The following is a 121,896-nucleotide window of genomic DNA, read 5'->3' on the forward strand; positions in this document are numbered from 1 at the left end:
AGACTCAGCCTCTGGGCCAAACATAGTTATGAGAGTGGTCTGATCAAAATGTGTAAACTTGCTGAAAGTTTGGTGTGCATGTGTGTGTATATGTGGTGTATGTGTGTGCGTGTGTGTATGTGTGATGAAAGTGGTCTGATTGAAACTTGTAAACTTGCTGAAAGTTTGTGTGTCTGCTGAAAGAGTGTGGTGTGTGTGCGTGCATGTGTGCATGTGTGTATGTGTGGTGTGAGTGTGCGCATGTGTGTGCATGTGTGTGTATATGTGGCATTTATGTGTGTGCATGTGTGTGTGTACATGTGTGTGTGTGTGCATGTGTTCATAACATGATTGCAGGATTTTTTTTTAGCATGGACTTTGTAGATTAAAATGCTGTGTTGCAATGTCAAAAGATTAAACACATAAGATATGGGTTGGCAGGTATGATCAATCTTTGCTTGTTGCAGGATTTTCTCTGTCCAATCACATTAGGGCAGTGGGGGACCTGTGATTGGACAGAGAACGGGAGGCAGAGCTAAGAGTCTCAGAGTTTGTCAGAGGGGAGGAGAAGCAAAATGGCTGCTGACGTATACCCGAGTTTTAGTTTCCAGCCACAAGTAGCCATGATTTCATAAGGTTAGATATATTGGGATAAGACTTTTATCATTATCAATTGGCTCTGAAAATATTGTATTGGCATCTTGTAAATTGTAATTCTATTGATACATAAATCTGCTTGGATAAGCTTTGAGAGTCTTGATTCTACCGGGTAATTAGGTGTTGAGATGACCAACCGTGGGGTGCTTGGGGCATTGCGTGGGAGTGAGAGGAACTGGGGACGCTGGAGAGATGGCCCGGAGGGAGCTGTGTGGTCCTGCGTGGCCAGAGAGTTGGCGAGCCGGCAGGAGCGCGGGAGCGTGATCCGGCCCTGCAGAGCATTGCGGGTTTATCTTTTAAATATTTCCCGCAGCTGACTGGGCCATTCAAGGTGGTGTCTTTACATACAGTACTGACATATCAGGAAGCAGTGGGCCAGGGATCTCTCAGTCCTAATAGATTCTCTTGCTCTTCTCATGGTCATGGTAGCTTGTCTTTTTAGAGTGTACCCAGCTTCCCCTAAAGCAGAGAATCTTTTGCCTATGTTGAGACTCTCAAGAGCTTCGCTGTATTTTACCGGTGAATGAAGTCCCAGGATCAGTTTCCAGAGGAGGGCTGTGTTACTCAGCATTCAACCACTATAGCAAGCCCCAGAGGCGATCAGTTTATAAAGAGGAAAGGTTTCGCTGGCTCGTGGATTCACAAATTTCAGCCATGTTCAGGTGGGAAGGCAGCATATCACTGAGGGAGGAGATGCTGTTGTGAAGCCGTTCAGTTCACAGCCAGGGGACAAAAAGAAAGGAAGACAGGCTTAAGTGCTCACTATCCTCTTAAATGGTGCACTTCCAGGGGCCCAAAGCCTCGTCGAAGGCCCCACTACTCAAAGGCTTCCCTGCCTCCCACCAGAGCCCTCCCAAAGACAGAATATTTAATACTCAGAACTTTATACCAAAACGTAAGAAGGAACTAGAGCTGACCAAGAGGAGCAGGAAGCGCGGTTCACTGGACCCACTGTGAAATGGGCTAACACGGAGATAAGTCAGAAGGCCTCCTGGGATCAACCAAGGTGAGCAGAGGAGGCCTGAAAACCGGTACTTAGCTGTTGATTTAAATAGAAACACCACCTGCAGCTTTATTTGGTTCTAAAATAGTTCTTGGCTAGGGGATGTAGCTCAGTGTTAAGACTTACCTACCATGTTGGTTTATGGCCAGAACTGCAAAAGAACAACCATATCATGTTATACACCCCGTGTTAATTAGCTTCCTGTCACTGTGACAAAAAAGTAAAAAAATAAAACAAAGCAAAGAACCCTGGGAAAATTTAAAGGAGGAAATATTTATTTTGGCTGATGCTGGGTGGATTCTGGGCTTTCGTAGGACAAACCATGTGACAGAAAGCGTGGGAGCACATGGTGGAACAGAATAGCTCTCTGCAAGTATCTGGACCCCAGCGGGGTGGCAGAGAAGTGCCCTTCAAAAAAAAGCATCCTCCCAGTGGTCCCGTCTTCCAAAGGGCTCAGGCAGTAACGCTCCGTCGCCAGCTGGTGGCGCTGTTTGAGGTGGCTTCAGAGGCAAAGCCTCGGGTCTCTGGAGGTTGGCTTTGAGTGTTCACAGATTTGGCCCACTTCAAGTTCTGTTTCATTCTTGCTGTAGATGAGGTCTCTCAGCTTCCAGCTCTTGCCGCCATGCCTGCTGCTTACTGCCATGCTTCCCCACCGCGCTGGACTCTTAACCCTCTGGAACCACGAGCCAAAATAAATTCCTTCTATATAAGTCGCCTTGGTCATAGGGTTTTATCACAGCAACAGAAAAGTAACTACTACATCCTCCTAAGAGCCCGCCCTGTACTGAGCCACTTCTTCATAGCTTTAACCCCCTCGTGATGCAGTGGCTACAATGTCAAGTGGCTATAATGTCACCATCCAGGAGTTAAGCCTTCGATACGCGAGAGGGATAGTCCTTATTCAAATGGTGGCATTTCTTAAACAATAAGATTCCAAGACCCAAATTAGGAAATGTAGAACCCTCGAACCCAAGCACCCCTAAAATCCTTATCTTGGGGAATTTGAATAATCCTTCTCCAATTCTGTGTCAAATTTGCTTGTTGAGCTCACGCAGAGATTTTCTTTAGCACGCAGTGAAGATAACAAAGCCCTAGGTGTGACTCTACCAGGAAGTTTGTTCCTGTGGGTGCTCTTTTCAGAGCTCATCGGCAGTATTTTTTTTTTCCTCACTACTTTTGCCCGTCCTGTTTCTCAAAACATCTATGCAGCTATGTTGTCTTATCTGGGATTGTTTTTCCATGGAAACAGATTAAGAAAAATTTTTCAAAGAAATCTGAGAATTTGGTTGATTCTGGATATGGGTGTGTGTGTGTGTGTGTGTGTGTGTGTACACATTCCTTTTCTGTTACCATATTTTTTTTAAGTGAAAGCGATTTACTTATAAAGGATAGTGGTTTGTTTGGCTCAGGGCTGAAAGTAGGGACATACAAGTGTGTGTTGCACCAGAGGAGTCATGGAGACTCCGGGAGCAAGAGTGGGGTGGAGGCATGTCCAAACCCCAGGAATCTCATGCTGAGTCAGCAGAAGTAGGACTCCTCCCTCCCTGCCCTGGTTCTGCATGTCGGTTCCCCACCTCTTCCACCCTTGAGGTAGTCAGGTATCCTGGTAGCCAGGTTCCAGGTTAAACATCCTTGTTCCTTATTAGGAATTCCTCCTTATGCAAATGAGGCATCCCCAGCACCCTGGCCCCGACCAATGATGTACACTCACCCCATAGCCCCTACTCACTCCCTAAAGGTTTAAACAGCCCTTCTTTCCCCCAATTAAATGAGCTGCTCAGTGAAGCTCAAATGAAGCCCGCTCCTCAAGAGTCTGCGACCTGTGGTTCTCATTTTCCCCTCAGCTGTTCCTGCCTCGCTTGTCTGACAGCCTGCGGTCATGCTGCTAAGCGACAGGGAGTGGAGTGAGGACAGCGAGAGTGCACTTATCGCCACCTATCAAGCCTTTGATGAAGACCTTAGGCTGCATAAAACCAGAAAGATGTCACATTATACCACGTATGATAGCTCAGCCTTCTTCTCCCTCTGTCTTGGCTACTATTCTATTGCTATGACAAAAAACACTATGACCAAGGCAACCTATAGAAGAGTTCACTGGGTCTCAGAGGTTTAGGCTGTGAGTCCATGGCCATCACGTCACTGAGCACAGCTGCAGGCAGGCATGACTCTGGAGCACTCACATCTGATCCGCAAGCACAAAGCAGAGAGAGGTACCCAGGAATGCCATGGTTTTTTGTTTTTGTTTTTTTTAAAGTCCATCGTCCTCCAGGAAGGCCACACCACCTAATCCTTCCCAAACAGTTCTACCAACTGTGGACCAAACATTCATATAAGCCTATGGGGGTGGGGGTGGGGGTGGGGGCTGTTCTCATTCAAACCACCACTGTCATCACTGGAAACCTCACCATGATCCTAATCCTAATTACTACCAAAGGACTGGATTCCAAATGCCATTAGCATGTTATTAGCATGTTATTAGCATGTTAATGGGACTGTGTTTCCAACACACATTCCAAAGATTGCAGCCTTGTGTGGTGATCTGCTCTGTAGCTCGGGATTTGGCATAGGGATAGATCTGAAATTGGTGTTAGAGACTTGATGCCACATTCAATATAGTTGTTTAGCTGGGGCTTGAAATCTGTGCGCCTGTCCTTCCTCTCTCCTGTCCTAGAAACGGAAAGCTCGGGAATTTTGTTCTAAGGGTATTCCTCTCCCCTAGAGAGCTAGCCGTGTTCCGTTGTGTCAGTCAGCCTTCTGCTACCGTAACAAATCCCTGAGACAATCAACTTAGAAAGAGGAATCTTTATTTTGGCTTATGGTTTTACAGAGATTCTCAACCTGTAGGGTGTGACCCCTTTGGGTGTGCCCATATCAGATATCCTGAATAAAAACAGATATTTATATTATAATTTATAACACTAGCAAAATTAGTTATGAAGTAGCAATAAATATCTTTATAGTTGAGGGGGCACCACAACATGAGAAAGTGTATGAAATGACGGCAGCTTTTGAGAACCACTCGTGGCCAAAGGACCCTGCTATTTGAATGTGTGGGACACTGCAGCACTTTACAGCCTGGAAGCAAAAGATGAGAGGTTGGGGCCCCATTATTCCTTGCTTCACCCCTAGTGACTTGAAGACCTCTCATGAGGCCCCATCTCATACACGGTCCACAGTCTCCTAATGACATCACCTAGGGGTCCAAAACTTAACACAAAAATCATTTTGGGGATGTTTTAGACACAAATTACAGCAACTCTGTAGCAACAAACCGTGCTCACCGCAGAAAAGGCATCACCAATGATACCTTAATTTGCCAAGAGGACTTAGCCATCTTTGCATCTCATTATCAGACACAGGGGTCCCAAAGGAGTTAGTGCGGGAAGCCCCGCTTGAGGTTACAAGAAACTCAAGACATCTGCCATTGCCTCTGCCTCCCATGGGAACCCCTTTTATCACCCGAGTTCTGCACTTAGCTTACTGGCGATTGAAGCCCCTGGTCCCTTTCTTTTCCTTTAAATTTCCAAACTTCTCTGTGACACTTTCAGGCTGTTACAGTCACCCTGCTAAAAGCAGCCTTCCAGTCTCACTGGGAGCTAACTCCTGAGTGCCTGACTCAGAGTGGATCTGGGCTCCCAGCTGCGGAGCGATGCCTGCCTGCCTACCACCCTGCACCCCGCACCCCGCATGGAATCACACCCCACTTGGTAGTTTACATTCTGTTTCCAGAGTTTGTCCCTTTGGACTTTTCTCCTGCCACACTCTGTATCCAAGGAAAACAAGAGGCGACTTGCCTAGAAACAGCTCTGTCAACAGTGCCCGCCACCTCCACCTCCTCTGCTGGAAACGGTGAGGCTGAAAACAACTATCAGAAACTGACATTTAGAAACTATAAAGCCAATTATGGAGCGGGCTGGGAAATGACTGTGACGAGCTTACGGGAGAGCAAGAAGAGAGAACACATGCACCTCGGAGATGACCTTTAAGACATAACCTTTGGAAGACAGAATTGATAGTAAATAGCCAAGCTCTGCATTTAATCATTCCATAGTTACAGGACTTCAGACGCACTTTTTTTTTTTTCCTGTTTTGTGAAACTGGGCTGGGGGGTGGGTATGTATATCAATGTATATCTAGCTATTTCTTCAGGAAAATGTTTTCTCTTCTGCCTTGTATGTTTATCTGTCCGGGCTGCTGTAAGGAAGAACCACAAACTGGGTGGTCTGAATGAGGATAATTTTCTTTTCGTAGGGTTCAGGGGGAGGGTCAGAAGTCCTTGCAAGGCTGGGGTCCCTTGAGGCCTCTCTCCTTGGCTTGCAGGTAGCCCTTCTCACAGTCCTGATATATGCTTCCCTGTGTGTGCTTACCACTGGGATGTCTTATCAGGGTACCAGTCATATTGGGATAGATCCACCCATATCATCTTATCTAATGTCACCTCTTTGGCATATGAATTTGGCAGAGCCTCAATCCAGTCCTAACACTGTGTTGCTTATTTTGGGTTTAAAAGATAGTATCCTTTCTCCCCTGCATTCCTTCTACCAGATTCTGAGGTTATTGATACAAGAGTGTGTTGTGCGTGGTTGCAGGAACTGTTCAGGGAATGTCAGAAGGGAGAGTGCCAATATGGCTGCTGTTCCAGGCACCCTTATCCCTGTCTCTGCCTTGCTCCTGCTTGTGTATCATTAGAAACAAAGGCACTGGCAAGGGTGAGGCTAGAGAAAGTTGTCATGTGACACTGCCAACTGGGCAGATCAGGACTGGCTGCCTTGTAGTTCCCCCATAGGATGACTTTTGGCAGAGTGGCTACCCTTGGTTGCCCTACAAAAACCAGGACAGGCTCTACTTTCCAAAGGCAAGAGATGCAAGGCTGTGTCTGTAGTTCTTTGATGGAGTTTCGAGCATGCACAGGCCTTGGGGTTTGAACTCAGCACCACCTCTAACTCCACCCCTAGATCTCCACAAAAAAAAAAACCCATCACAGGTGTATGTGCAGTTGAAACTAGTTCATATCACAGTCTCTGGAATTAAAGCCCCAAATAAGGAGCAGGATTTAATCCTGTTTCTCTAATAGTTTTTTTTCCCCCCTGTATTTTATCCATTTTTTTACTGAGGTACAGAAGATACAGAGCAGTGTACAACAAACATCCATATTTTCCTCAGATGATAAGATTACAAATTTCTTTTTTTAATTCACCAGCATACTCTGATTTTTTTAAAACAAAAAGATTAGTATACTTAATGAAAGAACACTCTCTTTCCAAGGATGCAAACATTCTCACATTGCTATTTTAGTCTCTCATGTGCTCCCTGAACACTCGACAGGATAGATATATTGCCTCTTGTCAGTGAGCTTGTAAACAGGCTCTCTGTGCCTCAGCTAAGAGTGACTGGAAGGGATGAGGCTGGTGTAGCTAGGGAGACGCATTTGCACAACACAGGGATTACAAGCAGACTAGATTTCACTTCCAGGTCTCAGCTAGACTTTCTGGCCTCTCAGATGGCGGAAATGTTTTGATAGTTTGAAAACTGATCAAACCTAGCAGTATTCTTTATTTGCAGTTACTTATTTACACTTTCATTCTTTATAGAAACAGGTAAAAGCATCCGTGAGCAGCGGGACCCGTCACGTGACCACAGCACGCATGGAGACGAGCGTGACAATCAGTCACATAGGGGCAGCGCCCCAAGCCCCTCCACAGGCAGGGAGGCGTCCCTAACATCTTAGACCAAGCCAATAGAAAGCATCTGCGGTCAGACCCCACCCCACCGCAAAATGTACTTAAGAACCTGTTCAGAAGGAGTACAGTTGTGAGAATTACTCCATCAAGGGTTTTCTGAGAACTTCTGTCTTATAAGAGCTGTAACACTTCCTAGTCCCTTTGTTGCTGGAAGCTGTCCCTGGCCAACCAAACACAGTCACTGGTTTCTAGCTACACACCCTCCCCCAAGGTTGGCTGTTTTGCAGCGTCTCACAGCTTCCGACCTACTCCAGAGTTGCTTTGGCGGCTTGAGCTTGCGCCAGCCTGACTGCAGTGCCTAGCCGGTCTAGAGTAACAGCAGCCGCAGAAGAGAGCAGCAACTGCCTCAATCCAACGGAGAGTGCAACTCCTTGACTGGTCCAGCTGGGCCAGAGCCTTCCCCCAACCCCCATCTCCGTGGTTAGCATCCAGTATACAGACTGGCAAATATATATATTTATCAAGTTAGACTCATTGGAATCCTTCTCTCATATGTTGGGAATCATGGTCAAGGACACATCTGATATTGCCAGAGCAGCAAATCTGTGACTTTCCATTTTAAAAAGTCCTCTGTAATACAAAATATTTGATTTAATATTTAGAAAAAATATTGATTAAGGGAATGGAGCAATGGCTCAGCAGTTAAGAGCTCTGGCTGCTCTTCCAGAGAACCCAAGTTCTGTTCCCAGCAGCTACAGGGCAGCCCTCAGCCATCTATAACTCCAACTTCAGAAGATCTGGCTCTGTCTTTTGGCCACACAGGCACAGGGTGCACATGGAACACATCCATGCATGCAGGTGAAACACCAATATGCATAACAGTTAAAATAAATAAATAGATAAATAACCTTTTTATTAGCTAAAATGGTTTTTGAAGGCTTAAATTAAAATTAAGAAAAAACCATCTTTGAGAAGACACTTCCTAATTGCTCCCTGAGGTTCCGTTCTAGTCTGTTTCCCATGGCCGAGCTGCAGAATCTCCAGTCGTTCCTTGCAGAAGTGTGTGAGCGTCACTCCTGCTCCTACACTGATTTATTTTCTTACTTAAGTTGGTTTATTTTTCCCCTTTGTAAGTAAAAGATTAATCACTCGAAGTTCAGGTTTTCTAGTCTGAAACAATTATTTTCTCTTTTTCTACTTCCTTTGCTCCTTTCTTCCCTTTCTTTTTCTTTTTTTATCCCTCCCTCTCTCTCCTCCTGTCTCCCTCTCACCTCTCCCCTTCTCCTCCTCTTCCCTCCTCTCACCCTTTCTGCTCTCTCTTTCTCTCTCTCCATCTCCCTGGTCCCCATCTCTCCCTCTCTTCCCCTCCCCCTCCCTTCCCCTCTCTTCCCACCTCTCTTCTTCTCTCCCCCACTCCTCCTCTCCCTCTTTCCCTGCTTCTTTACTTCTTTGCTATATTTTGACCTGAGAGCTTTACACAATGCTAAACGTAGGTTCTACCACTAATCCATATTCATGATCCAGGACAAATTTTAACAAACTTACAAAAATAGGTTTGTTTTGTTTTATTTTGTTTTGTTTTGTTGAGACAAGGTCTCACTCTGTAGCCCCTTATATTGTCTTTTTCCTTCCTTCCTTCCTTCCTCCTTTTATTTCTTTCAGATTCAGACCTCACAGTTATCGGATAGTCCCAGTAGTTCAAATAACTTGTCTGCATACTCTTCTCCGGTGAAGGAGTTTTGTGACCAGAGCCCACTTTCTGCCAGACTGCCATCATCTGATTTCACGTTACAAATTGCAGCCCTATTTCTGATGCAGGGAGTCAGCTGGTCAGCGGGGCTTTCTGAGATGGAGGCTCTGAGGATAGGTAGGTAGACAGCCCGCCTACCCGCCTGCCTGCCTGCCTACATTCATCTTTTTCCATCAGTCAGGACACTGAAGCAAGTTCCACCATAAACTTTCTTTGATTTGGATCTGTGTACATCTTGCCCTGGCTATGACGGGGGTGGGAATAGGGAGTGCTGAGAGCCTCTCAGGTGTAGAATCCCTTAATACTATACTGCTGCTTTCTTCGCAGGCAGTACGGCTTGGGGTTGTTAGCTGCCATCAGGACACTACAGCAGGCTTCGCATTCTGTGGTCATGCCATGATCTCAGTGCTTTGCTCTTCTGGGCATTGGCAGGGACAGGGGTTGGTAGACCCTGCATGTCTCTCAGCCCAGACTCTTTAACCACCTCTCTGTTGCTGTGTCTGCAGTTTGCTGTCTCCACTCTCTTCCCTAGGCGTGCCTACCTGAGTTTCCAGCAGTGTGAAATCTCTCTTCCCTCAACTCTTGCATCCTCATCAACAGATAAGATCAAGCAGAAGAATGGATTTCGTGACAGGCAAGAGATAAGCATATCTATGAATGTATGTAAAGGAAAAAAAAGATGGATAAGGATGACCCAGATTCCAAGGAACTCTGGAAGATGTTGGGAGAGCTAACCTAAGAATCCATGGAGCAGAGGAAGGGATGGAGGTGAAGCCCAAAGGCTTAGATAATGTATTCAATAGAATCACAGTCATGATTCCCCAAACCTAGAGAAAGAAATCAACTTCCAAAACCTCCAAATACAAGGGGAATTTGACAGTCAAGATATTTAAAAATACAAAACAAAGGAACAATATACTAAGGACTGTAAGAGAGAATTTGGTGGTTTGAATATGAATGGGCCCTTGCGCTCATATATTTGGATAGTTGGTCCCTAGTTGGTGGAACCATTTGGGATGGATTAGGGAGTGTGGCCTTGTTGGAGGAGGTGTGTCACTGGGCTTTGAGGTTTCAGAAGCCCATGCCAGGCCCCCTCGCTCTATGTCTGTCTCTGTCTCTGTCGGTCTCTGTCTCTCTTTCTCTCTGTGCCTTCTGCCTGCGGATAAGATGTAAGCTCTCAGCCTCTGCTCTAGCTCCATGCCTGCTTGCCTGCTGTCATGCTTCCCACCTTAAATAATGATCATGAACTAACCCTCTGAAATTGTAAGCAAGCCCCCAATGAAATGGTTCTTTTGTAAGTTGCCTTGGTTGTCGTGTCTCTGGACAGCAATAGAGCACTAAGTCAGAAGAAATGCTAACTCAGCCACAAAGACAGAAAAAGAATTCTAGCAGATCTTTTAGCCACAACCCTGGGAGCCAAGAAAGCAAATGACTATCAACCAGGATTGCTGTGTTCAGCAAAATTATCTCTCAAAATTGATGGAGACATAAAAACATTTCAAGACAAGCACAATTCAAGGCAATTCATGAAAACTATACCGGTGTGCCAGAAGATTTTCAGAGGAAGACTATATGCAAAGGAAAAAGGAAGCCAGTTCAATCCATGAGAACAGTCAATAATGCATTTTATGATAGCAACAGATGAACGGAGAGGATCCGGGAAGGAACCAATCATGTCACAAATAGGAAAGCAGCAAAGCCGCCCTCCTGACAGTGAGGAAAAGAAGCAGTGGTCCAACAAAGAGCAACCAGCAAACCATGGGGATAAGCAAAACTCTCAACAAGTTTGCGTGCAAGCAGATTCATGTCTCCACCGAGAAGATGCAAATTGGCTGACTGGTTTATAAAAATCTATCACTCTGCTGTCCCTAAGACAGTCACATAGTGAGCAAAGGAACTGACACTGGAAGCCAGCTTTCTAGCAAATGGATGCTGTCAGAAAGCTGGGACAGTGGCTCGCCTATCTCATTAAAGAGACCTCAAACCACTATTAACAGGTTACAACTACCCCTACACATTAACTAAGGCAACAATTCATCAGACAGACCTAACTTCTTTTATAAATAGGAGGCAGAAGCTAGAAGATTTCTGTGAGTTCAAGGATAGCTGCCTGATCTACACAGTGAGGTCCAGGCCAGCCCCTCCAATAACATTTTTTAAGTATTCCATAATCTTAGCCCTGGGGGAAACGAGGAAATGCAAATTAAAACTGTCTCAAATCTCAATCCCCTCAGAATGGCTACCATCAGAAAACAGAAGAAGCAAATGCTGCTGAGGGTGGGAAGCCAACAGCCCTTTTCTGCTGCTGGGACTGCAAACTGGTGCGGCCACTGTGAAATTAGTGTGGCGGTTTCTCAAAATCTAACAACTGCCACACGGCCCAGCTCTGTCGCCAGGACAGAAGACCCAAAGACCCTGTAAGCTGTGCTAGAGCCTTATACATTCATGTTTATTGGTATTCAATTCACAATAACAAGGAAATGGAATCAGCCTAGATGTCCATCGCCTGATGAATTGATAATGACACACATATGAATGTACTGGATAATGAATTGGAAATGTAGCATATATACACAACGGAGTTCTAGTCAGCATTAAAAGGAAATGAAATGTGGAATTTTACAGGGAAATGGATGGATCCGGAAATGATTACTAAGTGAGGAGTCTCAGACTCCGAAGACTGCACTTCTGCTCTCTTAGGCAGACTCTGGCTTTTGGTTGTCATATACGTGTACTTATGCAGGAGTTGGTTTCGGGACAGGTCATGAAACTAGGAGGAGGAGCAAGGAGGGAGAAAGATTTTAAGGAGTGACTTGGGAGGGTGACAGAACCCAGGTGACAAGGCAATGGAAAGAACATTCTGGGCAGAAACATACAGGGCGGGCAGGGTGACTGAAGGGAGGGATGGTGGAGTACAGAGAAAAACAAAGTATAGGAACAGGATGAAGCAAGTTACTTTGTATGCTAATTTTAAAAAAATGAAGAGTTCCCCTTGTCTCCATTGTGCTATAGCCTCATCTCCCTCTTTCTTGGTGGGGTCCTGGCTTCCTGCTTAAGATTCAGAGTAAATGCACAGGAACAGAAGGACACTCAGTTTCAGTGGAGTTTTGAGACCGTGTGTGTGGGGGGGAGTGTCTTTCCTTTGGGGACATTGACTGAGGAAGAAGGTCAGCTGTGAGCTTTCTCTGCCTCTCTGAGCTAGCAAAGTTGAACGTTTGAGACTTTGTTAAAAACTCTTTAGGAGTCAGTTCATTGCTGCCACAAATGCCTGAAAAAAGGAACTCAAGGAAGGGCTCACAGTTCCAGGGTCCAGTGCATCATGGTGGGGAAGTCACAACAGCAGAGCCTTCAGTCACATTGACCCACACCCAGGAAGCAGGGCCAGGGGAAGGCTCACGCTCAGCAGGGCTTCTCCTTTTTTATGATGTCTGAGGCACAGCCTGTGGAATGCTGCTGCCCATGGTAGGCTGGCTTTCCCTACCTCAATTAATTTAATCTCGATAAGTCTTCACAGACATGCTAAGAGGCTTATTTCCATGGTTACTCTGGATACCATCTTGTGCTACAAAATAAAAATGAGGGGCCATGAAGAAGAATATCACGACCCCATGAATGGGTGGCTCTGACCAGATTGAGAATAATTTGGACAATAAAAAGAAGAATGGGGGAGGGACTAGAGAGATTGCTCAGTCAGTGTGGTGGTTTGAATATTCTTGGCCTATGGAGTGTCACTATTAGGAGGTGTGTCCTTGTTGAAGGAAGTGTGTCAATGTGTGTGTGTGTGTGGGGGGGCTTGGCGACACTCCTCCTAGCTTCCTGGGAGACACAATCACTCTTCTCCTAGTGTGAGACCAGCAGAGAAGAGCTGTAGCCCAACTCCTCCCAACTCCTCCCAACTCCCCCCAATTCCTCAGCTAGATGTTAAAAGCCCCCTACTGTTACCACTTGGGGTCCCTGCACAGCAGAAGGAGTTCGTCCTCAGCTAGCTGATAATAAAGCCTCTTGCAGTTTGCATCAGGTGTGGTTTTCTCTCGAGTCATTGGGATGCCAGCCAGCTCATCCCGGGACTTGAGTGGAGGCCTAGCTTCGGGGGTCTTACACTAGCAGCCTTCATTCAGACCAAGATGTAGAAGAACTCTCAGCTTCTTCCATGCCATGCCTGCCTGGATTCTGTCATGTTCCAACCTTGATAATAATGGACTGAACCTCTGAACCTGAAAGTTGCCTTGGTCATGGTGTCTCTTCATAGCAACGGAAACCCTAACTAAGACAGTGGATAATAGCATTACTGATCTTCCAGAGGACACAAGTTCAGATCCAGCACCCACATCAGGCAGCTCACAACTGCCTGTGACCACAGCTTTATGAAATCCATTGCCTTCTTCAAGCCTCTGCAGGCACTTATGCACATATATAGCACACATGCATGCATATAAATAAATAATCACCAAGCATTAACTATTTATTAAGGTAGGATGCCTTGAGTCCATAATGAGATAAATACAGCAGAGGAAGGAATAAGAGGGGGAAATGAGTTTTTGTTTACTTAGTAGTCCAATCCCTGGTAGCTGATAGAGAAGAAGTTTCAGGGGATGGTAAAGATGGTGTGAGGTCTGGTGAGCAGTAGGGATTGGTAAGATATTACAGCAGCTTCTGCAGAAGATACCAGTCACAAACAAAGTGAGAACCGATGACTATACCCAGGGGGGAAAAAACAAACAAACAAGCAAACAAACAAACACATCTGGCAGATACAAAACACAAGATGCCACTTGACCTTGTCTGTGTGCCGGTATGCACAAAGAGCTGGAAACATGGTTGTTGTTTGAAAGACTAGAAACATTGTTGTAGCAAAGAGCTAATAATGTTGCTATAGTGTTCCTCCCAGGAGTGCAGAGTGAGGGCTCTAGGAGGTAATGAGGGGGCACTGAACGCACCAAGTAGACAATCACCCTGCATGATGAAAGGCCTGAGCCAGGAAACCATGAGATAGCAATGCCTGCAGGGCAATGCCTACATGCCTGTCTATGCAAGGCTTGGCTCCATGTGCAATTCTAGTCCCTGATGCTTCTTGGTTGAATTTTGTTATAACAGTCACACACACACACACACTAAAAAAACTGATGAGAGACAGTTTAAAAGGATATAAGCTTTATTTTGTCTCACAGTTTTAAAGGCTTCCGTCTGCTGCTTCTGTCATAGTGGGGTCTGGGTTGGGGAGGATGATCATGACAGGCGGCATATGGTAGAATGAACCAACTCTAATGTGAGCAGAGGGTAGATGGACAGACAAAGTTCTAGGCATACATTACACATCCCCAGTGATCTACTTCTTCCAATCCAGGCCCCCAACTACTTTCCATCTCCCTGCAACCCCCATAGTGTCTCCCGGTTCTGAATCCGTAGTTGATCTGTCATTGATCTAGCCAAATCCCTTAATCACCTACTCAAAGTCCATCATCTGGAAACCAGCTTTTTTAGGATGCGCCCTGGAGGAGATGGCAGGGTGGGCACTTTACAATTGTTTTATACAGTGTGGAAATTGAAGCCAAGAGCCTCCCGTAGGCTATAATTAAGCTACATTCCCAATCCCGGGCTGAGGTCTAAATAGTCCGTTGTTGCTCTTCAGATTCTGTTTTTGTTTGTAGTGAATTAAACAGTGATATTGTGGGTCCTGTACTTCTTCATTTTAAAGTTTTAAAATTTTAATTTTATATGTACAGGTGTTTTTGTCTGTATATATGTCTGTGTATCCTATGCAATCAATGCCCATGGATACCAAAAAAGGGCATTGGATCTCCTGGGAATTGACTTAAAGATGATTGTGAGCCACCATGTGGGTGCTTGACATCAAACCCAGGTCCTGAGAAAGAACAGACAATATTCTTAGCTGGTGATCCACCTTTTTAGCCTGCCCTTACCTTTGCATCTTAAAAGGTTTAAGTGTGGCACTAGTTTTTGACAAGCCCTCTGTGATACAATACTTTAATTCTCCATCCCTCTCTCTGTATGTGTACAAGTGTAAGTGTGTGAGAGAGAAATATGATTAATAGATAGATAGATAGATAGATAGATATGGCTTCAGAGCCTTCCACTTGGCTGTCTTCCATCTGATGGCTTTTACTCCACAGACAAAGGAAAGAAGTGAGGCATATCAACCATCAAGAATGTTTTAAACATATATTCAGAAACCAGGTAATGCCGTGGGTGGCTCTGTGGACCCAGCAGACTCACTGTCACCTGGAACAGAACTTTATTCATTACCACGTCCTTACTTATCTCCACTGCAGCCAGCCACACATGCTTTTAAAACCAGGTTCCCAGCACAAAGTGCAAATGCAAGGCCTCTTGCTCAGACAGTATCAAGATGTTCAAGATGGCAAATGGAAGACCAAGAACAAAACCACTATTAGCACCTTGAAAATATGAAGTCATCTCGAACCCCATACCCGGCAGTTCTCAGAATATAGAGTTACACATATCCCTTTGGGATCAGAACTGGGAAACCAGTGTTTGTTTGAGTGTGTGTTTGTGTGTGTGTGTGTGTGTGAGTTCTCATTCCAGCATCTTTACACTGATGGGCTCTAGGACCCAAGACTCATTCAGTTCTTGAAAGTGGTAAATCATCCCATTTCTTTTGGAATCCTCCTCCATTTTTTTTTTTTTTTTTTTTTTTTTTTTTTGTGGTTTTTCGAGACAGGGTTTCTCTTTGTAGCTCTGGCTGTCCTGGAACTCACTTTGTAGACCAGGCTGGCCTCGAACTCAGAAATCCGCCTGCCTCTGCCTCCCGAGTGCTGGGATTAAAGGCGTGCGCCACCACGCCCGGCTCCTCCTCCATTTGTGATGCCCTTCTTTTTAATTGTGCACAGAGTAAACTGTATCTTTTTTGGCTACTCACTTAGTTTCTCCCTCCCCCCCCCCCCATAAAGTTACATTCACTAACTATCTCCATACCTCTTCCCTGCAAGTTCCCACCCTTGTGATAATTGCATCCACTTGGCTCCTGCTGATTAAGCACTAACCTGCCCTCCATATTATAAGCGTGTGGGTGGGAGCAGTGCCACTTGTGGCCTGCAGAGGGAGCTACCACAGAATTCCTACCTCTGACCGTTGCATTCAGGGTTGCTCAGGCAAATCATGTATACTCTAGATCCTCTCAAAGGACCTGTGTACTCACTCCGGCCTGCCTGCTTCTCGAAGCCTTTTAATCTCCTCCTGCCACCTGCTAAAAGCTGCTCGGGCATTTCTCTCTCTCTTTGACAACCACTGTTTTCCTGGCTTAGGAGAGCCTTCTTAGGAACGTATATGCGCTGTCTCCTGGGTGCCTTGCTAGAATACTGAATCCTGCATCTCAACAAACAATCCCTTTCTGATCGATGGAAACACGTTTCCAGCCTCTGTCTGCCATGATCAGCACTCCTGTCCCGGGCACTTTCTTCTGTGCACTTCCAGTGTCTGCTGGCTCTTTTACAGTTCTTTTGTGTCTGGTGTCTTTCCCTCCCAGCTGGGTCATGTTAAGACTTAAACCTAGTGGTGGGTCTAGTACCAGGGGAGGAGGGCAGGGATGATCACAGAGGTTGCTGTTGTTTTGTAGCAGGGTTCTCTCTCTCTCTCTCTCTCTCTCTCTCTCCCTCGCTCTCTCAAGAAGGGAGTATTGCCCCATACTCAGAGACAGGAGGAGACCAGTTCTTCCTGCTCAGTTCTGTAGCTGCCCCATCCAGATGTTCCTTTCCTGTTTCCAGGCTTCTCTCTGTCACCCAGGGCTGTGCTGGCTTTTTTTTTTTTTTTTTAACTTGATATAGACTAGAATCTTCAGAGTGGATGAAAAGCCTCAACTGAGAAAATGCTGAGTAAGATCAGGGTGTAGGCAAGCCTTCAGGGGATCTTCTTAATTCGCATTTGATGCAAGAGGACACACCCCTTTGGGGGTGGAGCCACCTCTGGCTTGGTGGTCCTGGGTGCTATAAGAGAGCAGGCTGAGCAAAGCCATGGAGAGCAAGCCAGTAAGCAGCACCCACTCCATGGCCTCGGCTCTTGTCTCTGGGTTCCATCCCTGAGTTCACTTAATGATGAACAGTGATGTGGAATTACATGCAAAATGAACCCTTTTCTTCCCAACTTGCTTTTGGTCATGGTGTTTCATCACAGCAGTAGAAACCCTGACTAATAGAAGAGCCCTGGTGTAACAAGTCTGCCTAGTTTGAGAGATTAACCTGGGTTTCCCCGATATAGGGGTTTGAATCCATGGCAGGCAAGTTTTCCACCAGTAAACCATGTCCCCTGTCTTTTTTGCCTCCTCTCCTTTTCTGCAGCTCCTGTTTGTCTCACGCTTTCTCCGTATCTGAGCATAACCTGCTTCCTCCACCTCCCAGGTGCTGAGATTATAAACATGTGCCATAATGCCTGACATGCTCCTTTATTGAGACAGGATCTGGGGAGCCTTGAACTCACTATATAGTCCAGGCAGGACTTGAACCTGAGACCTTTCTGCCTTAGTCTCCCAGGCAGCTGGGGTTCTAAGCCTGTGTCCAAGCCTTGACTGAGTATCCTTTGGTTTCTCTTTTGCTTCTTTGTTTGCGCTGTCTTCATCTCTAATATTCCTCCTTCTTTTTGGCCACCAAACTCCTGACCCATTTCCTCAGGGTCAAAAACACAACCCGCTCTGCCCTCTTCACAGAAAGCAATCAGTTCCAGAGACTGGAGGAAAGAGGAGTAGAAAGGTACAATTCCGTCCAGGTTCCACCAGGGAGACGCATAGGGTTCATTCATATGAGAGTTGGTGGCCTCACGGGGACAGAACCTAACTAAGTGGGTGAGGGAGAAGCCAGGAAGGCAAGTCTGAGGACTTATAAGCCAACCCCAGAATAATTAGGACAGGAGAAAGAGAGAGGGTAGGTGTGGGGTGGGGGGGCGTGGTCTCATTTGGCCATATTGGGAGATAGGTAATGTAAACAGGGCACTAAAAGCCTGACTCCTTGGGGCAGAAAAACTCACTGTAGTGTTGGGAGGCCGCAGAAATACTGCAGACATTGAAGGAAGCTAAGAGGGATTATGCAGTTTCACAAACCAATGAGCCTAGTTCATAAAGGTGGGATCATGTTACTGACAGAAACTAGGGCATCCTAAAGCAGAAAGGGGTCTTTCAGAGGGCAACCTCTTCCAGTCACCCAAGTGTGACTCAAGGTCTGAAATCCAGGAGTTTGCCGGGCAGCTGAAGATACTAGGATGTGACTTTAAAAAGGTCATGAAGCAAGCAATGAAGGTGGCTGGGGATAGATCAGGAGGGAGCTGAAGAGGGTAAGACAGAGCTTAGAAGGTCTCTAAGCCGGCATTAGAAGACATCGGACACTCTGCACCAGTGACGAACTACACCGTGTCTTTGTTTGTTGCTAGGTCAGAGAGGGCTCATTTCAGGAGGAGTGGGAAGGCCTCGTCTCACGGACAAGGTTCACCCATGCCTGGATGGTAGGAGGTATAGAGCTTATCTCACTCACAGTGGTGTGTTGGGATAATGGCCACAGACAGGGTGGTCAGACATGTCTTTCATTATCTGGGGGCAGTCCTCACTTAACAGGCCAGTGTTCTTGGCAACCGTCAGTTCTTGTGGGTCTCCTCTCTCCGATCTTTGTGGAATCTGTCCCTGGGGATACCTATCGTCTGACCCTGAAAAATAACTTTCGAGATTGACCCCAAACAACCATGACTATAGGGCCAAACTCTGGTCCAAGGCCTCCCTGAACGGGGTCCTTCCTCTGGCAGGAGGTGGGGGAGTTAGCGGTTGTAAAATGAGTGGTCCCTGTGATCCTCGGTGTGAAGAGCTGACCTAGGGTCCTTAGGCTTTCCCACTGGCTATCATGGTAGGGTGGTCCGATGGGACTCTCATCCTCCTCTCTCCAGGCTCTTTCGGCCCCAAGAGTGGTGACTGCTGCGGCTGATGGTCTCGCCACGGAGTCTGTGCCTCCGTGTCGGCACTGTGAGCAAGGCAACGGTGCCAGTGGGATTGGAAAAGCCCCGAAGAAAGGAAGGACTCACTGAATCTGTTTCCTCTTCCGCGGTAGGAGGGGTTGGCCTGGAGACAGGTTATTATCATTCCACTTCCAGAAGGCTTCCGCGATCCTCTAAGCCATATTTTTCAGTAAGCCTCCTCCCTCCCTCGCCTCCAGCAAGGCCTGTATCCCTAACCCTTCCCTATGCCATTTTTCTATGAATGGCTTAACAAAATCCAGCTATCTCCATACAGAAAAGCCACACCTGGCTCTTTATAGTACACTGTAGCCAGACACTTCAGACTAGAAGGCCCCAGACCTAATTAACCCCTTTTGAAGCTATTCTCTTAATTAGCTGAGTTTGGTGTTTGGTCGTCTCCATCTGTAAGATTCAAAGATTCGTAACATGCAACCAATGATGTCTTCTGGCTTCCACATTCCAGAAAGTCACCCTTTGTCCTGTGTTACCCTTTCCCTGAGCATCAGTTGAACACAGAAATACTCCTTTATTATAGTTATTATTACTTTTGAATTTTTCAAATGACTGACATCACAGGATAAATATAGCCTTGACTACATAACAAGTCCAAGGCCAGCCTGGACTACATTGAGACTGTCTCAAAGAAAAATCTCAATTATACAACGAAAGAATCAGGTGCTTTGGTTACCACCCACTGCAGCATACTTTTATAATAGCATAGGTCATCACAGACTCTATTGTAGCTTGCATGGAGTGACATAAACAGTTTTGATCTAGTCAAGATTTCGGCTATATTGGAAGGAGAAGTGTGTGTGTGTGTGTGTGTGTGTGTGTGTTGTATGGCGTTGAGAAATATAAAAAAATGAAAATGCTGTTTTTATGATGCCAAAAGTCTGGATCTAAAATTATGTTTCAAAGAATTAATAGCACGTGTCTGTAGTTCCATCTCTCCAGGAAGGCAAAACGAGAGGCTCCCAGGAGCCCAGGAGCCCAGGAGTTCAAGACTCTCCCAGGCTGCAGTGCTCACTCCAGGCCTTGCAGCACCATTCAGAGACAAGAAGGTAACACTCAAGCTGGCCAAGAATGATACAAGACCCAAAGAACAAAGCTGAGGGAAAGTCAGAAAGAAAACAGGAACCAGAGGCCAAGTCACGTGAGCCCACAAGTGTCTCCAAAATGACTTGTGACAAATCGTCAAAAAGATCCCAGCTGTAAGCTTGTGCACCCAGCTATGGTCTCTGAGAGACTGGTCAGGGATCCCTTCAAGGGTTCCTTAGGAAATATCTATCCAGCTGGTCTCAAACCCTCTGGGTCTGAGCTCAAGCAATGCATACATAGATATCAAGGATGGAGATGTCCCGGGTGCAGGTAAAGGTGCAGGACCAGGTCCAACCAACGTGCATTTGAAAAATAATATTTTATTAAATAAAAAGTTAAACAAGCAACTACCCAAGCCTTCCCTCCCTACTTTAGTTCCTTTTAAAATTTCACCTGGACAATAAACATTTAAATACAAGCACACATACACTTCAAAGACAAGTAAGGTGTTCACTTTGTGTTTTTATATCCAACTCTTCAGTGCGAACCTAAGGCTCCTACAAAAGTGTTGCTGCGTAGTAAAGATCTCATACAGTTTTTGTATGAAAACGAGTCTTGTGTGAACTGAGGCCCTTTCTCTCTGTTGGTTACTAAGGCTGCAGGTGTCTAGCATACTATTTACTGTCCTGTCTGGAAATATGAAAATGTAAAAACTAAATGCAGCCAGGCACACACCTGTTATGCCAGCATTCCTGAGACTAAGGGCAAGAAAATTTCAAGTTCAAAGCCAGCCTGTGTGACACAGCAAGACCCTGTCTCAAAACAAACTACCCCAGGTACACAATGTTTTTCTTTAATCACAAAAATCAGTGGAAGAATTTTGTTTTGTTTTGGAGACAGCTCTTACACAATAGCCCAGGCTTTGCCTGCAATTCGTACTGCAGACCACACAAGTCCTAAGACTCATGGCTATTCTCCTGCTTCAGCTTCCCCAGTGCTCAAATGACAAGAAATACTATTAGAAATATATTTTCTTGGTAGGTAGAAAAAAAAAGTGTTTTCAATAAAGGCAGGAATTGCTGCATAAATCAAACCATTTGTAAATCAAACCATTTGGAAAGCCTACTTTGTAGTAAATTTAGAATGTTTTAGAAGATAGGTATATGTATGTCTATTACCCTGGATATGCTTTCTTAAAAAAAAAAGATTTGTTTTATATTTATTTATATGAGTACACTGTAGCTGTCTTCAGACACACACCAGAAGAGTGTATTGAGCCCCATTACAGATGGTTGTGAGCCACATGGGTTGCTGGGAATTGAACTCAGGACCTCTGGAAGAGCAGTCAGTGCTCTCAACCACTGAGCCATCTCTCCAACCCCCAGGACATTCTTAAATTCATAATTCTTATATCTCAATCTCCAAGGTATCTGAGATTACAGGCACGAACCTCCATGTCTGGCTGCTTCACTTAAATCAATTTTCTTTTATGTCTATGAATGTCTTAGTTAGGGTTGCTATAGCTGTGAATAGACATCAAGGCCATGGCAACTCTTATAAAGAAAAGTATTTAATTGGTCCTGGCTTACAGTTTCAGAGGTTTGGTCCATTATCACCATGGTGGGAAGCATGGCAGCATGCAGGCAGACATGGTGCTGGAGAAAGAGCTGAGAGTTCTACATCTTGATCCATAGGCAGCAGAAGGAGACTGGGCATAGCTTGAACATAGGATACTCTAAAGCCTGCCTCCACAGTGACACACAAGGCCACACCTACTCCCACTAAGCCACACATCCTAATAGTGCCACTCCCTATGGGCCAAGCATTCAAACACATGAGTCTATGGGGGCCATTCCTATTTAAACCACCCCAGTGAGTGTTTTGCTTACATGTGTGGTTATACATTACGTATGTGTCTGGTGCCTAGGAATGCCAGAAATGAGCATCATATCTCCTGGGACAGGTGACTCTTTAGTCACCATATTTGTGCTGAGAACCAAATCCATGTCCTCTGGGAGAGCAGACATTACTCTTAACCTGTAATCCACCTCTGCAGTTCTATAGCTGTCTCATTTTAAATAAAGGATTATAGCAATCAGTTATAAATTGCCTGTCAGTGAGTGTGGGCATGAGGGTACGACAGTCATAGAGGGCAGGTGGTGACTTTGGGGAGTCAGTTCTCCCCTTTCATTATGGGTCCAAAGAACTGAACTCAGGTTATCACCTTGTGCAGCAAGCACTGGTGCAGCTAAGCCAATTCCTCAGTATAAGTTGCATAGAATACACTATCATAACAAAAGTCACTACCACTAAAGCAACTGCCATGAAAAGAAACTGCCTACAGGTGTGGCCAGGATATGCTGTAATCTCAGCATTTGAGAAGCAAACACAACTGGGTCATGAATTCAGTCATCTTCAGCTACACGGTGAGCTTAAATTTACCTTTGGACTAACACACACACACACACGCGCACACACACACACACACACACACCAAAAAAAAAAAAAAAAAAAGGAAAAAAGAAAAGGAAACACAGACTAACAGAACGGATTAGGAAATGTATCTGGTTTTTGCTGTCTTCAAGAAACATACCTCACATCCAGTGACAGACATTTCCTTAGGATAAATGATGGAAAAAACTGAAACGCATGTGTAGCTTCTCTAATATCTGATAAAATAGACTTCAAACCAGACCCAACCGGAAGAGATAAGGAAGTACATTTTATATTCATTAGAGGAAAAATCCACCAATAGTATATTGCAGTCCTAAATATATTTATGTGTATTCTGCAAAATAGGAGAGAAGAAATATTTCCAAATTTCTCTTATGAAGCTAGCATTACCCTTATATGAAAACTAGACAAAGACATAACAAAAAAGTGAATTATAGACCGTTATCTCTAATGAAGGGAGATACAAAAATTCTCAATGAAATACTGGCAAACTGAAAAAAAAAACACCAAAAATTATTCAACATGATCAAGTTGGCTTCATCTTGAAGATGTAGGGATGGTTCAATATACATAAAATCAACAAGCATAATTCCCCATATAAACAGACTAAAAGACAGATGTGGAAAAGGCCTTTGACAAAATCTAGCATCCATTCGTAATTAAAGTCCTGAAGAAAACAGGGATATAGTGGGCATATGTCAATATAGAGGGCAATATACAGAGCACCCACGGCCAGCATCAGCTTAAAAACTCTTAAGCATTTGCACTAACATCAGAAACAGCACAAGGATGTTCACTCTCCTCCTGCCGAATGTGAGGACTTAGCTAGAGCAATAAGTAAAGACAATACAGAAGACATAAGCAGGGAAAGAGGGTTGAAGTGTCTTTATTTGCAGGTGACGTGTCTCTATAAAATACACTCGAGACTCCACCATAACCCTGTACAGCTGATGAGCCCATCAAGAAAAGTAGCAGGACACAAATTAATGAACAAAAATCATTATTCTTCCTATATATTGTGAGGGTGTACTGCCTAGTTTTGTGTCAACTTGACACAGGCTGGAGTTATCACAGAGAAAGGAGCTTCAGTTGGGGAGATGCCTCCACGAGATCCAGCTGTAAGGCATTTTCTCAATTAGTGATCAAGGGGGGAGGTCCCCTTGTGGGTGGTGCCATCTCTGGGCTGGTAGTCTTGGTTCTATAAGAGAGCAGGCTGAGCAAGCCAGGGAAGCAAGCCAGTAAAGAACATCCCTCCATGGCCTCTGCATCAGCTCCTGCTTTCTGACCTGCTTGAGTTCCAGTCCTGACTTCCTTTGGTGATGAACAGCAGTATGGAAGTGTAAGCCGAATAAACCTTTTCCTCCCCAGCTTGCTTCTTGGTCATGATGTTTTGTCCAGAAATAGAAACGCTGACTAAGACAGAGGGCCTGAATGAGATGCCCTCCATAAGTCTCAGGCATTTAGATACTTGGTCCTCAGTTGGTGGATGTTTGGGAATGATTAGGAAGTGTGACCATGAAGTATGCCACTGGGAAAAGGCTTAAGGAGTTCAAAAGACTTATACCATTCTGTGTGTTTCTTACCTGTAGACAGAGGTGAGTTCCTTCTCCAGGGCCACGTCTGTCTGCTGGCTGTCACACCTGTCACTGTGATGGAGCACTCATCTCTTTGGAACTGTGATCCTCAAGTCAACTTTTCTATAAATTGCCTTTGTCATGATGTTTTATCACAGAAATAGAAAAGCAACTCAGAAAAAGTCGGTACCAGGGAGTAGAATATTGCTCTGATGGTCCTGAGCATGTTGATTTTGCAGGACTATGAATAAATCGGGGATATCAGACTGGAAAAGTGGCTGAAGATTGAAAGCAGAGCTTAGTGGACCATCTTAGGGAGAGCTTAGAGAAGACAGCTTCTTAGAAACATGCAGACTCAGCCAGTCTACATCAAGAGGTTTCAGAGGGGGGCTGGACTAGAGACTCTCCTTGTATTATTAATAAGGATGTGGCTGCTTTCTGTCCTTGTCCTAAGAACTTGCCTGAGGGCAAATTTAAAAGTCATGGGATAATTCCTTTGCAAACCCACACTATAAATTAGAAAAAGGACAGAATCTTCAACAAATGTTCTGGTCAAGTTGGATATATGTGTAGAAAAATGAACCCCAATCCTCATCTCTCATCCTGCACAAAGCTCAACTCAAACAGGTCAAGGACTCAACATAACACCTGATATCCTGATTGTGATAGGGCAAAAATAGAGGATAAACTTAGATTTATTGACATAGGCAAGGGCTTTCTGAACAAGAACCCAATAGTGCAGGCATATAGATCAACATGGTACCTCATGAAACTAAAAAGTTTCCGTATAGAAAAGGACACCATCACACTAACAAAGAGAAAGTCCACAGAATGGAATGTTTTTAAAAGCAATTATCCATTAGACATAAGGTTATTATCTAAAATATATAAAGAGATAAAATAATTAAGCATCAAGAAGACGAGCAATAGAATAAAAATGGAGCATGGAACTAAACAGAGTTCTCAAAATCTGAAATATAAATGGGATGATTTTTAGGTTCATTATCCATAGCCATCGAGGAAATGCACGTTCAAACTGTCTTGAGTATTCATCTTTTCCCAATCAAAATATCTAAGATTAAAAACAAGCAAACGGTAAATATTGGCATGATATGGGGAAAGGAGATTCTTATTCATTGCTAGTGGGCGTGCAAACTGGTGCAGCTGCCATGAAAATCAGTGTGGTGGCTCCTCAAAAGCTAAACAGAGACCTACCTCATGATCCAGTTATGGTGTTCCTGGTCTATACTATCTTATACTGTACTGTACTATACTATACTGTGCTATACTGTACTATACTGTACTGTACTATACTATACTACTCAATGCTCTCGATATCTTACTACAGACACTTGCTTGTTTGTGCCCATTGCTGCTCTATTCATAAAAGCCAGGAAGTGCAAACTGCCGAGGTGTCCATTCACTGTTGGGTGGATGGAGGATGAAAATGTGGTACATTTATATGATGGAATATTACTACGATATCAACAAAAATGAAAATGGGGCCGAAGAGATGGCTCAGAACGTAAGAGTATTGGCTGCTCTTCCAGAAGACACAGGTTAAATTTCCAGCATCCACATGGCAGCTCCCAAGTATAACTCCAGTTCTTGGGAGTCCAGTACCTTTTTCTGGCCCCCATGGGCACAATATGTACAAGGTGCACATACGTGTAGGCAAACACTCAAACACATAATAGATACATCTCAAAAATATTAAATTAAATTATGAAATTTGCAGGGAAATAAACAGAGCTAAAAACAGATACGGCGAGTGAAGGTAAACTCAGGCTCAGAAAGACAAATGCTGCATGCGTTCTCTCATTTGTAGATGTTAGCTTTGAATCTTTAGATATGTTTGTTTCATTTGGAATACCACAGAGGTCAGGAAACTACTAAGAGGTCATGGAGAGGGACTTTCAGCAGAGGAAACAGAGCCTGCGGGTGTAAAAGTTTAAAAGAGAATTGTAGAACAAGACGGGGATAAATTTGGGTGGGGAGAAGAGGGAAGACTGAAAGAAGGAACTGGGAAGGGATAAATAGCACTCCACATCTGTCAACAGGTCGCAATGAGAGCTACATCTGTAGAAACTTCCTAAAGTACAACTGCATATATGCATTTAGTAAAGATAGTAAAGATAGATTTCTCCTATAGCAGAGCAACAATGTACACCCAAGACACAAGAGGCTAACAAATAAAAATGGCAGTGGTTCTTCAAAAATTTATTATTATTATTATTATTATTATTTTGGGGTTGCTGGCCAGTGCAGTCCCAGACATCATAGGCAATAGCCAGTGCTGCTTGTCATTCTCCAGAATCCGATGGTAAGAATGCTCGCTGCTGGAGACAGCACATACTTGCATCACCGATCTTATTGAAATCAAGGTGGTATACACTTAGAAATTTTATTTCTATAGGCTACCCAGAGGAGAAAAGAAAGCATACCCAGCTGTAAAGCCTGTGAGCTACAACGGGCTGAACAAGACACGCCCACTAATGATGTCATGGGTGTAACCAACCACTCTCTCAGGCTTGCTCCACAAGGAGGAGCTCATACCTGGCCTATTATCAGGCTGAGAACCTGTGGTCAGACAGGTCATAGGCCATAGAGAGAACCTATTACTATTGAACATCCCCTCACCCCCTCCCCGCATCAAGGAGTGCTCTCTTCTGGGCCGTGGAGCACAGATCATGCCCAAACACCAGTTTTCAACACAAAGAGATCCTTTGTCAAGCAAGATGGAGCTACAATGGCTGAATCTGAATCAGACAGAAACAGCGGTAGGTGACTTGGCAGGGGTGACTTTTAAGGAGAAAAAAGAGAAAGAAGTCCGTGCTAGGATGAGTTGGTAAGTCCTGAGTGGACATGCTAGTTAATGTAGCTAGACAGGGAAGTTTGATAGCTGGACCTTGGTGGTCAGCCTCAGGAATGAGGAAGTAGCCTGATAAGGAGCCGGGTCTTGGTGGCCAGTTTTAGGAATGAGGAAGTGGCTAGATAAGGAAGACTAGTGGTTTAGCAAAGGAGAGAGGAGGGGAGGCCATGTTTGGGCCTGTTAGAGTCACTCAACTATTATTCTGAGAAATTGGCATAGTACTAAAACATCATAATGATCAACAGAGTCCCACAACTGGCTAACAGTGCAGAAGATAAGAGACTGTAGAAAGCTCAGCCCTACAAGGAACATGTATACCATTCCCTCCTCCAGAGGCGCAGGGTCATTGTGGAAGAGGGAATGGGAAGATTGCTAAGAGCCAGAGGTGGTGGGTGATAACAAGGAAACAGTGTCCCTGAACACAGCAGAACAGCACACATGTGCTCACCGTGGCTACCGACAGCATACATAAGGCTGTACGAGCCCAAGCCAGATGGGAGATGGGCATGAAGTTCCACCCCTAGCCGAGGAACTATTGCCAACTGCTAGCTACTGAAAGGGAAGGGTCAGTTTTCTACAAGAGTGTAGCCCTTCAGGAGGCAGGAGCAGGTGTTAGTTCAAAGCCAGCCTTGTCTATGAATGGGTTCCAGGACAGGCAGAGCTATGTAGCGAGACCTTGCCTCAAAAAACAATAACAGTAAAAAAGTGTATCCCCTGGTAGATTATCCAGATCCAAGCACAAATTGGCCTAGATTGGGGGAGGGAGCATAAGGTTGGGTGAGAATGGAAGTGGGGGAAGGTGAAAGTAATCAAAACTCACTGTACAAAATTCCCAAAGAACCAATCAAAGCAATAAGAAAGGGAAGAAAGCGAGGATTATTTAAAGGTTAAATCTAATCACTTGGCAGCTATATTTTTCCACACAAGGGTTTTCTAGGGTCTTCTTTGGCAGATAGTAAGCTTGACCTAGAATAATTCCTTCAGGTTTTAAGAACATCATATTAATATCCCGAAAATCAAACGCTGCCTTTTAAAAGATCCAAATTGCTTGAAAGGTCACAGAACGTCAATGAAGCAGACATTCCCTTCCTGTTGGCAGATGTGATATGATTTGTGTTGGAGTTTAACGTTAGACACTTCAAAACAAGACTGGTGTTGCTCCTAAGGAAAAAAAAAGCGGGGAGGGGGGGGGGGAGGGCAGGCTCCCAGGAGTTTCAGTGTTAGCTGCTAATGGGACCACCTAGAGCTGTCCCTCGGAAAATATGAGGATTAGCTTCAGACCTCTGCAGAGACTAAAACCATGCTCAAGTCCCATATATTAAATGACTTAGTGTGTGTAACTGACCTCTACACACACCCTTGTAAACTAGAAATCCCCTTTAGATTACTTTCTGTGCCTGATACAATGTGAATGTTACATACACAGATATATTTAAAGAATGATGACAAGAGAAGTCTGTGCCAGTTCAGTACTGGAGCAATTACTCTTTGTAAAATGTGCAGCCATGGTTGACTAGAGCATAGCTATAGAACCCATGTATACTAAGAGACGACTACACACTAGACGCTTTCTGTTCTTCAGCGTCTTGCTCACCTTTAGTTTTACATTGTAGAATCTCTATAGGCCACATTCTCTCTGTCTCTGTCTTTGTCTCTGTCTCTGTCTCTGTCTCTCTCTCTCTCTCTCTCTCTCTCTCTCTCTCTCTCTCTCTCTCTCTCTTTCTCTCTCTCTCTCTCTGTGTATGTGTGTTTGTCTGTCTGTCTCTGGTTTTGCTTTGTTTTGTGAGACAGGGTTTCAAATAGTCCAGGCTGACTTCCAACTTGTTATGTAGCCTAGGCTGACTTAATGATCTTCCTGCCTCTACCTCCCAAGTGCTGGATTATAGCTGCGTGCCAAAGTACCCAGTCTGATTTTCTAAAATAGTGGAAAATTGTTTTTTAGCAGGTACTAACTATGCTCGTGTCAGGTCTCCATTATATCTGTTGGGAAACACTTAGTAAGTAAATTGCTAAACTCTAATCCTCTCCACAAGTTTATCACAACAAAACCTGAAACTAGCACCCATAGATTTTTGCCACTATGAAAATAAGGTGGCAAAATGCAGTTTTTCGTATTTTAGGCTTGGGGATTTTTTAATAATTTAGTTATTTTGTATGTGTGAGTGTTTTGTCTGCATGTATGTACATGCCATGCGTGTGCCTGAAGCCAGCATATGCCAGAAGGTGGCATTGGATTCCTTGGAAGTGGAGCTACAGATGGTACTGCACATCATATCAGAGCTAAGAATTGAACCCACGTACTCTGCAAGAGCAACAAATGCTCTAAATCGTGCAGCCGTTCCTCCAGCCTCATTGATTTTTTAAATTACTTGACTTGTTCCAAAATAGTTTAGCTGGGTATGATAGTGTCTGCCTGCAATTCTAACATGGAAGTGCTCTCCTGAGCTCAGGTATCCATGAGCAGTGTGGACAACATGGCAAACCCCATTCTCAGATAAAATAAGCAAGGCAAAAATTTCAAAGTTAACCCATATACTGAACAAATTGAGTGGCATAAAGAGTATTTAGTGGAAATCAAGTATGTTGTGATATATACCTTTAGGGGTTTGACTATGGTTCCCATCTTAGATTCCCTAGCTAAGGCAGGTCATAGGAACTAATTTGTCTTTGTAATCTGTGTCAGAGTTCTTTTGAGGAACAGAACTGATAGAATGAACACACATGCACATACACAAAACATACACACACACACACACGTACATATACATGCACACACACAAACACTTTACTAGAGTGGCTTACAGGCTGTGGTCCAGCTAATCCCACATGGCTACCTCTTGATGTAATGTTCGAGTATCTGATTGTTAGTCCACGAGGCTGGGTGTCTCAGGTGGTCTCCGGCATACGGGAATGCCTCAGCTGCAGGAGAGATTAAGCTGCTGGTGAGAATGAGGGCAAGCAGGCAGAAGGCAAAAGTGTCCTTCTTCCCAGTCCTTTATACTGCCACCAGAAGGTGTGGCCCAGATTTAGGGAGGTTCTTCTGCTCTGTGGGTTTTAGTTGATTCCAAATGTAGTCATGTTGACAACCAAGATCAACCGTCACCCAAGCCATAGCATAAAAACTCCTCAGATTTCTGTCTTGTAGCTATAAAGAAATTCTCTGAATTATCATTGTCCAGTGATAAACAGTAGGTCCCAGGAGATACCACAGGGGTCCTCCATATACTGGGAGGAAGGAGAGCTGCAGAGAGGCCAAGGCAAATAGGGAGCTCCCAGGCTCTAGCAGCCGTGTCTGTCTGTGCTGTTCAACTTCCAGAAGAGTCTTTAAGGAGAGGGGCCGGGAGCTGCTGATAGCTGAGCTTATGAGAGTCTGGGAGGAAGGAGCAGGAAGCTCCGGGCCCTTCCCTGTGCCTTGTGTGGGCACCACTCCACCTTATCATCTATCTGCAGTATCCTTCACAATCAATCAGTAAAGATGCTCAGTGCTCAGTTGATTTGGAGCGAAGCCCCAGCAGTTTGTTCGAACTTAAACCGTAGGTTGTGGGAACTCTGGGGTTTAAGGCTAGAAGCACAGGTAAAAAGCATTGGAGCTTGTGTGTGGGGGAGGTGGGGCACCAGGGAGGCAGCTGTGGAGACTGAGCCCTTGACCTGTGGGATCAGAGGATGCTCTGGTTAGAGTATGTCTCCACAGCTAGAGTTCACTTGCTTGTTTGGTGTGTGGGATAAACTCACACACACACATGAAGCTTCTGAAGTCTTTGTGTTGAGAATTCTACAAGGCACTTTGTTCTTCACAACATCTTTTGTCCCAGCAAGGGATTGTAGCTCAGTGGCAGTACACCCAACAAGCGCCCTAGATTTATACTGTGCACAAGAGGGGCAGCGGGGAGGTTAACAGAGAAATGCTGTAAACTCAGTTACTCAGGGGTCGGAGGTAATGAACAGCCATCATTCTGAGCATTGTTGTCAGAAAAGAAGCCCTCAGAGCATCAATATACAAATAGCACTCTCAGCACAAGAGGCAAACTAACCCTCAGAGACCCCAAACCACAGGGGGGCTGGAAGCAGAAAGGTCAAGGAATATTTGATAAAGAAAATTTACAGTTACCAGGACTGTATTGCAGATGTGTTGAGAGGGCACTTTTGTGTGGAGCAGAGGTGATGTCAGCAGGAATGGAGACAATGTAACAAGCCTGGGTCACAAGCCTGGGAGTCTTGCCTCTCCCACCGTTGGCTCCCGTTCTGTAAAGGTTTGCCAACTGCCTTAGAGTGTGAGATACCTGTAGATAGAAGGTGAGGCAGGAGCTAAACTCTAGGTACCACTTTTCTTACTTAGGGTTGCCTTGAGAAACAAACAAACAAACAAACAAAAATCCAAGGAAGATGGTCCCAAAATAAAACCTGAGTCATGTAAGCAGTTAGATTTAAAAAAAAAAAAAAAAAACAGTGAAAAATAGTGAGGGCACTGGGCAGTGGTGGTGCACGCTTTTAATTCCAACACTCAGGAGGCAGAGGTAGGTGGACCTCTGAGTTTGAGGCCAGCCTAGTCTACAGAGCAAGTTCTGGGACAGCCAGAGCCACACAGAGAGAAAACAACAAACAAACAAACATTTTGAGGGCAGGTACTGGGTTAATTGTGGTATATTTAAAAGAAGTTGGAGCCCTTCTTTATATTGTTTACTAACTCATAAAAACAGGTACACATGACATCAAAGGTAGAACTCACAAAAACTCAATAGATAAACTGGTTTTCATCAATGCTCAGTGCTCTGGGGCCTCCAGCCTTCATGAGCTGCCAACCACGCTGGGTGGGTTTTGGTGATGTGTCTCTGGGTCAGTTGTGCTTCTGTGGTAACGCTCAACCATGCTTCTGTAAGTCACCCATTGGCTCATCAAGTTGGCCTTTGGTGGAATCAGTTCTTTGGTCGGTCACTGGCATCCTATCTGGGGTGAGTAGATGCTTGTTTATGCTGCCCCAGGTTAGTGTTACAGGACACCTCTCTGCTTCTGCATCCAGCCTCTACAAGCTTGACACCTCTGAACCTGTTCTGACTCCAAGTGCTGCCTGATTCACAAATGATCTTTTTGCCAAAGAAACTGTTCTGTGCAAAGTGAGGTGATAGGAGTTTTCTCCTCTTTCATTCTGCCTTCTTAGCCCCCATCTCCCCACTCAGAACATCTGTTCTCTTCATAATTACTAAGACTTGTTAAAGACAACTCAAATCAAACTCAGAAACTTTGCATTTTCCTAAGGGAGATCACACTCATGGAGTCCAAGCAAAACTAAGGCAAGCTGGGGAGTGAGACCAGAAGAGTGCCTTCCTCCAGAGGGGCGAGGCAGATGGGCAGGAGAGTCGGGAGGACATTTCCTGGGGCGATGAACTCATAGTAATGGTCTCTATATGGACTGATAGTAACTGGGATCCGATAGGTTAGTGCAGATGGTAAACTCAGGGACTATGTGCTTAAGGTCTGTACAATTTATGGCATGCAAATTGCACATGAAACAGTAACTATCAGATTCAAGGTACGATATGCACGAGAAGCAGACTTTAACATATACATTTAACTGGGTAATCAGTGAGTGGAGATCAATAATACATGAGGCGAACAAGCATTGTAAAATGTCAGGGGTAGGGCACAGGTGGTGGCCAGGTGGGCCTTGACTGCCTTGCATCTTAAGTATTTGAATAAAATATGGAGTAAAAAAAAAAAAAGAATCCAATACAAAGATCTCCTGACCTGCCCTCTGGTCTCACAAACATCTTCTTAATCAATTACCTGTTGGCTACTGAATTCACCTTCAGCCCTTAAAAATGACTCTTGCTGTCTTCTCCCACAGATGTTAACATCCTTCACCTAGTTGTGAACACTTTCCAGGTGAACATGAAGGTCATTATTTTCCCCCATTTTCTTCCCCTTCTCCAATATAATTAAGTTCTAAATTCAAATTTTTACCTTATAGTGTCTCACTGTGCAAACCGCCTAATGCTGAATCCACGGCCCGAGTCCCACTGGCCATTTCCATGGTGAATAAAAGCAGTCGCCTAAGAAATAATTCGCATGTAACTTTAAAAAGATAAATGTCTTCAGACATTGCCTGTGGAAGGGTCCTAACGGAGTGCTGGATGATTAAAATGAGAACACCTCATTATTGTAAGTTTTCAAACTCTGATCCCAGCCCTCCTTCCTCATACTGTGCAGACTAATGTCTTGAAACCAGTTCTGGATACTTTAAGGGTATTCGTCCTAGCAGAGAAATCAGAAAATATTCTATAGTGTATGCTAAAATTGCCGGGTATCATTTGGCAGAAATCCTCCCCCTCTCTTACCCACTTTCCATTTTCTTGTAGGCCCATCTTGTGACTAATTTACTTGGAGGATTTGCCAGAGTGAAATTACTCATGATTAGATGTCTCATGGCACGTCATTTTCTCCTCCTGATGGATATGCCAGTGGTCTTTAAGGTAAAGTAACCTTTCCCTTATAACTTTTCTGATAATGTAACGGTAGCTAAGACCCAGTATTGCACAGTACTCTTCAGCTTCAATTATCTGTCTACATGTTGGATTAGGACATGATTTTTACGGAGAAGAATTTAGCTGTCAAAGAATTTTCGCTGTAAGGCTATGGCATGGTCACTTCTGAGGAATGTCCATCCTGAGGAGGGGTCTGGCCCTGCTTTTTGTTTGGTTGTCAGAGCCATGGGCCTTTGAAGACCCCACGTTTCCGCACCATGAGGTAGCCAATTTGTATTAAAAACATGAAAATCATTTAAAAATGTTAAGACCTAGGTAGCCATTGCCTTTCTGATATGCCTGTAGCCATTTTGTTGTATGCCCATAGCCAAGCATCTTACATTGTTACAGAGGAATTTTCCCATGCTGGAGTTAATCATTAACCATATCCTGTTAAGGTCTATTCTTTGATGTTCTTGAAATCCCCTGACCTTCACCTTCCTTTACAGCCAATCACAACAAAGGTCAGTTAGGATTGCTTTGTATAGTTAACTGCAATAAGCTTAGACCCAAACCAACCTCCGTAACAGCCCAGAAGCACTTCCTGTAACTGTGCATGAGCTTTTATGGTTGTTTATAAGCTGCTCCTAAGTCTAACCTGTGTCCCTGATTGATGAGTCCTGGGGTGTATGTGTTCAATAAACTATCCCTCTTTGACTGAGATGGATATCTGAGTGGGGTGTGGGGTGATTCCTGTACCCCAACAAAAAATATGCCCCCTATTAGTTTTAAACTCTCTCCAGAGGACCTAGATTGCCAGAGAGGTACATGAGCTTTGCAATCATTACAAGTCGACCCCATGCAGTTAGTTTACCTCACTGTCTCAGTCAGAAGCACTCAAGCCCATGGTCTCAGGCACTGTTTGATAACCACGCATTATGGAATACCTGTCTGTCAGGCACCATGCTAGGCACATGTGGAACATCATTTAAATTCAACCAGCTCCACAGAGACTGTACACGTATTTTATAGATCAGAGTAAAGAAGCTTGGGTGTGTTACCTATGGCTCAAAGGCAACCACAGCAGTCAAAGGCAGGTAGGCTTATCTGAGTTTAAATCCCGAGACTTTGCCTCACTGGGAAAGCGTCTGGATAATTCCACACTATACTACCATACAGTATGAAGCCTAGCTGTATTCCCTGCCCTTGATTTTATTTCATATTATTGATTTATTCAACTATTTCTCTTTATACTTTAGTAATGATGAATTTTTAACTAACTGCCTAGAACTCTCCTTGGATTTATATTCCATTGAAGTATAAAGAAAGAAAAAAGAGCTCTTTTACTTAATGTTAACAAATATCACTTGCTTTTGAAAAAGTCTCATGATTCTGTTCTGGGGCATACACTGCTTTAAGTCATTAATGGAAGATACCGATCTAAAATGGCCTCTGATAGCTTGAACCATCTTTTCACGGTCCTGCTCCTCTAGTGGCCAGATACGGTACTGCAAGCTGTAACTTCGTGCTCTGGAAGCTGAGGCTGAATTGTGAGTTTGAGGCAAATGTGATGGTCTTAGTGTTGGCTGCCATCTTACAGGAACTGGAACCGTCTGAGATATAAGCCTCCAGCACACTGGAGGGATTATCTAGATTAGGTTCCCTGAGGTGGGAAGACTGCCCCCTAGAGGAGACTGGCACCATTCCCTGGACTGTGTTAAAAGGATGAGGCTGAACACGTGTTCATTGTCTTCTCCTTCCTGATTGTGGACTCAATGTGACTAATTGCTTCAAGCTTCCCACCACCTACTGTACTCAAACCATGAGCCCAAATTTGCCCCTGAGTTTTGTTTGATGTGTATTTTATCACAGCAACAAGTAGCTAAGATAACAACTCTGGTGTTCTTGGCTTCAATATTGAGACAAAACCCAGAAATCACAGTTATTCTAATTCTGAAGGTATTCTTTCCATCAGAAGGTTCAAAATATGGACCAGTTAGGTGGCTCAAGTGGGTATAGGCCCTGGTTGAGAAAGTCCAGAATCTACCTACTGTGGAAGGAAAGAACTAACTCCACAAAGGTGTTCTCTGACCTCAACACTTGAACTTGCTTCTCCGTGCCACACACACACACACACACACACACACACACACACACACACACACACAGAAAAACTATATAGGCTACTTTCCATCAAAGCATCACTGTTTGGCTTGGCTTATTTCGAAGTTCCTCTTCTGTACATGCCATCTTTTTCTAGATGACTCATGTTCACCATGACATGACCTGGGGCCACATTCTGCCCCTTTGTTTTCTAGTAATTTAAGTACGAGCCACCATGGAACACTCACTTCCTTACTATCATTTGGCTCTACTGGTGTCAGGCTGCCATGCTTTTGTAAGCACATTGCGGGTTTTTTTTTTTTTTTTCCACATTGGCATGCTTCTGTTGTTGACTCTAACTTTTGCCTCTCCACCTTAAAAATCACATCAGTCAAATTCTCCAAAAATGACTCGGCACAATGAGATATCTTAGGTTTTCAGTAAAGATAGAGGAGAAAGAAAAACAAATTTGGTATCATTTATGCACTTATGCTAGTGGGATCTTCTACAAGAGAGTAGAATTGCTTCACTTCCCTGTTTCCAGATTCAAGGAATCAGGGCAGCTCAGGGTGAGCTTGAGCCACCTAACTGGTCCATATTTTGAACCTTCTGATGGAAATACCTTCAGAATTAGAATAACTATGATTTCTGGGTTTTGTCTCATTATTGAAGCCAAGTGATATAGGCATAAGAGTAAATATTCTCCAAAAGTTTCCCATTTCCCATTTCCAAATACACAGACCTAGCAGGGTGTGGTGGCACAAGCCTATAAGCCTGGCATTTGGAATTTAAGTTCAGCCTAAGCCACATAATGAGTTCAAGGACAGCATGAGCTCTATAACAAGACACTGTGTCAAAAACAAACGTGTATTTATTCCCAGTGTTCATAAGGGAGATGCTGGTGGATCTTTCTGAGTTTGAGGCCAGCCATGACTACATAGTGAGGCCCTGTTTCAAAAAAAAAAAAAAGCAAAAAGCAAACAACAACAAAACTGCCACCCCCAAACACAAACCAACAAGATCCTCCAACCAACTAAACCCAAATTAGACAAGACTGGGCAGAAGGTTTGGTTTGGTTTGGTTTGGTTTGGTTTGTTTGTCGTAGTAAGTATCTAATTTCAATATGGAGTTTCTGCTACTCCCTACATCATTCAGATCCTGGATAAAAGACACAACACTTTTATACTTAATAAGCCTTTAAAGCATTAGAGCTGGGCAGATATCAACCCTCTAAGCCATTAGTGTCTACTTCCCTATCATTAACCCTGAGTTATGACTTACCGTTTCATCCGGGCTGCTTTTAACTCCAACTGGCCAGCCCTTGTGGCCATGTTTTCATGACTCGCCCACACCACGGTGTCTCCTTTCTCCACTTTCTTCTTTTTCCTTGTGGTCCTCCTCAGACCCTAATCCCGGGAACCGAAACCCCACCTACCTCTCTTCTGCTGAGCTATCAGGTGCTAGCATCATTATTTAACCAATCGTTTTAAATTAAGGAGCAAAGTCACAGCACCTCTTAGTCTAGGTGAAGATTCTCTTGTCCCTGAGGTAACCAGGGCCAGTCTTTAGAGTCACAATGCATAGCAGCAGACCCAACCTCGATAGCTTTGTTTTGTTTTTCTGCTTGTTTTCATGTTGCATTACTTCTTCTGACCAGGATGCTTTCCTCTTGTTATCTAAGTATTTCTATGAGGGGAATGGATTCCTTATATAAAATGACAGAGATTTGTATATTTTTCATGTATATTTTAAACTTTTGGGTTACCTGGAATTTCTAATAACTACACATTACTCTTTTGCATGGATTCCTCATAGTGATCAGAGAAAAGCCTTTTGGAACTTTCTAGAATTAATTTCATGTTTCTAACCAGTTAGTTTTGATCTGTAATCTGGTTGGTGGTACCGTAAGTGTGGGATCAATGGGTGTGGAGGGCCAAATATAATGTAGTTTTCTTATAGATTCTTTTCCTTTCAGGGACTTGGTTGAGTTTGTAAGAGTGCAGGTGAGCCTGGCATGTGGACCATTTCATGTGTAATCAGACTGAGCATTGGGGAGGGGGAGGGTGCCCTAGAAGAGGGAACACTGTCAATGAAGGCAATAGGCAACTTGGATTCCTAACAAGTGGTCCAGGGGCTCAGCCTCAGTATTTCCAAACGTCCTTCATACTTAAGGCTCTCCTTCCTAAGCAAATAAATGTATTACTGTAACTTAGGTTCCTGATTTCATTTGTCAACAATGTTCAAGTGTCAAACCAGAATGCTTGATAATTGTGAGGTGACAAGTGTCCTAACAAAGAGAGATACTCAATGGTGACACCTCAGATGAGTAACAAATGTTACTCTATTAGATTTCGTCTAGCTTGGGCTCAAGGGTTCCAAATAGGGAACACTGATAAAAACCATCACGGGGACACAGGAACCCTGCGGCATTCCATGCCGACTCTGTCATCTTCACCAAAGACTCTTACACGTTTCACACTGGGTGTTACTTGGGCATTTAGAATCTTCCTCCCTGAGGTTGAGGGAGATGACTCTGTGACACAGTCCTGGCCTTGAGGTCTTAGGCTCTGGGAGAAGTGGAGCAAACATTTAACCAGGAGAGGGAAGTTCTGTCATTTAAAACTCTGTTTACAGAAACAAAAGGAGTCTTGTGCCTGACTGAGGAGCTGCCCAGCCTTGCATGGCTCTGAGGCAGCCTCTACCACAGAAGGAACGGCCTGTCAGTTACTTGGTTATAAAGACGTACACATTTTGAGACATTTATTACTAAACTTAATTCTACTGTAATTTGTTATTCTAAATGAAAATTATGCAGAATGCATTGTTTTTAGGAGCTTGTATTTTTGTATTATAGTAAAACTCAGTACTTAGGTTTATAGAACATTTTAATATAGAATATTATAATTACAATATACAATGTATACAACATTACAATTTACAGCATCATAGCGATTTGAACAAATGATTCCCAGGACAGACGGGGTTGACAGTGACCCTGATCACAGGGCTGAATGAGATCACGGACACTCAGAGAACAGCACTTCTTAGGGTCATTTTAACTGCATGATACAGGGGTGGGGATCAGTCCAGTGGCAGAGAGCAAGCCTGAGGCCAGCGTAGGATCCCAGCATCCTACCAGGCAACTGCACGAGATTCTGATCATCTCTGGGTCAGAGAGGCAGACGTTAACTTTCCATTTTCAAGAACCAACGAGCCATCATCCATGAGGCCCTGCAGTTGAATAACAGGAAACTGTACTTGTTTTTCAAACCACTTGGCAACTGTCAGAAGTTGCTGGTCACAAAATGCACGGCCAATTAACTGCAGTCCTATTGGCAGCCCTTGGTTTGAGAGGGCCACAGGGACACTCACTGCTGGCAAGCCTGAGGAAGAGAAAGAAGCCATCAGCTGAATCCTCCTTTGCCGTGCTTGTTAAGAAAGACAGAGTAAGCTTAAAACAAACAAATGATAGCCAGGCGTTATCTCTGTGAGTTTGAGGCCAGCCTGGTCTACATAGAGAGTTCTAGGACAGCCAGGGCTATGCAGATAAATCCTGTCTGAAAAAGGGGGAGGGGGAGAAGCAAAGAAAAGAATGAAAGAAAGCCACCTTCCAAATCTCCCCAATTATGATAAATATATATCTGTTCTTTTGTCCATATAATTTGTATGACACTGTGTGTCAGTTCACCGAGACCACCATTTCCTCTTTATGGCTGTATTAGATTCCAACTTGCAGCTTTATTCTAAGTTATTTGAGAAGTCTTCTACCACGCCCCCCCCCCCCCCGTCCCCCTCCCGCCATCTCCCCGCAGAAGCTCCCTCTCTCGCCTTCACCTCCTCACCTCTGCTCTCCCCATGGCAACTTCCCTGGAACAGAGCAGCTTTCCAATAAACCTGCCTTTAATATAATCTAATCTGGCTTCAGTTGGCTCATTTTACTGGCGGAAAAATAACCGATCACTACCCTAAAAGAATGTTTTAAACATGAAAGGAGTAATAAAAGGAAAATCTAGGTCCTTCAGAAACAAAGAGTAAAACCAGGAAATAAGTGGAGTTAACAGAAGTGGCCTCATGTTAGTTTTGAGATGACGAAACTGTGTTTAGGAAGGAGAGTCTTCATTCTCAGATTTGTGCTAAATTACTCAGCTGAGAAATGTCATGTCTAAAGGTTTGGTTTTTTGTTTTTTTCCAAATGAGACATCAAAATCCAGTGTGTGCTGGGTGGGGTGGGAGTGGGGGAGCATGTGTAGAAAAGCAGAAGAAAGTCAAAGCAGGATATTAACAAGGATGGATGAAGGTAAGGGCAAACACAGTATTCTTTACGTTAGGCTTTAACTTTCATGTTTTGTTGGGATCTGTTCCCCCACTCCCACCCCAAGAATAGCTGTAGTCATTTTGTTCCATGCCTGACAGTCATTGACACAGGAAAACAACTCAGAGCTGGGCCACGATGACCACGTCCCCTGTTGTGTTCTCTATGTTCTGAGGCTTGTTAATCTTAAGGGATTCCATAAGCTACCTGGACCTATCAAGGTAAAGATCAGTATGAACTGTTATGTCTAAGATGGCTTGAGGCAGAGCTGACCACTGGGCAGCACTTCCTGTGCCTACAAATGAGCTGATTGTGGTTCTTGTGGGTTTTTTTTCCCCCTTCATAACCTGCCCTGAGAACAGACTGGCACCACAATTAGGCTCTTTCTGAGTCCTTTCTGAGGTCCTGAATGGTCAGTCTTGAGGTGTGCATTCATGAAACTCTTCTTGCTTAACTGAGATCAGGGTTTGTGTGGCGATTCCTGAACCCCAACAGTTTGAATATTCTGAAAATAAAACTATTGCATACTGGTTAAGAAAATGTGTATAAGTGAGTGGGCTGGAGTGAGCAGAAGTCCTGAGTTCAATTCCCAGCAACCACATGATGGCTCACAATCATCTGTACAGCTACAGTGCACTCATATATACATAAAAATAAAATAAATAAATCTTAAAAAAAGGAAAATGTGTATATAGCATACATGCACGGACACACACATATCCCCCTCAGGTGTCTTGAAGGGGAGGGCGCTTTTAGGAAACAATCCTGCTAGAACCCACATTGAAGACCAGGGAGTATGTCTAAGACTTTGGAGAGAACCCCAGCATTCTTCGGGAACCCTCACCTGCCATATTGACAGCTTGAGTGAAAATATCATCCTGGGCGCTGCGTGTCCTGTTGTCTTCTTTGATGAACTCCAGGTACGGCACTGCCTCAGTCAGGGTGGTGGGGGTTAGCAGGACATCCACCCCAGACTCAAAAACATCCACAAAATCCTTCACAATGAGGCGCCTCACTTTCTGTGCCTTGACGAAATAATTCTCATAATTTCTGTGGAAAATTACAGATATCTTAAAGATGTTCTTGGTTTCTGTTTTTTGTTTTTGTTTTATTATGGCAATTCTCTTACACTAAGGTTATTAAAGAGCCATCGGATCCTTAGCCTTACAATCAGGGACCACTATTACTATTATTTATTTATTCAATGTTTTAGGGAGGAGGGGATAGAGGGTCTAAGCAGAAGACTGAGGACAGCAGCCAGAGTCACCTTCCTCCACAGTGTGCACCTCAGGACTTATACTCAGGTAATCAATCAGACTCGGTGGTAAGCAACCGAACCATCTTGCTGGTCAGTCAGAGTGTTAGTTTTTGAGACAGAGAATCACTATATAGCATGGCTGGCCTAGAACTCACTATGTAAACCCTAGATAGTGCTGGAATTAAAAGACCTGACCACCACATCTGTCAGCACACCACTAAGATTCTTTTATTTTGGTTTTTCAAGACAGAGTTTCTCTGTATAGCCCTGGCTTCCTGGAACTCTATAGCTCAAGCAGGCCTTGAACTCAGGGTTCTGCCTGACTCTGCCTCTTAAATGCTGGCATCAAAGGCATGTGCTACCATGCCCAGCTGATTTCTAACAACTTATGAGGATAAATTTTATTCAAATGTATTGTTATTTTAAAAGTTTATCACTGGAATTTATCTACAGAATTCACTATTAGATGCAGTTCTACCAGAAAACCACAAAATAATACTGTCCACTTGGGATATTGCTAAACCAAAGCATTTATTTTGGGGTGAGATACGCGGCAATGATAAACTTGGGTCTCACCATGTCTCAGTCTCTCTACAGTGTAATGATAACTAACCGTCTCACATCTGTCTGATGTACAGTATATGATGATAACTACCTGTCTCACATCTGTCTGAACTGTGTTTCAGTCTACCTACAGTGTAAGGATTACTGAGTTAGGCAGTAGGAAGCAGTCCTGGAAAGCTGGCTCCATCAACAGAAGCAAGGAAAGCGCCAAGTGCTACAGTTCTGTGTTTTATGAGCAGTCTAAAGGGAGGGTGCTCAACACTATTAGCAGACTGGGGGAGGGTGGACACAGATGCAACCGTGCATCAGCGACACACAGAGAGGTGAGAAGAAGCCTCCCAGCTGCCCCAAAGCTGGTTTAATGCCTTAGGCTCCTCAAGTGTCAAACTGGACATGGCAACTCCAGTCCCATTGAGAACCAGATATAAGAAGATGACGCATGTGATTTTTCTTTTCTTTTCTTTTTATAACCCTGTGGACATAATGTGCTCTTCCTGCACCATCTCACCAATGGCTGCATAGAGATACAAACGCAGTGCCCTCCTCTATTGCTCTCTACCTACTCCTTTGGGACTTGGCCTTTCCCTGCAATCCCAGTGGTCCTCCTGTCTCCACCCCATCAGGTCTGGGGTTACGGGCATGCACAGGATGCTCAGTGTGTTACGTAGGCGCTGAGGTCAAACACTGGTCCTCATGCTATGCAGCAAGAGCCCCTTACCACTAAACTATCTTTTCAGATCCTTATGCTTTTCTGTTGTTGTTTTATTTTGTTTTTCTTTTGTTAATAGGATTTCACATCCAAGGCTAGCCTAGAACTCACTATGTAACCAATGATGATGACCTTGAACTTCTAATCCTGCCTCTACTTTCCAGTAATGGGACCACAGGCGCTCATATCCATAATTTTGATGTTGGGCATCAGACCTGGGCCTCAGACATCTAGGAAAGTTGTCTACTAACTGAGTCAGTAAATACTAGATAGGACAATATTAAGGTTTAAAGAAAAGCAAAGATTCTAAAAGCAATTGTCTTACTCTTTTAATAAGAAGAAGTTTCCTGAGAGAATTCTTCCTCTCACCACATCATTGAAGCCCTCCTGTCTGGTTGTGGCGTACATGGCTTCCGTGGACACATCAACACCAGACCTATGACCTGAGCAGAGGCAAACATCACTTGAGAAAGAAGTCAAGGCTCAGCTGTGAAATAGTACTGTGAACAATACGGATCTTGGAGAGCTTTCCTGTCCAAGTTCTTCTGCATTTGCTCTGTGACTGACTGACCACTTAGTAATGAGGACTGGCCCTGGAGAGAAAAGCATAGCCATGGAAGAACTTTATGTTGTTCTTCCATCCATCTGTCCATCCATGCATGTGTGCATTCATGCATTCATCCATCCATACACACTTTGATTGAGCTCCACCTTGTCAGACACTACAGCACATGTGCTGGGCACACAGAGACAACCCCTTCAAGGTCTTTCCTTCAGTCCGGAGAGACAAACATAAAAAGAGCTGTGCTGGATACCCTAAGTTCAATACAGAGAAGAGCTGTGCTGGATACCCTAAGTTCAATACAGAGAAGAGCTGTGCTGGATGCCCTAAGTTCAATACAGAGAAGAGCTGTGCTGGATGCCCTAAGTTCAATACAGAGAAGAGCTGTGCTGGATGCCCTAAGTTCAATACAGAGAAGAGCTGTGCTGGATGCCCTAAGTTCAATACAGAGAAGAGCTGTGCTGGATGCCCTAAGTTCAATACAGAGAAGAGCTGTGCTGGATGCCCTAAGTTCAATACAGAGAAGAGCTGTGCTGGATGCCCTAAGTTCAATACAGAGAAGAGCTGTGCTGGATGCCCTAAGTTCAATACAGAGAAGAGCTGTGCTGGATGCCCTAAGTTCAATACAGAGAAAAGGACTGATTTGCTGATTTACTCTCCTGAGTCATAGAGTAACTCGTGTGTGAGTCTACCTTAAGCAGCCCACAGCAGCCATCTTACCATACTGGAGCCCATCAAATCTTGCCATATTCGATGCTACTTCTGATGTGCACAGGACATGGTAGCAGACAATTGAGTAACAGGTGTGTGGCAGAGACACCTCAATCACTTTGGCTCCTTCAGACTCAAAGAGGTCAGCAGCTTGGGACCAGAGAGACCGTACTTCACTTGACAATTCTGGTACTAGATATTCCTTGAGAAAACAAAACACACAAGCTGCAAAGTCTAGATAGACTCATGAACATCTGGATTTGGCAATACACTAAAACTGGTAACACAGCTGGTAGGTACCTCGAGAGACAGGACTAGAAATGCTGGTGGCATGGGAACACGCACACACTGGACAGCCTCAGCCAGATGCAAGTGTAAAGCTTGGTGATCAGATAGGGACTCATATCTGCCGTGTTCACTATTCACCAAATGCTCTGCTCATAGTTTCCAGAGGTTCTTTCCACACCCCATTACATGGGTGTCATCATACCTCATTTTACGGATGAAAAGTATTGAAAATAGGGACGTGAAGTAGCATTCCTAATGCTATACACCACAGCAACGTAGGATCTAGGAGTCTACTAGGTTCACTTCTAAACCTTGATGACTGTCTTTTTAAAGTCGCCATTCTCTACAGTAGGGTGTCACCTGATAATGTCTGTGGATGCTTTGACTGTAGAGCTGTAGTGGTGAGGGGTGGTATGGCTCAGGGGTGGAGGCCAGGGATGCTGTTAAACATTCTGTGATGCAAAAGATGGTTTTCCACCACAGAACTTTCAAGAATAAAATATCAATGGTGCCAAAATTAAGAAACCACATTATTCTTCAGGGTAATTTATTTTTCTAATAGATTTCTAAAATATATTAATTATTAATATATCATTGGCTAAGGAGGTACACACCTATAATTTCAGCACCTGAGAGATAGAGGTAGGAGGGTACCTGAGGTGACAGTCAGTCTGGGGTCAGCAGTTGGGAGCACCTGAGCTTGGTTTCCAGCACCTACATCAGGTGGCTCACTAGCACCTGTGACTCCAGCTCCAGGAGTCTGATGTCTCTGGCCCCATGGGCACTTATACCCATGAATATTTACCCACATGCAGACACATACACTTACATCTGGCTTAAGGTAATAGAAAGGACTGGGAATACGGCTCAGCAGATGCTCTTCCAAAGGACGTGAACTCAACTCCCAACACCCACGTCAGATAGCTCACAACAATCTACAGCTGCAGCTCCGAGGATTTGATGCCCTCTCCTGGTTTCCAAAGGTACCAGGTACATACACGGTACAAATATACATGTAGGCAAAATACCCATACACAATTTTTTTTAATAAATAAAAATAAAAATTAAAAAACTCACAAAACATATATACACAGACACATAAGCACACACACAGGTTTGATTTTTTTTGACTTTAAGGTGTCATTAATTGATTACTTACATGTATAAATGATTACTTGCTATTATGATAAGTACAGTGTAAATGGCAGTAATAGAAATAAGTGCAACACCATTTAATGGGGCCTTACTAAAGAAGGAATGCCTATGTCCTTTACAGTAAGGATCAGCACACTGATCACGGGCAACACGTTACCGTGTATCCACTGTTTGAAAATAAAATTTTATAGGTATACAGACATATTTCTTTATGTAAATAAACACATTGCCTATGGCTGCTTTTTTCACTATAATGGCCGAGTTAAAAAGCCCAGATCTATGATCTACAAAACCTAACATGGTGTTGCGTTCTTTCCAAGGAAGGTTTACAGACCCTTGCTTTATCAGATAATCAAATTTAATCCTCCCAACTCTTAGGATCTGGATTTTATCCCCATTTCTCAAGTGGGGACACTGGGCTGGCTTGGCCGACAGCAGTCACAAGGCCTGGAGAGGTAGTGGCTTAGATTCAAACCCACCAGGCTGATCACGGTTTGCCTCCTGTACTCGGCATTTGACTCCCAGCTTTTCTGTAGAGCAACAGAAGCAAGTTACCTTTGGGATCCCTATACACAGTCTGCTCACATCCATCCCACCGGGAATCGAGGCCGGCTGAACAGGGTCTCTCACTGTGGTGGAATCTTTGGGGTCATGTCCAGCCAGTATACCTGCAAGGAGAAACCCTTACTTGTGACAGACAGAATGTTTTACAGTGAGGCTTTCAAAAAGGCTTTGCAACTGCAGAAATACCTAACACAATTGCTGTGTCGTCCACACATCTGGTGAGGATTCCTGGCACGTCCATTGAATTCACCAGGGGAATAAGGCCGTGCCGTGAAACCAAGCCATAGCTTGGTTTGAAGCCAACAATCCCACAGTGGGCAGCAGGGTTCCTGGTGGATCCACCAGTGTCCGATCCAAGAGCCCTAGAATTCAAAGAGAATTCATTTCAGAGAAATGACATTCTTTAATTGCATTTGAATTCTACCATGTAAACGTGTACTTTCCTCTAATCGTATAGAGTAATCTACACTTGGCTCAAAATTCATATGGTATAGAAGACCAGAAAGACTTAGCAACAAACACTGCATTCTGGCAGACTCGAGCCTCCCTCCTGCCTCTGCCTCCTGGGTGCTGGAATTATGGGCATGTTCTGTTATCCGGCCTTTCAATTATTTTTAAAAATATTGTGTGTTTGTTTGTTGACAGGATTATGTTATCCTAAGTTTCCATCCCTGTTTGTTTGCAATCATTACCTCTTGCTACCTTTAAAATCATAAAATTGAGAATACATGTAAATATTGAAAAATAACTTAAGTACCAACAGGCAGTATGCTTTCCCAAACTAAACACCATCCCCAGAGACCTAGATGCCACCTCGTCGCTTGTCCACTCGGACTTACGGCTGGAGATGTACTGTCATTTACATAGGCAGTGATGCTGTTCTCACCCGGCACCATAGCCTCTAGTGAACCTTTGCTGATAAACAGCATTACCCACAAACCTCTGCTCATGGTTGATTGCTTTCGGGTGGCTGTCTTCTAAGTAGCAGGGTTAATGAACAATAAGTCTGCTTGCTATTATAAAAATTTTTAAAAGAAGATTTATTTATTTAATGTATATGCGTATGCTGTCTTCAGACACACCAGAAGAGGGTGTCAGATCTCATTACGGATGGTTGTGAGCTACCATGTGGTTGCTGGCAATTCAATTCAGGATCTTAACTGCTGAGCCATCTCTCCAGTCCATAAATTCTTAACCTATATGATCAAAATACTTGTTGCAGATCAGGCCAATTCATGTATTTACTTGTAGTGAGCTGTGGTTTAATGTCTCAGCAGCAGCACTGAGATTTTAAAATTTTGGTCACTCTCATTTAAAAAGAAATACTTGTTAAACGTTCATATTGAAAAGCTTTTCATTATCTTACAAGGTGAATGCCTGTTTCACAGCCTAGGCACCCAGAGGATATGTGCTATTCTGATTAAAAAACAAAAGGCAACAACGAAGACTAAAATCTAGACAACGAGTAACCTGAAGGACATCATGCTGCTTGAGGCAAGCCAATCACAGATGGTGGATGCAGGAAGCACCCAGAACAGTCAGATCCAGAAAGATGGGGGGGGGGGGGGAGGGGAGAGCTTGCTAGAGACTGGGGCCTGGGGCGGGGTCAATGGGGGCTGAGTGTCAGTTTTCCAAGATGAAAAATACATTTTTAGATTAATTGCAAAATTACATATGCTTATTTTATCACAACTTAAAGTGAAAATACATATAAATGGGACGCTATGGGGTGATGGAGACAGAGCTTGCTGGGACAGCTAGCTGTGCAAGGCTTGTAAGTCTCCAGTTTCTGCTGATCTTTGCTTCCCTGAGGGCCAAACCTGAGAACTTCTCCTGGTGTCCCTCTGGGTCCCTCCTGCTGACTCATGCCAAGGCTGAGGCCTGGCTGTCTCTGCTAAGTTGTGCCACTACGCTGATTCCTGTTCGCTATCCCGACTCATCCAGACTCTATGGAACTGGACTGCTGGTGTATCTGTGAAGTGTTTGCGAGTGGATCGAGCTGCTGCTGCTGACCTGTGAACTGAACTGCCGATTTCCAGACAACACAGATGGGAGTTTATTCAGGGAACCCTTTAAACAGGTCTACTTGCCCCATATCCTTTCTTTTCTACCACCTCTACTGGGTGGTAGGCTAAAAGGGAGGTTAAAATGTTTAAGAATCATCATTAAAAATAAGAATAGAGCCAGGCGTGGTGGCGCATACCTTTAATCCCAGCACTTGGGAGACAGAGGCAGGCAGATTTCTGAGTTCGAGGCCAGCCTGGTCTACAGAGTGAGTTCCAGGATAGCCAGGCTGATACAGAGAAACCCTGTCTCGAAAAAACAAACAAACAAACAAAAAAGGATAGAAAAAGTTAAAGTTACAGCAACTGAAAATTTAAACATTTAAAAAGAAAGCTATTGGATAGTGCACGCCTAACGCAAAGTTCCAAGTATCATATAATTATATGATGTAGAAGTAAAAGCTGTCTTATCGCAGCACCCGTGAGAGCCCTGTTTACACGCTTTCCTCCCGACACCTCTATACATGCCTGACACCCATGCCCTAGCAAGGATTCCTCTTAATAGGAGCTACATGTCCTGTTGTTAGCCTATTTCACCTCATGCATCATGGATAACTTCCCATATCACTCTTCACTGCCCTGTCTCATTCTCCGTGTCGCTCAATAATACTCCAAGAACCTTCTTTAGTAAGAAAACTGCAATAGCACAAATAAATCAATGCAAGGGAGACAAAAGCAGTGTTATCAGTTTGGATACACTCAGTAGGAAGTTGCTTTTGATTGGTGCTTCTACTGATTATGTATGCATATACATACATACATACGTACATACATGTATGTATAGATATGAATAATTTGCCATTATATTGAAAGTAATGTTTTATACTGAGTGATGTTCCTAACAATAACATTCCACTTGCACTCTACAGAAAATGCAATCTCACCAGGCCCACTTAAGCTGCAAAATCAAGTCTGTTGCCTTCATAATTTTAAAAAAGATAGTTTCTTATTAGCATTCACTGACGGCTGTGTAGAAGTGAAGCCTCCATTTCCATAGGAATTATGTGTCAAGACGCCATCTTCTCAGAGTAGACTCAGGAAGATGTACGCTAAGTGGGCTGATGACAGCGGGGAACACGCACTTCTAATGTGTCAGACGCTCATTAATATTAATGCAAGGCTCTAACAGTCCAGAGATAAACGAAATAGCTTTTCTTCTTAACAAGACTTCAGGAATATGAAGGAAAGAAGCTCTGAAGACCAACAGCTCCAGTTCTAAAATATGTAAATAAATTATTGGTTGCAATGCCTGTGAAAGGTGTAGCTTCAGTGGATAATTAAAGAGAGGGAAAATACATACATATTATATGACTGAGGAAACACGGTGAACTTACTTAAGTTGAGGCTGATAAATAAATATTTATTTACTATTCTCTAGGTGGTTAAGGAATGTTTGACAGGCCAGACACATGCCTACGACCTCAGCACTCAGGAGCCGGAGCCAGAGGATTAGAGGTTTGAGGCTACTGTCCGGTACACAGTCAGATAGTCAACCCAGGCTTTAAGTGAGACTACACTTTGGACACTGGCTCTCCTGAGAAGAGATGCCTTTAAAAGTGGGACTTAAAATATGGCTGATGGGTTCTTATCAACGCATAACAGATAATCAGATCCTAAGGTGGCTGAAAATCTCTGCTTGGTAAGACACTGTCAGTCGCAGATTTATGGAAACCATTCTAAATATCTTATTGATTCACATACTACTAAGGGATTTTTTTTTCTTTTTAGAGATTTTCTGAAGGATAAATCACCATGATTTCAGCTCAGCAGCAATGAACTAAAGCAGGCAGCATTCACATAGCGAATGAATGCCAGAATTAGTCAAAAAATAAGATTCATGAAGCCTGCTCATGCTCAATGTTTTATTTGGTAAGATCCATAAAGCCATGCTTTAAAATAACCAGAGATTACAGGAGAAAATTTTAAATGTCATTTTAAGTTAAGTTTTTAATGTACAAAGTTCACATCGTGGGCTAAAGTTGAGTACCCTTTGAGGTCAATTCGATATATTTTTGAACACAAACAGCTCACCAAAAAGAAATACAGAGACCAGAGTCTGAGTTCCTGTGCCACTGGGCTTTGCCTGTATTTAGACCATGTGTATCTGGGCAGGGCTTAAAGCACAGACAGAAAGCATCTTACGCAAAGCAGGTGAACGCGGCCACGGCTGCCGCGCTGCCGCCCGAGCTTCCTCCAGTGATCAGCCAGTGAGAATCATCACCTGCATCCTGCCGGCTTCTTTCTCTGTACTGCTTTGAGTAAGTCCAGGGGTTTCTAACTGGTCCAAACACACCATCTGTGCTTCCAGACCTGCGACAGAGACAAAGCAGTACCTTAGAAAGACTTCTTATGTCCCAGCTGAGAAGTGAGAAGCTGAGACTACTCACGTGCAGCTCAGGGTGTGGCACAGCAAGTGTGTGTGAGGAAGAGTACTAGCTAAGGGAAGACCGGTCCCAGCTGATTATCCAAATCTGTTACCATGATTTCCTTGTGAGTTAAGATCTGTCAGTTGAAAAGATTCACAAACATTTTTTAGAGGGATCTCCCCCTTAGTCAGAGGTTTCAAGAAAAGCACCGTGTGTGGTAGCTCACACCTTCAATCTTGGCATTTAGTTGGCTGAGGCAGAAAGATGTCTATGAATTCCAGGCAAGCCTGGGCTAGACTGAAAACTGTCTCAAAAACCCAACTCCAGGGATGAGATGTTCAGTGTGTAAGGGCACTTGCTCAGTGTGTAGGGGCACTTGCTCAGTGTGTAAGGGCACTTGCTCAGTGTGTAAGGGCACTTGCTCAGTGTGTAGGGGCACTTGCTCAGTGTGTAAGGGCACTTGCTCAGTGTGTAGGGGCACTTGCTCAGTGTGTAGGGGCACTTGCTCAGTGTGTAAGGGCACTTGCTCAGTGTGTAAGGGCACTTGCTCAGTGTGTAAGGGCACTTGCTCAGTGTGTAAGGGCACTTGCTCAGTGTGTAAGGGCACTTGCTCCGTGTGTAAGGGCACTTGCTCTGAAAGCATGCGACCTTAATTTGACTTCCTAACACACACATAAGAAAGCAGACATGGCCGTATGCCTGCAACCTCAGGGTGGGTATAGACAGGCAGGTCCTAGGACCTTGCTGGCCAGCCAGTCTAGTCTAAAGGACAAACATGAGTTCACTAAGGACCCCGTCTCAAGGCATTATGACTGAGTATGCTAGACAAAGACATCGACTATGAGGAGATGTTCAGTGTGGTGCAAGGGTGCATGCGTTACCATGCATACATATCACAGAGAGAGGGAGAGTCAGGGAGAGGGAGAGGGATGGAACAACTACAAAATAGAGAGTAATTAAATTATTTTCTAAATATCTGAAGTTTTCTTCTCAAGATGAACTGAGAAACTACAGAAAGCACTTTACTTAGCTGCATCTCTTGGCAGCATCTGCTTCGCTGTTTGCATGCTGTGCACTTACACACATAACCAGACACATTCTTTCCCCCTGAGCCACTTAAGGTAAGTTATGCATATCATGGTCCTTTTCTCTAAATATTTAAGGATGTATTTAGCATGAAATTCCTAAGAATAAAGACATTCAGTTATACAGTCACAGCATACTTACCGATCATTACTAAATTAATACCAGTGTTAAACAATTCAGTGTTGACAGCTGGCTTAATGCTTCACTGCAGTTTATGTGCTTCTGGCATTAAGTTCAGCATTAGGCCTTGCATTTAGTTATGCTCTCTCTTTTCTATTTCAGTGTTTTTATTAGATTATGCTAACTATATGTAACATGGGCTTCATTATGACATCCACTATTCATACATGCACATAATGTATTTAGATTATATTTGCCATGGTACCCTTTCTCTTTTATTTATTTATTTATTGTTAAGTTAGGCCTTGGTATGTAGTCCAGGCTGACCTCCATCCTTTAGCAACAAAAGACAATGGGTTATTTCCAGTTTGGGTTCCAGACAAAGCCACCATAGATTGTTCTGAAAGATCCTGTCCAACACTGTGTACAAACAGAAACCCTAGCCTGTGGATAAACATGTAGGATGGAATCTACTGGGCCACATGGTACACAAAGGTCTAGCCCTAAGAAACTAGTAGCCAGGTACAGTGGTGCACCCTATAGTTTTAACACTGGGAGGCTGAACTGGAAAGCCATTGAGTGTGAGGCCAGCCTGCACTAGAGACCTCTGTTTCCCAAGGGCTGTATATGTGCATTCCTGACCCACAACATGTAAGAAATACAATTTCTCTCCATCCTTGTCAGTACTCCATACTACCACTGTTAAGCCACCCTAATAAATGTATACATCTTACTGTGGTTTAAATCTCATTTCCCTGATAATTAATGACACTAAGTATTTTTCATGCATTTATGTGAATCATATATTATCTCTGATGAATGCCTGTCTAAATATTTGCCCATTAAACAAAACAAAACAAAACAAAACAAAACAACAACAACAACAACAACAAACCCATAGAACTGTAGGAATGGCTCAGTGGTTCTCCCTACTCTTCCAGAGGACCTGTGCTCAGTTCCTAACATCCATACCAGGCATCTCATATCCACCTGTGACTCTAGCTCTAGGAGATCCGACCTCCTCTTCTGGGTGCCATGGGTACCCCCAGACCTATGACATATACATAATAATAATAAAGCTTAAAAAAGAATTCTTTTTTTTTTTTTAATTTTTTTTTTTTTTGGTTTTTTTTGAGACAGGGTTTCTCTGTGTAGCCCTGGCTGTCCTCGAACTCAGAAATCCACCTGCCTCTGCCTCCTAAGTGCTGGGATTAAAGGCGTGCGCCACCACCACCCAGCCAAAAAAAAGAATTCTTAAGGGTATGGTCCCTGGTATGTCCGTCTACCATGCTCTAATGGATGGTCCCACTCTCAGAAGTATCAGCAGTTCAAACTGTTCTCAATGGCTAATGCACTGCTTCCTAGAGACAAGAAGTAGCTTGGGTTCCAAAGCATGACTCATGAGGCTGGGCATTCGCATTTTGTTTGAATGGTCCCATCTCTCCCACATAGTAGGGCATTCAGTTATTCACTGAATGAAAATGTATCCCATTCCTACTATGTGACAGAACCTGGAAAGCAATGATTTAGCAGGCAGCAAGTCATCAAAGTGTATCTGCCCAGGGTGGGAGGCCAGGTAGGAACCAAACATCCACACCCAAGTCCAGACACAGCCTGGCTTGATTCTTAGGAGAGACTGTGTGCTCAGGAATTTGGGACAGAGGAGAGTGGGCACACAGTTTTGAACACAGGAAAATAGTGTGGTGAAGTCACCCTCCACTTCATGAAAGCCTATGCCACTTATATCCCAAATGTGTCATCTCAGGCAAAGCCATGCATTGTACCTTAAAAAAACCAAGATGGGAATGGCTCATTGAGCAAAAGTATACACACACATTCATATATATATATGATATGCATGGCCAGTTCCTCAAAATAAATTAATAATTGTAATTAAAAACATAAATCACATAAGCTCTATGGAAGGTTTACATTGGAAAATCTTAAAAGTATTCCTGAGGAAAAAAAAAAAAAGGAAAACCCTCAATTAGCGCATACTTCTGGCCTCTGTGAATCAGAGGACACAGAGAGTTGCCAGTTCAAAGGACGCTGCTTCTAAAGCTCACATGGAAAACAGGGCTGCAGTGCATGCATTCGGTGATTCACAAAGATGCACAGTGAGAGCCTCTTAAGCCAGCGTCAAGCCCCAGTCCTGACACAGGCCTACTTGTGTGTGTTTGCTGAAGACAAGGACAAGCTTGTCTTGTTTAAACAGTGCAGGGAGAAGTGAAAACCTGAGCTCTACTCACACCAGATACAAAACCCTCCAACAACATGGGTGGCATCGCTACACACAAGAGCTAAATCTATAAAGCTAGGAGAAACCCTAGCTATAAACCCTGCCAGTTTGGTCTGGATAAGGATTACTGGATGTATTAGTCAGGGTTCTCTAGAGTCACAGAACTTATGGATAGTCTCTATATAGTAAAAGAATTTATTGATGACTTACAGTCGGCAGCCCAATTCCCAACAATGGTTCAGTCGCAGCTGTGAATGGAAGTTCAAGGATCTAGCAGTTACTCAGTCTCACACGGCAAGCAGGCAAAGGAGCAAGAGCTAGACTCCCTTCTTCCAGTGTCCTTATATTGTCTCCAGCAGAAGGTGTAGCCCAGATTAAAGGTGTGTTCCACCACACCTTTAATCCCAGATGAAAGGTGTAGCCCAGATTAAATCTCCTTAAACTCGGAGATTTAATCTTCTGGAATCCATAGCCACTATGTCTCAAGATCTCCATACCAAGATCCAGATAAGGATCTCCAAGCCTCCAGATAAGGGTCACTGGTGAGCCTTCCAATTCTGGATTGTAGTTCATTCCAAATATAGTCAAGTTGACAACCAAGAATAGCCACTACACTGGATATATCATAGAAGCATGAATCATGAAAGAAAAAAACAAAAACCGATGAGATGGACTTTATCAAAATTAAAAATTTCCACTCTTTGAAAAGCAGTCTGTATGATGGGCAACACTGATTATCTAAGATTAATGAAACAGGCTGACTCCATGACAGGCTTCAAACTGGCAGATCAGGAGACTAGGCCTACATCTCTGTTTCCATGGCCTGGGCAAGTGCAGGCAAGTCCAGGCCTCAGAAGCTGCCCTGAAACCTGACCTGAGGCAAGGACAATGGGTCAGCAGCAGTTTCCAGAGGTCCCCAGCAATGGTTCTGGAATGTCCCTGGTGAGAAAGCCAACAACAGAGGTCACCTACCCCTCCTCTAATGTGCTTTATATCAGGTATACAAGCTCACTTCAGGGTCTCCATCTTGGAATGGAGACCCCAGCATGCTAGACTTCTGTAGAATAAAACGCTCTTTGCTTTTACATACTATTTGAGTCTGGGGTATTATTCTTTGGTGAATCACCTAGGAAACAAACCTTTGGGGTGCCTCTCAGAGAGTCCAGAGGTAGAAAGACATGCTAACTGTGGACAGCACATTCTTGAACCATGCCATAGGCCAGAGCCCTGCCTAAGGAAAGAGAGTGACTGAGCAGCAGGCTCAGTACTCTCTGCTTCCTGTCTGCACAGCCCACGTGACCAGAGCCTCGGGTGCCCACCACTATGTCTTTCCTGCTAGGAGTGCTCCCTGAAACGTAAAACAAAGAAGCCCCTTTTTCCTTGGGTTAGTTATTTGTGTTACAGCAAAGCAAAAAGCAATGAACACAGACAGAGAATGAAAAGATAAGCCAAGACTTTGAGAACAGATTTGCAAACCCTGACAACAGACTTGGATCCAGACTATATGAAAGAACTCTTGTAGCTTAATAAATAAGCCACTTTACAAAAGACCGGGACAAATACTCCACGAAGAGTCACAAATGGCAAAATAAGTACGGGAAAAGGCACTTACCGTCAGTATTCACAAGGGAAATACATTCTAAAACCCAAACACTATGTCTACATTTTGTTAGGCAACTGAACACAGTCTCATAAGAGGACTAAGACCCTGGCATCAGAGACCTCAAGAGACAGGCTGGAAGCCTGGCTCAATAGCTGAGAGACTGTGGAGCCAGGCTGACCTCTGCGGGCCTCCACTGACAGATATCTATCTGCTCACTTACACACACACACACAAACACACACACACGAAATAAAAATAATTCAAGTAAACAGTTTTAAAAAGAATTCTCAAGAAGTAACCTTGCTACCTTTATGTATCTACATGCAATGGAATTAAGAGCATAGGCGTTAAATAAAAAGAGAAAGATTGAGTAGGAACACAGGCCTCATCCGGCTGGATCAGCGCCAGGGTAGCGGGAGCGCAGGGTTGCCTGACACCCGCCAGCTACCCACGACCCCCGCCGCAGGATTTTGGGACTGCTGGTGAGTGGAACACAGCTTCAGCTCCAATCCAATTGCGCGGGACATGAGACTGCATTAGTTAGGGAAGCAGAAACCGGCCTGAGTAGGGCCACAGGCCTCATCCGGCCGGATCAGCGCCAGGGTAGCGGGAGCGCAGGGTTGCCTGACACCCGCCAGCTACCCACGACCCCCGCCGCAGGATTTTGGGACTGCTGGTGAGTGGAACACAGCTTCAGCTCCAATCCAATTGCGCGGGACCTGAGACTGCATTAGTTAGGGAAGCAGAAACCGGCCTGGGTAGGGCCACAGGCCTCATCTGGCCGGATCAGCGCCGGGGTAGCTGGAGCGCAGGGTTGCCTGACACCCGCCAGCTACCCACGACCCCCGCCGCAGGATTTTGGACTGCTGGTGAGTGGAACACAGCTTCTGCTCCAATCCAATTGCGCGGGACCTGAGACTGCATTAGTTAGGGAAGCAGAAACCGGCCTGAGTAGGGCCACAGGCCTCATCCGGCCGGATCAGCGCCGGGGTAGCGGGAGCGCAGGGTTGCCTGACACCCGCCAGCTACCCACGACCCCCGCCGCAGGATTTTGGGACTGCTGGTGAGTGGAACACAGCTTCCGTTCCAGTCCAATCACGCGGGACCTGAGACTGCTCTGGTTGGGGAGAGAGAAATCCGGCCTACACAGGGCCACAACCCTCTTCCGGTAAGAAAAGCACTGGGGCAGCTGGGGCGCAGGGTCGGCTGACACTCACCAGCTACCCACAACACCCACCACAGGATCTTAAGACTTCTGGAGAGTGGAACACAGCTTCTGCTCCAATCCAATTGCACGCGGGACCAGAGACTGCATTAGTTAGGGAAGCAGAAAAACGGCCTGTGTAGGACCACAGGCCTCTTCCGGCTGGACCAGCACCGGGGTACCGTCAGCTACCCACGACCCCCGCCGCAGGATTTAGAGACTGCTGGTGAGTGGAACACAGCTTCTCCTCCAATCTTTAAACAGTGACAACGATAACAACTAACCCCAGAGATTACCAGATGGCGAAAGGTAAACGTAATAATCTTACTAACAGAAACCAAGACCACTCACCATCATCAGAACCCAGCACCCCCACTTCGCCCAGTCCAGGGCACCCCAACACACCGGAAAAGCTAGACACGGATTTAAAAGCATATCTCCTGATGATGATAGAGAACTTCAAGAAGGACTTTAATAACACACTTAAAGAAATGCAGGAGAACACTGCTAAACAGGCAGAAGACAATAAAGAGAAAGCACAAAAATCCCTTAAAGAATTGCAGGAGAACACTGCTAAAGAGTTACAAATCCTTAAAGAAAAACACGATAACATAATCAAACAGGTAGAAGTCCTTACAGAAAAACAGGAAAACACATCCAAACAGATGATGGAAATGAACAAAACCATACTAGACCTAAAAAGGGAAGTAGACACAATAAAGAAAACCCAAAATGAGGCAACACTGGAGATAGAAACCCTAGGAAAGAAATCTGGAACCATAGATACGAGCATCAGCAACAGAATACAAGAGATGGAAGAGAGAATCTCAGGTGCAGAAGATTCCATAGAGAACATCGGCACAACAATCAAGGAAAATGTAAAATGCAGAAAGACCCTAACTCAAAACATCCAAGAAATACAGGACACAATGAGAAGACCAAACCTACGGATAATAGGAGTGGATGAGAATGAAGATTTTCAACTCAAAGGACCAGCAAACATCTTCAACAAAATTATAGAAGAGAACTTCCCAAATCTAAAGAAAGAGATGCCCATGAACATACAAGAAGCCTACAGAACTCCAAATAGACTGGACCAGAAAAGAAATACCTCCCGACACATAATAATCAGAGCAACAAATGCTCTAAATAAAGATAGAATACTAAAAGCAGTAAGAGAAAAAGGCCAAGTAACATATAAAGGCAAGCCTATCAGAATTACACCAGATTTTTCACCAGAGACTATGAAAGCCAGAAGATCCTGGACGGATGTTATACAGACACTAAAAGAACACAAATTCCAGCCCAGGCTACTATACCCAGCCAAACTCTCAATTAACATAGACGGAGAAACGAAAGTATTCCACGACAAAACCAAATTCACACATTATCTCTCCACGAATCCAGCCCTTCAAAGGATAATAACAGAAAAAAACCAATACAAGGACAGGAACCACGCCCTAGAAACAACAAGAAGGTAATCCCTCAACAAACCTAAAAGAAGACAGCCACAAGAACAAAATGCCAACATTAACAACAAAAATAACAGGAAACAACAATTACTTTTCCTTAATATCTCTTAATATCAATGGACTCAACTCCCCGATAAAAAGACATAGACTAACAAACTGGCTACACAAACAAGACCCAACATTTTGCTGCTTACAGGAAACTCATCTCAGAGAAAAGGATAGACACTACCTCAGAATGAAAGGCTGGAAAACAATTTTCCAAGCAAATGGCATGAAGAAACAAGCTGGAGTAGCCATTCTAATATCTGATAAGATTGACTTCCAACCCAAAGTCATTAAAAAAGACAGGGAGGGACACTTCATACTCATCAAAGGTAAAATCCTCCAAGAGGAACTATCAATCCTGAATATCTATGCTCCAAATACAAAGGCAGCCACATTCATTAAAGAAACTTTAGTAAAGCTCAAAGCACACATTGCACCTCATACAATAATAGTGGGAGACTTCAACACACCACTTTCACCAATGGACAGATCATGGAAACAGAAACTAAACAGGGACACAGTGAAACTAAGAGAAATTATGAATCAAATGGATCTGGCAGATATCTACAGAACATTCTATCCTAAAACGAAAGGATATACCTTCTTCTCAGCACCTCATGGTACCTTCTCCAAAATTGACCACATAATTGGTCACAAAGCAGGCCTCAACAGATATAAAAATATTGAAATTGTCCCATGCATCCTATCAGATCACCATGGACTAAGGCTGATCTTCAATAACAAAATAAATAATAGAAAGCCAACCTTCACGTGGAAACTGAACAACACTCTTCTCAATGATACCTTGGTCAAGGAAGGAATAAAGAAAGAAATTAAGGACTTTTTAGAGTTCAATGAAAATGAAGCCACAACATACCCAAACTTATGGGACGCAATGAAAGCATTTCTAAGAGGAAAACTCATAGCTATGAGTGCCTCCAAAAGGAAACTAGAGAGAGCACACATTAGCAGCTTGACAACACACCTAAAAGCACTAGAACAAAAGGAAGCAAATTCACCCAAGAGGAGTAGACGGCAGGAAATAATCAAACTCAGGGGTGAAATCAACCAAGTGGAAACAAGAAAAACTATTCAAAGAATCAACCAATCAAGGAGCTGGTTCTTTGAGAAAATCAACAAGATAGATAAACCCTTAGCCAGACTCACTAGAGGGCACAGGGAAAGCATCCTAATTAACAAAATCAGAAATGAAAAAGGAGACATAACAACAGATCCTGAAGACATCCAAAACACCATCAGATCCTTCTACCAAAGGCTATACTCAACAAAACTGGAGAACCTGGATGAAATGGAGAAGTTCCTAGACAGATACCAGGTACCAAAGTTGAATCAAGATCAGGTTAATGATCTAAACAGCCCTATATCCCCCAAAGAAATAGAAGCAGTCATTAATAGTCTCCCAACTAAAAAAAGCCCAGGACCAGATGGGTTTAGTGCAGAGTTCTATCAGACCTTCAAAGAAGATCTAATCCCAGTTCTTCACAAACTATTCCACAAAGTAGAAACAGAAGGTACTCTACCCAACTCATTCTATGAAGCCACAATTACTCTGATACCTAAACCACAAAAAGACCCAACAAAGATAGAAAACTTCAGACCAATATCCCTTATGAATATTGATGCAAAAATCCTCAATAAAGTTCTTGCTAACCGAATCCAAGAACACATCAAAACAATCATCCATCCTGACCAAGTAGGTTTCATCCCAGGGATGCAGGGATGGTTCAATATACGGAAATCCATCAACGTAATCCAGTATATAAACAAACTCAAAGACAAAAACCACATGGTCATCTCGTTAGACGCGGAAAAAGCATTTGACAAGATCCAACACCCATTCATGATAAAAGTCTTGGAAAGATCAGGAATTCAAGGCCCATACCTAAACATGATAAAAGCAATCTACAGCAAACCAGTAGCCAACATCAAAGTAAATGGTGAGAAGCTTGAAGCAATCCCTCTAAAATCAGGGACTAGACAAGGCTGTCCACTTTCTCCATACCTATTCAACATTGTACTTTCCAGTGATGGCCGACTAGGCCATCTTTTGATACATATGCAGCTAGAGTCAAGAGCTCTGGGGTACTGGTTAGTTCCTATAGGGTTGCAGATCCCTTTAGCTCCTTGGGTGCTTTCTCTAGCTCCTCCATTGGGGGCCCTGTGATCCATCCAATAGCTGACTGTGAGCATCCACTTATGTGTTTGCTAGGCCCTGGTGTAGTCTCACAAGAGACAGCTATATCAGGGTCCTTTCAGCAAACGCTTGCTAGTGTATGCAATGGTGTCATCGTTTGGAGGCTAATTATGGGATTGCCACATAATGTTTTGGTTTTGGTTGTTTGTTTGTTTGCTTGTTTAAAACTGTCTTATGAAATGATGTTTTGTAGATGCATGGGATTTTTTTTGGGGGGGGGGGCGGGGGAAGCTTCCTGGAAAAAGGAAAAGGGGCATATAATATTTTGCTAGTGCAGACACTTGAGAGAACATGTGATATTTGGAAAGGGTATAAGTATAACCCAACAGACAGTGGATGCTGCGGCATTTGTTCACTTTGCTTGCCACTCTGCCAGTCATCATTGAGCTTTGCTGAAAAAGCTGTGGCATGTTTGGCCTTGGTTGCTTTGCTGATCACCTTTTGTAATGACTTCATAGAGAGAAGTGCACAAAGAACTTCTTGTGATATTCTGGTAGCTTCTTGCAGCTTCCACAGACTCAGGCCAATTGGCAGAACCTTGAACTTTCTTCTGGACTGAACTGCCATTGCTAATTTGTTAATGATGTTTGTGAGTGGATCGCGCTGCCACTGCTGATTCATATGAACTAAATTGCTAATATCTTTACAATAAAGATTAGAATCATCCAAAGGAAAAAAAAAATAAAATTAACTCAAACAAATCAATGGCCTTTCTCTACACAAAGAATAAACAGGCTGAGAAAGAAATTAGGGAAACAACACCCTTCTCAATAGTCACAAATAATATAAAATATCTTGGCGTGACTCTAACTAAGGAAGTGAAAGATCTGTATAATAAAAACTTCAAGTCTCTGAAGAAAGAAATTATAGAAGATCTCAGAAGATGGAAAGATCTCCCATGCTCATGGATTGGCAGGATCAACATTGTAAAAATGGCTATCTTGCCAAAAGCAATCTACAGATTCAATGCAATCCCCATCAAAATTCCAAATCAATTCTTCAACGAATTAGAAAGTGCAATCTGCAAATTCATCTGGAATAACAAAAAACCTAGGATAGCAAAAACTCTTCTCAAGGATAAAAGAACCTCTGGTGGAATCACCATGCCGGACCTAAAGCTCTACTACAGAGCAATTGTGATAAAAACTGCATGGTACTGGTATAGTGACAGACAAATAGACCAATGGAATAGAATTGAAGACCCAGAAATGAACCCACACACCTATGGTCACTTGATCTTCGACAAGGGAGCTAAAAACATCCAGTGGAAGAAAGACAGCATTTTCAACAAATGGTGCTGGCACAACTGGTTGTTAACATGTAGAAGAATGCGAATCGATCCATTCCTATCTCCTTGTACTAAGGTCAAGTCTAAGTGGATCAAGGAACTTCACATAAAACCAGAGACACTGAAACTTATAGAGGAGAAAGTGGGGAAAAGCCTTGAAGATATGGGCACAGGGGAAAAATTCCTGAATAGAACAGTAATGGCTTGTGCTGTAAGATCGAGAATTGACAAGTGGGACCTCATGAAACTACAAAGCTTCTGCAAGGCTAAAGACACCATCAAGAAGACAAAAAAACCACCAACAGATTGGGAAAGGATCTTCACCTATCCTAAATCAGATAAGGGACTAATATCCAATATATATAAAGAACTCAAGAAGGTGGACTCCAGAAAGTCAAATAACCCCATTAAAAAATGGGGCTCAGAACTGAACAAAGAATTCTCACCTGAGGAATACCGAATGGCAGAGAAGCACCTGAAAAAATGTTCAACATCCTTAATCATCAGGGAAATGCAAATCAAAACAACCCTGAGATTCCACCTCACACCAGTCAGAATGGCTAAGATCAAAAATTCAGGTGACAGCAGATGCTGGCGAGGATGTGGAGAAAGAGGAACACTCCTCCATTGTTGGTGGGATTGCAAGCTTGTACAACCACTCTGGAAACCAGTCTGGCGGTTCCTCAGAAAATTGGACATAGTACTACCGGAGGATCCAGCAATACCCCTCCTGGGCATATATCCAGAAGATGTCCCAACCGGTAAAAAGGACACATGCTCCACTATGTTCATAGCAGCCCTATTTATAATAGCCAGAAGCTGGAAAGAACCCAGATGTCCCTCAACAGAGGAATGGATACAGAAATTATGGTACATTTACACAATGAAGTACTACTCAGCTATTAAAAAGAATGAATTTATGAAATTCCTAGCCAAATGGATGGACCTGGAGGGCATCATCTTGAGTGAAGTAACACAATCACAAAAGAACTCACACAATATGTATTCATTGATAAGTGGATATTAGCCCAAAACTTAGGATACCCAAGATATAAGATACAATTTGATAAACGCATGAAACTCAAGAAGAATGAAGACCAAAGTGTGGACACTGTGCACCTTCTTAGAATTGGGAACAAAACACCCAGGGAAGGAGTTACAGAGACAAAGTTAGTAGCTGTGATGAAAGGATGGACCATTTAGAGACTGCTGTATCCAGGGATCCGTCCCATAATCAGCTTCTAAACGCTGACACCATTGCATACACTAGCAAGATTTTGCTGAAAGGACCCAAATATAGCTGTCTCTTGTGAGACGATGCCGGGGCCTAGCAAACACAGGAGTGGATGTTCACAGTCAGCTATTGGATGTATTACAGGGCTCCCAATGGAGAAGCTAGAGAAAGTACCCAAGGAGCTAAAGGGATCTGCAACCCTATTGTTGGAACAACATGATGTACTAACCAGAACCCTGGAGCTCTTGTCTCTAGCTGCATATGTATCGAAAGATGGTCTAGTCGGCCATCAATGGAAAGAGAGGCCCATTGGACTTGCAAACTTTATATGCCCCAATATAGGGGAATGCCAGGGCCAAAAGAATGGGAATGGGTGGGTAGGGAAGTGGGGGGCGCTATGGGGGACTTTTGGGATAGTATTGGAAATGTAATTGAGGAAAATATGTAATAAAAATATAAAAAAAAAAAAAAAAAAAAAAAAAAAGAGAAAGATTTTGGGGGCTGGAGAGATGGCTCAGTGGTTAAGAGCACTGACTGCTCTTCTAAAGGTCCCGAGTTCAATTCCCAGCAACCACGTGGTGGCTCACAACCATCTGTAATGAGATCTGATGCCCTCTTCTGGTGTGTCTGAAGACAGCTACAGTGTACTTACATATAATAAATAAATCTTTAAAAAAAAAAGAGAGGAAAATTTCATTTACTTACCCCATAGCAAACTCATCTAAATTTGTTTTCCCCATGAGTAGAGCACCCTGATCCAACAGCTTCTGAACTACTGTAGCATTGTAAGGTGGTACGTAACCTAAAGAATAGTATTTTATTACGTGAGAGAAAACAACGAATAGGAAGCACGATTTTAAGTCTGAATTCAACAGTTACTATTAGAGGGTAAGCTATTCCTAATTTAAATAGCAGGTCCACCTCTACCTCTACCACCACCACCGCCGCCACCACCTATAGATTGAAACAAACAAAAACCCCTCGAGCCTATATTCTAAAACACACTGTGGTAGCCGGGCGGTGGTGGTGCACGCCTTTAATCCCAGCACCTGGGAAGCAGAAGCAGGGGAATTTCTGAGTTCAAGGCCAGCCTGGTCTACAGAGTGAGTTCCAGCAGCCAGGGCTACACAGAGAAACCCTGTCTCGAAACAACAACCACCACAACAACAAAATCTAAAACACACTGTGTTCTATCTAAGTTTTGGTGGGCAGCATTCTGAGTACCTTTTCTTTCTCCACTTATTTTTCCTTTTAGGATCCAAATATTTAGGTAAACATTTTTGTTTGCAGCCTGATAAGTTAAAGAATAAAACTAAGGGTTACCACACAGTTCTAAGAGATGGCGAGCAGGTGCTGATGGGCTCTCAGTGTCCTCAGGAGGAATAACGCCTGCCAGGACCAAGCCCTCCTCACAAGGCTCCTACACTTCGCAAGCAGTACTCACTGATGTGGCTGGTGATCGCCTACAGATTCTGTAGGTAATGAGCAAGCACTGAAGAGGCAGTAGTCTATTCTCAGTGCTTCCCACAAGGTTGTAATTAAGCTCTGGTTATCTTAAAGCGTCTGTATTTTATCTTTAAGTGTGAAAAACGCCCATCTTTATATCAAAGTTGTAATCAGACTTTACCTTTTAACATATTTGATGCACACGTTGTCTCAATGCCAGTTGTGCTAAAGTTGTCTTTCACAGCGACAGGAATTCCATCTAAATCTCCAAGAGACTGACCTGCATTTAAAAGCACAAGGGGGGATGGAAACATGGCTCAGTATGTTGGAGTGCCAGCATGGCCACATGACATATGCCTGCCTGTAACCACAGTGCAGTGAGAGGTGAGGACAGGATGGTCACTCTGGTTTACTGGCCTTAGGATGGAGAGTGACCCATGAGGGCTCCACATACACACACATGAACACACACATGAACACACACATGAACACACACAGATGAACACACACATGAACACACACACACACACACACACACACAGTGCAAGAGAGCTCTATAAGAATGATATCATTTTTTGAAATGAAGCTTCAGAAATCAAGTTTACACTGGAAATTATTACAGAGAGGCACTGCATAGCACTTACACTAAACAGCTCAGGACCAGTTCTTTAACCAAGAGGGACTGCTTTGAGTTTAAAGCTTTACTTACTGAGAGACACACCTCTCGAGATAGATCAGTGAAGTACAATTGGACATAATTTACATTTACCTTGCTTGTATCTTTTCTCCGATTCTTCAGCTTGCTTTAAAGCGACCTCTTCTGATACAGTAATGTAAGCATTTAAATACTTGGTTTTCTTGATGAGGGAGAGACAGTTCTTGCAGAGCTCTGTTGGTGTAACCTGGCCCTGCTTCAGTGCCGCAGAAACCTACAGTGTGGATAATTAAAAAACAAAACAAAACAAAACAAAACACTTTTACAGATTCTGTACAAAGTCCAACTCTGTAAAAGTCCAAATCCTGTACCAAGGGAGCTGCAAGCAACAGACACAATGTAGAGGTGAGGCCTGGGTCAATTCTAGAGACCACGCATAGCGTACGCTTGGACAGGGCAGAGAGCAAAGGGCAGCACTGAGCACAGAGGAGGGGAACAGTGGGCGCAATCCTCCCCACCCTCCACTCCTTTTGTTCCTAAGCAGGGTTGGGCAAGCAACAGCAACAGTTTAGGTGAGGGCTCGCAGACCTGAGGCAGTTGAGGGCAGCCTGGGTACAAGATGGGCAGGGAGAATAAGTTCCGGAAGTAGCTTCTGTAACCCAAGGGGTACCCAGTGAAAAGGAAGTGCCCAGTCTTTGTATCTACTGAGGATTTCAGATAAAACATACCGGGTGCTAAGAAAAAGTGCACATACATATGATATACATACATACATAGTATCGTTTATAAACTCAGACTTTCTGTCTTTTTTATGCATTAAGAAAGATGGTGTGGGGCTCAGAACTGAACAAAGAATTCTCACCTGAGGAATACCGAATGGCAGAGAAGCACCTGAAAAAATGTTCAACATCCTTAATCATCAGGGAAATGCAAATCAAAACAACCCTGAGATTCCACCTCACACCAGTCAGAATGGCTAAGATCAAAAATTCAGGTGACAGCAGATGCTGGCGAGGATGTGGAGAAAGAGGAACACTCCTCCATTGTTGGTGGGATTGCAAGCTTGTACAACCACTCTGGAAACCAGTCTGGCGGTTCCTCAGAAAATTGGACATAGTACTACCGGAGGATCCAGCAATACCTCTCCTGGGCATATATCCAGAAGATGTCCCAACCGGTAAGAAGGACACATGCCCCACTATGTTCATAGCAGCCCTATATATAATAGCCAGAAGCTGGAAAGAACCCAGATGCCCCTCAACAGAGGAATGGATACAGAAATTATGGTACATTTACATAATGGAGTACTACTCAGCTATTAAAAAGAATGAATTTATGAAATTCCTAGCCAAATGGATGGACCTGGAGGGCATCATTTGAGTGAGGTAACACAATCACAAAGGAACTCACACAATATGTATTCACTGATAAGTGGATATTAGCCCAAAACTTAGGATACCCAAGATATAAGATACAATTTGCTAAACGCATGAAACTCAAGAAGAATGAAGACCAAAATGTGGACAATATGCCCCTTCTTAGAATTGGGAACAAAACACCCATGGAAGGAGTTACAGAGACAAAGTTTGGAGCTGTGATGAAAGGATGGACCATCTAGAGACTGCCGTATCCAGGGATCCATCCCATAATCAGCTTCTAAACGCTGACACCATTGCATACACTAGCAAGATTTTGCTGAAAGGACCCAAATATAGCTGTCTCTTGTGAGACTATGCCGGGGCCTAGCAAACACAGGAGTGGATGCTCACAGTCAGCTATTGGATGTATCACAGGGCTCCCAATGGAGAAGCTAGAGAAAGTACCCAAGGAGCTAAAGGGATCTGCAACCCTATAGTTGGAACAACATGATGAACTAACCAGTACCCCGGAGCTCTTGTCTCTAGCTGCATATGTATCGAAAGATGGCCTAGTCGGCCATCACTGGAAAGAGAGGCCCATTGGACTTGCAAACTTTATATGCCCCAATATAGGGGAATGCCAGGGCCAAAAGAATGGGAATGGGTGGGTAGGGAAGTGGGGGGCGGTATGGGGGACTTTTGGGATAGCATTGGAAATGTAATTGAGGAAAATATGTAATAAAAAATATTAAAAAAAAAAAAAAAAGAAAAAGAAAGATGGTGGAGCCGGGTGGTGGTGGTGCACGCCTTTAATCCCAGCACTTGGGAGGCAGAGGCAGGCGGTTTTCTGAGTTCGAGGCCATCCTGGTCTACAGAGTGAGTTCCAGAACAGCCAGGACTATACAGAGAAACCCTGTCTCGAAAAAAAAACCAAAAAACAAAAAACAAACAAAAAAAAAGAAAGATGGTGGATAAAGGGCTAAAATGCACGAGAAGCAGAGTTGCAGAGATAGCCCAAGAATCAAGTCTCTTGCAGAAGACTCGCTTGGTTCCCAGCACCCATACGGGCAGCTCACAACCACCTGTAACTCCAAGTCAGGGGAAGCCAATGCCTCTGTCCCCCATGCACCTGCACTCACATGAACATACCCACATATAGATGCAAACAGACATGCTCATGAGCACATGTGTCCTTCTGTATATACACACACACCAATACATACATACACACACTTAAAAATAAAATCACATCATTTAAAAAAATGCATGAGAAAGCTGGCATGTTGGTGCATGACTTTAATTCTAGCACTTGGGAGGCAGAGGCAGGTCGATCTCTGTGAGTTCAAGGCCAGCCTGGTCTACAGAGTGAGTCCAGTACAGCCAGGCTACACAGAGAAACCCTGTCTTGAAAAACAAAACAATTCCTCCTAAACCCCCCAAAACCAAACAAAACAGAAAGCCTGAGAAGTGACCAGTAAGTACCTTCTGGTTAGCAGTGAGCCCTGAGAGGAAATAAGCACTATCTGGCATTATTTGGCACGAGCTTCTGGAAGTAATAATAGGCACTTGCTGGTCAGAAAAGGACAAGCAATAAAGCAAAACTGATACTAAGCTTTCTTTGCACATAATGTGCAAAGGCACCTTCATTACCCACCTGCTCTGTGACCCTGGGGGCAGGGGGTCTGGAAAGGCGTAGAACTTAATGAGTATTTCCCAGGCCACAGGTACTGTGGCTTTGTCTCATTGGTGCACCAACAGTTAGGCATTATTACCTTTCTCGGACAAACGAAGTAACTGAAGCTCAGAGGCTGTCATTTGTGCAAAGCCACACAATACAGGATAGGGTGTCTTCATAATATACTCTCCTTTCCACTTCCGTGTCTGCTCCTGTGGCCTGTGTCCTGTGTCCTCACATCTTACAAGTATAAAGCTAAAGGTGTTTGCAGTTCGGGGAAGGGTCCACAAATGACCTGCTTTTGGCTTCTAAACATACGATCAAGGCAAAGACATCCCTAGGGCTGAGAGTTGCTTGAACAGTATGGGGAAGAGGTTTTGGAGAGGCCTCTGATGCTCATGAACAAGAAGAAGATCTTTCATGGGGAGGCTGCAAGAGGGGTCCTGGGATGGGATGGGCAGTTAGGCGTACCTTAGGGAAGAAATTCAGCGACAAGAGCTGTCTGTTGCATCTTTATAGCAAATGCAATGCTTCAGAAGTAAGGAGCTGGGGAGCCATGGGAGAGAACAGTGTGCTCTAAAACTACGGAGAAGGGAAGAGAGGACAGCAAAGACCTAGAACAAGCACACACTCAACCCCAGTGCGTTCAGATTCTTCATTTATCCAAGAAAGTTAATAATGCCTAACTGTTCATGCATTAATGAGACAAGTAAACCAACCAATGAAGGTATATAGGCAGGTCCATCCCAAGGCACAGCTGTACCAGTGAAGGTCGTGCCTGCCTTGGCTGGCCATCTGAGATGTCAAGCTGCTGTCTGACTTAGTGACCGGCAGGGCAGTCACAGTGGGTGGGGCCAGCGACCAGGTCACTTACCTGCAGTAGTGCTGCCCTTCCTTAGGGCCGTTTTTTAGGAACTCTCAGTTTGAGAAATCAGTAAGGGAATTGGAAAGTTAAGTGAGACAAAGATGCTAATTAGATGGAATGGCCTGGGCATGGAGTATGAGATGCAAATTAGACAGCCCTCCTGGGACAGAACAGCCATGCCACATCTAAATATAACTTAAAACATTTTCACTAAAAAGCGTTCTCTCCTGGAACTTCCCTGCTAATGGTAGTGGGCTCCTGGTTTTGCTCGGACCTATCTATCCTATCTATCCCATACTAGAGTCCGTGGGGAAGGAGGGGTGGGCATGTGCTCTCTTGGTCTCCTTTTCTCTTTCCCCTTCTCTCTGAAGGTCATCTAAGCATGTCTTCTGGGAGACACTCTCCCCTTTTCCTCCTGTGAGGCTCCAGTCTGCCTGGCACCGCCTTGCACGGCTGGTGGTCTCAGCACCTAGTTCACTGCCACCTTTGTGACTACTGCTGCTGCTGTCATTGTCCTGCTTCAGGTTCACAGCTAGTTGATGGCTCGTGCCTGCAATCCTAGCACTGGGAGGTGCAAGCAAGAGTACCTGAAATTTAAGGACAACCTCAAGTGGAGAGTAAGTATTGGACCAGCCTGGGCTACAGGACAGCCTGTCTCAAAACAAATCAAATCCAATCAAATCAACCAAAAGCCCCCTCAAGTTGATGCGGAATGCTAGCTGGCCTCTTCGTTCCCTGACCTTACTTGGTTGTAGCCATTTTCCATAACCTAAAACCTCCCAACTCTTAGTTGCAGCCGTTCCACATCTGCTCCTCCTTTCCCTCCTTTGCTATGCACACAGCCAGCAATGCAGCAAGGACACCAGTGCCAACCTCGAGGAAGTGGATGCCCCACTCCTTATAGAGAACAAACTTAGTAAGGCTAGCTTGGGCTACATAACAAGATTCTAACTCAAAAAAGAAAAAAAAAGGAACAAATTTGATTTTTCACTAACAGTATATGTGTGATGGCTCTTCCCAGTTGTTGACTTGACTTGACTATATCTGATATGCCACATACTATGTAAGATTTTATATATATCTCACATACAATGTACGGTAAGTGTAATTTTATATATAAATTAGCATTTATATATATTAAACTAACATATATGTCACCTTTCTTACTTATATATTGTTATATACAAATATATTAGAATATATGTATATATGTTTACATACACATACACACATATTTATATACACATATGTTAATGTAATGTATATGCACATGTGTATATGTACATACACACCTATGTTAACATAATATATATATATCACTGAAATGGTGCCAGCTGAAAAAGAAAAGACTCTCAAATGGAGACACAAAAGGGAGAGAGAAGCGGTAGGCAGGACAGGTACTCAATACTAAGGTACCAGGATCTACCCAGAGACCCCATTACGCCACACACTCTAGGCTTTAATCACACAGATCTTTCTAATTGACTCTAGTGTGGGAACCAGCTGAAGGTTAACTAAGGCCCCAGGTGATTCTGAGTGGGTGAGCAGACTGCTGTAAAGCTTGAGAGAGTTTGGCTCCAAACAAAGGCAGGCGAGCCATATTAAAGCAAGACTAAGACTTACGGTGGGACAGTATCTCAAGAGAACAGACTAGAGGGCTTAGTGAGTTGATGGACAGGGAGAGTGAAGGGTAGTGTACAGACCCACGGGTAACGGTGTGCTTCCTGGTTTTGTTCTGGCTTGGGCAATGACACCTGTTTTGTTTAGAGTGTTCTGGGCATTTGGAAGAGCCCTCCAGAAGGCCCTCACAGATATGAGCCTGGGCAGGGCTTCTTAAGCTTTGTCCACTCACAATCCTTTTGTGCTAGACAAGCTTTGCAAAGCACAAGTATAGTGAGATACAAAGTAGGTATTCAAGGCATTTATTGCTAAATCATACTTGATTTTAGAACCATTCTTTGGAGTCTAGAGTAGTGCCTCAGCAGCTAAGAGCACTGGCTGCTCTTCCACAGGCCCTGAGTTCAAATCCCAGCACCCATAAGGCAGCTCTCAACCACCTAAGACTGTAATGGCATGGGATCTGATACACTCTTCTGGTGTGCAGACATACATGCTGTCAAAATACCCATATACAATAAATAAATAAATAAAGATATTTACAAAATTATTTGGTGTACATAATTTTACTATTAAAGATGAAAGTAAACCTGCATACCGATAAATGCATAGACTTGCTTATTTTTAAGTAAAGAATTAAATCCTGGCTGTAGGTTTCCTCAATGTTTTTCATTTTTTCAGCTTACCAATATTTTGATTTGATATATGAGTGCTGAGAACACCACTTTGCATAAATATGTTGTACAAAATTGTAGGAGCATGTTTAGAGCCATATTGGGAAAGAGCTGAATAATCTCACATCAAAAATTATTTAGTGATTTTTGAATGAAACTCAAGTCAATAACTCAAACAGCCATTTTTAGAATCAAGCACCTTAATGCAACAAACTCCAGAAATGCACGCATTTCACACTTAGGGTATGACAACCTGAAAAACGGTTTAGGAAAATAGTAAAAGGTTTTGCTTTCTGTAATTAAACAATTATATTTCTACAAGTTTATAAAAGTTGCTCATACGTTAAATCCTAACACACAATACTCTCCATTCTGAGTTGAGATGTTTCGGACAGCATTTCCTGGGCAGTGCACACATACCCTACTGCAGAGAGCCGTGAGGAAGCACCGCTGGGTGCTGTAAGAAACACCTTGAACTCACAACGCGTTTGATTTTTGAATTAACTTTGCCCACTGTCTCAGGAACACTTCTCCTTCCCTTTCTAAACTGCTGTCAAATTTTCTCCTACATTTGTGGTTGCGAACACCTACAGCTTAAGTAGGTGTTCAAACACGATGTGTTAGAAATCCTAGTTTTTTTGTTTTTTTTAAAGCCACCAATTTTTTTTTGTTTGTTTGTTTGTTTCAAATTTGCATGCTACAAAACCGCCCCGTCCCTAAGCGAACACAGCAGCAACGGGACTGAGATGGCTTGTCTGAGAAACCTCTCCCTAATCGCGCGGGTTGACTGTCCTTCCACTTCACGGCTCGGGGGTTCAAACTTCTGACGTCCTGACTCCTGGGGATTGACACAGTGTGTACGGTAACAGCCTAGGTTCGAATCCCACTTCCCACTCAGGAATGTAGGCGGTCGGGGGGCGTGCCGTGCGGCGTGACCCGGGGCGACCTTGAACTTCCGAGTCCTCCAGTGTCTCAGCCCTCCCTGGTCCCCTCCTGGCCATGTCCACTCACTTCTCGGAGAGTCCGGCCCAGCATAGCCCTCGGAGTCAGCCGGTAGCACCGGGTCCCGGAACTGAGGAAGGAGTCAATCTCTGCCACCGGCGTTACATGGGCGCAGACATCTTGGCTCTTCTTTAACAACGAGCGCCTGGATTGGTCGAGTTCCGGGCGGCGGAAATGATCTCTGCACACGATTGGCTCGCGCGCAGACGACCGGAGGCGCGCGGACAGGCAAGGAGACCGCGGCCGGGGTCGCTTCGGGAATCCACCTGCCCTAGGGGTTGCAAGCCTTGTCTGCTCGTCCCGCTGAGGGAAGGAGAGCGTAAGGAAGGAATGGCCAGTGTACTGACTGGACGCCAACTGGGACATTTCTGACCTGGGAGCACAGTAGCAATTCTATTTTAATTCCGTCGCGGCTTTAGGTTGAGTTTGCTTCTGAAAGCTCCTCCCTTAATTGACCTGTGGGTTTGGCAGATTTTGGCTGAATTGAAATGTGTTAGTTTGACTTGCTTCAGGTCCTTTCTCTCTCTCCTCCGTCGCACCCTCCACCCCCGCTCCTCCTTTCTTTTTTCTTTTCTTTTTTCGAGGAAACGTTCTCCATCCCTGCTCAGGATGGAAGTCTTGAAGACCTGTGTACTTAGAAGAAGTGCTTGTGCCGCTGCCTGCTTCTGGAGAAGGACAGTTATCCCAAAGCCACCATTTAGAGGCATTAGTACTACGTCTGCGAGGAGCACTGTCATGCCCGCTTGGGTGATAGATAAATATGGAAAGAATGAAGTCCTTCGATTCACCCAGAACATGATGTTACCTATCATACATTATCCAAACGAAGTCATTATCAAAGTCCACGCTGCCAGTGTAAATCCTATAGATGTTAATATGAGAAGTAAGTTGTCCGGGTTTGTTTGGTTTTAAATCAAAATTCACTGGGCACACCGGTGTTTTGTTGTTTTTCTTTTGAAACAAGGGGTTGTTGTCTAGCCCAGGCTGGCCTCCAATTCATTGTATACCCCCTGAGTAGTCTCCACTCTGCTGCCCTCCTGCTCTGCCTCTCCAGTCCTGGGATTTAGCAGGTGTAGACCACACCTAGTTAATAGACTACGTTTAGGTTGGCTTGAAGGAGTCATGTAGGTTTCTTATTACATGTATTTATTTTGTGTTTGGGTGTGTGGAACGGGGCCCAAGTGGAGGTCAAAGGACATCTTGTGGGAGTGAGTTTCTTCCTTCTACCATGTAGGCTCTGGGCATTAAACTGACCATCAGGCTTGGTAGCAAGCACCACTATAGGCAGAGCCATCTGGTTTCTGATACTATCCCTGCAAATATTTACGAAGTTCTGTTATCACAACTGCTAAGGTATATTTTAATCTTTTATTAAATGTGTTTGTTTCCTTTCACATATGAGTTGGGACCGAGAAGTGATATCTACAGTTAATTTGCTCTGTGGTAATTTTAGGGTCCAGCACAGGTTCTAGAGTTTGGTTATGTTTCCCCATCAGTTCAGAGTCTGGGTCTATGTAATTCCTGTATCCTTCTTGCTGTCCCACGGTTCACAGCTTCTGTTATAGGCCCAGTGGACCAAGCAACGAGCAGGACTCCTGATAGGGGCACAGCATCCTCGTCATTTCTCATATCCCCATTCCCCACTCCCCACCTCCAGCTTAAATGTGTTTTCTTGCTATACACCTGCTGAAGCTGGGATAATGTTATCCTAATTTCTCTTGCTGGGTCATATTGAACAGCTTGGGGAGATCATTCCTTAAATGTATTCTTATATTCTATACTGAGGTTCTATTATAGTGGTGAACAAATTGATTTGTATTCATAAATTACTTTAATTCTGGAAAAAACTGGCAAAAATATTGTCAGTCTCGCTTATGGGAACTCATGTGTGTCTTCTGAAGATGAATATGTTCTGAGATGACCAATTCACAGGCAGGTAACTACCTAGTTGTTAAGGAAGCTGCCATGTTTAACCCTGGGTCAGTGTTCTGAAGGGCTTGTGTGGGGCCTTACAGTGGCCTTCAGTGCCTCAGCAGCAGTGCTCATGTATGACTTAGTGTAGGACAAACTTAGTTTCTGTGTTTGTATATGTGCATATGTGTATGTGTGTATATGTGTGTGTGTGTGTTGTTTGGTTACCAGTTAAGTTAAAAGTAGAAGAAAATGTTAAAATCAACTTTACTTTTTCTTCAGAAATGATATAATAGAGTAGCAATTCTCAAACTAGACTTTTAAGTCTCATTGGTCCCTAAAAAAGGACTGACTTTTAGGTAAGCTATAACCATCTTATTAGAAATTTGAACAGATGCTAAGATTTTTATTTTAAAATGAAGTAAATACAAAATTAAAACAGGAGAAAAGTATGAGCTAGCTGAGAGACAGTTACGTATGTGCAGCACTCTGTTGGGCAGTGGTTGATATAGCACAGGATTTAATTCCAAAGAGGTCTCTGGAATAGAAGAACTGTGTATGTCAGTGAGATGGCCCAGTGGGGAAAGGCACTTGCTGTCAAGCCCAAAGACCCAGGTTCAGTCCCTGTGACTTGCATGGTAGAAGGAGAGAAATCACCATTGAAAGTTGCCTGTGCCACATTTTGCTATGCCCTAAATAAATACAATTTAATAAGTTGTAAAAATAATTTTCCAAAATAATCCAGGAAATTGAGACAGTTAGTATTGTTTTATAGTTCAGTACATCTCTTTGATGCCTTTTAGGACATCTGGATTTTCATACATGGTTCTGTCTTCTGTTACACTGTTACACTGTTATTTGAAATAATGATGGAAAGGTTGCCCCATAAAGACTTGGAAAAGAAGATGCTTTTTAAAGACACATTGTTCAGATTGCAGGCATACCAGACCTGGAGAGCCTCTGGGTCTCTACTTTTGAATGTTGCATTTAGCACATTTAGTGACTTCCTAGAGCTGTGTTGGTGAGGATAGTGGCCAGTTAGCCACGTATGGCTTTGAGAAGCGCATGATGCTGGTCTGAACTGAAAGTGCAGTCACTGTAAAATACACCAGACTTCAAATACTTAGTAAGAAAAGAGTTAGATATGTCTTATCAGATTTTTATCAGAGACAGGGGCATGGCTCAGTAGTAGTAATTCCTTTGCATGGCCATGTAAGGCCCTGGGCAAGATCTCCAGCATTGACAGCAATAAACAACCATAAAACAAAAGCCAAGAAGTCTATCTTAGTTGCATGTTATCTTGATAATACTGTGGATATTTAGGTAAAGTATTCCTGAAATCACTGTTCTTTCTCTTTATCTGGAGATAAGTACTAGTAGCGTTTCTTCAGAAGAAGAAATTTAGAGAAAGATTTGGAGCCTTAAAGTGTTTGTAGCTGGAAAACTCCTGAAACTGAGGGGTAGCTCAGGTGATAGCTGCCCGACCAGAGCCCTGGTTTGAGCTCCAGCGCTGCAGAAGCAGGGTGTGGCAGTGCACACCTGCAGTCCTGGCACCGCAGAATAGAACAGGAGGATTGGAAGGCCAAGGTCATACTTTGCTACACTGCAAGTCTGAGGTTGGCCTAGCTACTCTCACAGAACAGCAGAACCGTCACCAGCAGGGAGCTCAAAGCCATCTAGGGCTGGGCCATTAAAGTGTCTCCCAAAACCAAAATAACAACAATTATACTACATTGAAAATACCTTTCCTTCACTGTCTACTTTAACTTTTTTTTTTCAGTGCTGGGGTTATTTCAGCTCTCCCCTGTAGCCTTGTGTAGATTGCTACTCCTAGCTGCATATGATTTTACTTCATTCTAAATTTTCTTATTTTTACATTGGGCTTAAAGGTAAATCTGTTTTATAAGATGTGCATATACAATTTGTGCTGTGTACAGTTGCATTTCAGTAGAAAGACCATGTCCAGATGTTTCTTGGCTGCTGTTTTGTGTAATACTGTAGCACATTTTACTTTTATCGAGTATTTTTGAGACGATCTGGTGTCTTACTACTTGCCTGGGTAATACTTTTGCAAGTTACCTTTCAGCTCCCGGCTGTGTTTTGAGACAGTATTATTGTTGTAGAAGATACCTTAAAATGGTAGCTTTGGGAGATATTTGAGTAGAAAATTATTTCCCTTGAGAAGAAAACAAGAGACACATCTATTATGACAGATAAAGATTATTTTCAGAAAAATAGCCACTACTGTTAGACATAAAACAATAAATCATAGAAATGGCAAAATCAATGAATAATTTTAAAATACTATAGCCAACATTATGCACAACACATTTTGGTTTCTTTTTTTTAGGGGGGAGGGTGGGTCAAGACAGGGTTTCTCTGTGTAGTCCTGGCTGTCCTGGAAGTCACTCTGTAGACCAGGCTGGCCTCGAACTTAGAAATCTGCCTGCCTCTGCCTCCCAAGTGCTGGGATTAAAGGTGTGCTCCACCACTGCCTGGCACATTTTGGTTTCTTTAATGGGATTAAAATCTCTGAAATTAAGGGAATCTTGGGGATTTTCTAATTTAGCCCAGTGCTGTACAAGTTATACCCTGCCAGGGAGAGGCCCTCTTATTTTTCGAGTGAAGAGTCCCTGTGGCAGACTGGCTCAGACGCTGTAGCGGTGGATGGTCTTGAACTCTTGATCTTCTTGCCTGTGTTCTATAAGCACTAAGATTCCAGCTGTGCATGTGCCACCACCCATAGCTGGCAAGACAAGTTTAAACCCCATTTTGCCACCAAACAGGTTCCATTTCTCATGGCTAGCTAGGCCTAGCTACTCTTGGTATGTAGCATGTTAGGGTTATTAAGAAAACTGTTGCAAACAACCTGAACTGTTGGCTTGGGACCTCGGAAAGGGATGGAACCTTCTTGCAAGTTTACAACTAAATTGTGACAAGGCTGAGTGTCCACTTCTGTTGTCCAAACCACAGAGGGTTTCAGTGAGTAAATTGCTATGCCTTAGTAGAGGGAAATAAATACAAGGCAGGGAAAAAGAGCCCATGTGTTTGCGAGTCTCTGTTATGTTCTGTGATGGAGTGTGATGGAGTTCAGATGGCAAATGTGGAATGCTGGTGTAAGGACCAGCAGCTTAGATTTTTCTGGCACTATTCCAGCTTTCATTTTTTTTCCATGTGACTTGATTTATTTGTTTATTTTTAATTAGAAAAACAACTTGTGCAGAGTACTCACCTGCCAGCCTTTGTCCGTATCCACCTTTCCTTGTGCTGTGTAGACTGGTTGTCACTGTCCCTCTAGGGCCAGCCTTCTGCTTGTCATCCTGATCCCATCCTTTCCCCTTCTCTGGGGCACCTGTGCTCTCCTGCATTTCTGTTTCTTGTATCGGATCATTCACACAAGCTATGACTTTATCATTAGTATTATATTCCTTTCTTCTGCCAGGGTCTGTGTTGTTATACATACTTTGTTTAGAATTTTCCTTAGCTGCTTTTGATCTTACTTGAAAACAGCATTAAATATTTTCAAGAGCCTTCCTTTAGCTCTCAGAACTCCACTGGAATAGCTAGGCACAGCTGTTACTCGGGATAATTATTGCAGATAGAGTAGTTAATTTATTTGAACCAAAATAATGGTTTCAGTTTTATTTATCTGTTATCAGTATAAATATCCTTACAAACAAGATGTGGGTTTGCATGTAGTACCACACGTCTTTAATGCTAACACTGGGGAGGCAGAGTTGGACAGATCTCTGTGAGGCTTGCTTGGTCTACATAGCAAGTCCAGGTCAACCCAAGGCTATATAGTAAGACTGTCTCAAAAAAAAAAAAAAAACTAACCAATGCTTCCATCTCCATCCCCCACCCCAAAATATAATGCAGTCGACCTGATCAGACATGCCTCTTTTCCACTAAAATTCTTTCCACTTACTCAAAAATCATTATTCTAGATCGATTTTTAGGAGGTGCTAACTAGAATTCAAACCATGACTTCTTTCTAACCTGACCATGTTTCTTACCTACATCTAGTGTGAGTAGCAAGTATTAATGTGCACAGGTTCTTTATAACTTGTGAACATTTTTCCTCTTTACCAGGCTTAGTACCAAATTAAAACTATTTGTGTTTATTGTTAAGAAAATTATACAAACACAGTGATACTTACCTGTAATCCCAGCATTCAGGCTGAGACAGGAGGGTCCATGTAGGACCAGCCTGTGTTACATAGCAAGATCCTGTCTAAAAACTTAAAAGAGTTTGCAAATGAGTGAATACATGGAGATACCATCATATATATAAAACTGTAGTGTACGTATAGTATTTAAGACCCTCTGGATCCTTCCCTGTAAGACACAGATAAACTGTATTTTGTAGGTGGTTATGGAGCCACAGCCCTAAATATGAAGCGTGATCCCCTGCATATGAAAACGAAAGGAGAAGAGTTTCCTCTGACTCTGGGTCGGGATGTCTCTGGTGTGGTGATGGAGTGTGGGCTTGATGTGAAGTATTTCCAGCCTGGAGATGAGGTGAGTCAGCCTCTTAACTTACTGTCTCTTGCCTCCCTCCCCCTCTCCTCTCTCATACCTTCCCATCACTCTCTTCTCCCCTTCTCCTCCCCTTCCCCGTTTCTGCCTCTTTTCCTCCCTCCCCTCCCTTTTCTTTCATTTTTGGAGACTGGTTTTTGTGTAAGCTAGGCTGATCTCAACTTGTTACATAGGTGAGTGTCTTAGTTACATTTCTGTTGTCCCAAGGAGATGCCATGACCAAGGAACTCTTAGGAAGTGTTTAATTGGGGCTTGCTTATAGTTTGAGAGGGTCAGTCCATGGTTGTCCATGCAGGCAGCCATGATGCTAGAGAGGTAGCTGAGAATTGTTACCTACTGATCCAGGAGGCATTGGGCCTAGCATGGGCTTTTGACCTCAGGGACACAACTCTATCAAGGACATATCTATTCCAACAAGGTCACTCCTTCTGATCCTCCCAAACAGCTCATCCACTGAGCATGCAAATATACGAGCCTATGGGGTCATTCTCCTTCAAACCACCACAGCAAGGGTGTTCTTGAACTTACAGGTCTGCTGTGTCTGTGTCCCAAAGGCCAGGTTTACTGGCATGCACCACTATATCCAGCTCCCTTACTCTTACTCTTCATTCCTTTTTTAAGTGTGCAATTTTCATCCTAACATACGTACATATATATTTATTTATACATACCATTCACAACATACATATAACACACACTCACATGTATATGTGTTTAGAGACAAGGTTTCTTTTTTATGTAATAGCCCTGACTATCCTGTTACTTATTACATAAACCAGGCTGGCTTTGAACTCACAGAGATCCGATTGCCTCTGCCTCCTAAGTGGTGGGATTAAAGGTGCGCACTGCCACATCCAGCTTCTACTTCTTTAATGTTTAAATAATTTTTAGACTGGCTAGAGCTGGCCTTGAACTTGCTTTGTAGCTGAGGGTGGCGTTGTGCTCCTGCTCCTGCTCTTCCTCCTAAGTACTGAGATTGCAGGTATGTGCAGTTCCTCTGGCTCATTCTACATCCTTTGCAAATAGACTGCTACCTCTGACCGATTGCTTCTTAGCATGTGTACCAACTGACCTCTGGCTGGAACACTTTTGTTTCTTGTTTTGTTTTGCTTGAGACAGGGTCTTGCTAGCTTGGAGCACACCGTGTAGCCCAGGCATGTCTCGCACTTGTGGCTGTGCCTTGACCTCCTCAGTACTACAGTTATTGTGTGAGCCACTGTGCCCATGCTCAGCTTGTATTTGAGCTTTCTAAATTCAGTCCTTAAGAATTGGAAGACTTTAAAACAGGTAGGGCTAGGACTGCCTGCTTTATTTTGTTGAGTCTTTAAGTGATAGTTTCTACCTTATGGGTTAGCTGCTTTTGAGAGAACTAAGTTCTAATATAACATATAAGCTATAATGTTCTGTGAGTTGTCACTTTGGACATTTTTGCCAAGACATAGGAGAGAGCTAATAATAATAGCCATGTGGTTCCTTTTCACAGAGATCAGTTCCTGTAAGTCAGCACAGCCAGGTCAGGTTGCAGGTGAGGAAGCCTTGCTATGAAGCCAGCTGGTGGTGCAGTTCACCTGTAATCGCAGCACTAGGGAGTCCAAGATGAGAAGATTCGAGTTTGTGGTCACTCTGGGCTACCCAATGAGATTGGTCTCAAAAATATATATATATAGGTAACTAGAAGCGGAGAGCCACAGTTAGTAAGTGGCCGAGCCAGTCCTCAAGCCCCAGAAGAGCCTTGCTGAGTGTGGCAGGATATTTATGTAGGTGCTTCCAGTGTGGTTTGAATTGATAACTCCTGAATCATACTCAACAAAACATTTGTATCATGTTAAACTTAACTTTTTTTACACTGGAGCCCCCATCTCCCCTCCTCTGGGTAGCTGTGTTTTAGGGTCTTCGTGCTTAGCTTTGCTCAGAAATTTCTAATCTAATAAAGCTGTCTGTCTGTGTGTTTCAGGTCTGGGCTGCAGTTCCTCCTTGGAAGCAAGGCACTCTCTCAGAATTTGTTGTGGTCAGTGGGAATGAGGTAACTAACACATTGTCTGCTGAAATGCATAGCTGTATAAGAAAGACTGGCAGGTGTCTCTAGAGTCTCTGGTGGCTTTTCAGATTAGCTTCATGTTTTAGAGAGAGCTAAAATAAAGAATAGGAAACTTTGGAAGGCTGAGAAATATTTGGTGTTTCTGTTAGCACTGCCTGCGAGAGCAGCCATCTTCATCCCATAGAGCAGAGACTTGGACGGAGATTTGGAGGCCGGCCAGTTTCTTCCCTCCACCCAGTATGAACCACATGCATCCAAGGGAGAGGTGTGGAGGTATCAAGCTGTTTAGAATAGCGGTAGACGTTTAATCAAATAGAGTCAAGGGGCCTAGATTTAAGTAGAGGGGAAGGGTTAATATTGAGGAAATTGGCCACGGAGGAAGCCTGGAGGAGGAGTTAGGAGGAGTTACTAGGGTAGGAGTGTTGCGGCCCGCCCGCGGTCCACAACACGAACGGTTCACTGAGAATGGCAGTTCCCTGCAAAGAGAGGAAACTAGTCGGGGCGGAAGAAACAATGGAGTCAAGACAACATTCTGATCAAGACTCAATTTAATATTTCCAGACACCCAGTTTATAAAGGAAGGGGGAGGGAACCCAATTTCCCGCCAAGTAACTCAGGGTCCAGTAGCAGGACGAACACGTGTGTGCCTCCAGACGGCAAAGGCAGGTTCCAGCAGTAGGTAGGCATGGCAGGACGAATGAGCCGGTAGCTCCACCCTTGAGCAGGCAGGTTCCAGGCTGGGGGGAAGGGAGACCACATAGGAGAAAGTCTAGAAAATTACTTTCCAGAAAACAGGAAGGAAGCAGTTAATCTCACTAATTAAAATGTGTTTATCAGGACTTGAAGTTGATTTGAATTTAACTCTGGGTATATAGCTGGGTCTGAACCCCATATATGGTCTTTTAAAATAAACAGTGAAGTATCTACATCCAATAACGTAGCCTGCAAAACATTACTGAGCCTCTAGGATGCTGCTTGGAGACTGTTGAGACTAGCTTTGGAGTAGGGTGTGCAGTAAACCCTGAACCCAGAGTGGTTTACGAAGTTCTCTGCCAATTCTTGCTTCCCTGTGAGGTTAAATGTGCTTGGCTGTCTATGTAGGCTTGTAAGTTCCTGCTTAGCTGTGACTGTTTTCTTTCAATGTAGGTTTCACACAAGCCCAAATCGCTCACTCATACTCAAGCTGCCTCTTTGCCATATGTGGCTCTCACGGCCTGGTCTGCCATAAACAAGGTCGGCGGCCTGAGTGACAAGAACTGCAAGGGGAAGCGGTAAGTGGCCGGTGGCCATCTCTGTGGTTCTTTACAGCAGATGTGCTCGTGCTGAGATTACTCTTACCTGCATAAGCAGTCATGCTAGTGCTTGCTCCCTTTGACTGTAAAGCCTCGTTCTCAGCAGAGTCAGGTGGGGATTACAAGATGAATAGTTGGGCTCTCTAGGGGTCGGTCTCCTATTTTAGGGCATTTAAACTTTTTTCTTTACATACATGTGTACTGTATGTATGCCTGTGAATTTATGTGCACCAGATGCATGCAGGTGCCTTGGCCAGAAGAAGGCATTAGATCTTTCAGACCTGGAGTTACAGGAGCCACCCAGTGTGTCCCCTAAAAGGGAGCCTGTGTCCTCTGCAAGAGGTGATCATAACAGTTGACCCATCTCTTGAACCCTGGGAAAAATTTTTCTATGTGAACCTCCTGAGACAAGGCTCAGCTTTTGTGAGGCTCCTAGAAAGGGTGAGGGCCTTCTGCTATGTGTAAAGATCGTGCCAAGATGAGAGTTTTGCTTTCTACCTTGGCCTGGGCTTACTCACAAGTTTATAGATGTTAATGAGCTTACAAACCACTTTTGAATATTCTTGAATTCCTTTTGAGATTGCTTCTGATGCTCTGGTGACTAGAATAGAGGCTTGCTTAGGTCAGCTGTGAAGCAGTGACAGTCTTGGGCTCACTTGTCCTCGTCATGCATGGTGACACCTTCTACCATTCCCATCGCCTGTGTTAGCCAGGATCTGAGACGGCGAGTTCAGGAGAGTGAGGTGTCCCGAGAGAGCAGGAGGGAGGTCTCACAGGCATGTAACTTTCATTTCAGCGTATTGTTAGATTTGTTAGCTTTGTCATAAGTTACAAGGCTTTATTTATGATTTTATCCAATTTATAAACCTTATCATGGCTCTGTATGCATAGAACGAGCAGCGTGCAAGGAGCCTGTAGTACAGGTGACCACAGAGGCTCTGAAATGGACCCCTGTGGAGCAGGGACCTTAGCTTCCCAGGCATCTATTCTGCTGCTTCATAGCTGGGTAACCTAGTCAGTCATTTTTCTGAGTTTTGTTTTAAAGATCAAATGAGATTATACATGTAAAACTGGTGACACTCAGTAAGTGGTGGCTTCTGCTATTAACAAGGACATAATAGTGTAGTTAGTATTTAGAAAGTTGACATAGGGACCGGAGAACTGGCTCAGCAGAGGTCAGGTCGGCCCTTGGACCATGAACAAAGGAGAGAACACAGCCCTCCTCCAGGAATGTTAAATGTTAACATTATTTAACATAACTGTTAGTTTATGTTAATTTAACATACATGTTAAAAAGTTCTTTTACAAAGAAAGTTGACAGTGAAAATCATGATTTTGTTTATTGGTTGGTTGATAGGAAAGTAGGTATTCTGGACCAGACAGACACTGACAGGAGGGGAAGAGCTGTAGGTAATGCTGGAATAAAATAACACAGTTGTTGTTGGTGGTTTTACTATGTTTGTCTGTGTATGTGGTGTGCACTATCAGAGGGCAATGTGCTGCTTCCCTCCTCCTGCCGCGTGGGCCCCCAAATGGAACTCAGGTCCCCAGGCTCGGTGGCAGGTGACTTTACTCACTGATCCCTCTCCCAAGCCCCACAGTTCTTTTCTTTATTTCTTATTACAGATAAAGCCCATGCTACTCTGCTTTCCCATTCTAAAATATTACACTTTAATGTGGGGCAATAAAGCATCGAATTTGTACATATCTAGGCTTTATTTCTGAAAGCATTTTGAAGGCTGTTTGTCAGATGAGGCACAGCTGTGCATCTCAGAATTAAAGGCAAATACTTTTTTCTAAAGGCCAGCCTTCTCTCTTTCTTTAGTCAACACTTGATTCCATATATATTTATCTGTACTTTTTTTAATAGATGACATGAAATAGCAAAAACATAAGTAATCTGTGTAAACAAATTTTCTACAACTTCAGGAATCTTGTTTGGATTTGTGATCAGATCCATGGTAATTATATTTTTTCAAAGAATAGATAAAAATCTTTATAAATAAGGTAATTTAACAACAACATGGTAAATTAATAATTTGTAAACATATATAAAATTTCATATACTATATCATATCCCTTATACCAAAAATCCCTTATATTTGCCTGTGTTTGTTCTTTGTATATGTCTTTTTTTTTTATTGTATATTTTCTTTATTTACATTTCAAATGTTTTCCCCTTTCCAGGTTTCCCTTTTGGAAACCTGATATCCCATCTCCCCTCCCCCTGCCTCTATGAGGGTGCTCCCTCACTCACCCACCCACTCCCATCTGCCCACCTTGGCATTCCCCTACATCAAACACCTTAGGCCCAGGGACTTCTCCTCCCACTGAGGTCCAACAAGGCCATCTTCTGCCACCTATGTGGCCAGTGCCAAAGCCAGCCTTCTTTTTCCAGTTGTCCTGGGTTATCTGTTTTGAAGTTGCCATTTTGGTCAAACCCGGTTTAGACTGAATAGATTTGCTCCCAGGCTGTGTTCCTTACTAACCTGTAGAGACCTTGCAGGTGATTAACCTATATTGGAAGGGTTACTGTTTTGATTCCTTTCCCTTACGATCCCTGGGCTCTCTGTGTCTGCGGCTGTGTGCGTGGTATGGTGCAGACCTCTTGATTCTTTGGCTGGTTCAGGGCTCTCTGAGCATATTTTAGTATACTGTAAAAAAACAATGAAGGGACAGTGTCTTAGGGTTTCATTACTGTGAAGAGACACCATGACCAAGGCAACTCTTATAAAAGACAAATTTAGTTGGGGCTGGCTTACAGGTTTAGAGGTTCAGTCCATTGTCATCATAGCAGGAAGCATGGCAATATCCAGGCAGGCATGGTGCTGGAGGAGCTGAGAGTTTTACATCTTGATCTGAAGGCAGCAGGCAGAGACTGTATACCACACTGGGGATAGCTTGAACATATAAGTCCTTAAGCCCACCCCCACAGGGACACACTTCCTCCAACAAGGGCACACCTACTTCAACAAGTCACACCTAATAGTGCCACTCCGTAAGGTTTAAGCATTCAGACACATGAGTGTGTGGGAGCCACACCTCTTTATCCTACCACAGACAGAAATCTAGCTGCTTTCCCAGCTGCTGCTCATTCGTGGGTAATTCTTTGGCTTACTGTTACTGTCTGTTAAAGCCTAGTGCTGGGAATCAGAGCCCTGGGGTCTATCTCTTCTCTGCTGTAACCTCACCAAATATGCTGTTTGTGGTCTCTTTGCTCTTTCCTCTGAATGTCCGAACATAAGATCCGAAGTTGTGAGAAGAGCTTTGAGAAGTGGGATACGTTTAAGTCTTTTAAGGTCATTACAGATTCTAAAAATTTAAACAATTTAAATTATATTTTATTTAACTTACTTTGTGTGTGGGAGTACAAGCATATACCACAGTGTGGATATGGAGTTCAGAGGACAATGTTTGGAACTTGGTTCTTGTAACACATAGGTTCTGCCAACAAACTCGGTTTTTCAGACTTAGCAAATACCTTAATCCAGTGATTCATCGTGCCAGGCCCAAGGCCATTAAATAAAGGATATTAGATTGGGTCTGTTAATTGATGTAGCCCGGGTGAAAACTAAACTGGAGTGCGGTTCCTTGAGGAGCCTCAGTAATTCACATCAGGGACTTCTTTTCATGTGCACAGAGGGCCTGGTATCTCACTCCCTTCCCCTTCTAGAACAAAATACTACAAAGAGGTAGTTTATAAACAACAGAAATGTATTCCTCACATTGCTAAAGTCTAGAAAGGCCAAGATCAAAGAACTAGCAGTCTTGATTCGATGTTTGAAGGGGGTGAACTTCTGGTGGTGTACAGTCTCCACATGCTGGGAAGGCCAAGATCTGTTGTGAAGTCGTCCTTCAGAAGGACCGTTCATGAGAGTTCCGCCCACATGACCTGAGATACCTTCTGCCCCTTTACCTGGAGTTAGAGAGCAGCGCACTGGAGGGACACATTACAAACACTAGAACTGTGGCAGGTGGCACTTGATGGCCCCAGCAATATCAGCTTGACGAAATCATTTCATGTGAGTTACAGTAATAGCCTACCTCTTAGTTACATAGTTGTGACAATCACAAGAAATGGGAGTACCTTAAAATACTATGAACATGCAAGTGTGTGTGTGTGTGTGTGTGTGTGTGTGTGTATGATGGAAACCTTGAGCCACACATATGCTCTCCCCTCGGACTCCAAGCAGTAAATTTGTAACACCTCATTTTTAAAATATGATGCAATTTAACGGTTTTATTGATTGGTAGGGCTGTGGGCACACCTGAGTATCATGCTCTGCCTGAAATTCATCTCTTGCTGGGAAAATTGTATTCACTGAGTTTGGCAGAAGCAGTAAAAGTGTTAGACATTAAAGTATACCTGCTTCACAAAATAAATTTCACTTTTGAATTGTGCCCACTTGAAACTCAGTTCATTGATTGGGATACTTTGCAGGTTTTGGTGTTTTGGTTTGGCTTTGCATTCTGAGATTTGGATCTTTGTCAGGTGATGTAAATTAGGTGCCTCATGCTGTTTACATAGTTAGACAGGCTGAAAGTGAACCACATTCCCTCCCCTCCCCTAATACACAGCGTGCTAACTTTGAAATTAGAATGTCCACCTGGTGATCCCCCAGCTTCCTTCCTTGTGCCTTCAGGTGCCTGTCCTTCAGTTTGTCCCCTTGTTTCTTTCCATTCTGCCTCTGCCACTCCTGTGAGCCTGGGGTTTTCATATGCATCCGACCTGCTTGCCTGGCTACTGGGGAGAGCCAGAAGAAAGCAAGCCCAGACACTCTCTTGCTTTGGAATTGTGTGGCTATGGACAGGACAGGAAGAGAGCCTGGTTGGAGGCCTGGGCCTGGCCAGTGCTAAGCAAGCAAATGTGCGCTACTCCTGGCTTCTGTTCCCGGGAAGCTGGACTTGCTCAGTAAAGTAGTTGTTGAACCCTCCTTACAGATTAGCGCTGCAAGTGCACGGGCTTGTTGTCTTTGAGGGTTCGAGACCATGACTCTTAAGTGCTCTGTGGGAGCATCCTTCCTCACTTCTTTTGTTTAATTCTGCTGTTGTCTTCAGAGCTTCCAAGCCATTTCTCTGTCTCCTAGGCTCAGCTCATCTACTGCCAACCTCCCCCCCCCCCCCCGCCCCCGCCACTTCCCTCTAAGTTTTGGTAATACCAGGTCTGTATATAACTCTAGCTTCTCTACTGAGCCCCAGCCAGCTCTCCCCTTTGTTTCTTAAACATAACTTGTGGAAAATAAGCCTCCCATTGAACTCTTCCTCTGCACTGAAATATTTTAAAGGTGTATTTACCTATGTATGTGTGCGCCTGTGGTAAACAGGCGTCAGGTGCCCGGGAGGTCCTAGGACAACTCGCAGAAGTCAGTTCTCTCCTTCCACGTGTGCATCCTGGGGACCACACTCAGGGCTCCCATCTTCACCAGCTGGGCACTCTCATTTGTGTGCGGTGATGTGCTAGCGCACATCATACACACATGTGCAGAGGGCAGAGGACAACTTTTGTTGAAATCGAGTTTTCCCTTCAGGCTCCAGGGATCGCGCTCAGGTCCTGCACCTGCTGAGCCATCTTGCCAGTCTGAAGTAGGTTCTTTTTGTGTACCCCAGGCTGACTTTGAACGTTTGTTCTTCTCCTCAGGCTCCCGAGTGTTGGGATTGCAAGCCTGCACTATTACCCCTGGTGTGGGAGGCATTATTAAACCGCAGTAGCTAGGAAGAACTTTTAACTCTATGCAGAAATGACTTGGAATCACAGACAGTATTTCCCACTAAACCCAAACCAAATGGGCAACAGTTCCTCTTATCCAGGAAAGATAACTGCCTCAGTGGATTCTGAATCTATAGATAAACAGAATCAGTTTATTGTTGTGCTCTTGTTAAAGTGATTTAAAACTCAGACATTATTTATTTCTATAATTTTGAATTTTTTGTTTTGGGGCCACAGTTGAGGGTGGGTAATTAGAATCACAGAATGTGAAACCACAAATAGGAAGAAACCACTGTGTCTCTGAGTCAACTTATCTAGTATCGCTGGTAGAGGGGGAGGGTGAAGGAGCCAGTAGAGGAGGGGAAGAGACCTCCATCTTAGCTGCTTGTGGTTGTCGTATCTTTGTTTTGTTAAGTTGTACAAAGGCTCTGTGTGTGCAGATTGCTGCCAGGGCTCCTGTGTGGGTGAAAGGCTACCCCTAACAATGAACCTAACAGTTCATCCTACTGTGAACATTCCACTTCTCATCTTGGTTACCCTCAGTATTCCTCCCTTGAGTCAGCCTCTGTGTGTGACCCGAGGAGCTGGTGACCCATGCCTGTTCCCAGGGCCTGTCCTACATGGACGGTCCATCTTAAGGTCCAGTTGAAATTCTGAATAATCTTAGATAATAGTACCACTGTTAGTCAGTATCTCAAGTTCTTGATCCATTATGGGGGAGGCAGTTACCCTGGGCATTTGCCAAAGTATATAAATAGCTTTGTGCTCATGGGAAAGTGTGTTTATATTTCAGATGCCTAACTCATACATGAACTGTTCTGTAAACTGGGAGATGTCAGTATGAGTTACAGAGATTCAGAAGGGAAGGAAACCAGCCCAGGCTCTCTTAGTTCCCATTCGATTGCTTTGTTTGTAACTGTATTATCTCACTCAGTCAAAGTTTCTCATCCACGTTAGTTAGTAGGAAACTTAGCATGGTAAGTAAGTGTGCTAGGATAGGTCGGCTGCAGCTTCACCTGTCTCCACTCCCACATTGAAAAGGAGCTCGTGAAACTCAAATGTGGGTCATCGTCAGCACCATTCTTATTTCCTAAAGGTCATTGTTTTTTCTTGCGCATCTGACTCTCCAGCAAGAACAGGATCCTTCTGCACACGTTTATTGGGAGAGCTTGATTGTAGAGGTGAAGAGACCCTAAGCCCAGAACTGGTGCTGCTTATATAGGCCTAGGAGAGGCGTGTCTCACACCCGGATTGGTTGTGCATTCTACCTCATTTGCATGTTCCTCATCTGATTGGTTATTCTCTCTCAGTACCTCACAAAACCTCATTATCATACCTCATTTGCATGTCTCACATCTGATTGGTTAACTCTCTTAGTACTTTGCAGAGCCTCATTATCATGCCCGGGCCAGGCAGTGTTTTGGCGAAAAACTTTACTGCATAAGTATGCATTGGTTGTTTGCCCAAACTTATGCATGGTGGCCAGCAGTAGCTTGCGCCACCCTGCAACGGCACATGTGGCTTCCCACGGTTTTTACCTGTAGAAAACATAGCCAGACTTCATCGTTTTTATTGGGATCTACTAGGAGTATTTTAATCTCGTGGGGAGCCAGGAAAGCCTATTACACCTGGGTTAGAAAGCACGACATGAGTCAGTGCCGAGATCTGGACTTTTGCAGCCCAGGTTTCTTCAGGCCAAGACAGAACAGAAACTTGATAGTAAATTCCTCCTTCTGGTTCCCCCGTGGTTGTGTGTGTGTGTGCACGTGTGCACGTGAGTTGTGTCTGTGAATGTATGCCACATGTGTGAGAGCACTTGTGGAAGCCAGAAGTCTGATCTCCTTGAAGTAGAGTTGTGGCAATTGAAAGCCACCTGACGTGGGTGCTGGGAACTGAACTCAGGTCCTCTGGAAGAGCAGCAAGTGTTCTTATCTGCTGAGCCATCTCTCCAAAGAAGCCACTGTTAAATCAGCACATTATTGGCTTATTCAGACATTCGGCAGAAATGACAGAGCGAATTAGGATTTTAGAGTTTAAGAAAGCAGGTATGATAGCACATACCTGTAACCAACCACTCTGGAGGCTGAGATAAGAGGGCCAGGACTTCAAGACCACCCTCAGCTCCATAGCACGGCTGAGGCCAGTGGGGGCTGCCTAATGCTCTGTCAACAGCACAGAAGAATGCATAGCATTGTAGTCATTATTCCTATTCCCCAGTGCTTTCTAGGTCTGCCATTAGATCAAGCCACAGAATTTTCAGAGTAAGCTGTGGTCTGTGAAGTGAGGGGCCATGTGTTAAAGACCTGGGCAATCTTGAATTACAATGTTCATGGGCTTTTTCCTATAGAAGCCAGTGGTTCTCCGCCTGTGGGTTGTAACCCCTTTGGCAAACATCTGTCTTCAAAATATTTACATGATGATTTATAACAGTGGCAAAATTACAGTCATGAAATAGCAATGAAAACAGTTTTATGATTGGGAGTCTCCACAATATGAACTGTCTCAAAGGCTGCCGACCATTGATATCAAATAGCAAGCAGCACCCTTTTTTCTTTTTTTCTGACTTTGGTTGGGTTTGCATGTGGAGTGTGGTGATACAGCAAGGTAGGTAAGAAAATACTCCTGAGCAGCACTGGAGGACAGAGTGAGGGTGGGCGCCACAGCGCTCTTCCCATAGGTCTGCGAGGTACTTTATAGAATATAGCTTAGCCACAGAACATCAGCTTATTGCTGGCTTTAGACTTTATTTTGCCTGCTGTCCCTTTAGAGATTGGCTTTGTTTGGAAAAAGAATAGGCCCTACCTGACCCTACACAAAACTAAAGCTTGTGTGGTCAGAAAAGAGTCCTCCCTCAGTGTCTCAGCATTTCCTTGGTGCGCCTCCATCCCGTCTTGAGCCTGCTTCTCGGCTCTTTTGCACTTTGAGGGCTCCCTCAGGTGGCAGCGTTGGGAACTGACACTGGTTGCAGATCGTCACACTTTTGTGAGATAATTTTGCTGTTTTATTTAGGAAGTGAGGCTGCTTCTGATTAAGGGTTATGGGGAAGAGACAAGGTAACAGGAAGGAGGTCAGAGACATGTCTGTCAGTTGGAACCCGGGCAGCCATGATATTTGCTGTCCTTTTAATCCTGTCTGCTAACTGTGTCCTCCTTTATCTCCAGTCCTTGTGCAAAGCAGACATCCCTCCAGGCTGAGTACTGCCAGTGCTGGGGTGCTTCTAACAGTAGTGCCGCTGCTCTGTAGCTTCCATAGGAAATCGTCTCAAGCCACCAGAGAGGCAATTTCTTAAGCAGAGCCTTAGGACTGAAAAATCACTGCTGTTAGACAACAAAAACTTGGTAAAATGCCTGTCCTTTCTCTATCCTAATGTAGAGTGAAAGAAAAGTGTGATGTTACTTGAAGGAGAATTTGACTAATTTAGGTAATAATCAAAAAGTCAAGGTCAAGTATTTTATTGGTAAATTAATTGTTAAAAACCTGTATGATAGTTGTTTTGTTGTTTACATGGTTTGGTTTGAGAGAGTCTCACGGAATTTCCCAGGCTGATCTTGAGCTTACAATTCTCCTGCCTCAGCCTCCTGAGTGCTGGGATTCCAGGTGTGCACCAGCACCTCAGCTGTAGGACACTTCCTGTGTCTGTTCCCACTTGGCAATACTAACGCTATAGCATGGGTTGAAGTTTGGAGGACATGGAACATCTGCAGAGTGTCACCTCTTCTTCACTAGTGATAGCTTTGAGATGAAAACCACTTCTAGAAGTAACGTGATTTTCAAAGAGACTTTTTAAAATTATATTTAATGGTATTTCAAAGGGAACAGCTGACTTGGAAATTATAGTCATAACTCTTAACACACAACAGATGATAATAATCAGCCTCTGTGATTTGCGTGAGGGACAGGAAAGATGAAGTAGCTAAGATTACAGGCAGGGTGTGTGTTCTAAGGCTCAGTGCACTGGTTAGCAGTAGGTGGCAAAATTCTATACTGTCTCGTAGTGAAGATAGAGGGCCTATAACTAGTAGTTATGTAATGATAGTGGTGATAGACGGCAGGCACTCCCTCCACTTATCTCAGGAGTGTTTTCTGTGGGCGCTCAGGGAATTTTTATGAAATGGCCTCCATAATAGTTAATATAGTACCAGATACCAGACAACCATTATGTAATGTCCTTCCACCTCTACTGGGTACAATGTTCTAGATGTTTGACATCATGCAGCCCAGGTTCCCCACCCCCCATGTGTGTACACATGTATGTTCCATAGCACACGTATGGAGGCAGACAACACCTTTCAGGAGTTTGTTCTGCCCTCTAACCCCCACTACTGCGGGTGCCGATGGTTGATCTCAGGTGGTCAGACTTTCCTGTCAAGCCCTTTTACCCACTGAACCATCTTGCCTGCCTGATGCTGTGAGTTTTGACTACTGATTCGCTTTCAGATCTCAGACTCCTTTGGGAAATGGATGGTGGCTTTGTATCTTCCTCTTTGCCTATGCACACCTAGCCTTGCATTACATTTTCAGAGAGTCACAAATGTAGAAGATCAGGCTTTCTCCCTCCCTTCTTACCTCTGCCCCTCTCTATGGACTCCAGGCTAAGTCGTCTCTCCTCAGCCCAGGTCTCAAGTGGCAGGAGGCCACTGCGTAGCTGTGGTAAGAGCCTGGAGCCCAGGATGCTTGTGCTGACAGCACAGTCATCGGCTTATACAGGAAATCCTACCGAGGATGAGTCTGTCTGTGACAGTTGATGAGCTTAGCAAGACATGCCTGGACACAAGGTGCTCTTCTACCTCGGCAGGAATGTGGTCAGGAATGCGACTTCTGAGAGAACAGCATTAAGAAGTTTCCTCCTTACAGAGAAGTGCGCTAACTTTAGCCTAGAATAATTGATTGTGAAGCAGAGGTTACAAAGCACCATCTAAGCTACCTGCAGAAGTAAATTGTTTGTCTGTGAGTGTTTTGTGTTTCAGTTAAGAGTGTGCTAAAGGTTTCATTTTAACTCTGCAGCTTCTTGGTGAACTCTGTAATTCAGCCTTGGGAAGGAGGATGGCTTTAGTTGCTTTGGGGACTGTTTGTCACTAAGGAAGTTTCATCTTTAGAAGCCCTGTTCACCGGGTGTGCTGCCCAGTGTCTCACCGCTGTGCTTTCTCTTCTGTTGCAGTGCGTTAATCTTGGGGGCGTCAGGTGGAGTTGGTACTTTTGCGATACAGGTAAAAGGATTTCTTAATCTTGTGATTAGGAAGACTTTTGTTTATATGAATTTATAAATTCATGTTATAAATTACTTTCCTCAAAAGCTGAGTCTAGTGTACTAGTTAGTTTTGTTAACACCAACTATAGTTACCTGGAAGAGGGAATGTCTGTCAAATGGGCTCATGAGCATGTTCATGGGGCATTTTCATGACTAATGTTCAATGTGGGAGGGGCCAGTCCACTGTGGATGGTGCCACCCCAGGTCAGGTGCTCCTGAGTTGTATAAGAAAGCAGGCTGAACAGGCCATGGAAACCAGCCAGTGAACAGCATTCCTCCATGGCCTCTGCTTCAGTTCCTGCCCCGACTTCCGCTCTAATGGACTGTAGTCTGTGAGCTGAGATACTGTACTCCCCAGATTGTGTCTGGTCATTTTAACCCAGTTATAGAGCTAGGGCATCCAGGAAATGCCTTCTGGTATGAGTGATCCGAGTGAGCGTGCCTAATAATTAAAGGGAACACTAGCCTCTCCAGTAGTTTAACATGGAACATTTAAAACAGTTAAAGAAGCACAAACAGTTGAGTGTGTGGAGCAAGCCCTTTGGGAGGAAGACCGTGGTGCCTGTAGAGACTGGTTTGCAGTAAGCAGCATATACCAAAAGCTGTTGCTGCTTCTAGTCAGAATGTTACAGGCTTTTTGTAGAAATTAAGAAGCTGATTCTAAACTACATAGGGAAATGCAGTAGCCAGAAGATCAGTCAAAAAGCTAGTGTACATTCAAAATGATCTATGTATTCAATGTGTAAAGCCAATAAAAAGGTCAGCTACCTTTTCCCCATATGTGGCAAGTTTATTCTGAAATGAACATACAATTGCAAGCTAAATTTTTGAAAAGGAATAAAATTAGTTCCAAATTTCCAAATCTTAATCTTACTATTAAGCTACAGTAATCAAAATAGTGGGATAGTGGCATAAGATGGGTCTCCCTCCCTCTCTCCCTCCCACCCTCCCTCCCTCCTTCCCTCCTTCTCTTTGTGTGTGTGTGTGTGTGTGTGTGTTTATAGAGGGAGGAAGGGAAAGAGAGAGGAAGTGGAAGTGAGAGAGCGAGCCAGTTAGCAAGAGCACATAATGGAAGAGAACTAACTAACCAACCAGAGACAGGTCTAACTATCTATCTCTCTATCTATCTATCTCTGTATCTACTCAGTTTTGCTGTTTCAAGTGTCTGTGTGAGAGTATGCCATGTGTACAGGTGTCTGAGAGGCCAGAAGAGGGAGGGCGTTCGGCCCTGGAGTTGGAGTGATAGTGATCATGAGCTTGGTAACTGCTGCAGGATTCTGTGGGAGAGCAGCCAGTGCTCTTAACTTACAAGCCATATCTCCAGCCCCGTCATCTGATTTTTAACAAAGAATGGCAAAATCATTACGTGAGAGACAGTGTCCTTCTAACAGATGATAAGACAGCTCGATGTCCACATACGAAAGAAACAAATTGGGCCCTCATGATACCCAAAATAATTCAAGGTGAATCAAAGATTAATGTAAGAGCACCAGCCATAAAACTCTTAGAAAAACAAGCTATAAATATTCATCACCTTAGATTTGGCAGCACACTCTAGATGTGACACTAAAAACATAAGTTGAACTTTACCAAGTTAAAAATCTTGATACATCAAAGGGCACTATCAAGGGATAAAAAGAGAAGCAGCCCACATGTTTTAGGTACTGTCTGTGCCTGTGACAGAAGAGATGAAGAAAGGATACGCTCTGGCTCACAGTCCCAGGATGCAGTCAGGGGAGTCACAGCAGCAGAGTCTTGGGGCAGCTGATCTTACACCTGCAGCCAGGAAGCGGAGGGCCATGGACTCTGGTGCTCAGCCAGCTCTTCTTTCTGTGCAGTCTGGCACCTCAGTCAGGAAGTGGGGCTGCCCATGGTAAGGTGGGTCTCGCCACCTCAGTTACCTGGTGTAGATAATCCCTCACAGGTGTGCCTAGGGGCTTGCCACCAGGGGATTTTAGATCCTGACAAGTTAGCAATCGGTATTAACCACCACACCGTGGAGAGTATTTATAAGTTAATAATCTGAAAAAGGTTTGAGCTCCATACGACATAAAGGACCCACACTTGAACACAAAAAGACATTACCACTTTTAAACCAGAAAAGATGCCACACATGGTGGTAAATGCTTGTAATCCCAGCACTTGGAAGGCTGAGGCAGGAGGATCTTTAGTTTGAGGCCAGCCAAGGCTACCTAAGTGAGATCCTGTGTTAAGGGAACAAAGCTCAGTGAAGCACATTGTGTGTACAGTTAATATACACCAATAATAAACGTGGGAAAGCTGGGCAGTGGTGGCGCATGCCTTTAATCCCAGCACTTGGGAGGCAGAGGCAGGTGGATCTCTGATTTCGAGGCCAGCTTGGTCTACAGAGTGAGTTCCAGGACAGCCAGGGCTACACAGAGAAACCCTGTCTCAAAAAAAAAAAAAAAAAAAAAAAAAAAAAAATCAAAGAAATGTGGGAAAAACTCAGAGTCTCAGAGTAGACTGTTGTTGAAAGAGCACGTGGAAATGGCCTGTGAGTTGTTCCTGGGACGCCACTGGGCATCCCTACGTTGGGGACATCATTCAAAACTACAATGAGACTGTTGAGCAGAGCAGGAAGATCCTCGAGCCCACGGATCTCCAGAGAAACCAGGAATGTGAAGCACACAGGATTGTCTTTCTAATGGGAAAGATGAAAAACCTGTTTTTCCACCCAGAAACCAGAGAACTGGAGGTGGTTAACAGCCCGGTGATCTGTTGGGCCAGGCCATATCAAGCTCCTAGAGCCAGGACCAGAGGTGGCTGGTAATCTAAGTGACCTTTACAGCCAGGCGGTCCCCCAGCTCCCACAACCAGGACCAGAGATACCTAATAGTCTAAGTGACCCTTACATTATCTGTATAGCCAGAGGCTGTCCCAAGCCCTCACAACCTGGACTAGAGGTGGCTAATAGCCTAAATGTTATCTTGGCTGTCTGTATGACCAGATCAGGCCAGACTCTTAGGCCCCTAAGCTAGTACAGCTGGTCTATCTCTAGAACCCATCTTCTTGGAAGAAATGGCACTAGCTTGAGTTGATTTTCAATGTAATTATACTTCCTTGTGTACCATGAATTACATTGCACCAGGAGTCTCGTTCCCAAATTATACAGGGCTGAAAAACACTGAGAATAAACTGTCTGGCATTAGACTCCTGCAGCTTGATCCAGGTTGACAAAGTCAGTCTGCACCAGGTTCATTCTTACCTCTACCCGTGGTTTGCTTTCCAGTGGGACTCCTGAAGGGACCCCCTTGGCATACCTACTAGGGTGGTTGTAATTAACTAAAATAATAACAGGTAACAAATGCTGGGGTGTAGAGAACCAAGCTGTGGTGGGCAGCTTCTGCTGCCACTACATACCCATTAAAGGTAAAGTTTAACTGGTCAGAGGTTTTACTTCATGGTTCTCTGTACCACTGTGCCACACCCCTAGTGCCTCTGGTTTTAGTTTTGAGTGATAGTCACTCATTTAAGTTGTAGTTAGGAGTAAGAACACAAGAAGTAGTTGGCTTCCTTGGGCCCTTCACAAATGGCCTACACTCACAATAGACACATGCACATAGATTTAGAAAATCTTAAAAGTTTTCTGTTGTGAAATATAACTCAAAAAAAGTCCAAGTGATATAAATATATATAGTCCAACAATTACCACAAAGCAAACATGACAGGCATGAGCCGTATTCTAATTAGTAGATATTCTGGAGAAGGGCTCTAGGGATTGGACTCTGGAAAATGCGGAGCGCCACCCCCCAGCGCAGTCAGTCCCCAGCCCCAGTCTCCTATTTGATTGTGATTATCAGTGAGAACTCAAGTGTCTACACATATGAATTCATGAAACATCTCTTGTGGTGTCACTTCTCGATGGAAGAATGCAGAGCCTCTTAGAGAAATGGGAGGTTAGAGAGGGCCCACAGTGTGAATGAGCCTTAGTTTCAGTAAACACTGGGGACACTATCATAACCATCAGATCAGTGTCAGATTTGGGAGCCATCTTAAAGACTGCCAAAGATGTGACAGTTTCAGTTTCTGAAAAGATAATTATGGTAGCTTGAGTCAATAGAAAGATGTTTAAATTCATGAGTTTATGTTGATTTTTTGGGGAGGGGAGTGGTTAATTTTGGAACATTATGAGGAACAAATTATAAATTGATAAAGGGAAATAACTAAATATGTTGCCATCCCATCAGTGCCACTTTTATATGACATGTATGACTGAGTAAACCGTATCATATTTGAAGGGAGGCATTTCTTTATTAACTACAGCCATTACATGAAAAGGGGTGGCATTTGAACATCACTCCTTGGCACCCCTGGTGTACAGGCTTAAGTCCTGAGCTCTGGCAGCTTGCTAGCTTTGTCAGGTACCATGTGGGGATTTCTGTAGAGACTGAAATCCGTTCTTGTCCAGTCTTCAGAATGCAGCAGACACAGCACCATGAGAACTGTCCTCTGTGCAATGATAAGTGAACAAAGGGATAGAACGGTACCATGTGATTTAGAAGAGCCCCCCTTCCCCCCATTTTAACAATGAGCACAACCAAATTATGCCTCAGGAATGTATATTTGGATGACATTTTTTAAATACTAGGAATTGATTACTGTAAAAAATCAAGATAAAGGTGACCCAAAAAGGAGATATTTGGGAGAGGGGTGTGTGCTGAGATAGGATACAGGAAAAACCTTTGGCTCCCTGTGTTCTGTTTCTTTGTCCGATTTTATCTGCCTTCTAAGAACTTTCTGTATTCAGACTTCATTTTACATGAAAACTTCCTCACTAACCTTCTTAGTAAAGATAACTAGCTAGTACAGTGAATTAGAGATAACTAGCTAGTACAGTGAATTAGAGATAACTAGCTAGTACAGTGAATTAGAGATAACTAGCTAGTACAGTGAATTAGAGATAACTAGCTAGTACAGTGAATTAGGAAAAGCTGGATGTTAAGGGGCAAAGGGTTGACCTGTTGTATCACGTGATAAATGAAGTCTTCCTGAGGACTTAATGCTGTTTAAAGAGAACGGGGGCTGGAGGGCTGGCTGCTCTTCATAGACTGGGGATTGCTTCTCTAAACCCTCATGGCAGCTCCCAGTTGTCTGTAACTCCAGTCTCAGGGTCTAATGCCCCTCCTGGCCTGTGTGGGCACCAGGCATGGATAGGATACACATGTGGCAAACATTCATATGCATAAAACAAATATAAATTAATCCTTAAAGAAGAAGCTATACTATCCACAGGTCTTAGTACATCCCCCTTTTCTCAGCAATGTCTTGCGTAGGTTTTGGGGGAAGAGTGGCCTCAGTGAGCTTTTCTAGATTCACATCTCCCATGTTTGACTCAGGACTTGCTGTTGAAAGCAGCAGATCCCTTTATTCAAGAGGCCCTGTCTGCAACCCACAAATATAAAGATTCTATGTCACAGTTCCTCAGTTTCCTCAGATTTTAAGCTTATATGAATCCTTGAGAGAGATTTTTGTTGTTGTTGACTTGAGGTAGGATCTCATGCATCGTAGGCTGACCCTGAACGTTCTGTATAGTTAAGGATAACCTTGGATTTCTGATCCTTTGGCACTATGCCCCAAAGTATTGGGATGGCATGTGTATGTCGCCATACTTAAATGGATCCATAACTATTAATTTCAAAATTTCTTGATAAATTTCAAGCATCTTGCCTGCTAGTGGACTGAAAATAAATCGTTAGCTCTGTGAAGCTGATATTACAGAAAAAAAGTATATCAGGTTTGTAGGGCAGTTTCAGATATTTAAAGCTGAATAACATTAGAATTGTGTATTCTTTTATTTAAGTCTATCTTTAAATATGCTATGTGCATTTTAAAACAGAGAGACCATTTATCTAGACCTTCTTACTCTAAGGGAGAGGACCCAATTCATGTTCTAAAGCTAAAATGTCTGTATTTTCTTAATCATCTAGCATCTGGTAGCTGGTGACTGTGTGTTTGTGGCTGTGCATCTGCATGTGCGTGCACGTGGAGGCCAGGCTTGACGCTGTGTCTCTTCCATCACTCACCATTTGTACTTTGAGGCAGGGTCTAGTACTTGAACCTGGAGCTCATTGATTTTGCTATGTTAGCCGGCTGGGAAGCTCCAGGGCGATTCCCATCTCTGCCTCCCCAGCACTGCGTCTGCGGACTTTGTCCATGCCTGACCTTTTACGTGGGAGCTGGGATCTGAACTCAGGTCCTCGTGCTTGTCTCACAGGCACTTTGCCAGTCTGGTTGTCATCCCAGCCCCAGATGCGCTGTCTGAGTCCACACATTTGGTTATGCAAATGAAGAGGAGCTGCATCTTTGTATTCTGGGTGCTTGTCAGATAGTCACTTCCTGAGGCTGTGTGACAGACAGTGTTTGCTTTCTCCTTTCTCTGTCGTTTGCCCTTTGTCATTGAAGGTGGCGCACGTCTTTAATCCCAGCACTCGGGAGGCAGAGGCAGGCGGATTTCTGAGTTCGAGGCCAGCCTGGTCTACAAAGTGAGTTCCAGGACAGCCAGGGCTACACAGAGAAACCCTGTCTCGAAAAACCAAAAAAAAAAAAAAAAAAAAAGAAGGTGCTAAGGTTGAAGCTTGTAACTCTCCTGTCTTTTCTGATCCTGGTGAAGCACTGCATAAACTGCAAGACAGCAAGGTTGTCTTACCTGTGGAAGATGAGATCTAGTGGGATTTTCTTGACAACATTTGTACCGTATCGGATAGGTAGCGTCCTGCAGTTCTTGTTAAGAGGGGAACTTAAAAGTTCTCTAGAGATTACACTCAGAAGTGTACACCTGGGCCCAGTGCTTTCTTTTAAAAATGCAATGTTTTCTCTTTCCCCTCTTCTCCCCCTCTCCTTGGCAGGTAATGAAAGCATGGGGGGCTCATGTGACAGCCGTTTGCTCGAAAGATGCCAGTGAACTTGTGCGGAAGCTTGGAGCAGATGAAGTCATTGATTACACATTGGGAAGTGTGGAAGAGCAATTGAAATCTCTAAAACTGTGAGTAGTAGAGCAATGTTCCTGTGGGGAAGGAGGCACTGTACAGTTGAGTGTGCAGGTCTGAGGGCGGTTGGTGGCTTCTGGTCACGCTGCAGTCTTCTAGAAGAGTCAAAAGATTCTTGTCCTTTGGATTCATTCCACATAGTATGTACTTTGGAAGTTACTTTTTATCCGTGGTCTGATGGATGATAAACCAGTTTTTGTTGCTGGCTTATCAGAAGTCTGAAGGCAGTATTGGGAAGTGTGGGTCCTTCTGTGGCGTCATTACAGGAAGAACAGAAAGGAGGACATAACCACATAATTATTACTAAACAGTCCCAGTGTTTCGGCTCAGTAAGGACAGAGGAAAAAAACAGTGTAAGAATAAACGCTGGCAGGGAGCAGTGTGGTGCATGCCAAATGCCAGGAAGCCAGCCTGTGGTTTGGCCTAAGGTAACAGATAGGATGGACCTGGGAAATCTCTCAAGCCCTGTTGCTTTTGACTGTGGTCTGTCTGAAGGTACAGCTCACAAGTATTTGGCTACAATTTCAGAGTTTCTTCTTTCTTTTCTAAAGTCCATTTTCAGAAGCCATACTGATTAGAAGTATAATTTTGAAGGTTAGAAACAAAACAGGTTGCTCCTCTGCAGTGCTCCTCTCTGCAGTGCCTGGGGCAGCCAGCTAACACCTTGTGTGTTCTGTCCTTATGGAGCTTCAGTTGTTGCCAGGCACTGTTGTAGACACTGGACACTGGTGAGCCAGGCATACCTCCTCCCTCACAGAGCATACGCTCCATTTGGAGGGGTTTTTAGTAGCTAGTGCTTGCCTTATTCAGGGTCACTGTGAAGAAACACCATGAGCAAAGAGGCTTGGGAACAAAAGGACTTATTTGGCTTACACTACATCACTGTTTTTCATGGAAGTTAAGTCAGGATGGGAACTCCAACTGGGCAGGAACCTGGAGGCAGAGGCTTTGGAGGGGTGTGCTTATGGGCAGTCACTAATAAGAAAATGCCCCCAGGCCCGCCTATAGCCCAATCCTATGTAGGGATTTTCTCAGTTGAGCTTCCCTCTTCTCTGATTATTCTAGCTTGTGTAAAGTCGACATAAGACTAGCCAACACAACTGACTCCTTGTCAGCTTAAACATCACTGTCAAGCCTTTCCTTTCTTGTTTGTCCCCAAGACCACATTAATAAAGATATCACAATATAAAATGTTTTACAAACTATTGAAAAGTCTCAACCTTACAAATTCAAACACTTTGAAAGTTGTCTCTTTAAAAATACCTAGTCTCTTAAAATCTCAAGTTCATAAAATTCCAACCTGCCCCCTTTCCTTCCCGCCCAAGTTAAAGTCATCTGGGGTCCTTCAAGGGTCTTGGGTCACTTGTTTGGCTCCACCCTCTGCAGCACACACAAGCTTGCCTCTTCTAAGCTGGGGCAGGATCCACTTTGCTGTTCTTGGTGCCCATACCATGGTACCGGCATCTCCAAATTGCTGGGGGCTCTGCTGCAACTGGGTTGCACATTCACCAATAGCCTTTCCTGAGCTCTCTTCATGGTGCCAAGCCTCAGCTGCCTCTCATGATCCTTTCATGTCTTCAAAACCAGTACCACCTGGGTGACTCTTATACGTTATAAAGTTTGGCTGCCAGCAGGAGATCCAACTGTGGCCACCTCAAACACAGCTCTGTGTGCTACTTGAAGAAGTATTTCCTAAAAAGATTTCACTTTAGTGATGGTGGTCTCTTCTTAGTCACTGCTAATAACTTAGCTCCATTGACCACACCTTCCATTGTCGCAGTGAAGCAAAGGTTTTACTTCTGAGGTTCTGGTCTCTTGTTAATCACAGCCTATATTCTTCAGCTTCAGAGCCTCAGATTCTCAATTCAGAATAGCAAATAGCCTTGACAGAGTCTTGAAGAGATTCTCAGACTTCCCTCTAGAACTTCACAAGCCAGGCCCCCATAGTCTGCATTGCTCTCAACATTCTTTTCTCCTGGGCTTCCAAAGAATAGTTCACCAAGCTCTGAACACCCAATATCTTATCCAAAGTTCCAAAGTCCTTTCACAAGCCCCAACCAAAGCAACATGGTTAGGTCTATCACAGCAATGCTCCACGACCCTGGTACCAGTTTGTCCTAGTTAGACTTTCTATTGCTGTGATGAAACATTGTGATCAAAGCAACTTGAGGAGGAAGGGTTCATTTGGGTTCCGCTTCCATATCACTGTTCGCCATTGAAGAAAGTCATGGTAGTGTAGAAGTTAGGTCTGGTTCCTCCTTCCAGCCCAGTGCTCCCAGAAAAAGACGCAGACTCAAAATATATTTACAGATACCTTGGCCATATAACTAGGCTCTTCTCTGACTATATCATAACTAAAGATAACCCATTTACTCTAACCTACATTCTGTCACTTGGCTGGTTACCTGTGCTCAGGGATCAAGCATCTATCTCGGTACATCTTCCCATGTGAATCTTCCATGCCTCACACTATCCCAGAATTTTTTCTGCCTCCCAGATGCCCCACCTTCTATTTCCTGCCTGAGCCATGGGTCATCAGATTTATTTCTGACAGGTACCACATCCATATATAAGACAGTCTTTCTACAGGACAGGAACTCAAAATAAGCAGGGACCTGGAGGCAGGAGCTGGTGTAGAGGCCATGGAGGGTGCTGCTTACTGGCTTGCTCTTTATGAGTTGCTCAACATCCTTTCTTTCAGAACCCAGGACCACCAGCGCAGAGATGGCTCCAACAAACAGCTGGGCCCTTCTCCATCAATCACTAATAAAGAAAATACCCTATAGGCTTGCCTACAGTGGATCTTATGTACGCATTTTCTCACTCAAGCCTTCTCTCTAATGACACTAGCTGTGTCTATCCAGCACAGTGCTCTATGGAACGTTGAAGCGGGGAACAGGAGAAAACTGCATAGGGAGGAGGTGGTCACAGTGGGTAGTAAAAGAATCTGCATTAAAGAAGCACTACTTGGTCTAGAGGCTTCAGTTAAGCTTGTCTTGTTCTTGGCTTATGTCTCCTCCTGCTATATAGTATTTGATTGTGTGTGTGTGTGTGTGTGTGTGTGTGTGTGTAAGTGGAGGACAAAAGAGGGTATCACTTGTCCCCCTCTACCACTCTCCACCTGGTCCTTTGAGGCAGGATCTCTCCCTAAAACTGGGATTCATGTTTTCTTGGCTAGACTGTAAGCTAGCAAGCATGAGTGATCTTCCTGCTTCCAGCTCCTCTGGAACTGGGGTTTAGCATGAACCAGATGCTATCTTGTTAAACAGTGCTGGAATCCAAGTTCTGTCCTCAGGATGGTATGGCGAATAGTCTTAAGGACCAGACTATCTCTCAAGCTCTTTCTTTAATTATTGAGGGAACCTAGAAGAACAGTTGTTCTTATTTGAAGCAAAAGTTCATGTGAAGCTCCTGTGTCAAGAACATATCTAATGTGATTGAGAATTCAGAGCTAAGCATCTGAGTGTCAGGGTGTGTGCTTCTGTAGGGTGAACCATGAACCACGGTCTCCAGGGATTGGCTTCTGGATAGCAGTAGTTGATCTCCTGTTTTCTGCTGTTGGTAAGAGCAGCATGACCCAAAGACCATGGCCAACCCATTCCCCTCTGTTGACCTTTAATTGTATCTGTGTTTGTGATTCATTTCCAAAGGAGATCCTGACTGCCAGATTACTAAAGGACACTTCGTCTGGCCTCTCAGATCAGTGTGACAATCCCCTCAGCTTCTCTAAGCAAGTGCTCATGCCTTCATGAGCCTTCCTGGTTGTCCTTTTTCAGTAGGGGCTTTTCTGGCATATAAATGCAGGCCTTTATCCTTCCTTCCTTCCTTCCTTCCTTCCTTCCTTCCTTCCTTCCTTCCTTCTTTCCTTCCTTCCTGTTTCTTTCCTCTCTCTTCCTCTTCATTCCTGTTGTTGTGAAGAGACACCATGACCAAGGCAACTTATAAAAGAAAGCATTTGATTACATCAACAACTGTGTGTGTGTGTGTGTGTGTGTGTGTGTGTGTGAGAGAGAGAGAGAGAGAGAGAGAGAGGTTCACTAACTGGGAATGGCATTGGCTTTTGAGACCTCAAAGCTCACCCCCAAGTACATCTCCTACAAGGGCACATTTCATAATCGGTCCCAAACACTTCCACCAACTGGGAACAAATCATTCAAATACATGAGCCTGTCGGGGCGGTTCTGATTCAAACCAGCAGACAGTTTAGTTGAAGTCGGTCTTTATAATTATAACCTCTGTTTAGAGGTTGAACTCTGAACCTGTCTGTAGTAAACTTGTGACTTCCTCCAAGGAATGACTTTCTTGATATTTGAATCTTAGAAATTTTACAGCAAGAAAGAGTTTGAAATCTCTTTCTAATCCAATTAATTATACTGTGGTTGAGAAAGCAGAGGTGGTGGCTTTATGGATGTTTGGTTAGTTCAAGGTCATGCCATCAATCATTCCTGGTGTAACTGAGCCTGCAGCTTGTCTCCGGACTTCTTTTCACAGTTTGCCATTCCACAACAGTAGTTAAGGTTACCACAGATTAAATAGCCTCATACAGTGCATTAGGAATACAGTAGAAACTTTCCGAATGAGAGGTGTGATCCTCTGCTAAGGTCACTCCTGCCTTGCTTAGCCTTTAATTTTTGTCTGTCTGTAGTTTAATCCCATGAAAGACTTGGTACCCTTGAAGCTGGCCAGAGCTAGTTTAGAAGCTTTGATGTTTGACTTCCTCCAGATGAATCTGGAAGGGGGAAAAAAACTTTACCCAAGAGGAATTCTCCAGCTGATTAGTTTAATTTATACACCTGCATTTTCTAAACAGAACTTTGAAAGTGCTTAAAAGCTTTTGTGGGGTTCTATCCCTTTTGAGCGTGGTATAATATTATAACAGTATTAGTTAGATTTAGAGATTTGAGTATCTGTCAGTTCTGTGAAGCCTATTATGACAACTTAGGGGGGTGGGCATGTCAGACTAACACTGAAGGCTGAGGGGAGGGCGTTGTTTTTTCTTTTTTTCTCTCTTTTTTTCTTTTGTGGGTTATTTTGATGCTGTATATAAAACACAAAAAGAACATTGCAGAAGATAAAGAGGACACATTTCTGACAAGTCATTTTTATGGGCAAACACTTTGAGTATACGTCTCTTCATGGAATCATGTATACTGAAAAATACACTGCTGATATGGGAGCCAGTTCTGCAGTCCTCACCATGACGGCAGGGTTTCTCAGCCTGATCTTCAGGGACTGCATGAGATCGGTTCTCCGAATAGTGACCCAAATGACCTGGCTCGGACCCACTTGCTTATGGTGTACATGAGCCGAGCAGATGGGCCTTCTCCCCTCCACCAAAGGCAGCCCCCTTTGCTCTGTGGGATGATGCATTGTGCATGGTTTGTGAGCTGCCGCTGAATACACCCTGTAGCCAACTGCAGATGGAGTAAAGAGGCTCTGTGACCCGGGTAGAGACTGGCAGTGTGTTTATTTGATCCTTTCTCTCTAGGTTTGACTTTATCCTTGATAACGTTGGTGGATCTACTGAAACATGGGCTCTAAATTTTCTCAAGAAGTGGTCAGGAGCTACCTATGTGACTCTGGTGACTCCTTTCCTCCTGAACATGGACCGACTGGGTGTTGCTGATGGCATGTTGCAGACAGGAGTCACCGTGGGTACAAAGGCATTGAAGGTAGGAAGGAAAGTCTTGATTGGTGGGAGTGAGCAGGTACCTATTGGGAATTGGTTTGCCACTTGGCCACTTTCTCTTCTCTTGGAGCCAGCCTACCACAGGGACTGCTAGCATGGTCTCTAGACTCAAAAAGCAGGGTTCAGATTCTGACCTCAGTGTAGTAGCTGTGTGACCCTGAGCATATTGCTTTCTGTTTTTAAGCCCAGGGTCTTTGCCCATAAGGTGAGGTTGCTAATCTGTATACTTTCCTGTGCTGCTGTAAGCATTAACAGACAATCCACGTCAAGAGCGTGGCACAGGCCTCGGACATAAAGGCTTCTATTCATGCAGTTTGTCATTAGCTGTTATTACCTCTCCTGATTCCATGGGATCCACCTTCTGCTTCCTTCCTGCCTCTCTCTAAAGGTTTGCTTTCTCAGCAGCCTGAAAACATGCACAGAACCTTGTACATGAAGGTAGATTTTTCCTAAGGCAGTCTGTAGCTCCTGTGCTCATGGCAACAGCAGGATCTACCACTGGTTCCCAGACAGAGGCCTGTGAGATGCACAACCTTAAGGAAGCTGTAGTTTCACTTCAGCAGCTGTAAGGGTGATGGATCTCGCCCTGTCCCAACATTGCTTATCTCTGCTGAATTACTGTTGACTGATGGGAGTTTGGGTGACTTTAGATTCGTCAGGTTGACTGTATTGACAGGCCACTACATCTAGGACTTTGTGATGCTCTAATGGCCAAACTGAATGCCCCCAGAGAGTGTTAGGCCTTGGAAATTAGTACACATAGCCTCAGCTACAGAACTGAGAGTAAGGCCTAAGTGACTCCTCTCTACTGAATGCTATCAACTCTTGTCACCACAGAGGGGATAGAGGGGACAGAGGCTGATAATTTCAGGTTATAAATTAGGGTAATATATTGGATTAAAGGGGAAATGATATACACGATAAAAGAAAATAAAGATAAATAAAGAGAAATGTAGACCAGGCTGGCCTTGAACTGCCTTAAAGCTGTGTGCCACCACCACCCAGAATGTTGTTTTCTTAATTAGACTAGGTATGTCAGATTTAAGGCCCTCAAGTAGGAAGGCCCTCAAGGTAAAAGCTTGTTCATCGGTGGACTTAGCCAGCCTCACTGTGTGGACTTAGCCAGCCTCACTGTGTGGACTTAGCCAGCCTCACTGTGTGGACCTAGCCAGCCTCACTGTGTGGACCTAGCCAGCCTCACTGTGTGGACCTAGCCAGCCTCACTGTGTGGACTTAGCCAGCCTCACTGTGTGGACTTAGCGAGCCTCACTGTGTGGACTTAGCCAGCCTCACTGTGTGGACTTAGCCAGCCTCACTGTGTGGACTTAGCCACCTTTACTGTGTGACTGTTTTTAGCCCTTTCCTTCCATTGGTCTCTTTCCTTTTTTCTGCATATTTTTAATGAGCTTCTAGGGATTGAACTTGGCCTCACCGATGTTGAGCAAGAAGTGCCACTGAGTCACAGCCTGGCCCTTGAGATGGTTTTTTTGTTCTCTTTTCTTTTTGATGGGGTTTCATTATGGAGGCTAGGTTTGCCTGTGTGATCCTCCTGCCTCACAGATGTAAGCCACTGTGCTCAGCCTTTAACTGCTACTTTAAGACAAGTTATTATTTTTATCTTATGTGTGTATTTCCTGCATGCATCTTATGTGTGTATGTATTTCCTGCATGCATGTATGTATGTATGCTGTGTGTGTACCTAGTTCCATTAGAGACAAGAAGAAAATGCTAGATCCCTTGGAACTGGAGTTGAGGACGATTGTAATCCACCACGTAGGTACTGGGAACCAAACCCAGATCCTCTGCCAGATCAGCAAGTGCTGAGCCATCTCTAGCCCCCATTAAGTTATGCTAAAAATTAACTTGGGCACCACTTAGATTTAGAAATGTAGACTTTGGTTTCTTAAATTCCAAGGCCTTACCTTGCTACAGATAGTAAAGAGTAACGAGACAACTCGCTACCCTTACACACGCGTGGTGCAGAGGTGAGCAGAGTGGCTGCTGAGTCATTTCACTTCTTTCAGACAGTGTCCAGAAGCAATTTAAGGAAAACCATAAAGGTAGTTGTGGGCAGGAAAAGAATCTTAACTGTTCTTTGTTTCAAAACTTGGGGTTCCAGACTTTAAAAGGCGAGCTTAGCCTGTATGTAAGACTTCACAGTTGTATGGAAAGACTTTATAAATGAACCTCCAAAGTTGTCCTTTGAGAGCACAGCGGCTCAGCTCTCTCTTTCCTCTCACTGGAAAGATGATAGTGGTAAAGACTTGTCAAACAGATCTAAAAGTGCATGGTTAACACCTCATCGTCACACTTCTAACCCTGACACACTTGGTTTTACCGTCTCAGCCGTAGTGGCCTGGGAAGACGCCTTGTAATAGAGCATGAACTGGGCTATTACAAATCAAGTGGCTGTCTCTGCAGAGGAGCGTACTGTGAAGGACTTCACATGTGGCAATTGTGGCCATTTTAGCTCCCTTTTGTTACCCTGAACAGTTACCAGAATGTTGTCACTGTGGTCCTGGAACCAATGGCAGACCTTAGGAGATCAGCTAAACCGGTCTCCTGTGGTTGTCATTTACTGAGTAGACCCTGTGCTGGGCACAGCTTAGCATATCAGTGACAAACTACATACACTGAGTCAGCCTTTGACTGTTAGCGTTCTCATGACTCTGCATGTGGATGTGACCCACAGTGTGGGGAGCCCTGCTCTACAACAGCTGCGATCAGATGGACTCCCTGCCCTCCTTGGTAGCAGGGCAGAGCCTGAGTGACGTGGCACTAAGAGTCCTTGTCCACCTGAGGACTCAGGTCCCGCAGAGATGTCTCAGAGCTTGGCATACTCCGTTTGATGATGTTACCCTCAGCTCCTGCACAAAGGCAGCACTGTCTGAATGTAGCTTGGGCCATGAGACCGTGTCCCAAGAGTGCAAAGAGTAGCAGTTGTAAGTGGGCAGAGGCAGAGGTGAGCCTCGCTGTGTACAGTCTGTCCACCTTTATCTTGAGAGGTTTTGTTCCACAAAGACTAGATGGCTTGGTGTTACCATGAGTAGGCCCAGCCGTGATATAAAACTATTTTATACTCTTTCTTTGAAGCTTCTTTTATTCCTGTCAGAGAAACAGAAAACAACTTTTAGTGACTCTTGTTCCTAAAGCAGTTTTAAATGTAAGAAGTCTCTTTTTCGGCTTCCTGCATTACCTCCGTGGGGAATGCCTAGGGTGGTCCCTAATTCCTTGTAGGTAAGCAGTCACATGCATGGGACTATTTGGACTGTCATTTAAGAAAAGCTTTCCTGTGTTGCTTATGCAGGAAGATGCCTGAGTTTACACAGAGAAGTCATACTCATTTGCTTATTCTGTAAATGCTATGCAGTATCTGCTCTCAGTCAGTCACCAGGCCAAGGTCCTGGGCACGCAATCACACATCAGCGTGAAATGGGCAATGGGTTGGTTCATATGTCTTGGTCATGCACGGCATGTCTGTCGTTAGCTGCAGTTAGCCAGGTCTTCTTTTCTATACACTTACCATGGTTATTTTCTTCCTTTCAGCATCTCTGGCAAGGAGTCCATTACAGATGGGCCTTCTTCATGGCCAGCGGTCCATATCTAGATGAAATTGCAGAACTGGTGGATGCAGGAAAGGTAGGTCCACCCACAAACCCTTTTACTGGTGACTGTGTTGTCGGTACTCCTCCTGTAGACTGTCCCCCCAGGCCTCATCCTTGGGAACACCACAGGAGGAGGGAGGGAGCTGGGTGTTGTTTCTGTTGCCATAGGGTTCGTGGAGAAACTGCTTGGTGTGCACAGTAACTCACCCCCTGTTTAGTCTACCCTTGGTTTATACATCAAGGGACAAGCCAGGGAGGGGCACTATATGAAATTCTAAAGGTGCACAAGTAGCAAGTAGCCAAGCTGGGATCTGAGCTGGGGGCCTAGTATTTTGGTGTTGATCTTTGAAAGATGGCATCCTCTGCACAAAGAGGAGAAGGTGCCTGCAGGTTCTCAACTCCTGGAGCTGCCTTGGTGATGGCAAGCAGTATTGGATCTAACCCCCCAACACCTGGGCGAGAAGTAGTTCCCCAGCTTCCAGTCCAAGGTTAGCGTGTACTAAACATAGGCATGGTTCAGAAGGGTGCAGGCACCGGCAAGGATGGCCTGAGCAGAGACAACCACTGCTGCTCTTGGCTGCTGCCACCTGACCTGTAGGGACGTCACAGAAAATATTGCTGTTTTGTCCTATTGACAGTGTCCTTTGCCTTACCGAAGCTTTTCAGTTTCATGAGGTCCCATTTATCAATTATTGACTTAAAGTCTAAGCCATCAGTGTTCTGTTCAGAAAATTTCCCCTGTGCTAGTGTGTTCGAGGTTATTTACCACTTTCTCTTCTATTAGACTTGGTGTATCTGGTTTTATTTTGAGGTCCTTGATCCATTTGGACTTGAGCTTTGTGCAATATTAAAGTGTCTGTAGGTGTGTGGGTTTATTTCTGTGTCTTCAATTTCTATTCCATCTCTGTACCGATACTATGCAATTTTTTTTAATCACTATTTCTCTGTAGTACAGCTTGAGGTCAGGGATGGAGATTCCTCCTGAAGTTCTTTTATTGTTGAGAATTGTTTTGGCTATCCTGGGTTTTTTGTATTTCCATATAAGGTTAAGGATTGTTCTTTCCATGTCTGTGAAGAATTGTATTGGAATTTTGATGGGGATGCATTGAATCTGTAGATTGCTTTTGGCAAGATGACCATTTTTACTATGTTAATCTTGCCAATCCATGAGCATGGGAGATCTTTCCATCTTCTGAGGCCTTATTCGACTTTCTTCTCCAGGGACTTGAAGATCTTCTCATACAGATCTTTCACTTGCTTGGTTAGAGTCACACCAAGGTATTTTATATTATTTGTGGCTACTGTGAAGAGTGCCATTTCCCTAATTTCTTTCTCAGCCCGTTTATCATTTGTATAAAGGAAGGCTACTGATTTGTTTGATTTAATTTTATATCTAGCCACTTTGCTGAAGTTGCTTATCAGCTGTAAAAGTTCTCTTGGAGGGAAGGCAGCCTCTCAGAGGCAAAGGGGAGGGAGAGAGGATGAAGGGAAGAACTCTTCAAGGGGGGACTGGGAGGGGGAACAACATTTGGGATGTAAATAAATAATTTAATTAAAAAGAGAAAAGAAGATGAATATTGCTAAGAGTTTTAGTTCTCCCTTTGGGGTATTGAGTCTTTTTGGGACTCCCCAGATTACCACCTTCAGTGGTTGTTGTTTTTTTTTTTTTTTTTTTTTTAATTCTCATACAATAAATACATTCAATTGCAGCTTCCCCTCCCTCAGCTCTTCCCTGTCCTCTCCCCTGGATCCTGAGTGGCGACTTTTCAGACATTTAGGTTTGTTTGTTCAATTCTGTTAGCAGGAACTAATTTTTGAACCTTTTCATGGACTTCTCAGGGTTGGTGTGTCCTGAGTAGAAACAGCCTTGCCTTTTGTATGTCTAGGACTCCCCCACATCCCTCTGTGCTTTGATTTACTGCTACCAAGAAAGGAACCATCACTACATATGTGTGGGATGGAGCCCCACGATCGCAGAGGACTCTGGGGTTTGTCGTGATGTCTGCTGGAACTGCCCACATGCTTGTCATGCTCTCTTGTGTTCAAAATATCAGGACCTTGTCTCTACTTGGAAAGTGCTATTTACCCAACAGGGATGAGAGGGGATTTGTATATATGTACAGCTAAATTTGGCAGATAACCAGTAGGACAGCTCAGAAGGGGCAGGAGAGAAAGAAGAGGCCTTTGATGAGCACCTTGAGGAGGCCTGGAGGTTTCTGTCTTTGTCCTGCTCAGGCTGCAAAGCTTGGGACTTGTTTTGATAGGGAAGAGCTCTGGGCCTGTGTTAGCTGGTGGGTGACTCTGGGCACAGGGAGGTCAGGTGTCGCTCTCGCCAGGGCTCGCTGCCTGTGTATACTGGGAAGCTGAGGGAGTAACATCATACCTGGAAACTGCCATTAGAAGAGACTTGCTCAGCTGACCAAGGACAGTTCAATTCTTCAAAGCCCTGAGAAATGCTTAATGACCCTGGCTAGCAGGAGCTGTTAGTGATGTAAAGACACAGAACAGCTAAGCCAACTGCTCTAGGCTCTTAGATAAATGTATTCATAAGGTTCAAAACTGGAAGTTTAGGTTATTTCAATAACTGCCTTTGACTGCATCTCCCTGTCGCCGAGGTTCTGCTTGGCTTAGACAAAACCAGCATTATTGTTTCCTGAAAACCCCAAAGGCATCTGTTCAGCAGGACAGGACAAATGAGTAATGAGTCTGCGATCAGAGCTGGGAGCCTAGTATTTTGGTGTTGATCTTTGAAAGATGGCATCCTCTGCACAATGAAGAGAAGGTGCCTGTAGGTTCTCAACTCCTGGAGCTGCCTCAGTGATGGTGAGGCTGTCCTGGTGAGAGACATTTCCAGGTAAGAGGGAGAGCAGCATTGGATCTAAACCCCCAACACATGACAGAGTAGTAGTTCTGCGAGTAATGAATTGTCTTTCACTTGCTCTTCTGTTTTTAGAACACCCTTCTCATTTATTTCACATTAGGATATTAAGATGTCCGTCATTCTTTATTTTGTAAATAGCTATGTTAATGTTCCCCTGCACAGGTGTGCCAATATTTATTTGATCTTTTACAAACAGTGCTTCAGTGGATAACCCAGCTTTGTTTTAAGTGCTAACTGAGAGTATATTTGTTTCAGTTCTGGGAAATGCAATTACTGAGCCCCAAGTATTTTGAATAATAGTAAGACAGCAGCTTGTGAAATCCAGTCTGTTTAGTGTTTGCCCTGCAGCTCCTCCCTTCACTCTCGTGTCCTCTTGCCCTTTGCTTGTTTCACCTCAGGACTGACTTGTTCTGGAAATGTGAAGAAAACCTGGTGCTCATCACTTGTAACTTGCACTTCCTGGTTAAAAATGGAGTCTGGGGCTGAGGAGGTGGCTTCTTGGGTGAAGTGCTTGCTGCATGGGAACTGCAGCCACACACAGAGGCCAGCGAGGTGGTACAGGCCTGCAAGCTCAGCACAGGGAGGCTCCAGAGGTCTGCTGGCCAGTACATCTAGCCAGTCAGGGAATGCTAGGTTCCGTGACAGACTCTGCCTCAAAATAAAGTGGAGCAACAGAGGAAGACAGTTAATGTCAGCCTCTGGCCTCTAGTATACACATGGTGCATGCGTACAGAGACCACCTACTCACACACAAGCGTCTGGCTTAGGTCTTACTGTGGAGTCTTGTCAGCCCTGTGCGCACTGGTGAGCATGGAGAGGCTGCAGATCACAGTGCCACAGTACTGAGTAGTCAGACCCTCTCTCTCACTTTGCTCTCTGGCAGGGTGGCATTCTGTACATATTTCTGTCTTTAGAGTCCTCTGCCTTTACTGTGCCCACCATTCTCAGGCCCAAGTGGTACGGAGCTGACATTTACAAGTGTGTGGGGACCTTACAGTCATTTCTCCTAGAAATCAGACTCAGCCATTGCTTCACTGGACTGTGACCATGGGACTCATAGTAGAATTTTGTATATACATTTACACATACATTTAGATATATTGTAGCCATGCACAATTTAGGGCTAGATTTTAAGACACTGATATAATATTTTCAATGTCTTAGCCAGAGACTAGAATAATACAGTCAGTGAGCTAAACCAATTTTAGGTCTGTTTTGTTTTGTTTTGTTTGTTTTTTAACAAAGTTAAGAATGGCTTTCATATTTTAAACGCCTTTAAATTTTTTTATTATTTATTTTATGTATATATGTGTGGTGTGTGTGTCTGTATGTGTGTGCTACATGTATGTGTTTAGGTATTTGTGTAGTGTCTGTATATGTTCATATGTTTACAGGTACAAACACACCTGTGTATATGTGCACATGGTAGCCAGAGAACAAAACTGTTCTTGCCACCTTATTTTTTGAGAGAGGGCCTCTCACTGAACCTTGAACTAGACTGGCTGGCTAGAGAGCTCCAGGGATCTGTCTGTCTCTGCCTCCACTTGCTTGCCCCCCAGAGCTGGGGTTAGAGATGCACGCTGTCGTGCTCAGCTTTTAACGTGGGTGCTTAGGCTCTGGACTCAGGCCCTTGTGATTGTACCTACTTCTGCCTACTGAACCATCTCCGCAGCCCCAGCTTTTACAAGGCTTTACATTTGTAATGGATTTTTAAGTTTATTTTATTTTAATGGGTATGGGTGTTTTTGCCTGCATGTGTCTGTGTACCACTTATGTGCCTGATGCCTGTGCAGGCCAGAAGAGGGCATTAAATCCCCTGGGGTTGGAGCTACAGACAGTTTTGAGCTGCCCTGTGGGTACTGGGAATTAAAGCTGAGTCCTCTGGAAGAACAACTAGTTCTCCTAACAGATGAGCCATTTCTCCACCCCCTCTCCCCCAAAGAAGACAACAAAACAAAAACTGCAGATCATGTGTGGCCCAAAGCATTGCTCACTAATTAGTCTATTACTGAAAGTCTTCTAAGCCAAGTAGGACAACTGCTATGAGTTCAAAGCCTGGGCTATAATGTAAGACCCTGTACCAGCTTGCAATCAAAGCATACACATGGTGGGACTCATGGCTCTAGCTGCATGTGTAGCAGAGGATGGCCTGGTCAGTCATCAATGGGAGGAGAGGCCCTTGGTCCTGTGAAGGCTTGATGCCCCAGTGTAGGGGAATGCTAGGACCAGGAAGCCGGTGTGGGTGGGTTTGTGAGTGGGGGCTGGGGTAGGGAATAGGGGGGTTTTGGAGGGAAAACCAGGAAAGGGGACAACATTTGAAGTGTAAATAAAGTAAATATCTAATTAAAAAAAAAAAAAGAAGAAATTTGAGGCAAAGGAAAAAAAAAAGACACTGTATTTAAAAGAAAAAGAAAATAAATGAAGATAGAGAGGAGCTGAAAGTTCCCTAACCCTGAAGGAGAAGAATAAGAGAGAAGTTTCCTGGTCCTTTTCCCAGGTGCATTGTTAACTTGGCCGTAAGCAGAGAACTGATCACACACAGAAGAGGCCGAGGGGAAGCTGTGCTGGTGCCTGATGGCAGAGAGCAGCCTTCCCTGCTAGTGCTTCCCCTTCCTTCTGCAGCCGCTGCTCCCACAGCTGAGGGACCCGGGCTCTCAGACAGCACTGTGAAAGCACTGTTCTGACCCAGTCTCACAGGAGCACAGCATGGGGTCTAGAGAGCGGGGGTGTAACGAGCTGCTTCTGAAAGCTGGCCTTGGCATTATCTCCTAAGCACAACACGCATCTCCTGTGATACCATTTGGTGAATTGTTTGTAGTTGGGATTGAGAAAGCTGTGGCAAAAAGTAAGCCATGCTTATAGCATTGGTTAGCACAGGTTAGAAAGAGCGGACTTGCTACCTCTCGCCTGTCCTCAGGAGGCAGCTGCTGGGAAGAGTGACTCTGTATTGGGGAAAATGTATCCACTGCACCTTTAACCTAAGCACGGCTGCAAAGCCCTTTGCCACTTACTGTCACAGACTTAGGGAACTAGGGTGTGAGGGTTCTAGGTGGGCCAGGGTTCTGCCTGACCCAGTGCACAGGAATCCCGGGATATTGGTTGCTCTTGAGGAGGGGAACTAGGCGGCTAGAGACCAAGTGTGGAAGGAGGGGGCTTTACTCCCTTATCATGTGTGCTGTGTAATTTTAAATACCTGCTAGCCTCGAGCTCACAGGCTCAAGCGATTCTGTCACTTCAGCCCCCTGAGCAGCTGAGAGAACAGGATTGAACCACCTACCTCCCACTGACTGACTTAGTGACTGACTAATTGAGACAAAGTCTCACTGTGTAGCCCTGACTGGCCTAGAACCCTCTATATAGATGAAGCTAGTGTCAGATTCACAGAGATTAAAAGCCTGTGCCACTCCCGGCCCCTTTTAGCCTTTTGCGTATCCTTATCGGCACACTTACATTCCCCATACAAATTTTTTGTTTGTTTTTGTTTTGAGATAGGGTCCTGGTTGTCCTGGAACTCACTCACTGTGTAGATCTGGCTGTCCTCGAACTCACAGAGTTCTAGCTTTCTGAGTGCCAGGATTAAAGGCATGCACTACTATGCCTGCCTATGAAAAGTTTAAACCCCTTTAATGTCATGTACTTAATGCTCATGGGTCTCTTCAGAATTCTAGTTGACCATTCAAGCTTGGCTGAACAGTGACACAATCTTCCCTGAGTTCTATTTCATGCTTTCTGTGAGCTGTCACCTCCTGTCAGCACTGTCCACAGAGCTTTCTGTAGTGGTGGAAAAGCCTGTCCTTGTGGTCAGTAGCAGCCACTGAAGCACTTACAACCATGGAGGATTAGGGCTGTGGCTAGTGCAACTGGGAGACTGTGGCTAGTGCAATTGGGAGACTGGCCTTTTCAGTGTGGTTGCTCACTTGATTGATTTAACTAGTCACATGTGTCTAGACACGTGGCTTTGAAAGAGAATGCAGAGAGTTCTGAGATAGGTGATTTCCCATGCATGGCCAAGCTACCTTAATAGTAGACCATGATCCAAGCCTCAAGCTTCATACTGCGGCTGGATCCTGCTCCATTGGATCCTGACAAGCACTAGACAAGCTTACCAGATACCCCAGCATCTCATCCTGTAGCCTCGATGCTTCTGGGCTCCTTTTATCTTCTTGTTTATTTTTGCCTTTGGTCTCAGTACATAGCCCAGGCTGGCCTTGAATTAATATGCTCTCACACCTAGCCCAGGCTGGCCTTGAATTAATATGCTCTCACACCTAGCCCCAGGCTTTGGGGTCACATATGTGACCATCATGCCTGGCTTTTCTGATTTTTATTACCATGCTCTTGGAACTGTTTCTTCTACTCGCCTGGCTGGAAGGGACTGCTTCCTGGATGCTCTCCTGGTGGGTAGATCTGTTCTCTTGGAGCACAGCTTCACCCACCATCCTGCTCCTTTAATGTTCCTTTCTGAGCACAGGAAGTGCCTGAGAAACAGCAAGCTGGAACAAACTCTCCTCTTCCTGTTGTCTTATTATCCCTGGAGACTGAGAACCACCTTCCTCCTGACATTGACATTGACAGGCCTGGGAAGTCCTGGGCTAACAGAAACTGGGGGTGGCCATCCCAGACATGGCTCTGGGACTATGGTCCTGGTGGCATTCACAGGGGTGTGGATTTGGACTCGTGCCAGGAGCTCTTGAGTCTTCCTTGCTATCTGCCATCCTTTGGTCCGTCCTCATGTACCTTACCTTCTGAAAATTTCAGTTCTGTGCCTAGGGGATGTGCCTGCAGAGGACGAGGCTGTGGAGCTGGGGGAAAGTGGACAGACTAACTCCCCAAACACCTTCATGTCATCTGGCAGCACAGTCAAGGACCCCAGGTCCTCACTCTGGCTGTGCTCCTGAAACCTTTGGCTTTGCATGGACTACTGGAGCACTTGGGTTTCAGCTTCCTGTTGTAAATGCTCAGACACTCCATCCCCTGTAGCTCTTCCTGCCCCTCAAAGGCTTGCCCAGTGGCTGCTAAGCAGCAATGCTGTGTGTGGTAAGCTCATACCTAGGGAGGGTTCCATGTTAAAAGGATGCCAGGTGGCAAGTGCTAGATCCTGGGGTCTGTTTAAGGGAGGAAAGTGCACTCAGGAGACCCCACATGTGGCTCCCACACTGAGTAAGGGCTGCTGCTGTTTCCTGGTTGCCTGTGAGCCCTGGGTGTCTGGTGTGCCTATGTAGTGGGAAGTGTGGCTTTGCCTGCTTTATAACTGGGCTCCCCTTGCCAAATGCACTATAGCTGTGTCATCACATAATGTCCCACTTCACTGTGAGTAACCTTTCTGTCCCCTCTCTGGAGTTAACTCTGATCCCTTTATCTTTAACAGACAGGCATTCTAGGTCCAGTGTGTGGCTGTGCGTGGACACCGTCTCACATTATGCAGCTAATCTCCCCATACTGTCACAGATCCAGCCACTGGGGGCATTTGCTTGACTGTAGTTTGAAAGCCTTTTTTCCCCATTGTCATTTACGGGAATTGATAGATGACTCATTATGCCGTGGTCAGCCCTTTCCTGCTCTTTGTCACAAAGGGCCTGCCCAGTCAGATTAAAGTGCGCAGCCACCACAAGTTGCCCAGTCAACAGGTCAGCTTCTGTGGCTCTGGCAGAGGGCACTGAAGTGAGGCTGGCTTGATGGCTCAGGCAATGGGTTCTGGAGTGGAGGCTGTTTGTGAGCCTGCTCTAATCTAGTGATTTACAGGCAGGAGGCTTTGTGAGCTTTGAAGAAGGCAGGACTATGTGGATGGTAGTGTCTCGTGTATACAAATAAAGCAAAAAAAGGTCATAGATTCCCTTAGAAGTGTGTACATACCTTTCTGGAACTTAGTCTGATTGCACTGTACCAAGAGGCTCTGGGAAATGTCTTCCGTATGCTTGCAGGCCATCCATTTATGAACTAAATAGCCTTGGGTAAAGTGTCCCTGGAGCTCTCAGGGGAGTGAAGGGTTTAGAGTTCATGTGGAACACAACATGGCCCAGTGCCTTCCTTTCTCTTATGAGAGGAGACAGCTCAGCCCCTAGCATGTTTCTGCAGTGCTGTGCAACGAACGGTCTGGGGTCCTCCTCAGTGCTGGCAGTCATCAGTTAGTTAGTAGTACTCTATAAGCAGTCTCTCATATCATTTGTCTCTTCAGCTGACATGTGGAAGGAAGGTTAGGATTCAGTTGTGATAACTCACTGTAACCCCTGGCCACCTTTCTGCTCCTTCCTGGGTGGAGGTGAAAATCATCAGATGGTAGTGACAGGCCTGTGCAGTAGAGAGGGCAGCGGCAGTGACATCAGTTGAGTCCTGCCACATGGCACAGTAACTCAGCTCTGTGCTGCAGAATGTCAGAAGAAGGGACCATCACCTACCCGAAGGTTTGTACCTTGGGGGCTTCCCTCCCTCCAGCAGTGACGCTGCTTCCCACTTGTGCTGTGCCTCTGGGCTTGCAGACTCGTGGGTTCAGAAGAATCTTCATCCCGGAGGAGCCTGGGGAGCCTGGGCTCTGAAAGTCACATCAGAGGAAATTGCATCAGCTGCACCTGAATGTCCTAAAGCAGCTTATCCTTTGTCAGGGGAAGAGACTCATTTAGGCTCTGAGTCAGGGTGTGCCTCGTGGCAGCTGATCCTTGTCAGGGGAGCTGTGAGAAGCCGTTCAGGGAGGTGGCCAGGGACAGTGACTGTGTCTGCTGGACATTTGGGAGGAGGAGTTGAGGTGGACTTCTGCAGAGAGAGGGTGTTGCTGGGACCTGCTCTCAGGAGGCTTCTGTCAGTACTGAGGCACTGTACAGATAGCTGGCAGTACCCAGACCCTCTGAGGTGGCTGGGCTGGCGTTCCTCAGCGTGTACATGGTTAGCATTCTGCTGCTGCTGCTGAGAGGAAGGAATTCCCAAGGCCCAGAGAGCTCACACAGGACTCTTGCTTCCTGCCTCACTGCTTTTCCGTTAGTGCCTACGTGCCGGTATTGTACACGTAGGTATTATAGATGTCTAAAGATGAGGTCTATGCACAGATGCTTTCTGCTCTGACTAAATGTATATGCAGATGTTTAAGACGAGAAAACAAGCTGTGCTTGTGTGCTCCTTCCTGTACAGCAGGGAGCTCGTCAGAGCCTTGTGCTCAGCTGTGGTAAGTACATGATTTGAGAAGGGCTCGGTCATTCCTGGAGTAGCACAGAGGGAGAGTTCCTGCAGGTGAAGGCTAGAAAGGGCTGTGAGGCCAGGGGTGCAGGCGTGCAGAAGAGAGGCTAACAGACCTTAGCTTACAGAGTTAGAAAGTAACAGAGGCCCGGTGGGAAGGCTCAGTGTAATAGCATTTGCCAAGCAAGTCCGATGCCAGCCTTGATATTTAGTTTTATTTTATGTGCACTAGTGTTTTGCCTGCATTCTGTTTGTGTATGGGTGTTAGAGTCCCTGGAACTGTAGTTGCAGACAATTGTGAGCTGCCATGTGGGTGCTGGAAATTGACCCTTTGGAGTAGCAGCCAGTGCTCTTAACTGCTGAGCCATGTCTTCAGCCCCATGTGTAAGCAGGATAGGAGAGAGCCACTTCCTAAAAGTTGTCTTCTGATTTCTACATGAACCAGATAGGGCACTGATCTACAGCCACACCAGTCACACACACACACCCATACACACCCACACAACCACACATGACCACACACGCGCAACCACACTTTAGTAAATAAAATAGAATTTTGAACAAGTGGAAACGCCAAGCAGCTTGAAGGCCAAGGTTTGAATGTAGTGTCTGGGAATGTCAGGTTTGGGAGATGTGGCTGGGCTCTGAGCAGTAGTGTCAGCATGACAGAGTGGAGGGAGCTGGGGTAAAGTTGAAAAAAGTTGAAACTGAGGGTAAGATTGGAGAGGTGAGACGGAATGGGGAAACCGTTTCGGGGTAGCTGTAGACACTGCCTTGGACAGCCTCGGCTTTCTTATCAGCCTGTCGGTCTCTCCCTGTGTTTTACAGATCCGGCCAGTTATTGAGCAGACGTTCCCATTCTCTGAAGTTCCAGAAGCCTTCCTGAAGGTGGAGAGAGGCCACGCCCGAGGAAAGACTGTGGTTAATGTAGTTTAAATACATATATGGGCGAGCTGTCGGCTTGCTGCTCTCTCCTCGCCGAGTGCCTCGGACCCAGACATCTAGCCTTCACCACACATTCTCCCGAGTCAGATTTTAAGTTTCACAATCCGTGTAAAAATCTACTCCTGGACTGGTGAGAGAACTCCCAGATAAAGTTGCATGGCTGCCTGAGTTCAGTTCCTGGAGCCCACAGGAGGGAGTACTGATTCCACTACATTGTTCTCTCTCCCCCTCCCCCACTATGCACACACCTCTACAGAGATAAAGAAAATACATAATGCTTGTGTGGGCACACGCGCCAGGGGCACGTGAGGACATCACAGGGAACCTTTGGGAGCCAGTGCTAGCCTTTACCCATGGAGTCATCTCACTGGCCCAATAAAAAACATTTTTAGAAATATGTGTTTTAAAAAAATACTATTAAAATTATTTAAGTTGACCTAGAGAATAGAGTTTCTTCATGGCAGTCTACGTGGACATTCATGGGATGTAGCCTTTTGTGCCAATCATTTGCCAATGCTCAGTACAAAACTGCCAGCTCCTGCACTTGCCTGCAGTCAGTGGGAAGTACGTGGTGGTTTGTTTTAATTTACTTTGATTTTCTGTCATGTGTATGGATATTTGCCTATGTGTATGTGCACCACATGGCATGTCTTGTACCTGGGGCGCCCAGAGGTGGTTGTCAGGTCCCCTGGAACTGGAATTAACAGGTGATAGTGAGCTGCCATGTAGGCGCTGGGAATTGAACCTGGGTCCTCAGGAAGAGCAGCCAGTGTTCCTAACTGTGGAGCTGTCTCCAGCCTCTGCACAGTGTTTTTGTTTTCATAAGTTGTGGTTTGACCCAGCTCTGTAAATTTTTGTGGCCTTTTTGTAGCTCAAACCCCGCCATCTTACGTTAATGTCTGTGAAATTCTAAAACGGGTCAGAACTCTCCCAAGGACCTACGTGTGCAGCATACACTTGTGATAATATTGGGAGGTAGCAGAACTTTAGGTAGGACCTAGTGGGAGGAAGTGGGGAGGCACTGTTGGAGGAGATACCAGGACCCAGTTCTTTCCTGCTTCTATGTCCTGATCACCTGTAGGCAAGCCTGAGGAGCAGTCTCTTGATTAATGGTTGGTGTGGATGGGTCCAGCCCACTGTGGGAGGTGCCATCCCTGGGTAGGTAGTAATGCGGTGTATAAGAAACCAAACTCAGTAAGCTAAGGGGAAGCAAGGCAGTCAGCAGCACTCCTCTGTGGCCTCTGCATCAGTTCCTGCCTCCAGGTTCCTTCATTCCTTGAGTCCCTGCCCTCTATGATGGACTGTAATCTGTGAGGTGTGATAAACCCTTTCCTCCTCACGCTTGCTTTTGGTCACTGTTTTTATCACACAAGTGGAGTCCTAACTAAGACAGAAATCAGAACCAGGAATGAATGGGGTTTTCTGTGAGACCTGACCATGTTGTTTAGCAAGGATTATGGAAGTATTTGGACCTTTGGGCTGGAGAAGCCATTAAGCGCTTAAAGCTTAATGGGCTATTCTGTGGGAGCTTGGGATCTAGATGTGCTTACAGAGAGCCTGTGATGGAGGCCTGGCCTACACAGTTCACAGGGAGGCAAAGATGACTGGGGCCATTTGTGATATAGTTTAAATTTAGAATCTGTGGTTCTGGTCAGCTGGGGCTAAAGAACTAGTGATAAACAGAGACTGGAACTACTGAAGTGAAATCTTTGCTTTAACTGAGGCTGAGGCTGAGAGTCAGTTGTGATTAAGACAAGAGCAGCAGCATCAAGACAAAACCTTCTGGGAATCCAGGATGGCTGCTGCATTGTCTGTGTAGAAATCGTGAAAGTGGTTCTGGCTTTGAAGGCATGAGTGGGGTCATGGAGAACAGCTGAGGCATGACACTGTGGCAGAGCTGGGGGGCTGGGAGGAACCCCTGGTGAAGGTGCTGCCTCGGTTGTAGTGACCCCAGCATAATGGAGATACCGGTACCATGAGGTGGA

The 121,896-nt window shown here is 44.4% G+C and overlaps 2 protein-coding genes and 1 pseudogene across 2 annotated transcripts; 2 read left to right on the forward strand and 1 right to left on the reverse strand.

Annotated features, from left to right (window-relative positions):
* The window catches only part of LOC110303998 (glyceraldehyde-3-phosphate dehydrogenase pseudogene), a 5,733-nt pseudogene extending 4,140 nt beyond the window's left edge, over window positions 1-1,593 (forward strand).
* A 36,820-nt stretch (window positions 1,594-38,413) lies between these two features.
* Qrsl1 (glutaminyl-tRNA amidotransferase subunit QRSL1) lies at window positions 38,414-72,028 on the reverse strand. The gene is made up of 11 exons (XM_021174674.3): window positions 71,895-72,028; window positions 64,809-64,968; window positions 64,221-64,319; window positions 63,299-63,395; window positions 49,864-50,031; window positions 45,845-46,020; window positions 45,650-45,762; window positions 43,661-43,853; window positions 42,704-42,821; window positions 40,692-40,897; window positions 38,414-38,918 (listed from the first exon to the last, which is right to left on the reverse strand). The coding sequence occupies exons 1-11, from the start codon at window positions 71,916-71,918 to the stop codon at window positions 38,695-38,697; spliced, it is 1,578 nt and encodes a 525-aa protein (XP_021030333.1). The 5' UTR covers window positions 71,919-72,028; the 3' UTR covers window positions 38,414-38,694.
* A 38-nt stretch (window positions 72,029-72,066) lies between these two features.
* Rtn4ip1 (reticulon 4 interacting protein 1) lies at window positions 72,067-120,347 on the forward strand. The gene is made up of 9 exons (XM_021174364.3): window positions 72,067-72,768; window positions 78,166-78,317; window positions 80,290-80,358; window positions 81,520-81,644; window positions 92,531-92,579; window positions 99,487-99,623; window positions 105,116-105,299; window positions 108,863-108,955; window positions 119,795-120,347. Exons 1-9 carry the CDS (start codon window positions 72,495-72,497, stop codon window positions 119,900-119,902), a joined length of 1,191 nt encoding a protein of 396 aa, XP_021030023.1. The 5' UTR covers window positions 72,067-72,494; the 3' UTR covers window positions 119,903-120,347.
* The last annotated feature ends 1,549 nt before the right edge of the window (window positions 120,348-121,896 follow it).

This window comes from Mus caroli, unplaced genomic scaffold, assembly GCF_978045245.1.
Source record: "Mus caroli unplaced genomic scaffold, Mus_caroli_1 scaffold_9, whole genome shotgun sequence".
NCBI lineage: Eukaryota > Metazoa > Chordata > Mammalia > Rodentia > Muridae > Mus > Mus caroli.

Coding starts and splice junctions, on each gene's coding strand:
- Qrsl1 (XM_021174674.3), bottom strand. CDS start 71,918: ATGCTGGGCCGGACTCTCCGAGAA. Junction 63,396..64,220: donor TGCATCAAATATGTTAAAAG/GTAAAGTCTGAT, acceptor ACTATTCTTTAG/GTTACGTACCACCTTACAAT. Junction 42,822..43,660: donor ATTTGATGGGCTCCAGTATG/GTAAGATGGCTG, acceptor GCCTCTGCTCAG/GTCATAGGTCTGGTGTTGAT.
- Rtn4ip1 (XM_021174364.3), top strand. CDS start 72,495: ATGGAAGTCTTGAAGACCTGTGTACTTAGAAGAAGTGCTTGTGCCGCT. Junction 72,769..78,165: donor TATAGATGTTAATATGAGAA/GTAAGTTGTCCG, acceptor TGTATTTTGTAG/GTGGTTATGGAGCCACAGCC. Junction 108,956..119,794: donor AACTGGTGGATGCAGGAAAG/GTAGGTCCACCC, acceptor TGTGTTTTACAG/ATCCGGCCAGTTATTGAGCA.